The sequence below is a fragment of the Oncorhynchus keta genome, unplaced genomic scaffold (assembly GCF_023373465.1).
Source record: "Oncorhynchus keta strain PuntledgeMale-10-30-2019 unplaced genomic scaffold, Oket_V2 Un_scaffold_14384_pilon_pilon, whole genome shotgun sequence".
NCBI classification, from domain to species: domain Eukaryota; kingdom Metazoa; phylum Chordata; class Actinopteri; order Salmoniformes; family Salmonidae; genus Oncorhynchus; species Oncorhynchus keta.
Window position 1 is genome coordinate 220070 of NW_026290787.1, and position 144179 is coordinate 364248.

General features: G+C 43.5%; 3 protein-coding genes across 9 annotated transcripts; 2 read left to right on the forward strand and 1 right to left on the reverse strand.

Moving 5' to 3' along the window:
* Positions 1-11377: 11377 nt before the first annotated feature.
* LOC118377263 (plectin-like) lies at positions 11378-19520 on the reverse strand. Of its 4 annotated transcripts, none has more exons than XM_035764112.2 (9): positions 19390-19520; positions 19054-19283; positions 18433-18547; positions 15984-16114; positions 15487-15585; positions 12636-12832; positions 12304-12367; positions 12113-12175; positions 11378-11980 (listed from the first exon to the last, which is right to left on the reverse strand). In XM_035764112.2, the coding sequence occupies exons 2-9, from the start codon at positions 19261-19263 to the stop codon at positions 11648-11650; spliced, it is 1212 nt and encodes a 403-aa protein (XP_035620005.2). In that variant the 5' UTR covers positions 19264-19283; positions 19390-19520; the 3' UTR covers positions 11378-11647. The 4 variants fall into 4 exon arrangements, with proteins under 4 accessions (XP_035620005.2, XP_035620004.2, XP_035620003.2 ...); XM_035764111.2 differs by having other exon boundaries at positions 19376-19515; XM_035764110.2 differs by having other exon boundaries at positions 19054-19496.
* An 8133-nt stretch (positions 19521-27653) lies between these two features.
* LOC118377791 (filamin A-interacting protein 1-like) lies at positions 27654-109366 on the forward strand. 3 transcript variants are annotated; one of them, XM_052513928.1, is made up of 6 exons: positions 27654-27989; positions 72616-72946; positions 73238-73411; positions 73846-74024; positions 101278-104152; positions 108431-109366. In XM_052513928.1, the coding sequence occupies exons 2-6, from the start codon at positions 72626-72628 to the stop codon at positions 108635-108637; spliced, it is 3756 nt and encodes a 1251-aa protein (XP_052369888.1). In that variant the 5' UTR covers positions 27654-27989; positions 72616-72625; the 3' UTR covers positions 108638-109366. The 3 variants fall into 3 exon arrangements, with proteins under 3 accessions (XP_052369888.1, XP_052369889.1, XP_052369890.1); XM_052513929.1 differs by lacking the exon at positions 27654-27989 and adding an exon at positions 35380-35484; XM_052513930.1 differs by lacking the exons at positions 27654-27989; positions 72616-72946; positions 73238-73411; positions 73846-74024 and adding an exon at positions 96657-96817.
* Positions 109367-114896: 5530 nt separating this feature from the next.
* On the forward strand, positions 114897-121104 carry LOC118377790 (uncharacterized). Of its 2 annotated transcripts, none has more exons than XM_035764746.1 (5): positions 114897-115267; positions 115859-115954; positions 116057-116355; positions 116617-116843; positions 120437-121104. In XM_035764746.1, exons 1-5 carry the CDS (start codon positions 115201-115203, stop codon positions 120537-120539), a joined length of 792 nt encoding a protein of 263 aa, XP_035620639.1. In that variant the 5' UTR covers positions 114897-115200; the 3' UTR covers positions 120540-121104. The 2 variants fall into 2 exon arrangements, with proteins under 2 accessions (XP_035620639.1, XP_035620638.1); XM_035764745.1 differs by having other exon boundaries at positions 114898-115267; positions 115859-115966.
* Positions 121105-144179: the final 23075 nt, after the last annotated feature.

Below are 144179 nucleotides of genomic sequence, written 5' to 3' on the forward strand. Positions count from 1 at the left end.
ACTGTCTTCGTATTCGGTCATGTTACCAGACACCTTGCCCTGATTAAAAGTAGTGGTTCGCGCTTTCAGTTTCACGGGAATGCTGCCATCAATCCACGGTTTCTGGTTAGGGAATGTTTTAATCGTTGCTATGGGAACGACATCTTCAACGCACGTTCTAATGAACTCGCACACCGAATCAGCGTATTCGTCAATGTTGTTATCTGACGCAATACGAAACATATCCCAGTCCACGTGATGGAAGCAGTCTTGGAGTGTGGAGGCAGCTTGGTCGGACCAGCGTTGGACAGACCTCAGCGTGGGAGCCTCTAGTTTTAGTTTCTGTCTGTAGGCAGGGATCAGCAAAATGGAGTCGTGGTCAGCTTTTCCGAAAGGGGGGCGGGGCAGGGCCTTATATGCGTCGCGGAAGTTAGAGTAACAATGATCCAAGGTTTTTCCACCCCTGGTTGCGCAATCGATATGCTGATAAAATTTAGGTAATATGCTGATAAAATGGTCGGTAATCTGTTTGTTGACTTGGCTTTCGAAGACCTTAGAAAGGCAGGGTAAGATAGATATAGGTATTGACATTCAGGAGAGGCATGCTTAGTCGAGTGATCAAAAGGGTCCAGTGAGTAGTGAGGTTGGTTGGGGTCACGGTGATTCAGACAGCTAGCCGGGCCATCGGTAGCAAGCTAGCATAGGATGGAGGTCTGTTTTTAGCCACCTCGTGCGTTTCCGTCGGTAGGATTAGTGGGGTTCCGTGTGGTAGAGGGGATCAAACCAATTTGCAAAATAATAGATATAGTTATAGAGGCCCAAGAAAAAAAAAGAAGACATTTTTTCGTCTGATAGATCTAATCAGATAGCAGCCGATAAGACAGCTGCTAGCTGTAGCTCAGTTGGTAGAGCATGGCGCTTGTAACGCCAGGGTAGTGGGTTCGATTCCCGGGACCACCCATACATAGAATGTATGCACACATGACTGTAAGTCGCTTTGGATAAAAGCGTCTGCTAAATGGCATATATTATTATTATTATATTAAGACAGGTAACGTCGCGACGGAGGAGCCAGCTGGAACTCCCTCGGGCAGATAACATCGGTAGTCCAGTTGTGAAGGCCCGGGGGGGCTCCGCGTTGGCAGTAAAACGGGTCCGGATAGGTGATTGTAGCCCAGGAGTGGCTGATGGAACTCTTCAGCTGGCTAGCTTTGGAATAATTTATGTTTGCTCGGGGATCGACGTAAGCTGTTAGTCACACGGATAGCAGCTAGCTAGATGCGAGATCCAGGTATAAATGTCCAGAGCTTGCGGTTGAAATCCGGGGACATGGAGAGAAAATAGGTCCGGTATGTTCCAGTCCGAGCCGCGCCGTACAAAACTGCCAATAGATTTTCGAGCTAAAGGATAGCTGATGACCACAAACCGTGGTTAGCTGAATACTGACGTGCAAAATACTAACATGCAAAACATTGAGTGGGTTTTCCTTTAAAGGAGTTATCTCCCTTCTCTGTACTGTAATGGTTGCTTCATGTGTTAGTTGGTGAATGTTAGATCTTAGCTGGTGACTGTTAGAACTTTCTTTCCACTGGTCTAGCCAGAGTAAATTGAGCCATGGAGTTTGTTGCCTAGTTAACACAGCCACAAAGTCATAATCATGGCTAAACCAGCCCATTTTCTACTATTTTTCTTCTTACATTTAAAAAAAAACCTAACCCTAACCATGCCACTAACCTTATGCCTAACCCTAACCCTAACCTTAACAAAAGACCAAAAGGCAAATGTTTGTTTTTAGGATTTTTTAATAGCCAATTTTGACTTTGTGTCTGTATTAACTAGTGACAACCATGGAGTTCAGGCTCCCTCCATTCTATTCCACTCACCTTTTATTCAGAAGTGAGACTCACATTACCATTCTGATGATCCCCCTTTCTATGATCTGACGCCATTTACAAAGCCACAAATATGCAGACCAAGTGTATCAACGACATTATCATCTGGAGTCGACCGGATGAAAAGTGGGACTTCAACAACTGCCTGGCCTTTATTTCAGATGCGAGGCCAAGTGCAATAAACATGAATATGTATGAATATGCCTTTTGAATATGCAGATGATGACTCTAAATATTAAACAATGTACATGGTCAATTGGACTTATTTGGGGATTTTTTATCCTCGATGCCGATGGTGTTATAATATTTTTATAAACTGGGTGGTTCGAGCCCTGAATGCTGATTGGCTGACAGCCGTGGTACATCAGACAGTAGACCACGGGTATGACAAAAAATATATTTTTACTGTTCTAATTACATTGGCTAACCAGTTTATAATAGCAATAAGGCACCTCAGGGGTTTTTGATTTATGGCAAATATACCACGGCTATGGGCTGTATCCAGGCACTCGGCGTTGTGTCGTGCCGGGGTAAATGGCCATATAGCACACCTCTTCGGGCCTTATTGCTTAAATATATTATGGTACGGTCAGAGCAGTGAGCTAGCTGGTAAGTGTGCTCCCAGAGGTCAAAAGAGTATAAACTTCCAGTGAATGAACTTCCAACGAACCGGAGAAAGACAGATTTACAAGCTTGTAGGAATGTGTGTCAGGATACGGCCTGGCAGGACAAGGGTCACAGTGACAAAACCTTTATGGATTTTATGGCGTTTTCAGATATATTGATTCAGTGTCTGACTATGACAGGGGCTGTGTTTTACGTGTGTAGAGGCATATCTCTATAAAGGGAGACATGCTAAGGCCCCATAGGCCAGAGGAGACCTTTCTATATCTGTAAATCAGTCACACAACCTTTAACATGGCAAAAAGGGATGGGAGAATCCATGACCTGCCTTGTCCATAAATAAACCCCAGTGCTTTGTTGAGACGAAGATGCTCAGCAGCAACAGACAGCCTTCTCAAACTGCTGGTGGTCAACATCCATCCATCAATCCATCCATCAGTCTATCCAGGAGAGAGCCATCAGTCCATCCAGGAGAGAGCCATCAGTCTACACCAGGTGTGCTCAGTCAGTCTCCACCAGGTGTGCCCAGTCAGTCTACACCAGGTGTGCCCAGTCAGTCTACACCAGGTGTGCCCAGTCAGTCTACAACTAATTTAATTTCCGACCTTAGTGTGATTTTTGGCATTGGGTGGGGGGGGCAAGTAGTTTGTCATAGTCAGGTTGTAGCAGCTTGTTGCAAGTCTCATGCAGGACACAAGGTGGTCATCAGTCATAGTAGATCTGGACTTGGACTTTATCTTCATGTGAGAAAATGCAGACTCACAGAGGAAGGTTGATCCAAAAAGGACTGATATGTTGAGAGCACATCTTCTTATGTTGGGATACTTCTCCTCCAGCAGTAGCTCCCAGAACTCTTCCTTCATCTCAGTGGTTGCCCTGGATTTCAGCTGTATGTCATTTTGATGGGTGAGAATTTCAGTTTCTGCTATAGTTGTATCCAACTGAACAAGTGATCCCATTTTGGAGGCAATGACTTCCACATGTATGTCTGTGCCAAAAGGAAAGCACATATAAGTGGCAATAGGCTCAAGTGATGCAAAGTCAGTGAAACGACTGCAAAACTCAGATAAGATGTTCTGGACTCTAAAGATGTGCTGAATCCTTGCCCTGGTGTTCAAGTTCTGAATGCATGTGTTGAAAGAGATGCAGGTCCTTACGTTGCAGATTTCTTGAGAGCAGTTGTGGTTTGCATTGAAGTGTTCACAGAGCTGATCATGTCCATTACATGTTTGCCTTTTCTTTGCAGCTCTACATTCAATTCAATAAGCACGTAAGTTAGGTCAGTGAGAAAAGATAAATCCAGGAGCCACTGTACGTCCTCTAGCTGTGCATATTCTGCATTTTGTTTGGAGACCTTGAGAAACTCCTTGATTTCCGACAACAACTCACTAAATCAACCTAAAAATGTACCTCGGCTCAGCCACCGCACATCCGTGTGCAGCAGCAGGTCTGTGTGCCCCGCTTCAGCCTCTAAGTGAGCGTGAAAAAGCCTCCACTTTGAATAGAAGACACAATCTTCATCGCAACATCTATCACTTCTTTCATGTTTAACATCTTCCTGCACAAAGCTTCCTGATGAATTACGCAGTGATAACAAAGAAAGACGGCGAAAGAATCATCTCGTTTGCACAATGCAACAAACCAATTATCGGGTGCCCCATCGGTAGTAATGTAGACAAGCTTACAAAAGTGCAGTTGGAATTTGTTAGCAAACTCCCTAAAAGCTTGAAAAATATCTTTCATGTTGTCAAATACCATTCTGATGAAAAGGTATAACTGTGCCACATCTACCATATCTGTGGACTGGTCAAACTGGAGGGAATAACACTCGCAGCTGTCAGTATCCTTCTTCAGCTGATGCTCAAGGTTCTCTGCTATTCCCTCACATCTTCTTGTCAACATATTTCTGGACAACTGACTGTCATTGATGGCAGCCATCATTTCAGTCTTATTCTTAAAACCCTCAGTCTGCAGCCTCAATAAATGCTTCCTTGATCATCTTTCCATCTTTGAACAACTTTTTATGCTTAGCAAGAACGCGACTCACACGATAAGATGCTATGGTTGCCGCGTCCCTTAGGTCACAGGCCTTGTGACTGCTGCGCTGCCAGTTGATTTTTGGGGTTCTTGTATCTTTCTTCTTTGTAATTCAGTCTTTGCTGGAAAATCTCTTTCCTGGGGTTTGTGTGTGGTTTTAAAATGTCGTTCTGTGTTACCTTTCTTTGGGATAGCGATGCTATTATGGCAGACGAGGCACACACATTTTGAGTTTGACATGACGAAAAAAAGAATCCTCCTTTCCTTGTGGAAATGTTTTCAGTTTTTTGTATCCTTCCCTCCACTCATTATTGCTGCTGTCAACCACACAACTTAAGAACTAATCTGGCTACAAAGTTAGCTAGCTAGCTACCTGCCTGGCATCACCGTGACCTCGACTTGGGAGTTGGCGGACGACATCTGACCACGCTAACTAGGCATACGTCAATAAGTGGGCAGGGACTGGTCATATTTTATGTAAATCACCTGACTTCTCAGACATTGCTGTGAATGGAAGACTGTTGAACGTTAAAACAGAAAGAGATTATAGGCGTTGATGTGTGGCTGAATTTAAGTAGATGTATAATCATCTCACGATCGACTGGCAAGCACTCCATGATCGACCAGTAGATGGCGATCGACTGGTTGGGCACCCCTGGTCTACACGTTAGCATCCAGCAGAAATGCAGTAATCACTATTGCATGTGATACGCTGTTGGGACAACACAGTCAGTGTAGCCTTGCCCTGGTCTCTCGTTTCTATAGCCTCTAGCTAACGGGTCAGCCAAAAGGACACTTTGATCACTGTAAATCTCCTGCCTCCAGAGTAACACTTCAGCATGAGTTGATAGATGGGAGGAACTCTGGGGTGTGTACACTGGCAATGCACTTGGAGGGAATATTTGTCTAATATGCTTCTGACATATTTGTGGAGTTAAGAGGCGTATGCACTGTCTGAGGTGCTCACGACTTTGGTATTCTAAAACAAACCTCTACAACGCCAGAGCCTAAACCTGATGCTGTGGGCTGGAGGCCGCAGGGGGGTGAGGGGGTCGCTGTGTGTGAGAGAGAGAGAGAGAAAGAGGGGGCTTGAAAGGGGACTCAGGACTATTCATACCTCAAACCCAATGCTTGTCTGAACATACCCTTCACTCTACTTTCATTTCTAATGATGAAAGTAAAATGGCCTTATGGGAGTTTATTTTCACTCTAATAGAATGTACAATGTATACATAATGGGGGGTGGGGGTATTATTGGCAGTGAATGTCATCCCTTAAACCCCCCAGCCTCCATCCATCCATGTCGGAAACCAAGCTGGCATGCAGACAGTGTGCAAATGTTTAGTCTGGTATGTTTTATTTCCACGCTCCTCTTCAGCATCACAGCCAACACTTAGCGGAGCCGCTGCCATGCTTGTTTTGCTACCGCTACCGCTCCCCCCCCAAACCAAACCACCCCTCTCTTCCCGAGGCCATTCCACACAGAGTAGCAAAACAAATGACTTCAGAGCTTTGCTGTGTGCTCTCTGCTGCACACAGATGTAGGATAAGCCAGTGTTCTCTCCTCAAACACTGTTCAAAAGAGGAGAAAGGGCATGTTGAGAACGTGCATTAAGAACAGGAACGGTGACCATCTCCATTGGCTGTAATGGTGCCACAGAAACCAATGACACTGCTGCTCTTTCATCCAACTAGTTCTAGAAACAACTGCCAGTTGGAAGACTAACTGCTCATCCTAATATCGCTGCAATCGCTCAATCAGTGAGCTGAAGCGTTCATCAAACTCTCTCAACATGCGGATGTCTGTGTTATCCAAAAGAGCTGTGGAGAGGAGGGTGTATTTGGGGGATATTTGGAGCAGGGAGGGAAGGTAGATATTCTGGGCATATTTTTTAGAACTGTATTAATTATGTGAATGATTCATCTAATCTAACTGAACAGTCCTTTATTCTTAATGATAATGTGAATAATATCACATTCAGCTGTAAATTGAAACAATATTGAGCATTTCCTGCAAATCATTCAACATTCTATAATCAAAATACAAATGACCTTATAATTGAAAAAGATACCAAATTGATGTAAAAAAGAAAAACTTCAGATGTTTACTTCTTGGTCGGTCCATAGGCCTACTTGCACCAGCACAAAGACAAGTAAAGAGGTCTTAATATCTCGGCCTATTGCAAGTGAACATTTAATATAGCAATATATAGATGTCCAATTTGGCCACCATCCTTGATAAATCAATCTAGTATATAAACTATAGTCATTATTACTGTTTAATGCTGTGGAACAACAAAAGGGAGAATTGTCTAGAGCGAAACACTGATGGTTTGGGATTTTATCGGTGTTGGCCGGGGACTTGAGTGGCTGGTTTCACACTCTGGTCCCACAGAGCGGTTGGATGTGTTCACAGTACACCGGCTCCTGCTGCCCAGTTAGACTTGGCACGACTACTGTTACATGTGCCACTGATTCACATACTGTTAGCCGGGCTCATTCTGTCTGTAATATACGATTATAGGGTTTTACTTGGCAGTAAGGGACTGTCCAAACTAAACAGAACAACATTACTAGAGACGACAGATTACTTTGGCAGAGTGCTAAGCGATGGAAATTAGATGACTGTGTCTGTGTGTGTCTTCCATTCCGTCGCATTCTGGGTTGTCCTGACTAACCTCCATGATAGGCCCAAGGTTTACACAGATGTCAGACATGTCCCACACCGCCTCCTTGTGGTAGAACCAGAGATTACAGTCCACATGAAGTATAGAGGGTGACGGGCAGACAAAACGGATTTTAGAAAAACAGATATCAATATGGATGCGGTTTGTTTCTAGACTTATGTTTATATTTCTCTTTTAGTATCGATATAATTTCACTGAAAATACATCCAAAAAGAGACGCAGAATAAAGTACTGCACGGTTGGAGACAGAGGTGTTCTGTTTTCCTGTGGCAGAAACAACAGGTAAAGTGGTCATTTAAAAGTGTTTAAACCCAGAGAAAGTTTCCACCGACCGCAGAGAGAAAGACATGAGCAATTTGGGGATAATTCTCTGCCCACAGCTTCTTGGCCTGGGATCTCCCCTGTCTGCTTGGACTCGGTCTATAAACACGATCTGGTTCTTTGACTTGAAGCACTCATACCCAGAAAGCTTCTGAACAATGGCTGGCCCTGCATTAGCAAATATTGGTCAAAATATTTCAAAGTACTTAAATAAAAAATAAAAAAGCCATATGAATCATTTCAGGGAAGTATTAAACTGTTTTGAACAGCAGCATCCATTTCACTCCAGATTAGCGTCTCCTTGTACCAAAGGTTTTGAATATGTGGAATCAGGCACGGACTACCTCAGGTTAATGAAATGTGCCGCAGCGGAACCTAGCTGAACAGCCCAAAACAACTAGTGAGTGCCTGGAGATAGTTTCTGATCCAAACAGACTACAGTACATATACCCCTGCATATTAAGACCATGGACTCATGCGCTTGCTGTCCTGCAGTTTCACAATCGTCTTTTTATAACCTTGACTCTTTACAGAACAATCATCTGGTCAGAGAGGCCTGGTCCCATGGTCCTTCATCTGGGCATACATAGACAGAGAACAGGGGAGTGGGTTCATGGAGGTAGATCCACCACTCCCTTCCAAAAGGTCAGAGAGTTGAGTTAGCTCAGCTCAGGGCTCACAGACCAAGGGTAATAGATCACTTACCCTGGCCTCTACAAAAGGCTCGTTGAGACAGACGACTTCAGGACAAGCCGACTGGGCAGCACAGCTGTCTAGTAAAGATGTCATATGAAACACTGGGGGTCTGGAGCCAGAGGAGGAAAGTTAAACTAACAGGCAGAGTTTGAGAGACGCTGATTGAACCCTGCAGAGTCAGATCGCACATTGCACTGTCACCCCTGAACAATACCACTTCAGCAGACACTGTGCAACAGTATGTCAAATTACTATGCTAATTAGCATTACAGTGTAAGGGGGAGGAATGGATATGGTTGGGAGAGTAACGAGCAAAAGTTTCCCTGACTGCCTGTATCAGCCTACTATGTTTATACACAGCAGTCCTTGATGAAATCTGGCATGATTGACAGATGTGACCACCGGTTGCAAACAACCATCCATCATTACCATGATGTCATCCGCAACAGATTAAATTTAGAAATAAACAAAAATAAAAGCAGAAATAAAAATTCCTTGAAGTGCGCTAGCAGCAGGGACTCGTTTGCGTCACTCACCAGGACGACGACCAAACAGTAAAGATATAAGCCTGGTTCCTGTCAAAGCTGCATCCTGTCCCTCTCGACATTGATCTGCTGGCGCAGAGCACAAAGACAGAGGGTGGCATGTTGGTTCTTGTCTAGACTAGGGACTGCAGAGGACAGGCCTGCTGGATGATGAATAGGGCATCTGTCTTCACCCCGTCAAGCTCTTCTGAAGAGGGAACTACAAGTCAATCCACACAGAGCAAACTGTACAGCCAGCACTACTTTGAATACAAGGCCAGATACCGGTAATCGGTCTCCTTTCACACTGCAACAGTAGAGCCAAACAGAAAGGACAAGGTGATCTACAGCACTAGAAATACACCACATCAGTCCGTGGAGGCGCCTGACCAATTTCAACAGATACTGTATGTACTGAGGGAACCCAGGGCTGCATTCAATCAAATCTGCACTACAGAAGAATTCTGCATGGGAAAAATGCATGCTTACACAAAATTCTAATTTAAATTATATTTAATCTCACTGAGTAAACAACTCACTGTGCAGTTGACTGAAAACGCATGTCAATGTGGCACAACACAGATAGCAGAGGAGTGAGAAAGACGGTGAGTCTTCACGCCGGATAAAGAATAAGAAAATTGTTCTTTCAGATGACTGACTGGAATACTGCAGTATGGCATGAAACTGTCAGGGCAAGTCTGGGAAACGTCGACAGCATTTCAACTATTTCTAAATCTACAGGTCTAAAGAAATGTGCCAATTCTCTCTGCTCCAACTGAAATAAAGTGGACAGAAATTTGGGACGGGTTCCTCCACTCTCTTCTAAAAGACACAGAAGGGTTGATTGTGATATGTTAACAATATGGCAGCCATCTCGTTCCTCGTTTCAGCTCCCTTGTCTGGCAGCCAAGAATAACTGGGAGTTCTGGGTAATTCTGCTGTTCACCACCCATTTCCTACTGTTCCCTCTCCACTGGGCCGAGCTGCTGTACACCTGATTAGTGAGAGTGAGTGAGACCATCTGTGTGTTCTCAAGCTTCTTAAGAGCGACGTCAACATGAGAAAATGTATATAACATGCCCGTTAGCTACAGGGCCACTGAGGATAATCTGAACACCGGTCTTGCTAATAGGCCACGGTTATGACTCAGGTTATGTAGCATATGTAGCAGGACATCAATTTCCTTCATATTAAAACTCGTCCAGGGCTTGACGAGACTGTCGACAACTTGGCACACAGAAAGACATGCATCAGCAGAAATATCCCTGGCCTGCACTGTAGAAATTCTAGAGTTCACAACTATACACACCAATTACACTAACAGATCCTGCATTGTCAGATTCCAAAGTGTCCACAAGAGGGCTCTATTATTCTTTATCTGAAAACACTGGTATAAGAGAAATCAATCCAGAAGATTGTATTCCAGTAATAACAGTATGTCTATAGTATGTCTATTCAGCAATATATCTGATCAAAGGTACAAGTAGATCGATCTGTACACTGAGCCAAACCAATTTAGAATCTTGATTTTTTGTTGTTGTTGCTGGAATCCTTAGTTGCTAAACCCATTTTTGGACTTCTAAATGAATGATATACTGAGTACCCATTAAATCTTGAAGAATAACACTTACTAATGCTCTGTCATACCCCATCAGAACCCCAAATATGAGCTTGTTTTACTCAAAGTATAAGTTTTAAAAAAAACACTACAGCTTCAAAACATGGTTTAAACTATAATGTTGATATCATGGATGGCCACTGCTGGCACCCATAGCTCAGTCTATGAATTTGAGTGGTGACATTTCTCCAGCCCCTTCCCTCAGTTTTTCACCAAAATGCAGGCGGGGTGGCTACTTTATTGTCGTTTCAATAACTTGTGGTTAAATGCACGCCACAGTGATAAGCTTCATGCAAAAATATTGAGGTTAGGCCATCATTTGAATGATGCAGGTGACATGAACAGTGATTGGCTGCCTTTATCCATATCTCATCGTACACTGAGTATACCAAACATTAAGAACACTTTTCTAATATTGAGTTGCAACCCCTTTTGCCCTCAGAACAGCCTCAATTCGTCAGGGCATGGACTCCACAAGGTGTTGGGCCAGCATCCCTGTGGAATGCTTTCATGTTGACTCCAATGCTTCCCACAGTTGTGTAAAGTTGGCTGGTAGACCATTCTTGATACACATGGGAAACTGTTGAGCATGAAAAACCCAGCAGCGTTGCAGTTCTTGACACAAACCGGTGCACCCGGCCCCTTACTACCATACCCTGTTCATTTGTCTTGTCCATTCCCCTCTTTAATGTCCCATATATACAATTCATGTCTCAAGGCTTAAAAATCCTTCTATAACCGGTCTCCTCCCCTTCAGCTACACTGATTGAAGTGGATTTAACAAGTGACATCAATAAGGAATCATAGGTTTCACCTGGTCATTCTTGTCATGGGAAGAGCTTCTTAATGTTTTGTACACTCAGTGTATAACCTACCCTGTCCACCTTAGCAGCACACGGTAGTCTATAGAGAATGGGCCAAAAACCAGGTTGGGCAAGTGTGCTATTTATTGCAGTTTGTGTGACAAAATCATCCATAGAATTGAAAATGCTATGGAAACACATTAAAACTTGTTTTATTTTATTCTGTACATGAAAACTTAAGTACAAAAGTGTTGTGCACTGTCACGCACAACATTTTATCCGCTACAAAGTCATTTTGTTGAAAGCACGTCTGGTGGGAAAAATGCATATAATGTTTGTGACTTTTGAATATCTGCATTAAAATCTGTTGTCAACTGGATGGAAACCTAACCACAGTACCAAACAAGCAGTGGAAAACAACTCCTTAAAAATCAAGAGTTTCAGGAAAAGTGGAAGAAAATAAATCTCAAAGTGAAATGCTTGCTTTGACAGGGCGAGTTTTCCTTAAAACAGGCTTATTCTCAACGCAGCTCTTCTTGGTAGCTATTCTCGTAGATCGTCTGAGACCACTGGCCATATGTGGCTCTCCAACTATGGTAGGTGTATTTTCATCTTTAATTCGGACTTGAGAAGCCTGTTGGGTAATTGTTTCTCCACCATTCCTTTTTGTCTTGGGTGCCTTCTTGAGAGCTTTTGCTTGGCTTGGGGTGACTTGCAATGCCTCCTGGGGACCTGTGTCTTCCTCTTTTTCGGTGTCTTTCAAAGTGTCCATCTTGCCTTGAATGGCTAGCAAAGACTCCTGTGAAGTTACAAGGAACTGGCTCATGGAATCTCTTTTGAGGAAGTACAAATATTTTTCAATGTGACTGAAAATTTCCAACACCCCAGACACCACAAGGTCAGACACGGAGCTTATTACATACAGACTTACCTCTGCCCCAGCCAGTAGGGACTTGAGCTCTGATAGTTCCTTCATTAGATGCTTGATGTTTGCCTTAGAGATGAAGCAGTGCTCATCAGTTATACATGTCCAGAAAGAACTGGTCCATTACCATACAGTACTGTTGGTAATTCATCGTATAACTTAAAACTACATGGTGACAAGTGTTGAACAAATAGCACCTTTTTCGTGAGGATGGCTCTGTTCCGATTCTCAATCTCCTGTTGTCTTTGCTCCCCTCTCTCTCTGAAATTAGAAACAATAATGTTAATATAAAGCCAGAACTCCTGTTTCCATAAACATCAACAAGCTGCACACTGGCCATGTCTTCCATGGGTCATATTCATTAAGGCACACTGTAGCAAAACGTTTTGCATCAGAACAAAAACGAATGCTTCTTATTGTAAGTCCCTGCCTGTTTTCCTGCCCCTTTTCCAGTAAATGTTCTTCCATTTGGTGCCTAATAAATATGATCCTGGCCACTGCTGTAACATGAAGTGAGATAGCTAGCTACCTGAGCTCCAGGGCTCTGGCCATGCTGTCCTCTAGTGCAGTGATCTCAGCTTGTTCCTCCTCTACAGCTTGCTGGACATCAGCCGTCTTTATCTGGGCCAGGAGGGACTTGGAGTCCAGGGCCTCTACCTCCGTTGAGCTCAGCTTCCTCGAGAGGAACACTTGCCCCATTTGAACAGTCTGCTCACAGGACAGCATCTGAAACGTGATGTCCAACAGAACAATTTTCAGAGAAAGCGTCGACATATCCACAAACATTACGAATATGAGTGTGTGAAAATTATGAATACATAAACATTTATATAGATAAATGATAAGATATAGCACAGTCAAGTTAAGAGGCAGTGTTAACTCAAGGTCATAACTTCAGAGGTTGACAACATGACATTCAGCATAGGACAGTATCTAGTAGTGGTGTGAATGTTTAAAGGAGAAAATCCCTAACTGAATAACATTAAGTGTAGTTATCACAAAAACACAACTAACAGATCCACATCATCATCAAGGGAAAAATACAAACATACCTAACGCAACAATGCTGTAACGTTATTTGGAAGGGATATGCATCTTTCAAATGAGTAGTCACGGATATAAAAGCACATCATACTTAACAGTTGGAGAAATGTCAGAATGGGAAGCGACAGTAGCAAAGTCCTGAAAACATGGAGGGACAGAGCAGAGAACCTAAAACAGCATTAACTATCATTGTTGCTGAGTGGGTGGGAGACAGCAGTAAATTGAGCTGCGTCTATTAGCTAGGCAGGACTGAGGTTTTTTATTAATCTATATACAGTGCCTTGCGAAAGTATTCGGCCCCCTTGAACTTTGCGACCTTTTGCCACATTTCAGGCTTCAAACATAAAGATATAAAACTGTATTTTTTTGTGAAGAATCAACAAGTGGGACACAATCATGAAGTGGAACGACATTTATTGGATATTTCAAACTTTTTTAACAAATCAAAAACAGAAAAATTGGGCGTGCAAAATTATTAAAATACAGTTTTATATCTTTATGTTTGAAGCCTGAAATGTGGCAAAAGGTCGCAAAGTTCAAGGGGGCCGAATACTTTCGCAAGGCACTGTATTAATGTTTTCAAAATAACATTGGTATGACCACTAGGGGGCAATGGAGTTCAGTCTACCTCAGTCCTGCCTAGCAAATAACTCGGCTCACACACACATATATACACACTGCTCAAAAAAATAAAGGGAACACTAAAATAACATCCTAGATCTGAATGAATGAAATATTCTTATTAAATACTTTTTACTTTACATAGTTGAATGTGCTGACAACGAATTTGTCAGCACATTCAAACAAAATCAAATTTATCAACCCATGGAGGTCTGGATTTGGAGTCACACTTAAAATTAAAAAGTGGAAAACCACACTACAGGCTGATCCAACTTTGATGTAATGTCCTTAAAACAAGTCAAAAATGAGGCTCAGTAGTGTGTGTGGCCTCCACGTGCCTGTATGACCTCCCTACAATGCCTGGGCATGCTCCTGATGAGGTGGCGGATGGTCTCCTGAGGGATCTCCTCACAGACCTGGACTAAAGCATCCGCCAACTCCTGGACAGTCTGTGGTGCAACGTGACGTTGGTGGATGGAGCGAGACTTGATGTCCCAGATGTGCTCAATTGGATTCAGGTCTGGGGAACAGGTGGGCCAGTCCATAGCATCAATGCCTTACTCTTGCAGGAACTGCTGACACACTCCAGCCACATGCGGTCTAGCATTGTCTTGCATTAGGAGGAACCCAGGGCCAACCGCACCAGCATATGGTCTCACAAGGGGTCTGAGGATCTCATCTCGGTACCTAATGGCAGTAAGGCTACCTCTGGCGAGCACATGTAGGGCTGTGCGGACCCCCAAAGAAATGCCACCCCACACCATGACTGACCCACCGCCAAACCGGTCATGCTGGAGGATGTTGCAGGCAGAACGTTCTCCACGGCGTCTCCAGACTCTGTCACATGCTCAGTGTGACCCTGCTTTCATCTGTGAAGAGCACAGTGCGCCAGTGGTGAATTTGCCAATCTTTGTGTTCTCTGGCAAATGCCAAATGTCCTGCACGGTGTTGGGCTGTAAGCACAACCCCCACCTGTGGAAGTCGGGCCCTCATACCACTCTCATGGAGTCTGTTTCTGACCGTTTGAGCAGACACATGCACATGTGTGGCCTGCTGGAGGTCATTTTGCAGGGCTCTGGCAGTGCTCCTCCTGCTCCTCCTTGCACAAAGGCGGAGGTAGCGGTCCTGTTGCTGGGTTGTTGCCCTTATACGGCCTCCTCCACGTCTCCTGATGTACTGGCCTGTCTCCTGGTAGTGCCTCCATGCTCTGGACACTACGCTGACAGACACAGCAAACCTTCTTGCCACAGCTCACTTGTGTGGGTTGTAGACTCCGTCTCATGCTACCACTAGAGTGAAAGGACCGCCAGCATTCAAAAGTGACCAAAACATCAGCCAGGAAGCATAGGAACTGAGAAGTGGTCTGGTCACCACCTGCAGAACCACTCCTTTATTGTGGGAGTCTTGCTAATTGCCTATAATTTCCACCTGTTGTCTATTCCATTTGCACAACAGCATGTGAAATTTATTGTCAATCAGTGTTGATTCCTAAGTAGACAGTTTGATTTCACAGAAGTGTGATTGACTTGGGGTTACATTGTGTTGTTTAAGTGTTCCCTTTATTCTTTTGAGCAGTGTATATATACACACACACAGGGTCATACAAAGGACCATATCTGAGTTCTTAGCGTATAAACATAACGGCAGTTTAAAAGTTAAGAACAATTGTCACATCCCTAGTAGCTACAGTACTGTATAGTAACATGTGGCCTCACCTCATCAAGGTCAGCTTGAATCTTCTCTCTGGAGGCCAAGGACAGATCCCTGGCCAGCATCTGGTTCCTCCGCTGCCTCAGTAACTCATCCAGCTCTCTCTGCATAGGAAACACAATGACAGCCTTGAACATAACATCATTCAACTGTACCAAGTAGACCCTAATGGGGTGTATTCACTAGGAATCAAACCTACCTGAATTTGTCCAACAGAAACACTCGTTTTCATTGCAAAACATTTTGTTGCAAACTGAACCAAACTGGAGAAAACGCAAACAGAACAAAACCTGCCTGAATTTCTCGTGGCAAAACATTTTGCTGCAAAAAAGTTTTGCTATGTCTGCGAATAAAGAACCCAGGTGATTGAGGGAATATTGACAATAGCTTTAAATGTGTGATCAAAGCAGCACAAAATTGCTGCGTAATTTGAGGTACCATAAGCATCGGTCATTAAAATAATCAAGTGGGTGTTTTCACCATCAGATATATGGGATTTCACCTGTAAGGCGCTGATCTGCCTCTCCTGCCTGGCTCTCTTCAGGAATACAAGGTCTGCTGGGGTAACCTCATAGCCCTGCATGCCTCTTATCAATGAGTAGTGGTCCTCTTCCAGCACACTGCCTGAACAGACTGAACATGTACATTGATAACATTTGGTGGATCATGCTGATAATATAATTTATTACAAGCTTCTGCACCATCATAAACCAAAGCATTAAACATTCAGATTTATAGACCTACAGTAGGATCATGTGACATAGGACTACATTAAAATAGATAAGAATTGGAACTTTAATGAAATGTGTTCAGAGGACACAGGGGCACGTGCCCCCTCAGATCTGTCCTGTTAATTAATATATATAATTGAAGTAGGAAGTTTACAAACAACTTAGTCAAATACATTAAAACTCAGTTTTTCACAATTACTGACATTTAATCCTAGTGAAAAGTCCCCGTCTTAAGTCAGTTAGGATCAACACTATTTTAAGAATGTGAGATGTCAGAATAATCATAGAGAATGATTTATTTCATCACTTTCCCAGTGGGTCAGAAGTTTACATACACTCAATTAGTATTTGGTAGTATTGCCTGTAAATTGTTTCACTTGGGTCAAACATTTTGGGTAGCCTTCCACAATAAATTGGGAGAATTGTGGCACATTCCTCCTGACAGAGCTGGTCAGGTTTGAGTCAGGTTTGTAGGCCTCCTTGCTCGCACACACATTTTTCAGTTCTGCCCACACACTTCTATAGGATTGAGGTAAGGGCTTTGTGATGGCCACTCCAATACCTAGACGTTGTCCTTCAGCCATTTTGCCACCACTTTGGAAGTATGCTTGGGATCATTGTCCATTTGGAAGACCCAATTGCGACCAAGCTTTAACTACCTGACTGATGTCTTGAGATGTTGCTTCAATATATCCACATCATTTTCATTCCTCATGAAGCCATCTATTTTGTGAAGTGCACCAGTCCCCCTGCAGCAAAGCAACACCCACAACATAATGCACTCCCGTGCTTCATGGTTGGGATGTGTTCTTTGGCTTGCAAGCCTCCCCCTTTTTCCTCCAAACATAGCCATGGTGGTCATGGCCAAACAGTACTATTTTTGTTTCATCAGACCAGAGGACATTTCTCCAAAAGCACAATCTTTGTCCCCATATGATGTTGCAAACCATCGTCTGGCTTTTTTATGGTGGTTTTGGAGCAGTGGCATCTTCCTTGCTGAGCGGCCTTTCAGAATATGTCGATATAGGACTCGTTTCACTGTGGATATAGATACCTTTGTACCAGTTTCCTCCAGCATCTTCACAAGGTCCTTTGCTGTTGTTCTGGGATTGATTTGCACTTTTTGCAAAAAAGTACATTCATCTCTAGGAGACATAACACGTCTCCTTCCTGAGTGGTATGACTGCTGCGTGGTCTCATGGTGTTAACGCTTGCATACTACTGTTTGTACAGATGAACGTGATACTTTCAGGCATTTGGAAATTGCTCCCAAGGATGAACCAAACTTGGAGGTCTACAATTTTCTGAAGTCTTGGCTGATTTCTTTTGATTTTCCCATTATTTCAAGCAAAGAGGCACTGAGTTTGAAGGTGAAATACATCCACAGGTACACCTCCATTTAACTCAAATTATGTCAATTAGCCTACCAGAAGCTTCTAAAGCCATAACATTTTCTGGAATTTTCCAAGCTCTTTAAAAGGCACAGTCAACTTAGTGTATGTAAACATCTGACCCACTGGAATTGTGATACAGTGAAGAAGTGAAATAATCTGTCTGTAAACAATTGTTGGAGAAATTATTTGTGTCATGCACAAAGTAGATGTCCTAATCGACTTGCCAAAACTATAGTTTGTTAACAAGAAATGTGTGGAGTGGTTGAAAAATGAGTTTCAATGACTCCAACATAAGTGTGTAAACTTCAGACAACTGTATATATAGTTGTCGTTTCTCTGAAATACTATAAGCCACCTAGCAATTTTATGAAGTTGATTTTGGCTAGCCCAGATTGAGAACCAATCTCCCCTCATAGCTAGCTACCAAAAAGCCATTTCAGGCTACGAATCAAGTTAGAGTAGATAGCTTGTTTAACCATCTTAGCATTTCACTGTAGTCTAAACACGTTGTATTCAGCACATGTGACAACTACAGAAATATTTCTGTAGTTCACATTCCTTTCATTCTTCTACCCAGATATTAGCAAAAAAGAACCACAAGTCAGGAGGATACAGACAGCTCAAGGAGGTATGGTTACATATGCAGAAAAATATACATTTTTGCACATTAAGCATAATGATTATGGCTCTAAATTCCAGGAAAAGCCCCTCAGATTTTGGGGGTGCACCCCTGTGTGTGTTTATGTTTGTCACCTCAGACATATCAAACCACATATTGGTGCAAATATACAGCTATAGGATTTTGAACAATATAGGAAACACCCACTTGTGCTTGAAGTGATGCGAGACCGTCGGCATGTTTCTGCAGGCTCGATTGTGTAAAGGTCCATGGTCATATTTAGCGCGGGAGACAAGGGCTCTTGCCCAGGGGTGCTTTCAATCTGGATGGAAAGACAAAATGGTAACGGATAGAAATTTATTAGTTGTCAGCTAGGCCTACCCTCCACAATAATTGGCTCAAGTTGGCCTACAAACTACAGTGCCTTCATAAAGTATTCACACCCCTTGATTTTACAGTTTCTTGTGATAAAAAGTTGGATTAAAATGTATTTAATTGGCATTTTTTTGTCAACCAGACACAAAATACTCTGACAAAGTGGAAGACATTTTTTACAAATGCTAGAATTTACAACAAATAAAACACTAATTATATATCTTGATTAGTATTAAAACCCAGAGTCAATGCGTTAGAATCACCTTTTGCATCAATTACACCTGTGAGTCTTTCTGGATGAGCTTTCCACTCCTGGATTGTTCTACATATGCCAGGGACAAAATTGCGGCTGTAACAACAAAATGTAGGAAAAGTCTAGGGGTGAATACTTCCTGAAGGCACTAAAACCCCAGTGCACCGAGGCAGAAGTGTGGTGAACGAGATTCGGCCTACCACATGTGTTTTAAAGCTCAAAGGCCGAGTTATGTTCAACTCTAACGTTGGCGGCGTCCTCTGAAGTTGTCGTCCCAATGGAATATGATTTGAAGGGTCTTGAATGAGTCTACTGATCGCCGGTGAAACATTTGACTTGTGAGTAGCTTTTTTCCCTTTGGTTGCATTTCTGTTTCTCCTGTTTGCAACGGAATTCTTTGAGAAATCCATTTTTCTTGTTGTGTTGAAACCTAAACTAGACAAATTGCAACATATTTTGACTCAACCGTTCATAAAACATATAAAGATTAGAGGCGTTATGTGACAATCGAATCAAAATCACCTGTTGGCGCGCACCTGTAACGCTCGCGAGGCCGTGGCTAAGAGCCCATTTATGCTTGATCCGAAAATGTGGTCTGAACCGCAATAGCGGGGCAGAGGCTGAGTTGAGCTCTGTACCGCATCGCTGTGCGCCTCTTCAATCTTCTAACAATGTGTGTGGGGGGGGGGGGTCTCCGTATAGCTCTGCATTGACATGATTGGTTAACGGTAGGTGAGGGCGGGAGGTCTGATCGGACAATACTGAGATATTAAATTATGTTGCAGGATTTAAAAATATATATTTTTTATAGCCTACTGTACATAAAAAACATTCCTACAGTAGATGATATCTCAGACAGAGATACAGTAGGTGTGTGATTTCTGTTTTCACCCCCAAAGCTCAGAGGGAGGCCATAGGGCAGGCCAGAAAGCAGTGAGAGGAGACTAACAGGCCATTGGATGCTTCACTTGACATACATTTCACCATAATTTCAGAATCAGAAGGTACTTATTCACCAAGTACACTTACTCATACCCTGCAATAGACAAATATACATGCAGAATACAAACAGAGGAATTTACACAGTCAACATACATCATGTATAATATAAATACAGTAAGCATAAAATATAATGGATGATAAATTGCATTGCTTGAAATTCTACCTTCCAGTGAGGCGAAATCCTCCCTAAACAGCTGACTGTAAATGCCAAGGCTCTTGGCACCTCTAAAAATGGTCGGAGCAGGGAGACATCCAGAGGGGAAAACAGCAAAGATCAAATTAGCCAGCTGCAGATGAGAACATGTACTAGTAGTGTATGACCAGTAGAGGGAGACAAGAGGTTGCACCTGCATTGAGGAATCATCAGTATTGTCATTATAGAGGTGCGGGGGGGGCCTTATTCCAAGTCCACGTCATCAACTAGTGCTCAGGGAGTGAAAAGAAATCAAACAAACAATGTTTTATTGTCACAAACACCGGATAGGTGCAGACAGTGATATGTGTTGTTTTACAGGGTCAGCCATAGTAGTATGGCGCCCCTGGAGCAAATTAGAGGTAAGTGCCTTGCTCAACAACATCAACATGTGTTTCACCTTGTCTGCTCGGGTATCAAAATAGCATAATGCAGTGTCAACAGTTTCTACAGGAGTTGTCCTTTGAAGCCAGATCTGCCCTCTCCTCCTTGTCCACGTCAGAGCCCTGTGCCACAACAATGAGACAGTGATGTGTACCTACCTGGCCTTAGTGCTCAGACACCATCAGTAGCAGACAGCCACAATCTGCTTATGACCTGAAGCAGCAATATCAAACACTATGAGGAGACCTTTTATTACAATTCTAAGTAAAAAGTGCATTTCATACTATGTTAATGAGCTAAAAAAAATACATGTTTTTGATCTGAGAACACACACACCGCGCGTGCTTCCACCGAAACACAAGCCATAAGGGAACATACAGTGCATTCGGAAAGTATTCAGACTGCTTGACTTTTTCTACATTTTGTTATGTTACAGTGTTATTATAAAATGGATTCAATTGTTTTTTTTCCCTCATCCATCTACACACAATTTCCCATAATGATAAACCATGCTCTGACATGCACGGTCAAGGATGATCCATAGAAACAGGATGCATCTGAGATCAATTTCAAGTCTCACAGCAAAGGGTCTTAATACCTATGTTAATAAGTAATACATCTTTTCTACATTTGCAAACATTTCTAAAAACCTCTTTTCACTTTGTCATTATGGGGTATTTTTTATTTAATCAATTTTAGAATAAGTCTGTAACGTAATAAAATGTGGACAAAGTCAAGGGGTCTGAATACTTTCTGAAAGCTCTGTATAGCCAAGCAGAACTGACAGCTAAGTTTAAACCTGCTCTTCATGCCGTCCGTCCGGCCAGGCTGAGGCTGAGGCACATGCTCAAGAGAGCTCCAGGAATGGAAGATGAGAGTGAATGCTGAGTCATAAATACTTCTGTTTTTAAACTGTCCGACCGGGTCTATCACACCGAGGAAGAGAACGGGGGGTGTAAATCTGAGCTTTACAACACTTGCTTCCCAGGAGGTTCGGGCCAAGGGAGGAGAAGGAGAGTCACATGGCTTTACACCCATCTACTCTTCCCCTTGGAGCAAGCCCCTTAGTTATTCCCGTGGGGACAAGCCACTTAGTTCTCCATCTGGGAACAAGCCCCGTAGTTCTTCCCGTGGGGACAAGCCTCTTAGTTCTTCCACTGGAAACAAGCCCCTTAGTCCTCCCTCTGGGAACAAGTCCCTTAGTTATTCCCCTGGGAACAAGCCCCTTAGTTCTCTCCCTGGGAACAAGCCCCTTAGTTCTCTCCCTGGGAACAAGTCCCTTAGTTCTCTCCCTGGGAACAAGTCCCTTAGTTCTCTCCCTGGGAACAAGCCCCTTAGTTCTCCCTCTGGGAACAAGCCCCTTGGTTCTCCCCCTGGGAACAAGCCCCTTAGTTCTCCCCCTGGGAACAAGCCCCTTAGTTCTCCCCCTGGGAACAAGCCCCTTAGTTCTCCCTCTGGGAACAAGCCCCTTAGTTCTCCCTCTGGGAACAAGCCCCTTAGTTCTCCCTCTGGGAACAAGCCCCTTAGTTCTCCCTCTGGGAACAAGCCCCTTAGTTCTCCCTCTGGGAACAAGCCCCTTAGTTCTCCCTCTGGGAACAAGCCCCTTAGTTCTTCCTCTGGGAACAAGCCCCTTAGTTCTTCCTCTGGGAACAAGCCCCTTAGTTCTTCCTCTGGGAACAAGCCCCGTAGTTCTCCCCCTGGGAACAAGCCCTGTAGTTCTTCCCCTGGGAACAAGCCCTGTAGTTCTCCCCCTGGGAACAAGCCCCTTAGTTCTCCCTCTGGGAACAAGCCCCTTAGTTCTCACTCTGGGAACAAGCCCCTTAGTTCTCCCTCTGGGAACAAGCCCCTTAGTTCTCCCCCTGTGAACAAGCCCTGTAGTTCTTCCCCTGGGAACAAGCCCCTTAGTTCTCCCCCTGGGAACAAGCCCCTTAGTTCTCCCTCTGGGAACAAGCCCCTTAGTTCTCCCTCTGGGAACAAACCCCTTAGTTCTCCCTCTGGGATCAAGCCCCTTAGTTCTTCCTCTGGGAACAAGCCCCTTAGTTCTTCCTCTGGGAACAAGCCCCTTAGTTCTCCCTCTGGGAACAAGCCCCTTAGTTCTTCCTCTAGACACAGAGAAGTGTTTTATTTTTTATTCTGTGAAGCAGAAATGTTGTTTAATACAGGCAAAGAAACAAAATATACATTTTAGCACTAGTTGGGAAGTTGGAAATTCCATATGGTATTGCACGTTTGCAGGATGATCAATAGCTTAACAAATAAACTGTCAATGTGTTTTTTATTTTTTCCTCACCAAGCATCTGTAGCTCATTCTGTCAATAGCACACAGGGGCTGATTCCACTATCAGCAATGCTTCTGAGACCCAGGCAGTCAAAGTGATGTCCTAAAAAGTGCATTAAACAGTCATCACATTGGGAATAGACAGTAGGGTAAAAAGGTAGTCTCCATAGGGTTATTTTACCACTGCACCACCTGTTTCCTTCAACTGTCTCACATTAAGCTAACGCTGGCTGGAGAGAGCAGCTGTGAAGGGTCTTTCTGGGAAGCATCTTTGCACCAGAGAGCCTTTTATTAGCGATAATGGCCCATTTGTTATTGTGTGTGCATGTGTGTGTGTGTGTGTGTGTGTGTATGCATGTGTCAGCGTGTGTCTGCGTGTATGCATGTGTCTGCGTGTGTCTGCGTGTATGCATGTGTCTGCGTGTGTCTGCGTGTATGCATGTGTGCGTGTGTGTGTATGCATGTGTCTGCGTGTGTCTGCGTGTATGCATGTGTCTGCGTGTGTCTGCGTGTATGTATGTGTGCGTGTGTCTGCGTGTATGCATGTGTCTGCGTGTGTCTGCGTGTATGCATGTGTGCGTGTGTGTGTATGCATGTGTCTGCGTGTGTCTGCGTGTATGCATGTGTCTGCGTGTGTGTGCGTGTACTGTTTCATTTTGGGATGGAGAACTAGGCAACGTCATGTCTAGCAGGTACAATGAAAAGCACTTAACTTTGGTGGAGGTCAAAGGCATAGCATTGTGCAGGTCAGCAGCCATTAAGTGATGGACAACAAAATGGGAGAGATGGAGAGAGGATGAGGTCATAGAGTCCTTAAAGATCTAGCCTATAGGGGATAGGAGCTAGATGTTGTGCCTCATTACCCAGAGTACTCAAGTCTATAGGTCAGTGGTCTAGACCTGTGTGGGGTTGAATGACCCATACATCCTTCAGCTTTCATCATAAGTATGCTCTATCCGGACTGACCCATGGTACGCTTGAGGAGCAGGCCCCTCTCTGGTTACCAGTCTTTGGTATTGGGGTCTATTTCTGGAATCCTCTCCCGCTCTCCCTCTCTCTCTCCCTCTCTCTCTGCCCCTCACTCCCTCCCTCTCTCTCTCCCGCTCTCCCTCTCTCTCTGCCCCTCACTCCCTCCTCCCTCCCTCTCTCTCCCTCTCTCTCTGCCCCTCACTCCCTCCCTCTCTCTCCCTCCCTCCCTCTCCCTCTCTCTCCCTCTCTCTCTCCCCCTCACTCCCTCCCTCCCTCCCTCCCTCCCTCCCTCCCTCCCTCCCTCCCTCCCTCCCTCCCTCCCTCCCTCCCTCCCTCCCTTCCTCTCCAGGTGGAGGTGTTATATATACATATACTCAGTGGGATGGATCACGGCTCAGATCAGGGATGCGACGGGAATAGCCCCCTCCTGCAAGGTGTGATGGGAATAGCCTTCCCCCTCCTGCAAGGTGTGATGGGAATAGGCTTCCCTCTCCTGCAAGGTGTGATGGGAATAGCCTTCCCTCTCCTGCAAGGTGTGATGGGAATAGCCTTCCCCCTCCTGCAAGGTGTGATGGGAATAGCCTTCCCCCTCCTGCAAGGTGTGATGGGAATAGCCTTCCCCCTCCTGCAAGGTGTGATGGGAATAGCCTTCCCCCTCCTGCAAGGTGTGATGGGAATAGCCTTCCCCCTCCTGCAAGGTGTGATGGGAATAGGCTTCCCTCTCCTGCAAGGTGTGATGGGAATAGCCTTCCCCCTCCTGCAAGGTGTGATGGGAATAGCCTTCCCCCTCCTGCAAGGTGTGATGGGAATAGCCTTCCCCTCCTGCAAGGTGTGATGGGAATAGCCTTCCCCCTCCTGCAAGGTGTGATGGGAATAGCCTTCCCCCTCCTGCAAGGTGTGATGGGAATAGCCTTCCCCCTCCTGCAAGGTGTGATGGGAATAGCCTTCCCCCTCCTGCAAGGTGTGATGGGAATAGCCTTCCCCCTCCTGCAAGGTGTGATGGGAATAGCCTTCCCCCTCCTGCAAGGTGTGATGGGAATAGCCTTCCCCCTCCTGCAAGGTGTGATGGGAATAGCCTTCCCCCTCCTGCAAGGTGTGATGGGAATAGCCTTCCCCCTCCTGCAAGGTGTGATGGGAATAGGCTTCCCTCTCCTGCAAGGTGTGATGGGAATAGCCTTCCCCCTCCTGCAAGGTGTGATGGGAATAGCCTTCCCCCTCCTGCAAGGTGTGATGGGAATAGCCTTCCCCCTCCTGCAAGGTGTGATGGGAATAGCCTTCCCCCTCCTGCAAGGTGTGATGGGAATAGCCTTCCCCCTCCTGCAAGGTGTGATGGGAATAGGCTTCCCTCTCCTGCAAGGTGTGATGGGAATAGCCTTCCCCCTCCTGCAAGGTGTGATGGGAATAGCCTTCCCCCTCCTGCAAGGCTCCCGGCGGGCCGGGTGACGATGAATGATGATGGACAGGTGGAAACTTCTAGCCCTGCACATTCAGCTGGACCACGCTGGGAGCTGTCAGTGAGGTTCATTTTGTGATGCTTGTGATTTGTGGGCAGGGTTAAGTTAAGCCTCAACAATCACTCATATTAGCAAATGTATTTAATTTCAAACTACACAAGTACGGCCCTATGGGTTATTTATCATAATGAATGATACCAGCAAAATGTCCACAATAAGTGGTCAGTTTGGTCGGTGTCGATAATTTCCAGTTTATCGTCCCAGGTCTGAGATGCTTCAATGTCAATATTCTATCCGGCTCCCTTTTATAGAAGTTGAGATATTTAATAGCCATTTTTCTCCAGTTTACTATTTCTTACTGATGACTGAAAGTAACTGATGACTATATGAACTTTCTTACTTCACGTTGTCAATTAGAGAGGATGTTAAATTGCTAGGATACGTATTGTGAATAAACCTAGCTGGGATATAATGATAGTACATCACTCTCAAAATGGGTTACATAGCTGTCAATGAAATACATCAGCGCAGGCATTCAGCACAGCCTCCCCAAGAGGCAGATCACATCCATCATGCCACAGTGACTGGCCACAAGGCCAACGATGAACTAGTTATATCTGAGGGCACAGGAACTAGCTAGGAACGAGTCCCTCGTCTGTTTGTGCTGTCTTGCCAACCGCTATGTCAACGTCACGCCAAAGTTGCATAAGACAGCACAAACAGAGTTGGGAGTCAGGCTAGACAGGAACATCCCTCAGAGTTCATAGTGAGTTGATGAATGATGTGTGTAGTTGGCAACTCAATGTGTTTTTGAACTGCACACACTATAAAGAGACTCCTCTCAACTCTCTGGAAAAAGTTAGCCTGGCTATATAATCTATTTTCCTGTATTCCAACAGTTTATTTTACAGTGGGGACTGAGTGTGTATTGTCATGCTGTCCTGCGTTATTGTTCTCCTGAGTAGGACAACAGGTGGCTCTGATAGTACAGGCCATGCCACGTCTCCATGACAACCCCCAGCACATTGTAGATAAGGTCAGAGTTGATGGGAGCCCATTAAGATCTAAATCTATAAGGGGATATTTTCTACCTCCCCTAGCAGGCACTGTGAGGCCCACCTTTTAGTCTGTTTCTGGCTAGATGTATGTGTATGTGGCAAGGAGAGGTTCCGATGACAGCTGGGGACTGACACAATGGAAGCCTCAAATGTGCCTTTACCTCACCACACACGTAGTTTGTGTCAGTCCAGACACACTTCCAGACACTGAAACATTGACACCACTGCTACTCAGGAGAAGGCCAGAGGAAAAGCCTTCCCACCCACACACCCACCGCAGCACTGCTCACTGATGGAAAACACAGACCCGCACGGAGCCAAGGACACATTGAAAGGAGTCTGAGATGTAGTCCCGTGGTTGCCGTGGTCGGACAGAAAACAGTCCCACAGGAGAGCATGCCTCAGTGAAGGTCCAAGCGTAGAACAGTATACTTCTGGAATAGAATGCTGGGTTTTAAAGGGGGAAAAACATGCTGTGAAATTCAGTGATTCTTTGAAAAATACAGTTTTCAATTATTTTCAGAGTTGACTGGCAAATGATCATAGAATCTTGACATTGTTTTGAATACTGCTATGCTCCGATCAGACCACCATTTTGATTCCCCACATGCAAATCAAATGCCTTGTCCTAAGGTACCAGAGCAGGTGACATGGTCACCCGGACTCTATTGTCATCCAGAATAGACCAACTGAGTCAAATAAAACCTACAATGCATTTTACTCTGTCACCTTGTGTCACCTATTGTTTAAGCTGTGGGTGATGTGGGTACCAGTGTCCTCAGTAAAACTTTCCAAAGCTGTCCTGATGAAGGTAGATTCCATAGAATGACATATAGAACTATAGGATGTGTATGGTAGATGCTATTAGGGTCTTACTGGCCAGTCTCTTTCAACTTGGGAACTGTCTATACTTCATGTTCCCTTGTCAAGCTTTTCACTCTCTTCATAAAACAACAATCAATCCCAAACTGACTAACCTGCCCCTGGGCACTTGAAACAAGTTACCCCCCCCTCTCTCTTCTCTCTCTCCTTCCCCTCTCCTTCCTCTCTCTCTATCTCCACGGGTCAGTCCCAGACTCCTTAGGGATCAGTTCCCTGACAGGACCATCTGGCCAAGTGTGTGTGTGTGTGTGTGTGTGTGTGTGTGTGTGTGTGTGTGTGTGTGTGTGTGTGTGTGTGTGTGTGTGTGTGTGTGTGTGTGTGTGTGTGTGTGTGTGTGTGTGTGTGTGTGTGTGTGTGTGTGTTTGTGTGTGTCTCATTAGGGGTAGGTTAAATTTAGCAGCGAGGCAGTTATCTGCATGCCAGGTCCTATCTGTCCCTTTACCCCCTCCCTCACTCACTCTCTCCTTCCCTCCCTCCCTCCCTCTCTCTCTCCTTCCCTCCCTCCCTCTCTCTCTCCTTCCCTCCCTCCCTCTCTCTCCTTCTCTCCCTCCCCAGTCATTTCTCTCCAATGCACCACACTGTCCTTCTATCCAGTCCTCTATCACAGCAGCGTCTCATTCCCCCTCTTTCTGTCTCTCTCTCTCCCAGGCGCGCGCTCCTTCTCTCCGTCATATCGGCGGAAGAGTGATTCAACCCCCCTCCTCCCCCATCGCTCGAACTGGATTGTACAGACAGAGGCAAGCTGAGGACACAGAAGAGGAGAAAAAGGGCTCGATCAGGGAAGGAAGACGTGGAAACACTACACACTGGATAACATTTCCTCTGCTGTCAGGGGGCTACAGAGCAACACAGTGACACTGCAGCAGTAGCAGCAAGCAGCGGTCTGGACTACAGCTTTGACTCACCGCTCTCTGAGGTAAGACTGGTTGTCAGCTACATGCTGCAGCTAAACCCAGAGAGGGAGGTCAAACTACATGGACTTCTCTCTCTGTACCCATGACAACCCTCTTTGTCTACAGTATTTCATTCAGTTTATCATGTGCATTCTGCAGTGTATGGAGACAGGCTGGTGTTGGGAGGGTGTTGCTGTGACGGTGTTGTGGCTAATCAGACAGGGCAGGTAGACTGCATGAAGGGAACATGTCGTGACCACATAGACCACTCTGCTCACTGTTGTATTCTCAGTGAGGTCAGCTGAGGGAGTTGGTTTACAGATCCACTATCAATCCTATTGACTCCTGTTGATTTGACATCTTTGCATCATTACTGATGTTTTGGGTGCATATCTGCATGAGTATTGATAATAATAATATTGTGTTTGTGTATCTGGATAGAATATTGTACTGAAAAAAAGGTGCTTTCCAGAACCGAACGGGTTCTTTGGCTGTCCCCATAGCATATCCCTTTGAAGAACCCTTTTGGTTCCAAGTGTAATGCTTTTGGGTTCCATCTTGAACCATTTCCACAGATGGTTCTACATGGAACCCAAAAGGGTTCTACCTGGAACCAAAAATGGTCATCCAATGGGGACAGCTGGAAAACCCTTTTGGAACCCTTTTTTCTAAGAGTCAGTTTCCAGTCAAACATAATCCCATGTGATTGACTGCAGCTAATATGAACATATTTATCGATTGTCAACTGAGAAGTGCAGGAAGTAGTTACCACCTAGTCCACTGGGCAATAGTTATGTTAAGTTCTGATTACGTTCTAGTCAATTTCCTTACCTTACATCAAAGACAAAGATCAACAAAGCTGGCCTATGGATGTTCTACATTGAAGTGGTACAGTGACAGCAGCAGGGTATTTCCTAAGGGCAGTGGGTCCAGGCTCAGGGTCCTGTGCGTCTCAGATCCCCAGGGGGCTGTGGGGGATATGGAGGGGCTGAGCCAGATGGGGTTATCAGGCCTTCACCTAGCAGCTCCGTTTGGAACGTGTCGCCCCAGAGCAGGGAGAGGGAGGCGGATGCCTGGCCGTCATCAATACATTTTTAGCAGCGACCAGATTCTTCTGACTGTGGATCAGACTGGCGCAAACATGGCGCCCAAAGCAAGCCCCTCTGTGTTTGGTCGTCATTTCTCAAGCTAGAGCAGATCATTCCCACGTTTAGAGTAGCTCATTTAGTGGGTACAGTATGGTCAATATGTGACCCAAGAGGAGTCGGTCGTTCAGGGTTTCTAACCTAAAGACCATTAGAGCTCCTTCAACATTGTTTACATTTATGTTATCAATTCCCAGGAGGCTCCAGGGTTTGGCATGGCAACCCTACAGTGGTAAAGCACATTAGATGTTTGTGTAACATGAAAAGGACCACATCATCTTCGGTGACAGTACAGAGCCTTTTAGGTTGATCCCTCTTGCCTTAAGTGTGAACATTAACGATCACCAAATCATTTGGCGTCAACGCCTACCTTTCTCCTCGTGGACATACTTTCTATAGTTCAGACATTTATGTCAATCCCTCCAGCATTGAGTCTGAACATTAGAGGTCATCAATCCATGCATAAAACAGGAATGGTCTGTGTCTGTCTTCCTTCATCTATAACCTGACGAAGCTCCATGCTCTTCTCTAGACATGCCCCTGATAAGCCCAACACTAAACCTAAACCCAACACTAATCTGTGCTGTAAGCAAATATTTGACCTGACAGAAGGACACCCAGCAATGCTCCATATGAACTTTTAAAAGGCCTGAGACCCAACAGAGTGGTTTGTGAGTCCAAGCGACAGGCTAACACATACAACCAGGCCTGACCTGAAATACTTTAAGAAATGAGGAGATGGGAAACGTCATTGGATTCATATTAACGACCATTATGTATGCTGCCTGTATGTTGTCAATGGGCCGTGCAGTGCATTCTGGGTACAATCTCACAAGGAGTGCCCTCCTTCAAGGAGTCAATGGCAGTCAATTTGGTGCGAGCTCATTAGCATTAGCATGAATTTCGTGAACAATAAGCACAACATTACAAATCTTTTCTGAGATGTGAGATAATGAACTTGTTCTCTGTAATATTATATAACTTTGAAATCGTGACATTTCATACTTTTGAGGACAATAGGCAGGTTTCTCGACTCATACCTTCATACCTTTTTATTATTACATCTTTTACTTTTTATTATTTCTCTATTTTCTTTCTCTCTGCGTTGTTTGGAAGGGCCCGTAAACAGTTCACTGTTGTTTATGAAGCATGTGACGAATGCAATTTGATTTGATTCAATTTTGATTAGACTTTTAGAAGGGATTGCTTGATGATTAGCTTAGCAACCGCATGACAACATGAACATGATTGGTTGTCTGCTGGGTGGGGCAGCATAGTACTTTCCTCTATTCATTGGCCAATGAGTTTCCCATCTCCTCATTTCTTAAAGTATTTCTGGCATGGCAGGGCCTGTCCGTGGTGCCTGACTCCTCAGGCGTTGTAATCTGACTGTAAGCCTGGGATGTGGTGAGACAGGTAGGGCCTAGGGAGGGTTTGAGGGTGTGTGGATGTGGTGAGACAGGTAGGGCCTAGGGAGGGTTTGAGGGTGTGTGGATGTGGTGAGACAGCTAGGGCCTAGGGAGGGTTTGAGGGTTTGTGGATGCGGTGAGACAGCTAGGGCCTAGGGAGGGTCTGAGGGTGTGTGGATGTGGTGAGACAGCTAGGGCCTAGGGAGGGTTTGAGGGTTTGTGGATGCGGTGAGACAGCTAGGGCCTAGGGAGGGTCTGAGGGTGTGTGGATTTGGTGAGACAGCTAGGGCCTAGGGAGGGTTTGAGGGTTTGTGGATGTGGTGAGACAGCTAGGGCCTAGGGAGGGTCTGAGGGTGTGTGGATTTGGTGAGACAGCTAGGGCCTAGGGAGGGTCTGAGGGTATGTGGATGTGGTGAGACAGCTAGGGCCTAGGGAGGGTTTGAGGGTGTGTGGATGTGGTGAGACAGCTAGGGCCTAGTGAGGGTCTGAGGGTGTGTGGATGTGGTGAGACAGCTAGGGCCTAGGGAGGGTCTGAGGGTGTGTGGATGTAGTGAGACAGCTAGGGCCTAGTGAGGGTCTGAGGGTATGTGGATGTAGTGAGACAGCTAGGGCCTAGGGAGGGTCTGAGGGTGTGTGGATGTGGTGAGACAGCTAGGGCCTAGGGAGGATCTGAGGGTGTGTGGATGTGGTGAGACAGCTAGGGCCTAGAGAGGGTCTGAGGGTGTGTGGATGTGGTGTGGCAGCTAGGGCCTAGGGAGGGTCTGACAGTGTGTGTATGACAGTGGCTGTTAAAACTTTAAATCAAAGGTCGGGCTCATAGTAATGGAACAGTATCAAACCGTCATTAATATGAGCTGCCCTCCCCTCACCAGCCTCCCCTGGTGTATGCCCAGGTTACATGTGAAGTCCCAGTAGGAGTGTACAGTATGTGTGGGATGAACCAAGGGAGACAGGGGGGTGAGGAGAGAGGGATCAAGGAACAGCTGACTCAGCAGAGCCCAGGGATTTGGGCTTATAAATTCCATTGGGCCATTTGTGCAGAGTGATGGATTGGATGGGGTACTGATGCAGTGTTGAGCCCATGGTTACCGTAGAGATTACCTTGGTTTGGCACTGGCATGCTCTGCCGTCCGGTTCCTTCAGTGTGATTGACAGTTTGGGGGAAGTGGGGCAGTAATCAGTACATCAGACTGGCAAGTATTAGTCACACCTCCTGCTGTCTAGAGCTAGAGGGGAATTGGGTTAGTGATCTGTTTACCTTCAGAGTTGTGTGTTGTGTGTGTGTGTGTGTGTCCGTGCAGGTATCAAATGAATACATGAACAGGTACAGCTGATGCTGCTGTGAGGCCAGACATGAAGCCATGTCTGCAGGCAGTGAGATCTTCACGTTACTGCCACCATCATTCTGTCTCATTAACATGTGCTGTGAGGCCGTGGCCCCTAATACCAACCATGGCTGTAGACTCCTCCCTTCTTCCCCTCAGCCAAATCCCTTCACTAAGGGTTTAAGGGGGGCTGGCCGGGGTGTTTGCCAGGCTTCATCAACACTTCATCTGTCTCCTCATGACAGTAGTTGGATTCTGCAGTAACACTTCTTTGGCCCCAATTGCAGATGAACTGAAACCACACAGGGAGTTTCTTCAGAAAGTTGACACAGGTGTTGACTGCATTAAAACCGACATACCCCACAAGCTGCCCCTCCTACTGCTGTGGACATTGATACTGTGCATGCAGGCTTTTGTTCCAGCTCAGCACAACCACAACCACACCTACGGTACCAGTCACAAAACTGGACACACCTACTCATTCAAGGGTTTTACATTATTTTTACTATTTTATACATGATTCTGTGTGTTATTTCATCATTTTAATGTCTTCTATTATTCTACAATGCAGAAAATAGTAAAAAATAAAGTAAATTCCTTGAATGAGTAGGTGTGTCCAAACTTTTGACTGGTACTGTAATTCAATAAATCCAATAGCACCAAGCCCTGGACTCACTGAACCCAGTGTGTTAGTGCTGGACCAGGTCTTGTGGTTTGTCCATCATGTGGTCTGAGGGAGGCCATGGGGGGGGCTGGTCAGAGAGGCAGTGGCTAGAGAGGGGCCAGGGTTGAGATGGGGGCTGGTCAGAGAGACAGGGGATAGAGAGGGGCCAGGGTTGAGATGGGGGCTGGTCAGAGAGACAGGGGATAGAGAGGGGCCAGGGTTGAGATGGGGGCTGGTCAGAGAGACAGGGGATAGAGAGGGGCCAGGGTTGAGATGGGGGCTGGTCAGAGAGACAGGGGATAGAGAGGGGCCAGGGTTGAGATGGGGGCTGGTCAGAGAGACAGGGGATAGAGAGGGGGTTGAGACGGGGGATGGTCAGAGAGACGTGGGCTAGAGGGGCAGGGCTAGTCAGAGAGACAGGCGCTAGAGAGGGGCCAGGGTTGAGATGGGGGATGGTCAGAGAGACAGTGGCTAGAGAGGGGGTTGAGACGGGGGATGGTCAGAGAGACGTGGGCTAGAGGGGCAGGGCTAGTCAGAGAGACAGGCGTCAGAGAGGGGGTTGAGATGGGGGATGGTCAGAGAGACAGGCGCTAGAGAGGGGCCAGGGTTGAGATGGGGGATGGTCAGAGAGACAGTGGCTAGAGAGGGGGTTGAGATGGGGGATGGTCAGAGAGACGTGGGCTAGAGGGGCAGGGCTAGTCAGAGAGACAGGCGCCAGAGAGGGGGTTGAGATGGGGGATGGTCAGAGAGACAGGTTCTAGAGAGGGGCCAGGGTTGAGATGGGGGATGGTCAGAGAGACAGTGGCTAGAGAGGGGGTTGAGATGGGGGATGGTCAGAGAGACAGTGGCTAGAGAGGGGGTTGAGATGGGGGATGGTCAGAGAGACGTGGGCTAGAGGGGCAGGGCTAGTCAGAGAGACAGGCGCCAGAGAGGGGGTTGAGATGGGGGATGGTCAGAGAGACAGGGGATAGAGAGGGGCCAGGGTTTGAGATGGGGGCTGGTCAGAGAGACGTGGGCTAGAGGGGCAGGGCTAGTCAGAAAGACAGGCGCTAGAGAGGGGGTTGAGATGGGGGATGGTCAGAGAGACAGTGGCTAGAGAGGGGGTTGAGATGGGGGATGGTCAGAGAGACAGTGGCTAGAGAGGGGGTTGAGATGGGGGATGGTCAGAGAGACAGTGGATAGAGAGGGGGTTGAGATGGGGGCTGTAGGGGGGTTGAGCAGTGCCAGTGGGACCCGAGCTAAGCATATGTAGCTCCCCAAAGAGCAGCGAGGTTGCTTCCTTTTTAGACCAGGTATCCTGTTTCCTCACAGAATGCCACTGGTGTAGTCTCTGGGAAAAGAGCTCTATATATATATATCTGAAGAGAAATTCTAATGTTGTTCACCCCCACATCTCCTCCTCCTTCTGCCTGCCAGCCACAACGTTGTGCCTTGCTGCACATTGAACTTGAATATCAGCATGTTTATTTTGAATCCTCTATTTGTCATTTAGAATCACAGCATAGCTTCAAGCTGCACTGCAGTCGTTGAATCTGTGGGTTGAAGGAGAATTCAGAGCTGTAGGGACGTTTCTCTCCCCAGTTAGAGAATATGTAGAGAGGCAGAGAAGTGAGTTGTTTACTAGTCCCTCTTGAGACCTTCTGGCCTAGCTACCAGAGTGACCATGAGCTCTGTCAAAACAAGCCTGCACTGCAGTATTTACACAGTTCAACATTCCTTCTTCCCTACAATCAAGTCAAATCACACAATGTCCTTTGGGTAGTGCGCTGTAAAAACAGCTGATAGACTCCTCTCACAGACAGGTAGAAATAGGTACACTCTTAGAAAAAGTGTGCTATCTAGAACCTAAAAGGGTTCTTCGGCTGTCCCCATAGGGGAACACTTTGAATAACTATTTTTGGTCCCAGGTAAAACGCTATGCGGTTCCATGTAAGAACCTTCTGTGGAAAGGGTTCTACATGGAACCGCATAGGGTTTTACCTGGAACCAAAAAGGATTTGTCTAAGGGGACAGCCGAAGAACCCTTTTTTCTAAGATTGTACAGATTTCAGGATGAGACAGGTGTATGTAGGTGTAATGGTAGTGATCGGGCTTAAGTAAACAAATATACACATTAAATGGTTGGTCTGATTGTATCCTGCTCAGACTCCTAAAGCCACAGAGCAGGCGGGGAGCATTGGCCACTCGCTGCGTCTATACACAGTACATTAGGCCTGGAGTGATGGATGAGTGTCCGTGCTGCATTAGACACTCAGCAGCAGATGAAAAGGCCTCATTTTAATGTCTGAAAGTGCCGTACATGCGGAATCCTACAGCTTTGGTGTTACAGGGGGAATCCCCAGCTTCTAAACGTGTCAGAGGAGGCTGGACCTGCTCAGCCTGAGGTCCAGACGAAGCCTGGTGTGAGACATATTGCTGGTGAGCTAGTGAATAAAGAGGGGATTAGGTTTTAGGCTGATTGGATGAACCATTTCTGGATTGAACATATACAGTGCATTCAGATAGTATTCAGACCCCTTCACTTTTTCCATGTTTTGTTACATTACAGCCTTATTCTAAAATTGATTAAATTGTTTTTTCCCCCTTCATCAATCTACACACAATACCCCATAATGACAAAGCAAAAATAGATTTTTAGACATTTTTGAAAATGTATAAACAGAAATATGTTATTTAAATAAGTATTCAGGCCCTTTGTTGTGAGATTCAAAACTGAGCTCAGGTGCATCCTGTTTCCATTGATCATCCTTGAGATGTTTCTACAACTTGATTGGAGTCCACCTGGGGTAAATTCAATTGATTTGACATGGTTTGGAAAGGCAGACACCTGTCTATATAAGGTTCCACAGTTGACAGTGCATGTCAGAGCATTAACCAAGCCATGAGGTCGAAGGATTGGATAAGACGGCACAAGTACTGGGTTCCCTGCTAAATGTGAGCTAGTGAAAGAATAAAAGGTCATTGAGTTCCAATTGGTGAGTTCCAATTGGTTAAAAACGGCCCCACTGGTTGCAGTGGCCCTTGTTGTTGTCCCGTCTATGACATCACGTAGCTAGGGACGGTCATACTAAAAATGACAGAGAGCGTATCTTGTCACAGCCACACCTTGTGCCACTCTGGAACTCATCAAATGTCAGGAGCAATTATCAGGCTATTTTCTACCCCTAGAACATGTTCCCTCAACCGTTCCCTTCTTATTTAAGGCTGCTGATTGACTGAGGCATGTTACACACACAACACTGGATATGAGCTCTGGTATCCAGGATACAGCATGGTGCTGTGTCAGGCTGGCATGGGGCCCAGTACTGAGCTACCCATGAGGTGTGAGGAGGGTACAGTACACCGTCTGTCTGCCAGTTAGAAATTATAACAGGCTTAAGCTATGGTCCAATCTCTCTTAGACTGCAGCTTTTCTCCACATCGTCTTTCCCTCAGGATATCAGTAAAGGAAGTAGGGCACAGTGGTGTGGAACACTCAGATATAAATATATTTAGTAGAACAGACATGGCTCTATTACATGTAGAGTAAGGAATCTTGTCAGTTCTTTTTTTGACATGTCTACCTGAATGTGTCCCAAATGACCTGCTAGGTGGTTTTGGTAGTTAGGGGCTCGCTGTTGGTAGCTGTTTTGTTTATTTGGATCCTCATTAGCCTTTGCAGAAGCAGCATCTACTCTTCCTGGGGTCCACAGCTATATCAATACCACAACAGATCACTAGATCTACAGCCATGCTTCGCCAGCTAATCATTGCCAGGAATAATCAACCTGGGCCTGGTTTCCCAAAAGTGTTGGCATTTAGGCTTACGAGCGTTTTAACGATGCATCTTTCCTACAACGGCCGAAGATGTTAAATAGGTTTCCCAAAACACCACGCAGAGAGAACGTTCGCTAAGTGCGTCATTGAGGCCTGGGCTGATACTGATAGGATCGAAAGGCAACGCTGCTCTCAGATCAGCTTTCTCTATTCAAATCTTACCTTAACATTCTAATTATTCCACAGTACTGACAACAGATCAGCTCCTAGAAAGATATTATCACCTATGGCTGCAAATATTAGGCAGCTCTTTAATAATGCACTATATCAAGATTTGGCACATCATTGCGCACATGTTGTTACACATCATGAAATATATTGAGACAAATTACAGACAGTAGCATACAAGTATCAAAATAGAACTAAATTGATTGAACGTTAAATGTATTGCAATATGATTTACATAGGCCTATAGCCTACTGTAGGCAACTTTGTATTTGTAGTCAACTTTGTTGTGAAGTTATCAGCAGTCACAGAGAGACAGATAAAACATGGGATTCTATGTTTAGCGGAGAACGTCTGTGTATAAAGTGACTTGGGAGGGCAAAAAAGCATCTAACGATGCACTGTTCACCGGATGTGCTACCTGTCCCAGACCTGCTGTTTTCAACTCTCTAGAGACAGCAGGAGCGGTAGAGATACTCTGAATGATCGGCTATGAAAGCCAACTGACATTTACTCCTGAGGTTCTGACCTGTTGCACACTATACAACCACTGTGATTATTATTATTTAGACCTGCTGGTCATCTATGAACATTGGAACATCTTGGCAATGATCTGTTATAATCTCCATCCGGCACAGCCTAAAGAGGACTGGCCACCCCTCAGCCTGGTTCCTCTCTAGGTTTCTTCCTAGGTTCTGGCCGTTCTAGGGAGTTTTTCCTAGCCACCATGCTTCTACACCTGCATTGCTTGCTGTTTGGGGTTTTAGGCTGGGTTTCTGTACAGCACTTTGAGAAATCAGCTGATGTAAGAAGGGCTTTATAAATACATTTGATTTGATTTGACTTAGCTGTTCTACGAGCGGTCTGAGGTGGTCGTTAGACGTTAGAGTGTTTTCAAGTGCAATGTTAATAACAATGTTTTTGGGAAACAGCTCGGAGATTTAACGATGCTCCTACGATGCTTTTGGGAAACCAGGCCCTGGTGTTTTCCATCTTAGATTTGTTAGCGTAAAGGTTCAAATCTCCAAACAGGAGACTCCAGCCAGTGTTAGTCAATACATTACGGTCAATACAAGTGAGTGGTTTTAAATAGCCGATCAATTCCCTCTTTCCCAGCGAGTCAATCAATGAGGAGATGCTTAATGCTTAACTAATCACCATCAAGGGGGAAGAGTGACATCTATTGTGACCTCGACAGCTGGTCAATGGCCTAATTGGTTACTACCTCAGCCTGCTGTGCTAGCAAATAACAATATGTGTTATTCTTAGTAAAGAGTTCAAAGCTTATTGACCTGATATTGTAGCTGTCCAAATTCTTAGATACGTGAGATTTCAGTCTGACAGACAGAAAACTACCCTTGAGGGTCTGTTGTCGTGAGCAACAGTGAGCTAACATTAAGGGCCTCCCGGGTGGCGCAGTGGTTAAGGGCGCTGTACTGCAGCGCCAGCTGTGCCACCAGAGACCCTGGGTTCACGCCCAGGCTCTGTCGTAACCGGCTGCGACCGGGAGGTCCGTGGGGCGACGCACAATTGGCCTAGCGTCATCTGGGTTAGGGAGGGTTCAGTAGGGAAATCTTTGTCTCATCACGCACCAGCGACTCCTGTGGCAGGCCGGGCGCAGTGCGTGCTAACCAAGGTTGCCAGGTTCCTCCAACACATTGGTGCGGCTGGCTTCCGGGTTGGATGGCGGCTTGGTTGGGTTGGGTTGTGTATCGGAGGACGCATGACTTTCAACCTTCGTCTCTCCCGAGCCCGTACGGGAGTCGTAGCGGTGAGATAAGATAGTAGCTACTAAAACAATTGGATACCATGAAATTGGGGAGAAAAAGGGGTAAAAAAAAAAATAAAATAAAAAATTAAAAAAAAAAAAAAAAAGAGTATACATTGTAAACATTGTCATGCTTTTTCCATGACCAAGTGATCGGTTATATTGATGTCACTTGTTAAATCCACTTCAATCAGTGGAAACTTTGGAAACCTAATGCCAAGGTACAAACAAGGTCAATGAGATCCACTTCAATCAGTGCAAAACGCAACTTTGGAAACTTTGGAAACCTAATGTACAAGGTCAATGAGACATTGACATTATCATCGGGGCAGAAAACATTGTGAGTGTGTATTTTACACATGCAATTTACAAATAATCTACATATATTTTATTTATTTATATATATGATAAATACATTTTCCCAATATATTTAAATATATTAGGTATATATATTTAACCCCCCACCCCCTCCCCCGTAGTGGGGCGGATCGAGTGACCCTAATTATAGCAGGCAGCGGGCCGTTGGGCAAGCATGGATTACAGAGAGATCATCCCACCTCAAGTCTGGGCACATAAACACACCTTTATTTAACTAGGCAAGTCAGTAAGAACAAATTCTTATTTACAGCACAAAATATGGTACAAACATTATTGACCCACTCCAACAGCTAGCACTACAGCATTTAGCACAGGCTAGGCTAGCCCCACTGCAGCAGCCATCACAGGCTAGGCTTGACCCACTCCAACTGCCATAGAGCATATATGCGTGAAGGCTAGGCTAGCTCCACTCCAACAGCTAGCAGGACCAAATTAGAAGCATGGCTAATAGCCATAGCTGCTTCTTGCTCAACAGACTATAAACTGTGGGACATGTTAAGGACGAAGCGTAGAGATGGTTCACATTTCTTGGTTCACATTTCTTGGAGCCATTTCTCTTTTTTTGGGCTTTCATGACTCCGACTGAGCAGAATGAATCCAGTGATATTTTATAATCTCGTGTGGGTATTTTGTATAGGCCTGGTATTTACTGAGAAGGAAGTGACCTTTTGCAATATAACCTAGTCGGCCTCTAGTTGGCCTCACATATGAGCCTTTCAACTGTGAGGATTGCCTGATAACATAACCGGTCTACATTCCGAGCATCAATGTGTTCTGTGTTTTTTTTTTACCTTTACTTTACCAGGTATGTTGACTGCGAACACATTCTCATTTACAGCAATGACCTGTGGAATAGTTACTAGAGAAAGGAGGCAGGATGAATGAGCCAATTGGAAGCTGGGGATGATAAGATAGTCATGATGGTATGAGGGTCAGATTGGGAATTTAGCCAGGACACCAGGGTTACCACCCCTACTCTTACAATAAGTGCCATGGGATCTTCAGTGACCACAGAGAGTCAGGACACCCATTTAACATCCCATCCAAAAGACAGCACCCTACACAGGGCAATGTCTCCAATCACTGCTCTGGGGCACAAGGATATATTTTTTTTAGACCAGAGGAAAGTGTGCCTCCTGCTGGCCCTCCCATCCAGGGACCGACTAGGACCAACCCTGCTTAGCTTCAGAGGCATGCCAGCAGTGGGATGGATGCAGGGTGTATGGGATGCAGGGCAGGGTGTATGGTATGCAGGGTGTATGGTACGGAGGTCTAGCTGAATTTCAACCATTACTTCTCTCCTCTTCCATACTGGAGCTCCACTTCTAGTTTTACATGTTTCCTTCCCCTTTCCCCAGTAGGGGGCATAAAGCTGCAAGCTAAAGTCTGACAAATGGAACTTGAGGTTTTTGACATCAAGTGGACTAATTGGATCATAGTATGCTTAACTTTTTCTAGTATTCTTAGATTCTTAGAAAGGGCCTGGTATTCTTAGTACAGTGGTTGGCACAAAGTGCCATTACATTCATTGTCCCATATCGTACGATTCTGGAAGCACCAAAATACTGAGGATATATATAGATAGGCTATCATTGTAAGATTGAACGTGGGCAGAGAGGCATACCATGCTTTTATGGGAGAAATAGACCAGAGAAAAGGACATGGGACCCTTTCAAGGGGAGACAACAGACAAGACTGTGAAGGATTACAAGGTGGCGTCACTCCTCTCCAATAGATGAACGGTCAGAAAGAGTCAACCACAAACACTGAGAGATTAGAAAACCCGACAAAGAGGGATTTTCAACCTCTGCAAACGGATTGTTGTGTATACTTCAGTTGGTGTGACGACGAGAAGGAATCAACTGAGGTCACTCAGAGTCATAAGGTCATAGTGGTATGTATCTTTTAATTTCGTATTTTAGTTTTTTTTTTAAGTGCACTGTTGTTTAGGGGCTCATAAGTAAGCATTTCACTGATGTATTCGGCGCATGTGACTAATACCATTTGATTTGATTTGATTTCTCAGACAGGTCACGGTGAGTCAGGCTTAGACATGAACAGTTACAGGACGTGGTGAAAGGAGGAATCACCATTCAGAGGGATCTAGGCTGTATCAGACACACTGACAATCTGATGACCAGCCTAATGGACCCTATTACCCATTTCTGCGTTCTTGTCAGTCCTTTGTCAGAGACACTGATCTAAGGTCAGCTTTGCATTTCCTTCCCTTATGGTGAAGGTAAGAATTCGGGAAAAGTCACTAATCCTAAATCAGTGTTTACAGGTGCCTTCTGCCCAGAACTGACAGAGAGGATAGGCTCATTGGGAGGAGGGTCATGATACCTGCATAGTGCCTTTAAGAATGATGTTATCTTACTCAGCGCTGCTGTTGCGCTTGTGTACAGGATAAAGGACAAAGTCCCAAAAGTTACAAATTGCTGCCCTCTGCAGGTTATCCTGTAAAAAGCATCACCAGAATGTAGAGCTTTATGCCATTGCATTTTTTAAAAACGTTTCAGTAATTTAGCAGACGCTCGTATCCAGAGCGACTTCTGTAGTGTGGCATTTTTGTACTGGTCTCCCATGGGAGTTGAACCCACAACCCTAAAGTTGCAAACGGCATCCTCTACCCACTGTTCCACAGGGGACCCTATGGAGTGAGCACTCTTCTTTCTGCATGGGAAAACAGTATAGAGAACGCTACAACTCAAGTTTATGCTGTAGGCTGCCCTACAGTATGTCAGACATTTGAGAGTAACATTTACCATGGCGATTTATGATAGGCGATCATTACCATTGCTGGCTCAACATAGCTTAGTGACATCTCTATAGCTATATGAGATGGCGCCAACAGATATGGCAGCTCTGCTTCTAGCTCCTAAGAAACTTTGCAGTATTGTAAAACAAATGTTGTGTTATCTCTTACATTATTAGCCCAGAAAGTTTTTTTGTGTTAGATTTCTAATTCCATTATTTTACAGTACATTCGCAAAGTATTCAGACCCCTTGACTTTTTTCAACATTTTGTTACTTTACAGCCGTATTCTAAAATTGATTAAATTATTTATTTTTCCCTTATCAATCTACACACAATACCCCATAATCACAAAGCGAAAACAGGTTTTTAGATTTTTTTGCAAATTTATAACAAAAAACATAACTACCTTATTTACATAAGTATTCAGACCCTTTGCTATGAGACTCGAAACTGAGCTCAGGTGCATCCTGTTTCCATTGAGCATCCTTGAGATGTTTCTACAACTTGATTGGAGCCCACCTGTTTTAAAGTCAATTAATTGGACATGATTTGGAAAGGCACACACCTGTCTATATAAAGGTCCCACAGTTGACAGCGCATATCAGAGCAAAAACCAAGCCATGAGGTCAAAGGAATTGTCTGTAGAGCTCTGAGACAGGATTGTGTTGAGGCACAGATCTGGGGAAGGCTACCAAAACATTTCTGCAGCATTGAAGGTCCCCAAGAACACAGTGGCCTGAAATGGAAGAAGTTTGGAACCACCAAGATTCTTCCTAGAGCTGGCCGCCCGGCCAAACTGAGAAATCGGGGTATAAGGGCCTTGGTCAGGGTGACCAAGAACCTGATGGTCACTCTGACAGAGCTCTAGAGTTCCTCCGCGGAGATGGAAGAATCTTCCAGAAGGACAACCATCTCTGCAGCACTCCACCAATCAGGCCTTTATGGTAAAGTGGCCAGACGGAAGCCACTCCTCAGTAAAAGGCACATAACAGCCCACTTGGAGTTTGCCAAAAAGTACATAAAGACTCTCAGACCATGAGAAACAAGATTCTCTATTGGGATCCCCATTAGCTGTTTCAAAAGCAGCAGCTACTCTTCCTGGGGCCCACACAAAACATGAAACATTACATAATACAGAACATTAATAGACAACAGCTCAAGGACAGAACTACACACAAACTATCTAGGTCAAATAGGGGAGAGGCTTTGTGCCGTGAGGTGTTGCTTTATCTGTTTTTGAAACCAGGTTTGCTGTTTATTTGAGCAATATGAGATGGAACGGAGTTCCATGCAATAAGGGCTCTATATAATACTGTACACTTTCTTTCATTTGTTCTGGACCTGGGGACTGTGAAAAGACCCCTGGTGCCATGTCTGGTGGGGTAAGTGCGTGCATCAGAGCTGTGTGTAAGTTGACTATGCAAACAATTAGGGATTTTCAACACATTCATGTTTCTTATTAAAAGAAGAAGTAATGCAGTGTCTCTACTCAACTCTTAGCCAAGAGTGACTAGCATACATAGTATTTATATCAGCCCTCTGATTACAATGAAGAGCAAGACGTGATGCTTTGTTCTGGGCCAGCTGCAGCTTAATTAGGTCTTTCCTTGCAGCACTCGACCACACAACTGGACAAGAATCAAGATAAGACAAAACTAGAGCCTGCAGAACTTACTTTTTGGAGTGTGGTGACAAAAAAGCAGAGTATCTCTTTATTACAGACCTCTCCTCATTTTTACAACCATTGAATCCATAAGTTTTGACCATGACAGTTTACAATCTAAGGTAACATCAAGTAATTTAGTCTCCTCAACTTGTTCAACAGCCACAACATTCATTACCAGGTTCAGTTGATGGAATGATTAGTACTAAATACAATGCTTTTAGTTTTAGAGATTCTCAGGACCGGTTTATTACTGGCCACCCATTCCAAAACAGACTGCAACTCTTTGTTAATGGTTTCAGTGACTTCATTAGCTGTGGTTGCTGATGCATACATACATACATACATACATACATACATACATACATACATACATACATACATACATACATACATACATACATACATACATACATACATACATACATACATACATACATGCATGCATACATACATACATACATACATACATACATACATACATACATACATACATACATACATACATACATACATACATACATACATACATACATACATACATACATACATACATACATACATACATACATACATACATACATGCATGCATGCATGCATGCATGCATGCATGCATGCATGCATACATACATACATACATACATACATACATACATACATACACACACACACACACACACACACACACACACACACACACACACACACACATACACATACATACATACATACATACATACATACACAAACATAAATACATACACACACGCGCACGCGCGCACACACACACACATATACATGCACATACACATTTATACACATATTCATACATATACATATACATACATATACACACATAAATACATACACACACACGTGCAGGTGATTTAGCAACACACCATTACATATAATTATTATTATAACACCGGTGTCAATAAAATTAAGAATAGTTGTAAACAAATGAATAAGAATGGAATAAGATTGCACATAAAATAAGTGCTATACTATCTATGGAGGAAGGAATGGAGAGTACCAGGCTGGCTGCACCAGTAAAGTTCATCATGATGTGTCTTCTGCCCCGGGATGGGGGGCCCATGTGGTGATCGAACATCCCAGATATTCACACCCAACCCGGTGAGTCTTGTCTGCGACCGCCAACCGCTGTGTTGATATGCCAGAGCTCCGGGCCGGTGGAAGTGGATATTTCCCTGAGAAAGCATCACGCTTTCATAGCCTGCTGGTCCCAGATAATACTGTATGTGCTTCAGCCAAATATTGTAATATAGCCTGGTCCCAGATCTGTCCCAGATATATACAGTGTGCTTCAGCCAAGTCCTCTGCTCTGACTACTGTTGTCGTGTTTGGCATCACCATGAATGAACAGAGAGGATCTATACAGGTCTGGGACCAGGCTCTTTGTACCGTATTCCGTAAGAAGAGACCCAACATTAATGGCCATGACCTGAAAACATACTGTGTCTGTCTCCCCATCTCTCTACAAAAACACATCCATGGAAAATCCAGGAACATATGTCTATGTCAGTACTCCTGAGGGTTTGGCAGCTTCATCCCTGGGCTCTGGTGTCAGCTGCCTGCAGGGTGTGAAACCAGGGGGTGGTGGGTGTCACTACCTGACACCTCTCATCAAAATCACCTGCATAAATTAAAAGGTACAGTGTGTTGCTAAAGATGATATTGCGGTTTTCCCCCATTGCCAACTAATGAAACAAGAGTCAGTATCAAATATACTGTATGGAAGAGCACACTCACAGAGATAGACAGAGACAGATTCATTAATACCAAAGCTCAAAAGTACAGTACAAGGAAATACGTTTATACTTTATAGACTGAAAATTACAGAGCAGAGCAGTACATAAACAGACAAACATACCAACAAACATACAGACAGACACACACACACCAACCCATACACCAACCCTAGGCCCTTCTGCATTCCTGGTCGGTCATAAAAAGTGGGATTGGAGTTTGGCATCTGGCCCAGACCATGAGATCATGTGATATAATCCCCATGGCAACCACTACACCTCAACATAAGCAGACAGACTGACACACGCACGCATGGATCTCTTCCCAGACAGACCCCTCAAGCCAAACCCGACAGGACCTCTGTGTAGACAGGATCTGTCTTTCCTCTCCTCCCAGGGGGACGTAGCCCTTCGTCCCTCTGTCAACAGCTTGTGTCACGCTACTTGAGCGAGGCCTGAGACTCTAAACAGATTCCTCTATATGTTTTGGCCGCTGCATGGGAGTTCGACGAGGAGGAGGAGGTTTGGATGTTTGCATCCAGCACAGGGTTGTGTTGTATTTTCATGTGTCTTGTAATTCATCATCAGGTTTCACCCCTCGTCCTTTCTCTTTCTGGGGACCCTTGGGACTGTGTTGCACGTGTCATGTCATATGTCACTGTTTGTCTACTCTGTACTCTGGGGCTCATGAAGTTGGGATCATTCTTGGTATGAGTTGTAGCCATGCCGGCTTGAAGGTTATGTTTTAATTCAATGCGCTATACTGTAGGTGTGGTGACAGAAATTATAATGTAGTGACGCAATATACTTCAAGTTAAAGTCCACTCATGACAATCTCGAGGCACTCCTGCAAATTAAAACATTTAAAAGTCAACACTTGGTTATCTCTAGATAACTAATTTGATTGCATCACTTGGAGCACTGCAAAGCACTGTGGCTTAGTATTTACACTCCCTGCTATAGGCCCACACGACAGCAACGGAAATATAGGTCTACAACAACGTCATATATAGAGGCGTTTTAGAATAGCATACTTTATGGCTGTACTAAAACATCCTGTTCGCCTGACCCGCTCCTGAACATCTCTCTGGTCAGCATGGAGGAATTACAGCCATGTGTCCCCAGCAATTGATTTATCTCAGAGTTGTGGAATTCCCAAATGAGTTCTCTGTTGTAGCAGGAAACTCAGGGAACGGTTTTATTGCCCAGCGCCCCATCCACCTCAGAGTCTGAACTGTGATCGCTGCCCGTAACCAAGGAGATCACCCTGCTGTTTGTAAACAATTAATTTTCTAGGGGCTGGCGCTGGATGGAAAAGCCTGTAGGCCTTTCCCACTTTCAAGTTCCCAGTATTTGGAGAAAAAAGTAGCCCTTATTCGCTACTAACACGCTAATAACCACACAATTAACACTAACACTAACTTTAACATAATAACAAGTGTAGATAGTTGGCATGTTGGAATTCAGGATGGGAATATCCAGATGATTAAGAAACTCCATAGGCACAGCTATAAACAGTTTGGAGGTCGTACTCCGTGCATGACTGTGGTATGCACAGTGTCCCGGGCCAAGGAGCTGGTGTGAAATACTTTAGGAGAGTGATAAAGCTGAGTCATGGAGTAGAGTATAAAGCATCATGGATGATTGATGATGGTCAAATACAGAAGGACAGTAAGGTGGTATCAAGGCCATGCCTCAGCTGCTAACTGTACTGTATCACTAGGTTACGCCGCGGCTGCTAACTGTACTGTATCACTAGGTTACACCTCGGCTGCTAACTGTCCTGTATCACTAGGTTACGCCGCGGCTGCTAACTGTCCTGTATCACTAGGTTACACCTCGGCTGCTAACTGTCCTGTATCACTAGGTTACACATCGGCTGCTAACTGTCCTGTATCACTAGGTTATACCTCGGCTGCTAACTGTCCTGTATCACTAAGTTACACATCGGCTTCTAACTGTCCTGTATCACTAGGTTACACATCGGCTGCTAACTGTCCTGTATCACTAGGTTACACATCGGCTGCTAACTGTCCTGTATCACTAGGTTATACCTCGGCTGCTAACTGTCCTGTATCACTAAGTTACACATCGGCTTCTAACTGTCCTGTATCACTAGGTTACACATCGGCTGCTAACTGTCCTGTATCACTAGGTTATACCTCGGCTGCTAACTGTCCTGTATCACTAAGTTACACATCGGCTTCTAACTGTCCTGTATCACTAGGTTACACATCGGCTGCTAACTGTCCTGTATCACTAGGTTACACATCGGCTGCTAACTGTCCTGTATCACTAGGTTACACATCGGCTTCTAACTGTCCTGTATCACTAAGATACACCTCGGCTGCTAACTGTCCTGTATCACTAGGTTACGCCGCGTCTGCTAACTGTCCTGTATCACTAAGTTACACATCGGCTTCTAACTGTCCTGTATCACTAGGTTACACCTCGGCTGCTAACTGTCCTGTATCACTAGGTTACACCTCGGCTGCTAACTGTCCTGTATCACTAGGTTACACCTCGGCTGCTAACTGTCCTGTATCACTAAGTTACACATCGGCTTCTAACTGTCCTGTATCACTAGGTTACACCTCGGCTGCTAACTGTCCTGTATCACTAGGTTACACCTCGGCTGCTAACTGTCCTGTATCACTAGGTTACACCTCGGCTGCTAACTGTCCTGTATCACTAGGTTACACCTCGGCTGCTAACTGTCCTGTATCACTAGGTTACACCTCGGCTGCTAACTGTCCTGTATCACTAGGTTACACATCGGCTTCTAACTGTCCTGTATCACTAGGTTACACATCGGCTGCTAACTGTCCTGTATCACTAGGTTATACCTCGGCTGCTAACTGTCCTGTATCACTAGGTTATACCTCGGCTTCTAACTGTCCTGTATCACTAGGTTACACATCGGCTTCTAACTGTCCTGTATCACTAGGTTATACCTCGTCTGCTAACTGTCCTGTATCACTAGGTTACACATCGGCTGCTAACTGTCCTGTATCACTAGGTTACACATCGGCTTCTAACTGTCCTGTATCACTAGGTTACACATCGGCTGCTAACTGTCCTGTATCACTAGGTTATACCTCGGCTGCTAACTGTCCTGTATCACTAGGTTATACCTCGGCTTCTAACTGTCCTGTATCACTAGGTTACACATCGGCTGCTAACTGTCCTGTATCACTAGGTTACACATCGGCTGCTAACTGTCCTGTATCACTAGGTTACACATCGGCTGCTAACTGTCCTGTATCACTAGGTTACACATCGGCTGCTAACTGTCCTGTATCACTAGGTTACACATCGGCTGCCAACTGTCCTGTATCACTAGGTTACACATCGGCTGCTAACTGTCCTGTATCACTAGGTCACACCTCGGCTGCTAACTGTCCTGTATCACTAGGTTATACCTCGGCTGCTAACTGTCCTGTATCACTAGGTTACACATCGGCTGCTAACTGTCCTGTATCACTAGGTCACACCTCGGCTGCTAACTGTCCTGTATCACTAGGTTATACCTCGGCTGCTAACTGTCCTGTATCACTAGGTTACACCTCGGCTGCTAACTGTCCTGTATCACTAGGTTATACCTCGGCTGCTAACTGTACTGTATCACTAGGTTACACATCGGCTGCTAACTGTACTGTATCACTAAGATACACCTCGGCTGCTAACTGTACTGTATCACTAAGATACACCTCGGCTGCTAACTGTCCTGTATCACTAGGTTATACCTCGGCTGCTAACTGTACTGTATCACTAGGTTACACATCGGCTGCTAACTGTCCTGTATCACTAGGTTACCCCGCGTCTGCTAACTGTCCTGTATCACTAAGTTACACATCGGCTTCTAACTGTCCTGTATCACTAGGTTACACATCGGCTGCTAACTGTCCTGTATCACTAGGTTATACCTCGGCTGCTAACTGTCCTGTATCACTAGGTTATACCTCGGCTTCTAACTGTCCTGTATCACTAGGTTACACATCGGCTGCTAACTGTCCTGTATCACTAGGTTACACATCGGCTGCTAACTGTCCTGTATCACTAGGTTACACATCGGCTGCTAACTGTCCTGTATCACTAGGTTACACATCGGCTGCTAACTGTCCTGTATCACTAGGTTACACATCGGCTGCTAACTGTCCTGTATCACTAGGTTACACATCGGCTGCTAACTGTCCTGTATCACTAGGTCACACCTCGGCTGCTAACTGTCCTGTATCACTAGGTTATACCTCGGCTGCTAACTGTCCTGTATCACTAGGTTACACATCGGCTGCTAACTGTCCTGTATCACTAGGTCACACCTCGGCTGCTAACTGTCCTGTATCACTAGGTTATACCTCGGCTGCTAACTGTCCTGTATCACTAGGTTACACCTCGGCTGCTAACTGTCCTGTATCACTAGGTTATACCTCGGCTGCTAACTGTACTGTATCACTAGGTTACACATCGGCTGCTAACTGTACTGTATCACTAAGATACACCTCGGCTGCTAACTGTATTGTATCACTAAGATACACCTCGGCTGCTAACTGTCCTGTATCACTAGGTTATACCTCGGCTGCTAACTGTACTGTATCACTAGGTTACACATCGGCTGCTAACTGTACTGTATCACTAAGATACACATCGGCTGCTAACTGTACTGTATCACTAGGTTATGCCGCGGCTGCTAACTGTCCTGTATCACTAGGTTATACCTCGGCTGCTAACTGTACTGTATCACTAGGTTACACATCGGCTGCTAACTGTCCTGTATCACTAGGTTACGCCGCGGCTGCTAACTGTCCTGTATCACTAGGTTATACCTCGGCTGCTAACTGTACTGTATCACTAGGTTACACATCGGCTGCTAACTGTCCTGTATCACTAGGTTACACATCGGCTTCTAACTGTCCTGTATCACTAGGTTACACCTCGGCTGCTAACTGTCCTGTATCACTAGGTTACACCTCGGCTGCTAACTGTCCTGTATCACTAGGTTACACCTCGGCTGCTAACTGTCCTGTATCACTAGGTTACACCTCGGCTTCTAACTGTCCTGTATCACTAGGTTACACCTCGGCTGCTAACTGTCCTGTATCACTAGGTTACACCTCGGCTGCTAACTGTCCTGTATCACTAAGTTACACATCGGCTTCTAACTGTCCTGTATCACTAGGTTACACATCGGCTGCTAACTGTCCTGTATCACTAGGTTATACCTCGGCTGCTAACTGTCCTGTATCACTAGGTTATACCTCGGCTTCTAACTGTCCTGTATCACTAGGTTACACCTCGGCTGCTAACTGTCCTGTATCACTAGGTTACACCTCGGCTTCTAACTGTCCTGTATCACTAGGTTACACCTCGGCTGCTAACTGTCCTGTATCACTAGGTTACACATCGGCTTCTAACTGTCCTGTATCACTAGGTTACACATCGGCTGCTAACTGTCCTGTATCACTAGGTTATACCTCGGCTGCTAACTGTCCTGTATCACTAGGTTATACCTCGGCTTCTAACTGTCCTGTATCACTAGGTTACACATCGGCTGCTAACTGTCCTGTATCACTAGGTTACACATCGGCTGCTAACTGTCCTGTATCACTAGGTTACACATCGGCTGCTAACTGTCCTGTATCACTAGGTTACACATCGGCTGCTAACTGTCCTGTATCACTAGGTTACACATCGGCTGCTAACTGTCCTGTATCACTAGGTTACACATCGGCTGCTAACTGTCCTGTATCACTAGGTCACACCTCGGCTGCTAACTGTCCTGTATCACTAGGTTATACCTCGGCTGCTAACTGTCCTGTATCACTAGGTTACACATCGGCTGCTAACTGTCCTGTATCACTAGGTCACACCTCGGCTGCTAACTGTCCTGTATCACTAGGTCACACCTCGGCTGCTAACTGTCCTGTATCACTAGGTTACACCTCGGCTGCTAACTGTCCTGTATCACTAGGTTATACCTCGGCTGCTAACTGTACTGTATCACTAGGTTACACATCGGCTGCTAACTGTACTGTATCACTAAGATACACCTCGGCTGCTAACTGTATTGTATCACTAAGATACACCTCGGCTGCTAACTGTCCTGTATCACTAGGTTATACCTCGGCTGCTAACTGTACTGTATCACTAGGTTACACATCGGCTGCTAACTGTCCTGTATCACTAGGTTACGCCGCGTCTGCTAACTGTCCTGTATCACTAAGTTACACATCGGCTTCTAACTGTCCTGTATCACTAGGTTACACATCGGCTGCTAACTGTCCTGTATCACTAGGTTATACCTCGGCTGCTAACTGTCCTGTATCACTAGGTTATACCTCGGCTTCTAACTGTCCTGTATCACTAGGTTACACATCGGCTGCTAACTGTCCTGTATCACTAGGTTACACATCGGCTGCTAACTGTCCTGTATCACTAGGTTACACATCGGCTGCTAACTGTCCTGTATCACTAGGTTACACATCGGCTGCTAACTGTCCTGTATCACTAGGTTACACATCGGCTGCTAACTGTCCTGTATCACTAGGTTACACATCGGCTGCTAACTGTCCTGTATCACTAGGTCACACCTCGGCTGCTAACTGTCCTGTATCACTAGGTTATACCTCGGCTGCTAACTGTCCTGTATCACTAGGTTACACATCGGCTGCTAACTGTCCTGTATCACTAGGTCACACCTCGGCTGCTAACTGTCCTGTATCACTAGGTTATACCTCGGCTGCTAACTGTCCTGTATCACTAGGTTACACCTCGGCTGCTAACTGTCCTGTATCACTAGGTTATACCTCGGCTGCTAACTGTACTGTATCACTAGGTTACACATCGGCTGCTAACTGTACTGTATCACTAAGATACACCTCGGCTGCTAACTGTATTGTATCACTAAGATACACCTCGGCTGCTAACTGTCCTGTATCACTAGGTTATACCTCGGCTGCTAACTGTACTGTATCACTAGGTTACACATCGGCTGCTAACTGTACTGTATCACTAAGATACACATCGGCTGCTAACTGTACTGTATCACTAGGTTACGCCGCGGCTGCTAACTGTCCTGTATCACTAGGTTATACCTCGGCTGCTAACTGTACTGTATCACTAGGTTACACATCGGCTGCTAACTGTACTGTATCACTAAGATACACCTCGGCTGCTAACTGTATTGTATCACTAAGATACACCTCGGCTGCTAACTGTCCTGTATCACTAGGTTATACCTCGGCTGCTAACTGTACTGTATCACTAGGTTACACATCGGCTGCTAACTGTCCTGTATCACTAGGTTACACATCGGCTGCTAACTGTCCTGTATCACCAGGTTACACATCGGCTGCTAACTGTCCTGTATCACTAGGTTACACATCGGCTGCTAACTGTCCTGTATCACCAGGTTACACGGCGGCTGCTAACTGTCCTGTGTCACCAGGTTACACATTGGCTGCTAACTGTCCTGTATCACTAGGTTACACATCGGCTGCTAACTGTCCTGTATAACTAAGTTACACATCGGCTGCTAACTGTCCTGTATCACTAGGTTACGCGGCGGCTGCTAACTGTCCTGTATCACCAGGTTACACATCGGCTGCTAACTGTCCTGTATAACTAAGTTACACATCGGCTGCTAACTGTCCTGTATCACTAGGTTACGCCGCGGCTGCTAACTGTCCTGTATCACTAGGTTACACCGCGGCGGCTACCTGTTCTGTATCACTATGTTACACATCGGCTGCTAACTGTTCTGTATCACTATGTTACACATCGGCTGCTAACTGTCCGGTATAAATAAGTTACACATCGGCTGCTAACTGTCCTGTATCACTAGGTTACACATCGGCTGCTAACTGTACTGAAACCCCTTTGTTTACACATCGGCTGCTAACTGTCCTGTATAACTAAGTTACACCTCGGCTGCTAACTGTCCTGTATCACCAGGTTACACATCGGCTGCTAACTGTCCTGTATCACTAAGATACACCTCGGCTGCTAACTGTCCTGTATCACTAGGTTACACATCGGCTGCTAACTGTCCTGTATCACTAGGTTACACATAGGCTGCTAACTGTCCTGTATCACCAGGTTACACATCGGCTGCTAACTGTCCGGTATAAATAAGTTACACATCGGCTGCTAACTGTCCTGTATCACTAGGTTACACTTCGGCTGCTAACTGTCCTGTATCACCAGGTTACACATCGGCTGCTAACTGTCCGGTATAAATAAGTTACACATTGGCTGCTAACTGTCCGGTATAAATAAGTTACACATCGGCTGCTAACTGTCCTGTATCACTAGGTTACGCCGCGGCTGCTAACTGTCCTGTATCACTTGGTTAAGCCGCGGCTGCTAACTGTTCTGTATCACTAGGTTACACATCGGCTGCTAACTGTCCGGTATAAATAAGTTACACATCGGCTGCTAACTGTCCGGTATCACTAGGTTACACATCGGCTGCTAACTGTCCTGTATCACTAAGATACGCCTTGGCTGCTAACTGTACTGTATCACTAGGTTACACATCGGCTGCTAACTGTCCTGTATCACTGGACCCGTATAAATCAGCTGGGCTTGACAATCTGGACCCTCTATTTCTGAAACTATCCGCCGCCATTGTCGCAACCCCTATTACCAACCTGTTCAACCTCTCTTTCATATCGTCTGAGATCCCCAAGGATTGGAAAGCTGCTGCAGTCATCCCCTTCTTCAAAGGGGGAGACACCCTGGACCCAAACTGTTACAGACCTATATCCATTCTGCCCTGCCTATCTAAGGTCTTCGAAAGCCAAGTCAACAAACAGGTCACTGACCATCTCGAATCCCACCGTACCTTCTCCGCTATGCAATCTGGTTTCCGAGCCGGTCACGGGTGCACCTCAGCCACACTCAAGGTACTAAACGACATCATAACCGCCATCGATAAAAGACAGTACTGTGCAGCCGTCTTCATCGACCTTGCCAAGGCTTTCGACTCTGTCAATCACCAGATTCTTATCGGCAGACTCAGTAGCCTCGTTTTTCGGATGACTGCCTTGCCTGGTTCACCAATTACTTTGCAGACAGAGTTCAGTGTGTCAAATCGGAGGGCATGCTGTCCGGTCCTCTGGCAGTCTCTATGGGGGTGCCACAGGGTTCAATTCTCGGGCCGACTCTTTTCTCTGTATATATCAATGATGTTGGTCTTGCTGCGGGCGATTCCCTGATCCACCTCTACGCAGACGACACCATTCTATATACTTTCGGCCCGTCATTGGACACTGTGCTATCTAACCTCCAAACGAGCTTCAATGCCATACAACACTCCTTCCGTGGCCTCCAACTGCTCTTAAACGCTAGTAAAACCAAATGCATGCTTTTCAACCGATCACTGCCTGCACCCGCATGCCCGACTAGCATCACCACACTAGATGGTTCCGACCTTGAATATGTGGACACCTATAAGTACCTAGGTGTCTGGCTAGACTGCAAACTCTCCTTCCAGACCCATATCAAACATCTCCAATCGAAAATCAAATCAAGAGCCGGCTTTCTATTCCGCAACAAAGCCTCCTTCACTCACGCTGCCAAGCTTACCCTAGTAAAACGGACTATCCTACCGATCCTCGACTTCGGCGATGTCATCTACAAAATCGCTTCCAAAACTCTACTCAGCAAACTGGATGCAGTTTATCACAGTGCCATCCGTTTTGTCACTAAAGCTCCTTATACTACCCACCACTGCGACTTGTATGATCTAGTCGGCTGGCCCTCGCTACATATTCGTCGCCAGACCCACTGGCTCCAGGTCATCTACAAGGCCCTGCTAGGTAAAGCTCCGCCTTATCTCAGTTCACTGGTCACGATGGCAACACCCATCCGTAGCACGCGCTCCAGCAGGTGTATCTCACTGATCATCCCTAAAGCCAACACCTCATTCGGCCGCCTTTCGTTCCAGTACTCTGCTGCCTGTGACTGGAACGAATTGCAAAAATCGCTGAAGTTGGAGACTTTTATCTCCCTCACCAACTTCAAACATCAGCTATCTGAGCAGCTAACCGATCGCTGCAGCTGTACATAATCTATTGGTAAATAGCCCACCCATTTTCACCTACCTCATCCCCACAGTTTTTATTTATTTACTTTTCTGCTCTTTTGCACACCAATATCTCTACCTGTACATGATCATTTATCACTCCAGTGTTAATCTGCAATATTGTAATTATTCGCCTACCTCCTCATGCCTTTTGCACACATTGTATATAGACTCCCCTTTTTTTCTACTGTGTTATTGACGTGTTAATTGTTTACTCCATGTGTAACTCTGTGTTGTCTGTTCACACTGCTATGCTTTATCTTGGCCAGGTCGCAGTTGCAAATGAGAACGTGTTCTCAACTAGCCTACCTGGTTAAATAAAGGTGAAATAAAAATAAAAATAAATCACTAAGATACGCCTCGGCTGCTAACTCTACTGTATCACTAGGTTACACATCGGCTGCTAACTGTACTGTATCACTAAGATACACCTCGGCTGCTAACTGTACTGTATCACTAAGTTACACATCGGCTGCTAACTGTACTGTATCACTAAGATACACATTGGCTGCTAACTGTCCTGTATCACTAAGATATGCCTTGGCTGCTAACTGTACTGTATCACTAGGTTACACATCGGCTGCTAACTGTCCTGTATCACTAAGATACGCCTCGGCTGCTAACTGTACTGTATCACTAGGTTACACATCGCCTGCTAACTGTCCTGTATCACCAGGTTACACATCGGCTGCTAACTGTCCTGTATCACTAGGTTACACATCGGCTGCTAACTGTCCTGTATAACTAAGTTACACATCGGCTGCTAACTGTACTGTATCACTAAGATACACATCGGCTGCTAACTGTACTGTATCACTAGGTTACACATCGGCTGCTAACTGTCCTGTATAACTAAGTTACACATCGGCTGCTAACTGTACTGTATCACTAGGTTACACATTGGCTGCTAACTGTCCTGTATCACTAGGTTACGCCTCAGCTGCTAACTGTCCTGTATCACTAAGTTACGCCTCAGCTGCTAACTGTCCTTTATCACTAGGTTACACATCGGCTGCTAACTGTCCTGTATAACTAAGTTACACATCGGCTGCTAACTGTACTGTATCACTAGGTTATACATCGGCTGCTAACTGTCCTGTATCACTAAGATACACATCGGCTGCTAACTGTACTGTATCACTAGGTTATACATCGGCTGCTAACTGTCCTGTATCACTAAGATACACATCGGCTGCTAACTGTACTGTATCACTAGGTTATACATCGGCTGCTAACTGTCCTGTATAACTAAATTACACATCGGCTGCTAACTGTACTGTATCACTAGGTTATGCCTTGGCTGCTAACTGTCCTGTATCACACTAGGAGACCACAACGTACACATACCGGTGTCTGTGTTTGTCTGTGTCAGTGCATAGGTCAAGTCAGAGAGGATAGGCAGGGATGAATCTCCCATTGTCCCATTGTGATAAACAACAATACTATGTGAAGCAGAGAATACTTACAGTCCTAACAAACTGAGGATGGGAATCTGTTACCTCCGGCATTTAGACTGGAGGGATAACATCCAGTAACAAATAAGAGATAGCTCTCGTAAATCATTGCACAAAAAGGTCATCTACGAATACATAGTTGAACAACTGACTGTGAATGATTATTTATCCACCCCTGCCTGCATTCAGTCTTCTTACACAATGCTCTGAGTCTGAAAGAGAGGGAGAGGAGAAGAGTAATCTGATCTGGTTTTACATCGCAGTGACTTTCTAGTGCTCTCTTTCCTAAACTTACAGTACATTGTGTTGTTGCATACCATACTGTCTGTCCTATTCTTTGACCTCTCTCGTTCCTGATCATGTTTCCTGAGAAAAATGTTATAGCCTACACTATGGAAATAGAACACTGGAATGTACAATTAAAGAGTACAAATGCAAGTGCTGAAATGGCTGATAAAAGTGATGTAACTCTGTGTGTTGGATGTATCAATGTGTCCATCAGCTGACACCCCTGGATCAGGGGTGTCAAACTCATTCCATGGAGGGCCTAGTGTCTGCTGGTTTTTGGTTTCCTCTTTCAATTAAGACCTAGACAACAAGGTGTGGGGAGTTCCTTATTAAATAATGACCTTAATTCATCAATCATGTACAAGGGAGGAGCGAAAACACTCAGACACTCAGTCCTCTGTGGAATGAGTTTGACAACTGTGTTTTAGAGATTTCAGGATCAGTTGACTGTGGTGTGTTACCTAAACAGAGGGATTAGAGACTAGCCTATATGATCAGATATCTAAACAGATGGATTTGAGGGTAACCTATAGTTAGATATCTAAACAGATGGATTAGAGGGTAACCTATATGATCAGATATCTAAACAGATGGATTAGAGGGTAGCATATATGATCAGATATCTAAACAGATGGATTAGAGACTAGCCTATATCATCAGATATCCAAACAGAGGGATTAGAGACCAGACTATATGATCAGATATCTAAACAGATGGATTAGAGGGTAACCTATAGTTAGATATCTAAACAGATGGATTAGAGGGTAACCTATATGATCAGATATCTAAATAGAGGGATTAGAGGGTAGCATATATGATCAGATATCTAAACAGAGGGATTAGAGACTAGCCTATATGATCAGATATCTAAACAGATGGATTTGAGGGTAACCTATATGATCAGATATCTAAATAGAGGGATTAGAGGGTAGCATATATGATCAGATATCTAAACAGATGGATTAGAGGGTAGCATATATGATCAGATATCTAAACAGATGGATTAGAGGGTAGCATATATGATCAGATATCTAAACAGATGGATTAGAGACTAGCCTATATGATCAGATATTCAAACAGAGGGATTAGAGACCAGCCTATATGATCAGATATCTAAACAGATGGATTAGAGGGTAACCTATAGTTAGATATCTAAACAGATGGATTAGAGGGTAGCCTAAATGATCAGATATCTAAACATATGGATTAGAGGGTAACCTATATGATCAGATATCTAAACAGATGGATTAGAGGGTAGCCTATAGCTAGATATCTAAACAGATGGATTAGAGGGTAGCCTATAGCTAGATATCTAAACAGATGGATTTGAGGGTAACCTATATGATCAGATATCTAAACAGATGGATTAGAGGGTAACCTATATGATCAGATATCTAAACAGAGGGATTAGAGGGTAGCCTATATGATCAGATATCTAAACAGATGGATTAGAGGGTAACCTATATGATCAGATATCTAAACAGAGGGATTAGAGGGTAGCCTATATGATCAGATATCTAAACAGAGGGATTAGAGGGTAGCCTATATGATCAGATATCTAAACAGATGGATTAGAGGGTAGCCTATATGATCAGATATCTAAACAGAGGGATTAGAGGGTAACCTATATGATCAGATATCTAAAGAGAGGGATTAGAGGGTAACCTATAGCTAGATATCTAAACAGATGGATTAAAGGGTAACCTATAGCACCGGATATCTAAACAGAGGGATTAGAGGGTAACCTATATGTTCAGATATCTAAACAGAGGGATTAGAGGGTAACCTATATGATCAGATATCTAAAGAGAGGGATTAGAGGGTAACCTATAGCTAGATATCTAAACAGATGGATTAAAGGGTAACCTATAGCACCGGATATCTAAACAGAGGGATTAGAGTCTAGCCTATAGCTATAGCTAATTTATTTCAATAAAACACCAAATACGTTGCTGTAGTTTGTTTATAAATCATAAAGGTACTGTATACTAGCTGAAGTGTACATAAAACTAGAATATTTATTACATTCAAACACAGCGTTTTGTGAACATGTCTCATTACCGTAACACTTTTTCAAATTCCTGTAAAATCTCCAATCAGTTTTTCAATAAAGTGTTATTCCCCCGCGATGCGTCATCTAGAGGAGTAAGTTAGTTAGTTAGTCCTTAGTTAAGGAAATGTTTTTTTGCTTATATGCCTTCAGGATGAGGTTCTTATTTTCCAACAGCCCTTTGTTTATATCATTTTTGGACTTTGAAAACTGTTGCGGTAATTACATTTACATTTAAGTCATTTAGCAGACGCTCTTATCCAGAGCGACTTACAAACTGGTAATGAGAGTTTTATGGAAATTGTGCTAAAATACATCATGTCTGATCCAAAAAAACAAATAATTATTATGAAAGAGATAAATACAGATCAAGAGAATCTCAGTGATCTAAGTGGAAATTGTCTAATTGTCTGTGTGCACCTGGGTATGTGCATTGCATACGTGTGTGTGCATACTATGTGTGTGTGTGTTTGTATGTGTGTGCAGGGGAAAAAGAGGAGTGTGTTAAAAGCACACCTGCATCCTCACCTTTCGACCTCTCTGTTTAACAGCCTCCCCACTCCTTCATTCCCCCATCCCGCCAACCCTCCTCCCCACGAATGTAAAGTGAAGTCATCACCATAACCCTATCTGTATACCGGGACAGAAAATACTCATTTTAAAGACCATGGACTGACTTCTGGTAAGAAATAAGTTCATGGTAAATACATTGCGGTCTATGGAATGTGTAGAGTGGGCTTGAAATACAATATTCGTCTGCGTTACTCAAACAAGTGTTTCAGGTGGTGTGGGTCCATGTGGGACAGGTCCCACAGTCAGGGTCTGGAGAGCAGAGAAGTTTCATGGGAGGATGGGTTTTGTCTTCCAGGACCACTATGTGTGTCGCGTATAATCGTCAAGATTTAATTGTCACCAAGGAATGTACATTTGAAGTCGGAAGTTTACATACACCTTAACCAAATACATGTAAACTCAATTTTAAGAATGTGAAATGTCAGAATAATAGTAGAGAGAATGATTTATTTCAGCTTTTATTTGATCACATTTCCAGTGGGTCAGAAGTTTACATACACTCAATTAGTATTTGGTAGCATTGCCTTTAAATTGTTTCACTTGGGTCAAATGTTTCGGGTAGCATAAGTTGGGTGAATTTTGGCTCATTTCTCCTGACAGAGCTGGTGTAACTAAGTCAGGTTTGTAGGCCTCCTTGCTCGCACACGCTTTTTCAGTTCTGCCCACACATCACTGTCAAACGCTCCCTGAAACACTTCAGCGAGCAGGCCTTTCTAATCGACCTGGCCGGGGTATCCTGGAAGGATATTGATCTCATCCCGTCAGTAGAGGATACCTGGTTATTTTCTTTAAATGCCTTCCTAAATAAGCATGCCCTATTCAAGAAATGTAGAACCAGGAACAGATATAGCCCTTGGTTCTCTCCAGACCTGACTGCCCTTAACCAGCACAAAAACATCCAATGGCGTTCTGCATTAGCATCGAACAGTCCTCATGATATGCAACATTTCAGGGAAGCTAGAAACCATTACCGTATACACAGGCAGTTAGAAAAGTCAAGGCTAGCTTTTTCTAGCAGAAATTTGCTTCCTGCAACACTAACTCAAAAAAGTTCTGGGACACTGTAAAGTCCATGGAGAAAAATAACACCTCCTCCCAGTTGTCCACTGCACTGAAGATAGGAAACACTGTCACCACTGATAAATCCACTATAATTGAGAATTTCAATAAACGTTTTTCTACGGCTGGCCATGCTTTCCACCTGGCTACCCCTACCCCGGTCAACAGCACTGCACCCCCCACAGCAACTCGCCCAAGCTTTCCCCATTTCTCATTCTCCCAAATCCAGTCAGCTGTTGTTCTGAAAGAGCTGCAAAATCTGGACCCCCACAAATCAGCCGGGCTAGACAATCTGGACCCTTTCTTTCTAAAATTATCTGCGAAAACTGTTGCCACCCCTATTACCAGCCTGTTCAACCTCTCCTTCGTGTCGTCTGAGATTCCCAAAGATTGGAAAGCAGCTGCGGTCATCCCCCTCTTCAAAGGGGGACACACTCTTGACCAAAACTGCTACAGACCTATATCTATCCTACCCTGCCTTTCTAAGGTCTTCGAAAGCCAAGTCAACAAACAGATTACCGACCGTTTCGAATCTCACCACACCCTCTCTACTATGCAATCTGGTTTCAGAGCTGGTCATGGGTGCACCTCAGCCACGCTCAAGGTCCTAAACGATATCTTAACCGCCATCAATAAAAAACTGTGCAACCATATTCATTGATCTGGCCAAGGCTTTCAACTCTGTCAATCACCACATCCTCATCGGCAGACACGACAGCCTTGGTTTCTCAAATGATTGCCTCGCCTGGTTCACCAACTACTTCTCTGATAGAGTTCAGTGTGTCAAATCGGACGGTCTGTTGTCCGCACCTCTGGCAGTCTCTATGGGGGTGCCACAGGGTTCAATTCTTGGACCGACTCTCTTCTCTGTATACATCAATGATGTCGCTCTTGCTGCTGGTGGATCTCTGATCCACCTCTACGCAGACGACACCATTCTGTATACTTCTGGCCCTTCTTTGGACACTGTGTTAACAACCCTCCAGGCAAGCTTCAATGCTATACAACTCTCCTTCCGTGGCCTCCAATTGCTCTTAAATACAAGTAAAACTAAATGCATGCTCTTCAACCGATCGCTGCCTGCACCGCCCGCCTGTCCAACAACACTACTCTGGACGGCTCTGACTTAGAATACGTGGACAACTACAAATACCTAGGTGTCTGGTTAGACTGTAATCTCTCCTTCCAGACCCACATCAAACATCTCCAATCCATAGTTAAATCTAGAATTGGCTTCCTATTTCACAACAAAGCATCCTTCACTCATGCTGCCTAACATACCATTGTAAAACTGACCATCCTACCAGTCCTCGACTTCGGCGATGTCATTTACAAAATAGCCTTCAATACCCTACTCAACAAATTGGATGCAGTCTATCACAGTGCCATCCGTTTTGTCACCAAAGCCCCATATACAGTACTACCCACCATTGCGACCTGTACGCTCTCGTTGGCTGGCACCAGCTGTCAGAGCAGCTCACAGATTACTGCACCTGTACATAGCCCACCTATAATTTAGCCCAAAACAACTACCTCTTTCCCTACTGTATTTATTTTATTTATTTTGCTCCTTTGCACCCCATTATTTTTATTTCTACTTTGCACATTCTTCCACTGCAAATCTAACATTCCAGTGTTTTACTTGCTGTATTGTATTTACTTTGCCACCATGGCCTTTTTTTTTGCCTTTACCTCCCTTCTCACCTCATTTGCTCACATCGTATATAGACTTGTTTCTCCTGTATTATAGACTGTATGTTTGTTTTATTCCATGGGTAACTCTGTGTCGTTGTATGTGTCGAACTGCTTTGCTTTATCTTGGCCAGGTCACTATTGTAAATGAGAACTTGTTCTCAACTTGCCTACCTGGTTAAATAAAGGTGTTCTCAACTTGCCTACCTGGTTAAATAAAGGTGTTCTCAACTTGCCTACCTGGTTAAATAAAGGTGTTCTCAACTTGCCTACCTGGTTAAATAAAGGTGGGGGAAAAAAGAAAAAAAACAGGTCAGGGCTTTGTGATGGCCACTCCAATACCACTGTTGTCCTTAAGCCATTTGGCCACAACTTTTGGAAGTATGCTTGCGGTCATTGTCCATTTGGAAAACCTTGGATTTGCGACCAAGCTTTAACTTCCTGACTGATGTCGTGAGATGTTGCTTCAATATATCTACATAATTTTCCTACCTCATGATGCCATCTGTTTTGTGAAGTGCACCAGTCCTTCCTGCAGCAAAGTACCCCCACAACATGATTCTGCCACCCCTGTGCATCACGGTTGGGATGGTGTTCTTCGGCTTGCAAGCCTCCCCCTTTTTCCTCCTAACATAACGATGGTCATCATGGCCAAACAGTTCTATTTTAGTTTCATCAGACCAGAGGACCAGAGGATTTCTCATAAAAGTACAATCTTTGTCCCCATGTGCAGTTGCAAACTGCAGTCTGGCTTTTTTATGGCGGTTTTGGAGCAGTGGCTTTTTCCTTGCTGAGCGGCCTTTCAGGTTATGTCGATATAGGACTTGTTTTACTGTAGATACTTTTGTACCTGTTTCCTCCAGCATCTTCACAGGGTCCTTTGCTGTTGTTCTGAGATTGATTTGAACTTTTCGCACCAAAGTACGTTCATCTCTAGGAGACAGAACTTGTCTCCTTCCTGAGCCGTATGACAGCTGTGTGGTCCGATGGTGTTTATACATACGTACTATTGTTTGTACAGATGAATGTGAGAGAGAGAGAGAGAGAGAGAGAGAGAGAGAGAGAGAGAGAGAGAGAGAGAGAGAGAGAGAGAGAGAGAGAGAGAGAGAGAGAGAGAGAGAGAGAGAGAGAGAGAGAGAGAGAGAGAGAGAGAGAGAGAGAGAGAGAGAGAGAGAGAGATGTTGCTTATAACAAGGGCAAAGGCAGTTTAATTTTGGGTGAGAGAGTGAGAGGCAGGCAAGGCATCAATGTAAAGGTTAGGCGCCTTTGACAAACTTTGTTTCCATTCAGTAAGAGAGAGCCTGAGTCTAGTTCTGCCAGGTCTGTGACCTCATCAAGCCGAGGGCACAGTGCAGCCTTATAAACCCAACCGCACATCCCCCCAAACTCACAGCACTCTTTCCTAGGTCATTACTCTGGTAATAATCACATCAGCATGTCAGGATACTTGTCAAACGTCTGTGTTGAGGAATGATGACTGTGTTACAAGTATGTTACAGATATGTTACAGGTCTTTCAGACAAGCTTTGTGTACTGGCTATAGAGGCAGTATCTACAGTACCTACCTGTACAAGGTATCATGTGTGTGTGTGTGTGTGTGTGTGTGTGTGTGTGTGTGTGTGTGTGTGTGTGTGTGTGTGTGTGTGTGCTGATATTACTTAAAATGCAAGGTATAGGCCTATAGACATGCACAAGCATGAGTCCATGTTGTGTGCATATGGTAGTGTCCTCTCTGCCAAAGCAATAGCTAATCCTCTGCAAACAGTATGAAGTGCTGTTTATCATTACATCACCTTTTGGCTGTGATCCTGCTCCTATTGTGGACATGTAGAAGACTGAGACAATGAGATGTGAAAGGGCCTGAGCCGGTTTGACACAATGACTGTGTTTGCTTCCCAAATTGTAACCTATTCCCTATGTGTTGCACTACTTTTGACCGGGGCCTATTGGGCTCTGGTCAAAGGTAGTGCACTATGTTGTTAGTACGGGGCTATTTGGGACTCTGTGTGATGTTCAGCTGGCCAGATTAGTAGTAGAACAAATCATGATTCAATGTAATCTCTCTGGGCAGATTCACACACGTTACAAACTCTTTCATTCATAGTGTCACAGAGTATGAATATACTAGTCTGGTCAGTTTACTACACGGAGGGGGAGAAGACTGTCATGGCATTGTGCTTTCTTCAGTGTTCCCACTGGCCACAGACATCAGTTCAACATGGAGATTTGATTTACATTGGGTTGAGTTGTCAACTAATGTGTTAAACAAAACATTTCACCATATCATTGGATTTAGGTTGAAAGGTGGGTAAACAAAAAGAAGACGAAATACCCTGACGTTGAAATCCAATCAGTTTTCCATGTTGATTCAACGTCATTGCATAGACATTTTTGGTTGAAATGACGTGGAAACAACATTGATTCAACCAGTCTTGCCCATTGCCCATACTGTAGTGTATCAGTATTTCATAACAATCACCTTCCTTATACAGTTGTAGGTGAGTTGACTTTAAAGGTACATTCTGGGGTAGATGTCTACCGATTTATGATTTTTCAACGCAATACCAATACCGATTATTGGAGGACCAAAAAAAGCCGCTACCAATTAATCGGCCATTTAAAAAAATAAAAAAATAAAATAAACAATAATACTGAATGAACACTTATTTTAACTTAATATAATACATCAATAACATCAATTTAGCCTCAAATAAATAATGTTCAATTTGGTTTAAATAATGCAAAAACAAAGTGTTGGAGAAGAAAGTAATATGTGCCAATGTAACGGATGTGAACTGGCTAGCTTAGTTAGCGGTGCGCGCTAAATAGCGTTTCAATCGGTGACGTCACTTGCTCTGAGACCTTGAAGTAGTAGTTCCCCTTTGCAAGGGCCGCGGCTTTTGTGGAGCGATGGGTAACGATGCTTCGTGGGTGACTGTTGTTGATGTGTGCAGAGGGTCCCTGGTTCGCGCCCGGGTATGGGCGAGGGGACGGTCTAAAGTTATACTGTTACACCAATATGCAATATGTGCCATGTAAAAATATGTGCCATGTAAAATATGTGCCATGTAAAAAGCTAACGTTTAAGTTCCTTGCTCAGAACATGAGAACATATGAAAGTTGGTGGTTCCTTTTAACATGAGACTTCAATATGCCAAGGTAAGAGGTTTTAGGTTGTAGTTAATATAGTATTTATAGGACTATTTCTCTCTATACCATTTGTATTTCATATACCTTTGACTATTGGATGTTCTTATAGGCACTATAGTATTGCCAGTGTAACAGTATAGCTTCCGTCCCCCTCCTCGTCCCTACCTGGGCTCGAACCAGGAACACATCGACAACAGCCACACTCGAAGTATCGTTACCCATCGCTCCACAAAAGCCGCGGCCCTTGCAGTGCAAGGGGAATAACTACTCCAAATCTAAAAGCGAGTGATGTTTGAAAAAGTATTAGCGCACACCCAGCTAACTGGGGCGGCAGGGTAACCTAGTGGTTAGAGCATTGGACTAGTGACCGAAAGGTTGCAAGTTCATATCCCCGAGCTGACAAGGTACAAAGCTGTCATTCTGGCCCTGAACAGGCAGTTAACTTACTGTTCCTAGGCCGTCATTGAAAATAAGAATTTGTTCTTAACTGACTTGCCTAGTTAAATAAAAGGTAAATAAAAAAATAACTAGCTAGCCATTTCACATTGGTTACACCAGCTGATAGGCTTGAAGTTATAAACAGTGCTGTTTTTGCGAAGAGCTGCTGGCAAAAAGCACGAAAGTGCTGCTCAGTCAGACTGTTCTATCAAATCAGAATTAATTATAACATAACACACAGAAATACGAGCCTTTGGTCATTAATATGGTCGAATCTGGAAACTATAATTTTTAAAACAAAACGTTTATTATTTCAGTGAAATACGGAACCGTTCTGTATTTTATCTAATGGGTGGCATCCCTAAGTCTAAATCTTCTTGTTACATTGCACAACCTTCAATGTTATATTCATAATTACGTAAAATTCTGGCAAATTAGTTCGCAATGAGCCAGGCAGCCCAAACTGTTGCATATACCCTGACTCTGCGTGCAATGAACGCAAGAGAAATGACACAATTTCACCTGGTTAATATTGCCTGCTAAACTGGATTAGTACTTGAAACTAGTGATTATGATTGATTGTTTTTTATAAGATAAGTTTAATGCTGGCTAGCAATTTACCTTGGCTTCTACTGCGTTCGCGTAACAGGCAGGCTACTCGTGGAGTGCAAAGGTTAGAGCGTTGGGCCAGTTAACTGTACGTTTGCAAGATTGAATCCCCTGAGCCGACAAGGTGAAAATCTGTCGTTCTGCCCCTGAACAAGGCAGTTAACCCATCGTTCTTAGGCCGTCATTGAAAATAAGAATGTGTTCTTAATTAACTGACTTGCCTGGTTAAATAAAGGTATAAAAAAATCATTAAATCATTAAAAACATCGGAAATCGGCGCCCAAAAATACCAATTTCCGATTGTTAAGAAGACTTAAAATCATCCCTAATTAATCAGCCATTCCAATTAATCGGTCACCCTCTATTCTGGGGATTGGGAATCTGTTCAGTGGTCATTTCAATGTTACAGAATGTATCGTTATGAACTCTCCCCAGTATTATACTTGACGTGAAGATTGTTGTTTGCTGTTCAGAACACTATGGAGGAGGGAATGTTCTGGTAAAATAATCCCATTGTGGTGCACCTCATCATCATTAGCAGTAGAAGAGGCCATGCAAGGGCTTTTACCTCATATGGTGACTAACTAATTGTGTTCTGGCAGATTCCTCTTCTCACCTTGGCCAAGCTGACAGGCAGCAAAACAAAGTATGCTCATCGACAAACTATGTTTGTGGTTTCGTACCTAGCGTATGCAGCAACATTAAAAACCATGTTCACAGTTCATACATAGACTACATCACAACAGTAAAAAACATGTTCACAGTTCATACATAGACTACATCACAACATTAAAGACCATGTTCACAGTTCATACATAGACTACATCACAACAGTAAAAACCATGTTCACAGTTCATACATAGACTACATCACAACAGTAAAAACCATGTTCACAGTTCATACATAGACTACATCACAACAGTAAAACCATGTTCACAGTTCATACATAGACTACATCACAACAGTAAAAACCATGTTCACAGTTCATACATAGACTACATCACAACAGTAAAAACCATGTTCACAGTTCATACATAGACTACATCACAACAGTAAAACCATGTTCACAGTTCATACATAGACTACATCACAACAGTAAAAACCATGTTCACAGTTCATACATAGACGACATCACAACAGTAAAAACCATGTTCACAGTTCATACATAGACTACATCACAACAGTAAAACCATGTTCACAGTTCATACATAGACTACATCACAACAGTAAAAACCATGTTCACAGTTCATACATAGACTACATCACAACAGTAAAACCATGTTCACAGTTCATACATAGACTACATCACAACAGTAAAACCATGTTCACAGTTCATACATAGACTACATCACAACAGTAAAAACCATGTTCACAGTTCATACATAGACTACATCACAACAGTAAAAACCATGTTCACAGTTCATACATAGACTACATCACAACAGTAAAACCATGTTCACAGTTCATACATAGACTACATCACAACAGTAAAAACCATGTTCACAGTTCATACATAGACTACATCACAACAGTAAAAACCATGTTCACAGTTCATACATAGACTACATCACAACAGTAAAAACCATGTTCACAGTTCATACATAGACTACATCACAACAGTAAAAACCATGTTCACAGTTCATACATAGACTACATCACAACAGTAAAACCATGTTCACAGTTCATACATAGACTACATCACAACAGTAAAAACCATGTTCACAGTTCATACATAGACTACATCACAACAGTAAAACCATGTTCACAGTTCATACATAGACTACATCACAACAGTAAAAACCATGTTCACAGTTCATACATAGACTACATCACAACAGTAAAACCATGTTCACAGTTCATACATAGACTACATCACAACAGTAAAAACCATGTTCACAGTTCATACATAGACTACATCACAACAGTAAAAACCATGTTCACAGTTCATACATAGACGACATCACAACAGTAAAGACCATGTTCACAGTTCATACATAGACTACATCACAACAGTAAAAACCATGTTCACAGTTCATACATAGACTAAATCACAACATTAAAAACCATGTTCACAGTTCATACATAGACTAAATCACAACATTAAAAACCATGTTCACAGTTCATACATAGACTAAATCACAACAGTAAAAACCATGTTCACAGTTCATACATAGACTAAATCACAACATTAAAAACCATGTTCACAGTTCATACATAGACGACATCACAACAGTAAAAACCATGTTCACAGTTCATACATAGACTACATCACAACAGTAAAAACCATGTTCACAGTTCATACATAGACGACATCACAACAGTAAAGACCATGTTCACAGTTCATACATAGACTAAATCACAACATTAAAAACCATGTTCACAGTTCATACATAGACTAAATCACAACATTAAAAACCATGTTCACAGTTCATACATAGACTAAATCACAACAGTAAAAACCATGTTCACAGTTCATACATAGACTAAATCACAACATTAAAAACCATGTTCACAGTTCATACATAGACGACATCACAACAGTAAAAACCATGTTCACAGTTCATACATAGACTACATCACAACAGTAAAAACCATGTTCACAGTTCATACATAGACTACATCACAACAGTAAAGACCATGTTCACAGTTCATACATAGACTACATCACAACAGTAAAGACCATGTTCACAGTTCATACATAGACTACATCACAACAGTAAAGACCATGTTCACAGTTCATACATATACTACATCACATCAGTAAATACCATGTTCACAGTTCATACATAGACTACATCACAACAGTAAAAACCATGTTCACAGTTCATACATAGACTACATCACAACAGTAAAAACCATGTTCACAGTTCATACATAGACTACATCACAACAGTAAATACCATGTTCACAGTTCATACATAGACTACATCACAACAGTAAAGACCATGTTCACAGTTCATACATAGACTACATCACAACAGTAAAAACCATGTTCACAGTTCATACATAGACTACATCACAACAGTAAAAACCATGTTCACAGTTCATACATAGACTACATCACAACAGTAAAAACCATGTTCACAGTTCATACATAGACTACATAACAAACAGTAAAGACCATGTTCACAGTTCATACATAGACTACATCACAACAGTAAAAACCATGTTCACAGTTCATACATAGACTACATAACAAACAGTAAAGACCATGTTCACAGTTCATACATAGACTACATCACAACAGTAAAAACCATGTTCACAGTTCATACATAGACTACATCACAACAGTAAATACCATGTTCACAGTTCATACATAGACTACATCACAACAGTAAAAACCATGTTCACAGTTCATACATAGACTACATCACAACAGTAAAAACCATGTTCACAGTTCATACATAGACTACATCACAACAGTAAATACCATGTTCACAGTTCATACATAGACTACATCACAACAGTAAAACCATGTTCACAGTTCATACATAGACTACATCACAACAGTAAAAACCATGTTCACAGTTCATACATATACTACATCACAACAGTAAAAACCATGTTCACAGTTCATACATAGACTACATCACAACAGTAAAAACCATGTTCACAGTTCATACATAGACTACATCACAACAGTAAAAACCATGTTCACAGTTCATACATAGACTACATCAGCAACAGTAAAAACCATGTTCACAGTTCATACATAGACTACATCACAACAGTAAAAACCATGTTCACAGTTCATACATAGACTACATCACAACAGTAAAAACCATGTTCACAGTTCATACATAGACTACATCACAACAGTAAAAACCATGTTCACAGTTCATACATAGACTACATCACAACAGTAAAAACCATGTTCACAGTTCATACATAGACTACATCACAACAGTAAAAACCATGTTCACAGTTCATACATAGACTAAATCACAACAGTAAAAACCATGTTCACAGTTCATACATAGACTACATCACAACAGTAAAAACCATGTTCACAGTTCATACATAGACTACATCACAACAGTAAAAACCATGTTCACAGTTCATACATAGACTACATCACAACAGTAAAGACCATGTTCACAGTTCATACATAGACGACATCAGCAGTTCCATAACTGGTGTTTTTGTTTTGTGCTCTTCTGAGAAGTTCAGAGATAATTCCAAAAACATCATCATCTCAAACCGTGCTTTCATTTGGCTTGCTTGAATAACTGGTACTTTCCAGCAAAAGTCTTTCTTTGCACATTCTTGTTAATTTTTGTTTACTTTATTGTTGGACTATAACATGATCTGGAGGGAGTGAAATAGGTGAGAGTGTAACAGTATAATTTTAAACCGTCCCCTCGCGCGAACCAGGGACCTTCTGCACACAACGACAACAGTCACCCTCGAAGCATCGTTACCCATCGCTCCACAAAAGCCACGGCTCTTGCAGAGCAAGGGGAACTACTACTTCAAGGTCTCAGAGCAAGTGACGTAACCGATTGAAACGCTACTTAGCGCACACCGCTAACCGTTTCACATCCGTTACACTCACCCCCCTTTTGACCTTCCTCCTTTTTCCGCAGCAACCAGTAATCCGGGTCAACAGCATCAATGTAACAGTATAACTTTACATCCGTCCCCTCGCCCATACCCGGGCGCGAACCAGGGACCCTCTGCACACATCAACAACAGTCACCCTCGAAGCATCGTTACCCATTGCTCCACATAAGCCGTGGCTCTTGCAGAGCAAGGGGAACTACTACTTCAAGGTCTCAGAGCAAGTGACGTAACCGATTGAAACGCTACTTAGCGCACACCGCTAACTAAGCTAGCCGTTTCACATCCGTTACAAGAGCTTCCAAAGGAAAGTAGGCTCTAAAAATAAAGTGTTACCAACGTTTCTCTGAAAGTAGTGTACAAAGCCAGTATAGATGTGCCAAAGAGAGTGATCCAGCCTCGGATTGGAACCCTAGATTCTCCCAGTGAGAGGTTCTAAACAGAAGTATAGTTCTCTCACAGTATAGGTTTCCCAGCACTCCTACGTCCAACCATTACAGTCATGGAACAGGACAGCCTGTGTGACTGTCAAACCCAACACTGACCAGTAGCGTGGGCCCTCGGCAATGTTTACTCTCAAAATACACACAGCTTTGTCAGGGAAGTGAGCGAACAACAGCCAGAGTTGATATGGAGACATGCCAGACGCTCCACTCCAGCCAGCTCTATTCCAGTCTCACACAAACACACACAGCAGAGCAGAGAACACTGGGGCATATCTGAGCTCTCATGACAGTCAATCAAAGAGATCGTTAGATATTATTATACACTCACTTGGGACTTTGGCAGTACACACTTAGAAAAAAGGGTTGGCTGTCCCCATAGGAGAACCTTTTTGGTTCCAGGTAGAACCCTTTTGGGTTCCATGTAGAACTCTCTGTGGAAATGGTTCTTCGTGGAACCAAAAATGGTTCTTCAAAGGGTTCTCCTATGGGGACAGCCAAAGACAGTGACCCGGGTTGAACTCTTTAGAGGTGTTGCGTAACCAGCTCCTTGTCGACCTGGATCCCAGCTGTGCCCTTTGTCTATTTGAACAGCTCAAATGTTGCAAGACTAACTGTGAGTAATAGCTGCAATCCATTAGGGCCAAACAGGGCCTGATTGCTTTAGTGTCTACTGTGGCACAGTTTACTCGTCAACAGAACCCTGAAGGTTTACGGAATTACACGCTATCCTCCAGGGACGAGTGCATTGTGATGGTGTAAGCAAACCCTCACTAACGGACATGGCTGCTCTCTGCTCTCGCCTGGAGCCCAGATCTCTGAGTTTAGATCTGTTCAAGCAGACTGCTGCTTGCGGCGATGACATCATCCCCGAATCATTCCGTGCCTTGCGTGTGTACATATGCAGTCAAACAGCTAACCCTCTTACTCATAAACTGTCAGCCAGGCCACTAATACAACTGGTGATGTAATGAATGATTCAAGGCGTTTTTCTTTTCATCCTCAGATCAAACACACAGAACAGAGATTGGCCTATGCCTATTAAGGATTTGTATTCACAATCACTTTTTCATCAAGGTGCATGTTTACCTTTCCCGGTACTATATAACGCAGAAAACGATAAATGACACAGTGAATGGAGCTTAAGACTGTTGGACCATTCATGACTTCATCATTGTCATGAGTCAGTGATTTAACCAAACCACAGTCTTACACAATGATACAGAGCCTGGACGACTGAGCTTCGGGGCTGAATAAAACAAATCACTCCCTTCACACAGCTGTCGCCTGCCTCAACCCACCAACCCTTTACCCCACGGCTACACCCAACCCCACCCCAACCCATCTATCAATCTCCTTCCACTATGTTCCTTCCTGTTCCCCCTGCAGGTAAAAAACCATGCGTTCCCGTAGCAGCAGCCTAGAGGACACAGCAAAGGCCAAGCTGGCTCAGCACCAGGCACGACCACAGCGGGGGGCCACAGAACCTGAGGGGCCCCAGGGCAGGGGTGCAGGACGGGCCAGGCACAGGGAGCCCCCCGATGACACAGGCACAAACACAGGCACTGTCCAGAGGAAGGAAAATGAGGGCAGTGGCAGCAGTGGGAGTGGCAGTGCCAGCAGTAACAGTCGGAGGGAGAAGGCAGCAGGCGGGAAGACCAGGGACCTCTCCAGAGACGACCTTCTGTTCCTTCTCTCCATGCTAGAAGGAGAACTGCAGGTGAGGAGAGACTGTGGGACTGGCCAGGGTTTGGCTGGTTCTGGGTTATCTGGTGAGGAGAGGCAGATCACTTGGCTTCTTGGTAATACTAAACCATGGGTAGTCTAGCTATAGGACATGCTTCTCTGTAATACTGAACCATGGGTAGTCTAGCTTTTGGTAATACTAAACCATGGGTAGTCTAGCTATAGGACATGCTTCTCTGTAATACTGATCCATGGGTAGTCTAGCTATCATGCTCATAGAATTGTGTCCTCTTCTCTCTCCCTCTCTCTCTCCCCCCTACCACAGGCCAGAGACGAGGTGATCACGGTGTTGAAGGCTGAGAAGATTGACTTGGCCCTCTTGGAGGCCCAGTATGGGTTCGTCACCCCACAGAAGGTCCTTCAGGCCCTGCAGAGAGACACCGTCCAGAGCAAGGCTGAGACCTTCCAGGAGGACATCTACGAGAGGCCCATGGCTGAGGTAGCACAGTCTCAACATTCAATACAGCAGCTCAGTAAAGTCTGGGGTCAGTGAAGTGTAGCACCCTGATAAGACGACTTGGAAGTGTTGAGACTTCAGCTACAGTATATGGGCGGCAGGTAGCCTAGCGGTTAAGAGCGTTGGGCCAGTAACAGAAAGGTCGCTTGTTCGAATCCCCAAGCCGACTAGGTGAAAAATCTGTTGATGTGAGCAAGGCACTTAACCCTAATTGCTCCTGTAAGTTGCTGTGGATAAGAGTCTGCTAAAATGTATATGAAGTAGCTACTTTGTAGGTTCAAAGATCAATTTTTGTGTTTTTGTCTCATGACTGGACAATCACATTTGAACATACATTAATACATCCGATATCACCTCACATAGAGGTGACAGGAAGTGTATTTGGAGTGGTCAGTAAACGCTCTGGTCTCTCCTAGCTGGACAAGCTGGTGGAGAAGCAGAGGGAGACCCACCGTCGCATGCTGGAGCAGCTGCTGCTCACTGAGCAGTCCCACAAGCGCGCCCTGTACAAGCTGGACGACGAGAAGAGGAACCATGGAGACTTCATGAGGAAGAGTGACGAGTTCACCAACCTGCTGGAGCAGGAACGAGAAAGGTCTGTTTGCTGCTGTTTCTCAACACTTAACAAACATACATGCGCAAAGGCAGGCAAACACGCATGTATGCACATATTTACACACACACGGATGCACGCACACACACACACACACATTACACACACACACACACACACACACACACACACACACACACACACACACACACACACACACACACACACACACACACACACACACACACACACACACACACACACACACACACACACACACACACAAGAGCAGAGCACGCTCCTCGGAAAGGCTCCTCAAGGTGTTGAATGAATGATCTTGAAATGAACACCTACATGCCAAACCCTCTATGGATGGTTTGTATTTACTGTTTTCACATAGAAAGGAGGGACTTAAAACCAAACGCTTGATAAATAATTCAATACATCAGTATCAGGTTGCCTTTGATTGGTAATCCCCTTATAAATGACGTGGCTGTATTATAACCCAGGTTGTGTTGAGACATGATGTCGTAAGACGACAGAGTGATGCATAATGCCAGAAGAAACTTTACTCATTGGCTTCCAAAGAACAATAACCCAACCCTGAATAGCTGCTATAGACAGACTCCTACTGATGTTTGTGTAGGCTAGATATTAGAGTAATATGTGTTCTTTACGGTTGGCTTGTATTTACCTGGAATTTAGAAGGACATTATGAATAGCAGACTGTAGTTACATACAGAGAAACACTTTCTTGAAGGTTCCCCGTTTTACACACGTTTAGATTTCATCCAGGGTTCTGCAACTGTGATAATTGAACTGTAATATACTCTATGTATAATATTACAGCAAATGAATGGGCATGCCAAGGAGATGTCCAAAACGAACACTTTATACACATTAACAGACCATCTGACAGAGTACAGAGTTCCCCTATTATAGACATTAATTGTGTCGTAACTCAAACATGACCCAGACTCATTTTGGTACTTAGAAACTCGACCATAGCGTTCAGATCGGTGTGTTGAAGTCAAACTCGATGACTTGGCCCAAAATTAAACTGCCTTTGCCCTTGTTATAAGCAACATCTCTCTCTCTCTCTCTCTCTCTCTCTCTCTCTCTCTCTCTCTCTCTCTCTCTCTCTCTCTCTCTCTCTCTCTCTCTCTCTCTCTCTCTCTCTCTCTCTCTCTCTCTCTCTCTCTCTCTCTCTCTCTCTCTCTCTCTCTCTCTCTCTCTCTCTCTCTCTCTCTCTCTCTCTCTCTCTCTCTGCAAATACGTACTCTGTCAGATTCTCTGTGTCAATAGTAATGTCTTTATATGGCAATGTCAGTCAGTGTGAGAGATCTGGCTGAAGTGTATCCACCCTGACAGAGAACTTTCAAGCCCTAACAGGGAGTTCTCCTTCTGACTGAGGCTATGCCTTCCTGTAGAGACATCTATCATTGTAAATCTGTGTAAAACGGACTAGACTGTACCATACAGGTATAGTATGACCTTCTCCCTCCATCTCTCCCTCCATCCATCTCTCCCTCTCGCCGCCCCTGCTGCCTCAGCCAGATTCATTCACACGTCCACCAAATCACTTCAGAGAGAGATTTGGCCATCAGCCCGGTCCAGAGCGAGGTGCCCTAATTATGATGACCGCATTATCAGAACCTCTCTGGGTTGGTCGGTGTGTTTGGCTTGGCGGCCACGGCCTGGGCCTGCAGCACTGGGCTCAGTCACGGTTCGGAGGAGTGTGTCAGGAAGTGTTGAAGTGCCATGATAAATATCCCTCCGTCCAGGGTTCACGTTAATTACTCTGTGAGAACAAGGTGAAAGATTTATACGTGAGAGGAAGAACACAATGGCCGAGGAGGAAAAGCGCATTAATCATACTGCATGTTCAACAAGATGTCAGGTCGCCATGGTAATGACTAAAGTTTGGCCATAGCTTTGTAGACTAGAGGACATCCAGATTTGGGTTTGAGTGAGTAAACTGTAAAGAAAGTAGAGCTGAAGGTTTTCTTCTACGTCTGCCTTCGTCATCTGTCTTCGCTCAGAGACCGGCTGGAGCAGAACTAGAGCAACAAGTGAAGTGCTTGGGGAACAAGGGTAGAGTAAAGGTGGGTGTCTCTGAGGTGTTGTCTTACCTCATCTAATCCCTGGTTGTTTGTCTAGACCAGTGGTTCCCAAACTTTTCATAGTCCCGTACCCCTTCAAACATTCAACCTCCAGCTGCGTACCCCCTCTAGCACCAGGGTCAGCGCATTCTCAAATGCTGTTTTTTGCCATAATTGTAAGCCTGCCACACACACACTATACAATGCATTTATTAAACATAAGAATGAGTGTGAGTTTTTGGACTGGACTGGAGGCAGGGCATGAAAGGGATAACGAATCCAGTTTTATGTGTCATTCGTTTCGGGAAAGTACCTGCGTAATTGCTCACCCAACTCACTCAGGTGCTTCGCTATATCACATTTGACATTGCCCGTTCATTTGCACACAAATAATCATACAATGATGGAAAGACCTGTGTGTTGTCCATGATAATGCAGACAGAGAAGAGCTCCAACTTCTTAATCATAGCCTCAATTTTGTCCCGCACATTGAATATAGTTGTAGAGAGTCCCTGTAATCCCAGATTCAGATCATTCAGGTGAGAAAAAACATCACCCAGATAGGCCAGTCGTGTGAGAAACTCCTCATCATGCAAGCGGTCAGACAAGTGAAAATTATGGTCAGTAAAGAAAACTTTAAGCTCGTCTCTCAATTTAAAAAAATGTGTCAATACTTTGCTCCTTGGTAACCAGCTCACTTCTGTATGTTGTAAAAGCATTACATGGTCGCTGCCCATCATTGCTTAGTGCAAAAAATACATGAGAGTTCAGGAGCTTTGCTTTAACAAAGTTAAGTCACTGTGTCCAAAACATCTTCAAGCTGTCAGGCATTCCTTTGGGAGCAAGAGCCTCTAGGTGGATGCTGCAGTGTACCCAGGTGGTGTCGGGAGCAACTGCTTGCACGTACGTTACCACTCCACTATGTCAACCTGTCATGGCTTTTGCGCCATCAGTACCAACACATCTTGACCACTAAAGTCCATTTGATGTCACAAAGCTGTCCAGTAGCTTAAAATGTCAGCGCAAGAGTGAAGGTTTCATCGAGTTGTGAGATAGTACTTTTGCACATATAACACACTGTGGCTGAGGAAAGGCACTACTCCCAATATAAGTGAAACCCAAATCAATGTTGTTCTCATCATATTTGCGCCTCTTCGATAGTGCAGTAGCTCTTCGGCTGCATCAGATTCACATCTGTCAGTGTCCATGCTACCTGGGCTAACAACAAATGTAGAATTACTGATGCTAGCATTGGATGTGCTCGTGGAAGCAGAGCAACTTGTGTTGTCGACAGGTGTAGTACTGCTGGTAGTAGCAGTACTACCAGTAGAGCTTGTATGTGTCTCTATGGACGCAGGCCGTACTTTTTTAACCATTTATCCATTTTCAAGCAAACGGAATGAGCAGCAGCTACGTTTTGGCTACATATGGACTGTTAGTGGAATTCCCGCGAGAGTGATTCAATGTTAATGTGATTGGATGTTCATTATTTGACTAGGCTACCTGTATTTGACATTGTATTGTTATTTCGCTGAACACTAGATGGTTTAATTTTATTTTTGGCAGTGAAACGAGGCTACTCAGGTGAGAAAAAAAAACTCAATCAAATGTATAGCCCCGTTGGAAAATACAAATGGACTGTTTGAAAATGTGAAGAGTTTTCAATTATAATTTAATAAAAATGTGAAACACATTTGTATTTGGCGTAAACCCGGCGGCATTGCGCGGAACCCCCGTTTGGGAATACCTGGTCTAGACTATCCTCAGAAGACTGGTTCTTTTTACATGACTGAATTCTGGGTAGTTATGATATTATCCTATGCTGTTACAAACTATCAAATGTGTAGAGAGTCAGCAACCCTTAAGATTACTGAAGGGCTCTGTTCCATTAAGACTGTGTCATTTAATACTTAATAAGTAGCATGTATGACGAACAGTGTTTATTCAAGCCAAACCAAATCACTAAATAAAGTTGGACCTGGACAAAGAAACAGTAGAGTCACTTGGTATTGGCATTCAACAGCCCACCAGCACGTACACAGACTGTCACGTGTGTTGCTGTCTTGTCTTGTGTTTACCATTTGGACCAAACATGGACATGAACCAGGGGGTAAAAAGGCTTCTTTAAACCATCATAAACCTTTTTACTCAAAATGGAAACACATTCTCTTTGACTCTCTTGGATGTCTCCAGCAAAAATAATTCCCCAAAGGATTTCAATAAATACTTTAACAGTAGTAGTCGTCCCATTTCAGGACCTGATACGTCGTGTGGCAGCTTCTGTTCTGGAGACAGCCATTCCCAAAAATAATCACAAGGGGCAGAAACAAAAAACAGGAAAACCTCAGAACACACAGAATGTAGATGGACAAACCAATTATCACTGGTCTGAAGAGAGCAACAATAGCCTCTGTGATCTCAGCACTAAAGCTTGGCCATAGCTCACCCTTTTGAAGAGCACTGCGCAGCACCAGTTTTTCATTTCATGCCCGTTAATCCATTGTTGTATGATGTATTTTCGCTGGATGCAGTCATTTCCTTTCTGGACCCTGCTGGCAAGCAGCGAGTGTGATTACATACTACGAGGGCTATGTGTAGGGATTTAAGAACAGACGAGACACCAGAGCTCCCCTTCTCTCTTCTCTCTCTCTCTCTTCTCTCTCTCTTCTCTCTCTCTCTCTCGCTCTCTCTCCCTTCATTTCCTCCTCTCTTTCTCATTTCTCATTGTCTCTTTCTCCCTCTTTATTTTGGCACTGCGCCTCCAACTGTTGGGTGACCCTTCCTGGTCCTGGAAAGCTCATGTAGCATGTTAATCTGGGAGTTAAGGGGGAGAGAGGGTTTGGGGGAGAGGGGGTTTGGGGGGGTTGATAGAGGTCAAGCAGCCCCCTCTGATTAATTGGCTATCGAGCCATGTCCAGGCCTGAGGACCTCACTACAGTGTACAGTGTGTTTGTGTGTGGCAGTAGTGGGGTGTGAGAGCAGAGTAGCACTGAGCACTCTAACCATCAGCAGATGTTGCCTGAAACATGACTTCAACACGTGTGTAACGTACGGCACCGAGGCACTTCAGCTCACTCTGTCTCTTTTGGGTTTGAAAGGTGAAAGGTTAATTTGGTTGACTAATATGTTAATATGCAAATCTGGATGTTTTTATTTTCTTGTTAGTGGGTGACTATACCTTTAGACAGAAATGTTGTTTCTCATGAAAAAGTAGCGCTCTGGTCATTGGTTTGACAGCCTGGTAAGATGGATAGGTGTTCTCTCTCTACATCTCTACAGTCCCATCTCACACACAGGGGCTCAGTGTGCCAGTCCACTGACCCTGTCATGATTACATCATTCAGGTGCATCTGGAACATTCCACTGCCATTCCATCATTCCTTGTGATGCTTATTATTACCCTGCATCCCAAATGTCACCCTGTTCCCTATGTAGGGTACTACTTTTGACTAGGGCCGCATATTGGGCTCTGGTCAAAAGTAGTGCACTATATAGGGAATAGGGTGCCATTTGGGATGCAGATCCTTCTCAGTTCTCGAAGATAGAACACTGGGGCGTTTTGATCTGCTTCCATGAATTCATTATAATATATGAGCAGGAACAGCATACCTCTCTCAGTATGACTACACCTATGTTTTAAGAAGTTATCATCCAGCTGTTACTGGTACAGGCACAAGTAGGATCCCCTGTCACACCTTGACTATCTATTTTAGATGCTATTACTCTCTCATTAACTACTAGAGGCAGCAGAGTGATGAATCATCTGTTGCTGACCAATTAGATTATAATATAATAATAATAATATATGCCATTTAGCAGACGCTTTTATCCAAAGCGACTTACAGTAATGTGTGCATACATTCTACGTATGGGTGGTCCCGGGAATCGAACCCACTACCCTGGCGTTACAAGCGCCATGCTCTACCAACTGAGCTACAGAAGGACCACTTATTAAAGCGCATCCAGCCAAGACTCTTAACAGTTGGTCATGACTTTAATAAAGGAATAGCACACCTGTATTGCCATGGCTCCCAGAATGCTTTGCTAGACTTATAGTGGTCCTCCTGTAGCTCAGTTGGTAGAACATGCTGTACATTCCTGTTTGGAATTTCAGTGTAGGGCTGAAGGTATAGAGAAAACATAACAGAATGTTGGGACTTGCCAGCAAAATGTTTATCACCAGCAAGGAATAAGATAAAAGAAACATGAAACCATCTTTAATTGGAATGTAAAAAATGTTATATGATCGTTTGTCTCTGCTTTTTGATGTGGAAAGAGTTGCAAACATAGAGGTCATGGACTTGGAAAGGAGAAGAGCAGAGACACACACACACTTGCAGTAAGCAAACTCTGTTTTCCATGTCTGAAGGGGAGACATTGTTTGAAATGTGTGTAGTAGTGTGCTCTAAGGCCCAACCACAGGAACTGTGGTGAGGTCCAGAATCATCACACAGCTATGACATATTCATCAACTCCTTCTAAACATACAGATGACACAGACTCCCCTCGATGTGCTTTGTCCAAACAAAACGGGCTGGAACTCGGCTCCGGTTGTGTCAGTACATCTTTGACCTTCCACTTCTGGGAAATAGGGACTGAGGAAATTTTGGCTTAAGTGATTCAGCCAATATAACTCCGTGAATTTAGAATTTCTGCAAGTGTGAGAGTTGTGTCAGTGTCCAAAGATTCATCCTCTGAAAACTCTCATTCACAAGAATACTGCTTTTTTTCGTACGAAAAGACCATACCTACTAACCAGACTTGTTAGACGATTATTGTAGTTAATGTGGTTTGTTTTATGACTTCCTCTCTGAATACTTTCTTGTCTGAACTTGAAAGGCCTGTATATATGTTTTATGGCAGTTCACATGATACAGTGTGTATTCAGGTAGAAACGTATCCTCTTGAGGTGGCTGAAGCTACAAACTAAACTAAATATGGAACCGAAGGGGAAATCCACTTCTCTCTCTTCTTTTCTGTCTTTACAGTTCATTTGATCACCCTGTTGCAAACTTGTTTTTGCTGTACTTATAGTTATGGTTTGGTTTTCATATAAACCCTTTTGGGCTTCATACCTCACCTGCACACCGTTTTTACCATTTTGTTTTATCTCTACTGTTTTGTCTTTCACTTATTTTCTTTAGTGTGAATAAATCAAACCTAAAACCTGAACCAGGGGACGTTTAAAAATAATTCTAATGTTTGTCATTTCCACTTTGACATTTCAGACTTGATTTTCCCTTATGAAAAATGCATCAACCCCTACAAAAATGTCCATTTAATTATAATCCACATAATAATTCACATGTCCTGTTGCTGCAGGATTACGTTCCTGCTGTGAGAAACTGGTCAAATTAGGATCCCACACCTGTACACACTGTAATTGTGTCACACAGGCGTGGCCTTGGACCGATTGGAAAATGTGAGCTGCTTCCTGATTGTGACCTGACCGACTAGTCTGCCAACAGTCCCTCTTCCTCCTCTACTGCAAGATAGTGAGAGAATTGTCTAGCCATGGACGTGACAATGATGAGACCAACGCTTTGATCAGTGTGCTCCACTATGGTCTGCCTCTAATAGAACTGAAGCAGATCCCACCAGGTTACATATTGTGATGAGAAAGCCTGTTAAAAACCTTAAAAGCTAATGGACACTTTTAGTGCACTGTACTCAATACACAAGATCTATAATGATGGCCATATTTTTACTACAGTACAGTACCTAGCTGAACCTCAACCAGTAATGTGTCTAGGAGGTGAACTATAACTAAAACCTAGGACATAATGATTAAAGGGACGTTTTACGACATGTAAGTGCTTTTCTCAGTGTGCAGAGCTGTCAGACGTTTCTCCGTTACCTCTGTAAATGTGTGGGCCTATTAGGTCCGGGAGCCGTCATTGTATGGCGTCGTGTGATTACATATCTCTGACAGAATGCAGTTATTAGCCTGGCAGACCACAGAGTACATACTCTACTCTCAGCTCCTATTTTCCCCCTGTGAGACAGAAAAAGAGAGAGAGAGTGTATTACTTTGGATGATTAAGCACATTAGTGCTTTGCATAATGAACGATGCCTCCCACTCCAATCCTCCTGCATTTTGATGTACTGTATAAAACTCTCCAACTTTCAGGGAATTTAAGCCCAGTTATGATTTGCCAAGTTTGTGTCACTGTCCCTTGTATAAATGGATTCCTCCCTTGCGTAAGTGTGTCCAGCTATTAGGGTTTCATTCCACTCCCCCAGAGGTATTCCAAAAAGTAAATGGAACTTTGGGAAGGAAATCTAGCAGTTAACACACCAGTATGCCTGAAATGTCTTCCCCATGTTCTGCCTCCATAGAATCTGATGAGAAAAGACGAGTCTTCATTTACAACAGAGGAGCAAAAATGCCAGGAATGACATGTTGAGGATACTTTTACCAGCGATCTGATTTCTCTCTCTCTGTAGCAGTTGTTTGAGTGGATAGCCCACACAGTACCTCTTAAATTATGGCTGGCACGACACGGGTAAAGGAAGTTCTTTTCATATTGTCAGGCTGGAAGGAAGCGACTGACAGCTTGAAGGTTACTGCGTCCCAAATGGCACCCCATTCCCTATATAGTGCACTAATTATGACCAGAGCCCTATGGACCCTGGTCCCAAGTATACCACACTATAACGAGAAAAGGGTGCCATTTTGGACGTAGACTTGAACATGACGTCTATGAGGCTGGCAGCAGCAGCTGTGTCTGTCTGTACAATGTGCTGGAGCTGCTCATGCTCTCCCGCCAACATGGTGTCAAGATAGTGAGTGAATTATGGGGGGAAAGGAGCCCAGAGCTGCCAGTTGAAATCTCTTGTCGAGGTGAATGCATTCTCCATTCTCCGGGCCGGACGGCTCTCTCTCTGTCTGGCTGAATTGTGAAAACATTTCATTCAAACTGGGATGTGGCAAACAAACATTCTTTGTGTTTTGATGGCATCTGCCCGTAATCACAGTGGCATTTCATGTAAATCTTTTCTGAGGAATTTTATTCGCAATCTTGTGTCATTCTGTGTTCTGTCATGTCAAATGACATTCAGCAGTCAGTAACAACACATGTCAAATGACATTCAGCAGTCAGTAACAACACATGTCAAATGACATTCAGCAGTCAGTAACAACACATGTCAAATGACATTCAGCAGTCAGTAACAACACATGTCAAATGACATTCAGCAGTCAGTAACAACACATGCCAAAAGAGACATGAACATGTTTTGTACAAGCCAGGGGGCTGGATCGCTCAGAACAACCAGAGTTCAGGGGCTTCTCTGTGACATGACTTGCCCCTGATGTAAGGTCTAATGGTTTATGCCAAGTGCTGTGTGTTGCTTAATGTTGATTGGCACAGCGGTCTAAGGCACTGCTTGAGGCGTCACTACAGACACCCTAGTTCGATTCCAGGCTGTAACACAACCGACCGTGATTGGGAGTTCCATAGGGTGGCGCACAATTGTCTTAGCGTCGTCCGCGTTTGGCCGGTGTAGGACATCATTGTAAATAAGAATTTGTTCTTAACGGACTTGCCTAGTTAAACAATGTAAAAATACAACTCTGTATTGTTACAAACACCAATGAATTCTAAGCCATACCCCTACCTACATGTACAAATGACCTGGACTATCCTGTACCCCCGCACATTGACCCTATATTGTTATTTTATTGTGTTACTTTTATTTCATTTTGTTATTTTGTAAATATTTTCTTAACTCAATCTTCTTAAAACTGCATTGTTGGTTAAGGGCTTGTAAGTAAGTAAGCATTTCACGGTAAGGTCTACGTGTTGTATTCGGCGCATGTGACAAAATAAAATGTCATTTGATTTGTTTTACTTCAGATCACTTCTATTCCACAGAATACGTGAGCATTCACCATATACCAGGAGCAATGTTCCAAGGCCATGTTGTGTTACGTCCTCAATGAGTCACAGTTGGAGTTGTATCTGCTATTATTCATGGGGCTATCCCATCAACATGGAAGGTAATGTGGTGTACACACTTCCAACTTCTGTGTGTACACACAGTTTTATTAACTTTGTGTAAAATCTAAAGTCGACCTCGTAACTCGCACAAAGAGTTAGGAAACGGCTAATTTTGAGGTGGTAACTGTTCATTACTAACATTTATGGGGATGGAGATTCAATTGACTTTTCCTTGACGGGAATTCGGCTGCTGACGCAGACTCAACACGGTCCGCCATCAAGTTTGTTTACTTGTTTGGTGTGAATGCAGCCCTTTGTTAGAGGCAAGCTAGGTCAGTCTGCTAATAACTGTTATCTAACATGTCCCCACCCACCCTCACTAACACAGGGAATTTACAAGTGTCGACTTTCAAATGTAGCAAGTCCAAGAAGAATAGACTGGCTGAAACTGAGACAAGGGGTTGAGTTTGTGGTTACAATGGGACGGATGGATAGTTTGTGGTTACAATGGGACAGATGGATAGTTTGTGGTTAAAATGGGACAGATGAATAGTTTGTGGTTAAAATGGGACGGATGGATAGTTTGTGGTTACAATGGGACAGATGAATAGTTTGTGGTTAAAATGCGAGAGATTAATTCAAGGCCATATCCTGAAGCCTTGGGAGAACTTGTCGAGACTGAAGGTGGTCGGATGTCAAGTCATGATATAGAAACCAAACTGTAAAACTAGACTTGGTGTTTGGCAGGAAACAATGAAGAGCTGTCACAGGGACCACCCCGTCACAATGCATCTTGGGGGCTTTGATGAGCTGTTTCAACCAGGAAAATAAGAAACTCTGTAGTGTCTGAAATGTCTCCCTCCTCTTCTCTTGGCCCAATGCAGGTGTCTGTAAAGACTGATGAAGACCTTTTCCATTTATTCTAAAGGTCATAGGAATGAAGACGATTGTGAAATCTGTCTATATTCAAAATGCCAAAACTGAAAAATGCAACACTTGCAATGGCAGCACAACGACACACAATACAAGACAACCGGACTAATGTAAGTTGTTCACAAAAGCCACGTGGACAAGGTGTAAAAGCACTAAATTAAAACCCTTTAACATTTTACAAGCCCACCAAGCTTCTTGGAGAACATTACAGAAACGCAATTCAAATTGTGTGAATACCCATGGCTCAACATAAAACAAAATCCAGGCTTTTTACGACAGGAATCCAGAGACTTGACCAGTTCTCAGTCAATTTTAACAAGAATACAGCAAGGCCCAATGGCTGGAGCGGCTAATTATAGTAGTTTTAAAGGCCACACAACTCGAAAGACTACTTCCATCAACTGCAGCACTATAGAAAAACAACATCCCCCCCAGAAACATCATCTAATTACAAAATGGTGGTTAGCAAATCCGTCCTTGGCACAACTGATTTTGAGCAGCCATTTCATGTGAATAATCAAGTACCTGTTCTACCCTCAGCCATTGTACCTTTCTACATGAACGAATAAGCAACACACTGTGTGTGATTATCGTATAATGTTGGTGTTTGATGCAGATCTCATATTATTCTCTTGATGTTATGAGCATTTCAGAGTGGTACAGTTTAGAGAAACCTGAAAGGGCAATTTGTGTAACATTAAAGGATACAGCAACAGCACATGAGGCCAGGGGGAAGTGAACAGGATCAGATATCTACAGTACTATTAACTCCCCCCTTACTTTACTTTTCTCTCCCTCCACATAAAAACATATTGGCAGACCGTATCAAGCAGCAAGAGCAAAGGGAGCCAATATCTGGAGATAAATGTGTGGGGGTCACCCCCGAGGTAATCCTCTGGTAATAAAAGAGTTGCCTGAAGAGGCCATAGAGTTGGCTTAGTGAGAGAGTGAACTGGGGAGGATCAATGTCAGAGTGAGGAGGCTGAACACAAGTCAGGTTCTGACACTGTTTGTCTCTATCAGGGATGCTGCTGGTTGAAGTGGTGTTATATCAAGGGGTTTACAGTCTTTTGTTAGTTTTTTGTATTTTTGTGTTTCTTGTATTCAATATTTCAGCCTGCCTCAAGTCATAAGAAAATGGTTCCAATCGACACAAAATGTAGGCCCGTAAACTGAAACGTAGAATACTATTGTAACGTTTGTTGTTACCATGTACCATAGATACTACAGTACTTCTGCAACTTGGGATCCAGATGTAGTTTTAACCATGGCAACAAGTTAGCACCACACATACCAAGACATTATCATCCTATTTACAAGTGTAGTGTTAGACTGAGGACATTACACATCATTCCTCCTCCACCTGCTCCTCCCTGTTCTATATCCTCAGGATGACAGCAGGGAATGTTTTTTTTCAATACTCATAAACGTTCAGTATGTAGCTAGAGAGAAGGTAGGAACGATGTGGACAAGCAAGCACATGATATTAAAACCCTGTGCATAAACACTGTGCCTGGATCTCTAATTTATTATAAGTATAGTATGACCTCATATTTTAAAGCACACTCATTGTTAAAACAAAGAACATAATGATCTCACGTTTCAAGCTCCCTTGTATTACTGGCAGTTTTATGATTACCCAAAATAACAAAGACCAAATCTGATGTAGCTTTTAGGCTCTGTGACTGCCAGTAAAGTTTCGGATCGGTTCCGTTTGGCACCGCCACACCGTAGAAGTGTCCAAACTTGAACATCCTATTTGAAATTGTGGGTATAACTGTTTGTAGACAACGTGCATTAACTTGACTACAGTAACTCTGCTCTAGGCTCAATGGCTGACCTTTATATCAAACCTAAAAGTCTTCCTCTATACGTCTTCCTTCACACTTGGGAGGGGCCAGATGGCCTAGGCTGGGCTGGGCTAGTTTGGCCACTCTACAATTCTCTCTCTCATCTCTCCAAGATTTCCCACTGTAGAGACCCAAGGGCTCAGACAGATCCAAACCATCTGTTGTGTCTTGTCACTGAGGTGAGAACACTTGGCCCAGACGATGACGGCATCAACATGGGCCGTGTGAGTCGTGAGTGCAAGGGAAGCTCTCATTTAATAAGTCAACACTAAGTATGTCAGCCAGTCCCTGACATGGGCCTGTAGTAGTGACATCCACCATGTCTTGTTTATCAGGCCTACAGGCCTCATGCTGAGGAAAGCTTGATGAATTCAATGAGGGAGAGATAATGGCCGTGGTGATGGGGGTGTTTCAGACACTCAATGAGAGTTGAGCTGCCTGGACAGGAAGCAGCTAGACAATAGAGTGAACTCTCTCCAACTAACCAGGATCCCAAACCACAGCCCTCCTCCCATCCTCCCATCCCTCCTATCCTTCCATCCCTCCTCCTCCCATCCTCCCATCTCTTCTTCCTCTCATCCCTTATGGAAGCTCCAGGACGGGGGATGATGTCATTCTCAGTCAGACACAATGAGCCACAATCTCAACCTAAACACACACACATACACACACACCACAGAAGAAATCTGTCATCTGCCGTCTAGAGTCTCTGCTAAGTAAATTCCAGTGTCACGCCTAAAGCCCCAATCACCATCATTTACATTCCTGGTCAACACACAGACTCACATCTTTATCTGTTGTCTAGGCCAGTGGGTTCAACCCAGAGCTCCAGCTAGCAGTTGGTTGGCTTGCTGTAACGGAAACCCTGACTAGCCAGCTGAATGATAAGGCAGGGTCTAGGGAGGATTAGGGAGTGGACAAGTCCTGTAATAAAGCATGTGAAGTGATGCTGTAGCGATCCCTTGGTTGTCATTGATGTGCCTTAATGTGCCATCAGAGGCCTATTCATGGGAACAGCCCACAATCTGACCCCACCTTGTCGGGGTCATAACAGATGTACAGTAGAATAGGGTCGTCTTCTTGAGACCTGGCTCTCTCTTGGGTGTCTGGTTAAAGTAAAAGTCGTGTTCTAATGCTGGTTACTTCTTCTGTAGAACAAGTCATGTTTAAATCTAATTACAGAATTGATTCCAGAGAAGAGAAAGAAAAGTGTCCCCACGGTCCAGGGTTGTTTTGAAATAGCTACGCGATGAAGTTGTGTCACGGGGGGCATATTTACTTCCTAAGCGGGGACATAGCCTGTGGATTCTTCCACCGTTGCATCGCAAAATAACGAAACCATGGATTAGGAAACCATTTCCGCTGTATATAATCACTGAACAACTGTTTATAGATGATGCGTGCAGAGGGAAATGACAGATATATCTATATTAAGAACAACTTTAGTGCCAGGCTACCGCTGCAGCCCCAGTCGCTTGCGTTTAACAAGTGTTGCTTATGTTAGCTGTAATCTAACGCAGCTCCGGTGTTTTTCGACTTTGAAGTGCAGGTATGTTAATTGCACTAATCCTAGCCCTGTATTGTTTCAAGCTGGGACCTTGCTGGAAGGAACACTAGACACTTAGAACAGCAGTAGGGGTGGAAGGGAGTGGCTGTACAAGTTAAATAGCAGCTTCCCCTCCTTAGCACCTTTTCCCAAACCGTAAATAACAAAGGCAACCAGTGATTTAACGCTTAGCAACAGCATATTTGAGGTTTACTGAATTATCTTTCTACCTACAGTAGCTAGGCCTAGCATATCAGTCCTGGGTTCATGTTCATGGGGATAGGACAGCCAGGGAAAGACATTGAGGCTCAGGAGCAGGTCATCTCCATATATCAGACATATAGAAGTTTCCATCTGGAGCGTATGAAAGATGACTGGAATACAAGTCTCTGGAGTGATACATGACTACTATTAAATAATGCAGGTTGATACACAACATATACGTTTATGATCAGAGCCTTTATACCATGTGCATGGTAACAGGTGCTGGTCCAGAGTCTGATCTACAGTGCCTTCGGAAAGTACACACACTCCTTGACTCTTTCCACATTTTGTTGTGTTACAGCCTGAATTTAAAATGGATTACATTTAGGTTTTCTGGTCATTTGCATACACACAATACACTTTTATTTTTAAACAAATTAATTAAACATGAAAAGCTGAAATGTCTTGAGTCAATAAGTATTCAAGCCCTTTGTTATGACAAGCCTAAATAAGTTCAGGGGTAAAAACGTTCTTAAAACAAGTCACATAAGTTGCATGGACTCACTCTGTGTGCTATAATAGTGTTTAACATGATTGTTGAATGACTACTTCATCTCTACTCCACACATACAATTATCTGTAAGGTCCCTCAGTGAAGCAGTGAATTTCAAACACAGATTCAACCACAAAGACCAGGGAGGTTTTCATGAATAAAGGCACCTATTGGTAGATGGGTAAAAAAACAATAGACATTGAATATCCCTTTGAGCATGGTGAAGTTATTAATTACATTTTGGATGGTGCGTCAATACACCCAGTCACTACAAAGATACAGGTGACCTTCCTACCTCAGTTCACGGAGAAGTAGGAAACCGCTCAGGGATTCTACCATGAGGCCAATGTTGACTTTAAAACAGTTACAGTTTAATGGCTGTGATAGGAGAACACTGAGGATGGATCAACAACATTGTAGTTACTCCACAATACTAACCTAAATGACAGAGTGAAAAGAAGGAAGCCTGTACAAAATAAGAAGGCAACAAGGCACTAAAGTAAAACTGCAAACATTTTGGCAAAGAAATGAACTTTATGTCCTGAATACAAAGCCTTATGTTTGGGGCAAATCCAGCACAACACAACACTGAGTACCACTCTTCATATTTTCAAGCATGATGGTGGCTGCATCATGTTATGGGTATGCTTGACATCAGCAATGACTAAGGTGTTTTTTTAGGATAAAAATAAACAGAATAGAGCTAAGCAAAGGCAAGATCCTAGAGGAAAACCTGGTTTAGTCTGCTTTCCATCAGACACTGACAGACAAATTCACATTTAAGCAGGACAATAACCTAAAACAAACGGCCAAATATACACTGGAGTTGCTTACGCAGACGACATTGAATGTTCCTGAGTGGCCTAGTTTTGAGTTAAATCAACTTGAAAATCTATGGCAAGACTTACAATTGGCTGTCTAGCAATGATCAACAACCAACAGAGCTTGAAGAATTAGAAAAATAATCATGTGTAAATATTGTGCAATCCAAGGTGTGCAAAACTCTTAGAGACTTACCCAGAAAGACTCATGGCTGTAATTGCTGCCAAAGATGATTCTAACATGTATTGAGTACTTACAGTACTATTCAAGTTTGGACACGCATACTCATTCAAGGGTTTTTCGTTATTTTTACTATAATAGTGAAGACATCAAAACTATGAAATAACATAGAGATTTATGTAGTAACCAAAAAAGTGTTAAACAAATATTTTTTTTTAATATTATTCCACCCTTTGCCTTGATGACAGCTTTGCACACTCTTGAAGTTCTCTCAACCAGCTTCACATGGAATGCTTTTCCAACGGTCTTGAAGGAGTTCCCACATATGCTGAGCACTTGTTGGCTGCTTTTCCTTCACTCTGCGGTCCAACTCAATTGGGTTGAGGTCGGGTGATTGTGGAGGCCAGGTCATCTGATGCAGCACTCCATCACTCTCCTTCTTGGTCAAATAGCCCTTACACAGCCTGGAGGTGTGTTGGGTCATAGTCCTGTTGAAAAACAAATGATAGTCCCACTAAGCGCAAACCAGATGGGATGGTGTATCGCTGCAGAATGCTGTGGTAGCCATGCTGGTTAAGTGTGCCTTGAATTCTAAATAAATTCCAGTGTCACCAGCAAAGCACCATCACACCTCTTTTTCCATGCTTCACGGTGAGAACCACACATGCGGAGATCATCCGTTCACCTACTCTGCGTCTCACAAAGACACGGCAGTTGGAATCAAAAATCTCAAATTTGGACTCATCAAACCAAAGCACATATTTCAACCAGTCTAATGTCCATTGCTTGTGTTTCTTGGCCCAAGCAAGTCTCTTCCTCTTAGTAGTGTCCTTTAGTAGTGGTTTCTTTGCAGCAATTCGACCATGAAGGCCTGATTCAGGCAGTCTCCTCTGAACAGTTGATTTTGAGATGTGTCTGTTACTGGAACTCTGTGAAACATTTATTTGGGCTGTAATTTCTGAGGCTGGTAACTCTAATGAACTTATCCTCTACAGCAGAGGAAACTCTGGGTCTTCCTTTCCTGTGGCGGTCCTCATGAGAGCCAGTTTCATCATAGTGCTTTATAGTTGTTATGACTGCATTGGAAGAAACTTTCAAAGTTCTTGAAATTTTCAGCATTGACTGACATTCATGTCTTAAAGTAATGATGGACTGTCGTTTCTCTTTGCTTATTTTAGCTGTTCTTGCCATAATATGGACTTGGTATTTTACCAAATAGGACTATCTTCTGTATGCCACCCCTACCTTATCACAACACAACCGATTGGCTCAAATGCATTAAGAAGGAAAGAAATTCCACAAATTAACTTTTAACGAGGCACACCTGTTAATTGAAATGCATTCCATGTGATTACCTCATGAAGCTGGTTGAGAGAAGTGTGCAAAGCTGTCATCAAGGCAAAGGGTGGCTGCTTTGAAGAATCTCAAATATAAAATATATTTTCATTTGTTTAACAGTGTTTTGATTACTAAATGATTCCATGTGTGTTATTTCATAGTTTAGTTGTCTTCACTATTATTCTGCAATGTAAAAAATAGTAAAAATAAATAAAAACCCTGGAATGAGTAGGTGTGTCCAAACTTTTGTAAATTAGATATCTTTATTGTTAAGGTTGGGATGTAGGGTTGTGTAATCTGATCCTAGATCTGTGTTAACCTGAGACTCCTGATAAGGAGGATATGGCCAAGGATTAATAATAGATATTTAAATGTTTATCCTTTATTTAACTAGGCAAGTCAGTTAAGAAAGTATTATTTACAATGACGGCCTAGGAACAGGGGGTTAACTAACTTGTTCAGGGGCAGAACAAAATATTTTTATCTTGTCAGCTCGGGATTCGATCGAGCAACCTTACTGGCCCAATGCTCTAACCACTACGCTACCTGTTGCCCCTAGTTAGACACAACTGACGGCTGATCTGGATCTAAGGATCGCCCAGGCAGACCCAGATCTGTTAGTAATGTCTGTTTATCTCTCCCGTGCTTCCTATACAGTTTAAGAAGCCAGAGCAAAGCAGACACTGCGCTAATCACTGGCTGAGGATAGGGAGTAGAGACCGTGGCAAGCCAGAGCTATAGGAAAAGAGCATGTTATGTAGCCTAAGTAGTGTGTTTTCCCCTGCAGTGTAGTCTCATAGGATGCCCTAGCTGCTTAGTGGCTGAAGTGCTCTTCAACCGACTGACCACACTTGGGGCCTGCCCATCTGTAGTGTGTATTCCGTATATAGTGCACTACTTTTGACCAGGGCACTGTGCTTTATAGGGAATAGGGTGACATTTGGGATGCAGGGGAAGGCTTATTCCTGCCAGCTCCTCACTAATCTGTATGTAAGAGTACCAGGACGTATGTATGTCTGTAATGGCCCTAGGATGTCTGTCTGTAATGACCCCAGGACCTCTGTCTGTAATAACCCCAGGACCTCTGTCTGTAATGGCCCCAGGACCTCTGTCTGTAATAACCCCAGGACCTCTGTCTGTAATGGCCCCAGGACCTCTGTCTGTAATAACCCCAGGACCTCTGTCTGTAATAACCCCAGGACCTCTGTCTGTAATGGCCCCAGGACCTCTGTCTGTAATGGCCCCAGGACCTCTGTCTGTAATGACCCCAGGACCTCTGTTTGTAATGGCCCCAGGACCTCTGTTTGTAATGGCCCCAGGACCTCTGTTTGTAATGACCCCAAGCCCTCTGTCTGTAATGGCCCCAGGACCTCTGTCCGTAATGGCCCCAGGACCTCTGTCTGTAATGACCCCAGGACCTCTGTTTGTAATGGCCCCAGGACCTCTGTCTGTAATGGCCCCAGGACCTCTGTCTGTAATGACCCCAGGACCTCTGTTTGTAATGGCCCCAGGACCTCTGTTTGTAATGGCCCCAGGACCTCTGTTTGTAATGACCCCAAGCCCTCTGTCTGTAATGGCCCCAGGACCTCTGTCCGTAATAGCCCCAGGACCTCTGTCTGTAATGACCCCAGGACCTCTGTTTGTAATGGCCCCAGGACCTCTGTTTGTAATGACCCCAGGACCTCTGTTTGTAATGGCCCCAGGACCTCTGTCTGTAATGGCCCCAGGACCTCTGTCTGTAATGACCCCAGGACCTCTGTTTGTAATGGCCCCAGGACCTCTGTCTGTAATGGCCCCAGGACCTCTGTTTGTAATGACCCCAAGCCCTCTGTCTGTAATGGCCCCAGGACCTCTGTCCGTAACTGCCCCAGGACCTTTTAATGGCCCCAGGTCTCAGGACCTATGTCTGTAATGGCCCCAGGACCTTTTAATGGCCCCAGGTCTCAAGACCTATGTCTGTAATGGCCCCAGGACCCAGGCTTTGAAATCCACTGTGCCTCCTGTGAAACAGCCATTAGAAACATCCTCCTCCAAAGCACTCCAGAGTTGCAGCATCAGTCCAAACACTTGAGAGGTAATTATTATCAGCTACCTGCACCCAGAAATGGCAACAGACACACACCACAGCCCTGTCAACACACACACATGGAGTAACCAAAAAAGTATTTGATATTCTTCAAAGTAGCCTCGAGTTGCCTCGATGACAGCTTTGCACACTCTTGGCATTCTCTAAACCAGCTTCATGAGGTAGTCACCTGGAATGCATTTAAATTATTATAACCTGGTCTGTGATTCATGTAGACTTACCTTGGCATGACGTTTTGATAACCTGGTCTGTGATTCATGTAGACTTACCTTGGCATGACGTTTTGATAACCTGGTCTGTGATTCATGTAGACTTACCTTGGCATGACGTTTTGATAACCTGGTCTGTGATTAATGTAGACTTACCTTGTCGTGACGTTTTGATAGCCTGGTCTGTGTTTGAAGTAGTTTTAAAATCCCAGATGGAAATGGTGAAAAAAAACACTGATACACTTCTATTAGGGAGCCTGTTTCTGAGACAGTAGAACTAAAGCAGCCTACAGGATGGCCAGACTCCACAGACAGCCAGGTTATTGTGTAACGAGGTCAAAGGATCCCAGATTCACTCTGGCCTACTACATAGTCAGTTCAGTTCAGTTCAGTTCAGTTCAGTTCAGTTCAGTTCAGAGAGAGAGAGAGAGAGAGAGAGAGAGAGAGAGAGAGAGAGAGAGAGAGAGAGAGAGAGAGAGAGAGAGAGAGAGAGAGAGAGAGAGAGAGAGAGAGAGAGAGAGAGAGAGAGAGAGAGAGAGAGAGAGAGAGAGAGAGAGAGAGAGAGAGAGAGAGAGAGAGAGAGAGAGAGAGAGAGAGAGAGAGAGAGAGAGAGAGAGAGAGAGAGAGAGAGAGAGAGAGAGAGAGAGAGAGAGAGAGAGAGAGAGAGAGAGAGAGAGAGAGAGAGAGAGAGAGAGAGAGAGAGAGAGAGAGAGAGAGAGAGAGAGAGAGAGAGAGATTTGATTAAGGGACTAGTGATGTCATATGTGTCAGGTACTCAGGCATGGATTGAGTATTATGCAAACATGTGTCTCAGTCTGCATACTCCCATAGCACTAACAGTCTGCATACTCCCACAGCACTAACAGTCTGCTTACTCATGATCATGGTGGTTCTTCCTATATGGTATAGAACTTGTGGCTTGAAACATTGGTTTTATTCACTTGGCAAGTCTCAAGAGAAGGTCACTTGAACCAATCATGTCTTACAAAGGTTCTCTGAAACCACACATTTTCACTCAATCTAGCTGATTCATAATACTCTACATTCCATTTTAGAGTATCAGAGGAAGACTCATGTACCAAGACATTACATAAAACAGGGATTGTTTTTCCACTATTTATAATTTGGCAGATGCTTCACATAGAGAACATGTTTGTGTGGCCAACTTTCATGTTCAATGAAGAACATCTGGGATTGGGAGCACTCTGTCTAGGATGTGTTGGAAATGTACAGATTCAGAAATAGACAAACCCTAATTGGGCATTCTAAATGAAGGAATGTGTTTACGTCAAGAACAAATAAATTGTTACAAAAATTCTAGAATGATCATGACATAGTCAAATGTCATCAGTATTTGGTTCTTCGGTCCGTTGTATAATCTGGGTTATCACCACAAAATGTTCTCAAGAAACTGGATGGCACCGTGTCAAATGACCTATTTGTTTCATTGTGGTTGCTGCTATTTTCAAACCACTAACAAGGAGGGAGGGGGTTGTTTGGCTCCTTGCTCTCTGGCCTTCCATGGACATCTCTATTCTATATGGTCTTGGCAGTATTTCCTTATTTTCTACAGCTTGGCAACCAAGCTTTGGCGCCCATGTGAAGCTGTGACATCTGATTTAGAGGATTTTGGGACAGGAAATGCCCCAGTGTTTCCTTGATTCCTCCTAACGAGGATGACTGATGTCATGTTACGTCCGTGCTGATGCTGTGAACTCCATTGTTTCAGCGAACAGCTGATGTTCTGTCCGACGACAATAGGGACATTGAACCGATACGGGAGGATCATTTACTCAATGATCTCTATTAGCAGGCTATATCCAGTATTTTGGCCCGCTGAACTTAATGCATTTGGGTACTAGCTTAGTTTGAGTGTAGTTCGCTGCCAGCTATTTAGTGTGAATCTATAATTTTGCTTGTGTGAAGTGGAGAGAGGAATCTTGGTATCAAGGGAAAGATAGGCACACTGTAGAATAGACTGAGCAATGAGCCGTCTGTGATAATACAGAGGGCTGTAAATGTGAATTGTGAAATGTACTGTAAATGTGAATTGTGAGATGTACTGTAAATGTGAGGATCGTTTCTAGATGAACGGTCATGTTGAAATCCCGGCCATAAAAGTCCAGACAGCAGTGGATTAGCAGTCCCTAATAACAGTCTTACAGACAATCCAACATTATGGATTAGTGGTGTCATACACTGTTGCGGTATGTTTGTGTTGTTGATTGTGTGAAGTGTTGCATGTAAATGTTTGGCGTGTTTCTAATTAGGTTCGGCTCTAATAGTGTATTACAAGAATAAATTCCAAACACACACAGATTTCCTTACTAAACACGGTTGTCGGTCAAGTTAATTTAGTCTTTTTTTCTTCAGTTGAATCAATGACTTACTGAGGAAAGTCAGAAGGAAAAGTTGTAACCTAAATCGCTTGTCTCTCCTCACCCTCTGCCTCTGGAGTATAGACAGACCAGAGAGAGCAGAGATTTCACACGTTACAGACGTCACTCAACACTTTTCCTCTCTGTTCTTGTTTTAAGGCCCACGCCACACCTAGGTGGACAAACACACACACACACACACACACACATATACGCTTAAGCCCACATGCAAAGAATCTTTCTCTCTCTCACACACACACACACACACACACACACACACACACACACACACACACACACACACACACACACACACACACACACACACACACACACACACACACACACACACACACACACACACACACACACACACTCACCGCTTTGAGAGGCAGGGAGGCTGTACAACACACACACACACACACACACACACACACACACATACACACTGGAGTACACACCCCTTTGAGAGTCAGGGAGGCTGTACAACACAAAGTTCCATATAAGGGCATTTGATGATGTAATGCTCCATAGGCAGGGAGCGTGCAGTGAGACATATCTTATTGTTTGGTCTCCCTGCTGGAATGTCCACATCATAGACCGCTGTGTGAGAGCTGAGAGACAGAGAGAGTACGGCAACATAATGAGCTTCAATCACTGAGGCTGCCACCAGACAGACCTATGGAACAGGTAGGAGGAAAAGCAACTTTAACTCAACTTAGCTGCTCTGTTGGTTCGTTATGGAGCACTGTGACTGAGTGCAAGGGGGAAAGTACAGCTTTGATATTGAAATTTGTTGGGTTAGTGTAAAGAATTGATATCTGACTCTGGGAAAGTTGTGTCTTTTGGGATACAATTATAGGCAATCTATTAGAAATAAAGGTTTCATTCAACAAGTTCATGAAAAAATGGTGAAACAATTTTGACCAATTTCATTCTGATATTTTGGAAACTGTGATTACAATTAAACGGATGCTGAGTACAGTAACTAAATATTGTAACAATCTGTGCACAATGTTTATTCCCTAACTGTGATTTTCAAATGTACCATTGAGGGAGGACATTGATAGAAGCTGATTCCGTGTGTGAGTTAAAGCTATGGGTAATACTCAACACTCACACAACACTCTAATGTCTGTGAGAATCCGGGGGAAATGTGCATGGTGAAATCAAAAAGATGGTCATTGTTATTTGAACCTGCTCTCCTGTGAAAAATGAATCACTTCTGAGTGATACATTTATGAACCAACAAGTTAAGTTTGAACATAAACTCAGATATTACAATGAATTCAACAACCTCAAAAATATATATATAGTTTTTGATGAGCTATTGATTGTGTAACATACAGCATAGCCAGCTAAACCCCTAAAATGTCACTTTTAAAAATTAAATATTTAACTAGCACAGTCATTCAACTGAAGGCATACAAATATTGCCTGTAATTTTATGAGCCCATACTGCTTACTGATTGCCCTCTGCTGGACGTAAGCTGGCCAGCTTCCTATGTCTCTTTCATAAAGCATTCCAGGAATAATCCTCCTAACAAACTGACTGCTTCTATCTATTTACACTTAAAACACGGTTCAGGATCAAACATGAACAGATCATTGTTTTATGTCTTTTGTAAATGATGTGTATGCTCCCGTGTGAAAGAGGCCTAGAACCTGAGTCTCAATGAGACTACCTGTTAATATAAATGTCAAATCAAATCTGGTGTTTTAAGGGAAAGGGCAGGATATTGACCTATAACAAGGGCATTGTCTTGGACATTGACTTCTAAAACATACACACAGAATACTGGCATGAATACTGGCATGTCCTGTATCATCTCAGCAGCAGCACTGTTTACAGAGTCTGAGCCATAGTTTCCAGCTCTGAGGACACAGCTGCTTATTTAAATGTGAGGAAAAGCCCTCTGTGGCCTTCGCCATAATGGTGGGCATGGTGACATCCTGCTGCCGGCTGTGTGTGTGTGTGTTTCCCCCTCTGCATGCTGATGTTGCTCAGAAGAGGTCAGTAGGTGAATGGTTGGTTTTGGGTTAATAGCCATCTGCACCCACACCCATTTCTTAACTGCTTACCATGCAGAAGGCATCACTCTATTTTCCATGACATAGAAACTCCTTATGGGAATGTACCATTTTAGACAGACTGACTCTATTTGGAAAATTGGCAGTGATAAAATAAATTGTTCAATCAAGTGTGGCCTTTACCATACCTCGTAATCAACATTCCGGTAAAATCCCAAAGTTAATCACTCAATTGAATTATTTAATCTAGAATAGAATTTGATTGTTTTTCAATGATTAATAAACAAAGTCGCTGTTCTCTGCAGCTGACATCTTGTATAACCAAGTTTGATGGTAAAGCCGTATAAGGATGAACTGGGTAAACTAGTATATCATTCATTGGCAAACGTTGAGAATTTCAAGTGGTAACCTTCATGCCCCTCGTATTCCCCTTTCGACCATATCGTCACAGTTGACTCACTGGCAGTTGAACTTCTGCTCTCCCAAGTTGTGTTATTCAATTGTCAAGTCCCACTAGTCCAGCAGAAAGAGTCCATGGGAAACAGAATCCAATGACTGTCCCTTAGGAGGGACATAGTATTCTCATGGCAAGCGATTAGGATCCTAGGGAACACATGTAATTCCTCTCCACAGACATCATATAGCCTAGTATGTCTTGGCTGATCTCAAGCACCTGATTAATAATACATGGAAGTTTCCCTGAATGTATCTTCTGTTTCCATAATGTATCTTCACAATATGTAGCCCTCTGTGATTAACTAGCAGAGTCTAAAGTCCAGGACCTCGGCTCACATTCTGTTCTGGTTTGATTACATCACTGGGAAAACGGAGCATAGCTGGGTAGCGGAGATAACTGCTAGAGTAAACAAGGATACAAATAAAGCAGTCTAGCTCTAGCTACATTCTAGCTACATTCTATCTCCATTTTCAGGCTTTTATATGGCTGCCACTCCACTGCTCTGCCCTGACGTCTCAGCAATGTTAATAGAATATCATGATTTAGATTATTTTTTTCTAAATGATCATTTCTGCCAGAAAGACATGTCTTCAGATATTATAGAACTGTCTACCACACATTCCCATTGTGAACTTTCTCAGTGGTACACTAAAGGCCTTTACAAACTCCTCCCCATCTGATGCTTTCCTACTGTACATCAACTTCAAGCTGATCAGCTTTGATCATCAGATCTCTGGCACAGTGGAACATGTGGAACATCATGGGATTAACATCATAGGACATAGGACAGTCCCAGCCCTACCATGGACCTGCCTTAGCCCCAGCCCTACCATGGACCTGCCTTAGCCCCAGCCCTACCATGGACCTGCCTTAGCCCCATCCCTACCATGGACCTGCCTTAGCCCCAGCCCTACCATGGACCTGCCTTAGCCCCAGCCCTACCATGGACCTGCCTTAGCCCCAGCCCTACCATGGACCTGCCTTAGCCCCATCCCTACCATGGACCTGCCTTAGCCCCAGTCCTACCATGGACCTGCCTTAGCCCCAGCCCTACCATGGACCTGCCTTAGCCCCAGTCCTACCATGGACCTGCCTTAGCCCCAGCCCTACCATGGACCTGCCTTAGCCCCAGTTCTACCATGGACCTGCCTTAGCCCCAGCCCTACCATGGACCTGCCTTAGCCCCAGCCCTACCATGGACCTGCCTTAGCCCCAGCCCTACCATGGACCTGCCTTTGCCCCAGCCCTACCAGGTACCTGCCTTAGCCCCAGTCCTACCATGGACCTGCCTTAGCCCCAGTTCTACCAGCTACCATGCTGACATCATGTTCCTCTACAGGAGACGAGGTGTAATTAGTGATCCCTGAGAGAGGCCCTCTGTTTATCCAGCCAGGCTGTAATTGCCTCTGGAAGCAGGGGGGATTCCTTTAAATATATAACCAGAGAGAGAGGGAGGCAGGGGGTAGTAGAGGAACCCCTTAATTAGGGGATTGTTCCATGCCAATGCGACATCTGTGCTAGCACGCTGGCAGCTGCACATTCAGCAGTCATAACATCCCCTCCGACGCTGCCTGGAGCGGACGCACACTGGCCGGTGCGATGCATGCCCTGCCAGCTACCGTGACCCCAGCTTCCCCCGTGATTCTGTTACATATGCTGTATATACAGTAGACTGTACATTTACACTGGGCATACACCTACACACATGCTCACAAGTACACACTATGAACTCAATATCACTCTAGATGTTAAAATAACTGCAATATAAGCTTAGTGGTTTCTTTAAGCAGGGTAGGTGCTTCTAACAGGTATGACAGAGGGCTGTATTCACTGGGACATTTTAAAAACAGCAGTGTGGTTGAATACGGGTTTAGTCTTCAGTTTGATGGGGACTGATGGGAGTATTCTTGTCAGATAGGGGTCAGGGTAAACATTCAGCATTCTAGAAAAGTCTAGCCACCACAGCCAAAGATCAGAGTGCATTTGGAGGGAACATCCTCACACAGTACAAACACTGCATTTAGTCCATTCTCTATTATTTTTCTTCTTTCAAGTAACAGTAGATGAGAAATACAGGACATCAGTAATCAGTCATGCAAATCCTAATAAGAGTAATCTAGATTGTCCATTTGTATAGGAATGACTATAAGAAGTACTATTTTGGACTTTTACTATGGCGTGTAGAGTTTCCAACCCATATGAGAGTTAACTGCTATCGGGGGACCTTAAAAGGAACACACTGCAAGTGTATGTCAGGCTACCGACTTGGGAAAGTTAGCACAGTTATATTTATGATCTGTTAAAGTTTCCATTACATAAAATGTCAAACCCCTTCAGAAATCCATTCAGTATGGTCAGACAAATGTGACACCCATGAGTGTTTATGGTGTGTCTGCATTCCTACTAATAATAGGCCCGATGGCACTTTGGGAATAAGAATTAGACACATTTGACACTACACAAGCAAACAACGAATGACAATTTTCTACCAAGCTGATATACTGTATATTGTTTGTTATATTATTGATGTCGTGTTATGTTGCTCCCTGTGTCATCCATCATCTTCTCCACCCATGTGTAAGTTGTCCAATGTGTGTATCAGTGAAAAGTTCAACATGATTTTTTATTCAAACTTTTTTTTTTCAAACTTTTTTTCTTTCAGACTGAAGTTGCTCATTGACCAGGAAAAGGCCTATCAGGAAAGGAAAGAGGAGGAAAACAACAAGAAGGTCACCAGCCTAAAGGAGGAGCTGACCAAGCTGAAGTCGTTTGCGTTGATGGTCGTGGACGAGCAGCAGCGCCTCTCAGAGCAATTGACCCAACAGACTGCTAAGGTCCAGGAACTGACCGCCAGCGCCTCCCACACCCAGGAAGAGCTGAGCTCTGCTAATGCAAAGGTGCAAAAGGGGGAGGAGAAAGTTTTTCACTTGGAGACAGAGCTAGGCGACCAAGCCAGTCGCTTTCACCAGGAACAGGAGACCATGACAGCCAAACTGACCAGCGAGGATGCCCAGAACCGGCAGCTCAAGCAGAAATTGTCCACACTTAGCCGGCAGCTGGATGAACTGGAGGAGACCAACAAGACCCTCCGGAGGGCCGAGGACGAGCTCCAGGAGCTGAGGGACAAGATCAGCCGCGGGGAATGTGGCAACTCCAGCCTCATGGATGAGGTGGAGGAGTTACGGAAAAGGGTTCTGGAGATGGAGGGGAAGGACGAGGAGCTGGTCAGAATGGAGGACCAGTGCAGGGACCTCAACAAGAAGCTGGAGAAGGAAGCCAGCCAAAGCCGTAGCCTGAAGGCTGATGTGGACAAGCTGAACCACAGGATCATGGAGCTGGAGAAACTAGAGGATGCGTTCGGCAAGAGCAAACAGGAGTGCAACGCGCTAAAGTGCAATCTGGACAAAGAGAGGACAGTGTCAAATGTTCTGTCCAGGGAGATGGACATCCTGAAAGCGAGGGTCAAAGAACTGGAGGCCGTGGAGGGTCAGCTAGAGAAGACAGAGCTTACACTAAAGGAAGACCTCACCAAGCTGAAGACGCTGACGGTCATGCTGGTGGATGAAAGGAAGACCATGGCTGAGAAACTGAAAGCGATGGAGGACAAGGTCCATAACAGCACTGGCAAACTGCAAGCTGAGCAGGACAAAGTCACAACAGTAACAGAGAAGCTTATTGAGGAGAGCAAGAAAGCCCTAAGGTCGAATGCTGAGCTTGAGGAGAAAATGTGTGGCGCCACCAAGGACAGGGATGAACTCAAGGCCAAGCTCCAAGCCGAGGAGGAAAAGAGCAACGACCTGCAGTCCAAAGTTACCATGATGAAGAAGAGGTTGCAGTCACTGGAAGCTGCAGAGAGGGAATTCCTGAGGAACAAAGCCAAAGAGGAAAACATCAAGGTGCCCATCGCCAACCGCTCCCAACAAGAGGACTACAAAGTCAAAGAGGAAAACATCAAGGCGCCCATCGCCAACCGCTCCCAACAAGAGGACTACAAAGTCAAAGACCTTACGCAGGAAGTTGAGCGCCTGAGGCGAAAACTTAAAGATATGAAGGTTGTCGAAGACGACTTGTTGAAGACTGAGGATGACTTTGAGTCAATGGAGAAGAGATACTCCAGGGAACAAGAGCGAGCAAAGGCCTTGATGGAGGAGTTGGAAATATCCAGAAATGAGCTCTTAAAGTACCAACTGGCAGAGAAGCAAGAGTCCAACCAGGAGCACATCCTCTACAAGCGTCTGAAAGACGAAGAGGCCAAGTCCAGTCATCTGACCCGAGAGGTGGCGGCCCTAAAAGAGAAGATCCATGAATATATGGGCACAGAGGAAAATATCTGTCGCATGAAAAACGATCACTCCACCTTGCAAAGAAAACTGACTCTGCAAGAGGTGAAAAATAAAGAACTGTCCAGAGAGATGGAGACCCTCAATCGGGAGCTGGAGCGATACCGTCGCTTCAGCAAAAGTCTCCGCCCAGGCATGAACGGCAGACGTTTCTCAGACTTACAGGTGTGCACCAAGGAGGTACAGACAGATCTAGCAGACCACCTTCGACCCAACTACAAGAGCATCGCCCCACTGGAGCGGGCCGTGGTGAACGGAAAACTGTACGAAGAGAGTGACTCTGGGGACGATCCAAACTACAACAATGAGCTGCCCCTCGCAAAAGGAAACCCCTCCCTCTTCAACAATGTCAACAACCTCAACAACAACATCAGGAGAGTTCCCTTTCTCAAAACCAAAGAAAGCCACAACCCAGTCAATGGGAAAGTGCAGGTTCCCAGACAGAATGGGAACCATGTGCAGCAAGGAGACGTGTTTCTGACACACAGCCCCGGGCAACCACTGCACATCAAGGTAACCCCAGACCACGGGCATAACATGGCCATGCTAGAAATCACCAGCCCCACCGCAGAAAACACCCAGTCATACACCAGCACTGCAGTCATCCCCACAAGTGGAGGTCCACCCAAACAAAGAATCACCATAATTCAGAACGCATCCATCTCCCCGACTACCAGAAACAAAGGTCAAAGGTCCCCCTCGTCAGATGGTTCCCCCTGCACTCCTGATCGAGCCATATCTCCCTTCACCATGACCACCTACTCTAGAGCGATGACCCCAGACTCCTCTGGGTCGGTCACTCCAGACAGGGCTATGTCACCCATCCAGATAGTGTCGGTCACAACAGGCACTCCTGACCGGTCCCTATTCACGGAGCCAGTAGAGGTCATGGGAGGTCATGCAGTCTTCAGGGTGACACCAGAGAGGCAGAGCAGCTGGCAGGTTCAGAGGTCCAACAGCTCCGGCCCAAACGTCATCACCACGGAGGACAACAAAATCCGCATTCACTTAGGGAGCCCCTTCATTCAGAGCTTAAACACTACACCCCAGCCTGTGAGCCCATGCTACTCACCTGGGCAGGAGCAGAGATCTCCTGTATTATCCAATGATACCCCTGTCAAAGGCAACAGCAAAATCACAAGTAGCATCACTATAAAGCCATCATCCACCCCAATCAAAAGGCCTTCACAAATTACAGTAAGTAATGCCTATGATTGACTGATTCCCCATCCCAAGAGACCTCACCCCATTAGTAAACCCTAGTTTGTCCGTCTCCCATTAGCACCACCCAACCCAACCTCCTCAGTCCCTTGTCATCCGATCTTGATCCATCCACCTCCATTTGACTTGATCTGTATGAAGAGAGGCCGACCTCTGTTTGTGTTTGGGGTTTGTTTGTTTGGTTCTGTTTGGAAAGATGTTTGCATGCATGAATTGTCATTCAAATACAAAACAGAACAATAACCCTTTGAAGGCACTTGTAGTAAGAAACGTTTACTGAACACCGGGGTAACTTTACTGTATATGCTATTTGGTAAAAATACCATGTACTAAGATTATTCACTGATGGACCGTTTCAATTGTGTTTAAACTTCATATTACACAACTTGCATTTTGTTTAAGCTGATTTATTTTCTAAATATTAAAGTGTGCAAAAGTTGTTTTAGTTTGTCATCCATGCTTGCATATTTAATTTACTCATTCAGAAGTGGTAAACCCTGCATGCTGAATGATGAAAATGAGGAATATATTTCAAGGTTAAAATATATTTTTTATGTTTTTATTTATGCATGTTTTCTAAGTTTTTATATTTTATTTTTTCATTGTGATCATATTTTAACTGCTCAAGTGCTACCTTAACCATTTGAAATAGTATTCAATCAATACAACTACTGATAGCAGTCCATTGTCCTTCAACCATCAAGACACACACATTCAATGAATAGGACATTTTAGAGACACTTCATTTATGTTTTTTACTAGCAGGACTCTACTAGAAGAACTCTTGTGTGAACGTCCAGAATTTATTAGAAAAGGGAAATAGGCCAGGGAATTCTGACATGTGTTTACTTGGCTGAGTTAAATTCATAGGCTGGTGATGTCATAGTTCCTCCTTCTATCCCAAACACAAAAACCCAGTTACCAAGAGTAAAGACTGAGTGAATTTGAAGTTCCTCTTTAATGATACCATGGAAAGTACATGTAAGTCAGCTTGGACGAACGAGAGGTGCTTTAACTATTGAGGGTCTTCTCCAAGTGGATGTTTCTTTGCTGCAACTCTCTGCATCAATTTGAATCAATATTCTTTACGTTCATCATAGTGTTGTATGATTATTTTGCAAATACATACAGTTGTTTTAATGGCAAATTATCATGCAACCTACACAACAATGCAAATAGATTGCAGTAGAGGAATGAAGAAAAACCCCACTCATCCCTCAAAGCACTGGCTTATCACGAAGAGACTTCTGAGTGACACTGGTAATATAAAGCTCACCTGAATGAAGCATACATGTGTCAGATCCATTCACGCATGTGAAAATGCACACCCAATCCAAATACCCTCTGTAGCACTATAAAGAGGTGTCTATGTCAAGCTTTAAATCGATTCAGGCTGGGAGCATTGACATTTGGAAACAGGATCACAATCTCTCAATGCCCAAGAATAATTTGCAGGCTAAACAAGATGCTATTCATTCAAGGGATCAGAGCAGCTGTGTCCTTAAATATCCTCCATGTCATTATCTATGTGATCGTACTTATTCACATCTAGTGAGGTCATTGTTTGAGCCAGGCAGGTCACATGTTCTGATGTAAAAATAACATCACAGTCCATATCGAATGAGAGCAAAGTGCAAGTAGTATGGATGATGGCTTCATAGTTTGACACACCCTTTCCTTTTGTATATCTCACTTGACGCATGACCTTTGGCATGTCAGATAAATCTAAGGTCTATGTAAGCTATACAATCACACAGCACCATCATCCACTGTGCCGTTTTTCAATACAGAAAGGATAGTAGCCAATCAGAGGCGAGACTAATCTTCAGTGTACATCACAGGTTAACCTAATGTAGCAGGCGTAAAAAGACGCCTGAGCGGAGTTCCCACATCCGTTATTAAGGGGAAACAGAAGTTAGGTTATTGTATCCCTGAAAACCGGATGTAAGCGGTTTCTGGCGACCCTGCATAGGCTACTCCCAGGCTAGTTTAGGAGTTGATGGGATTCACGTTTACAATAACGGTCATCATCACAATGGTATCCAAACACCTTGGCCGATAGGCCCAATGAACAAGGAGAGGAAAATAAACGGACAGGGCAGGGCCCATTTCAAACAAAGGCCTCATATTGTGAACTAAAGAGGATCCTGAGGCTCAGTAGTGTGCTGTGAAATAGTGTCTCGCACCACAATCCAAGCACCAAACAAATCCTGTGTTTTGTTGCCATGGAGACAACTGTGCATCTTTGCCAGTATTGCAGAACGCAGGCCGGCCTAGTGAACTGCAGGCTGGTCTGTCCGTGGCAGAGGAAGTGCTTACTCTAGTACTCCTGTTGCATGCCTCCAAAGGGAGGAGGCTTATAATTAAAGGTCATTCCGTGTAAAATCAACATGGCCCCCTGACATGACCCACACAGATTTTCTGGTCCATTAACCTCATTTTCAAAACACATTTCAAATTTATGTCCTGCATGAATTTATGGACATGGTTCATTGCACGTTTCAGAATTAATCTTCGAAACCATAAAACACTTATACACACTCACTTACAGTTGGTCTTTAACAGCGTTTAACCACTCACTCCTTGGACTGGTAGATTCACTCAATAGCTTTCGGCATGTAACTGGAGTGTCTCACAAGAGCTCTCTCTCAGAGAAAGAAAAAGTGATGAAATAAGCTGCAACGTTAAAACTACATTATAATAACCTATATTGCGCAACAGGTCTGGGAGAATGCCTTAATGTGTTAAATGAACCGCCTCCCCAATGACACCCTATTCCCTATGTAGCACACTACTTTTGACCAGGGCCCATAGAAATAGGGTGTCATTTGGGACACATATTCATCATCTATACCCCTTCTTGTCTTTCTTTGCTCTAAGCGCCCTCATCATCACCCCTCTCACATGCAGTTACATTAAAGCCAGAGGAGAAAGATAGTTTTTTTTAACTGAGCAGAGAGACAGAGGTTTAAACTGAACAGAGAGAGAGAGAGAGGGTTTAAACTGAGCAGAGAGAGAGGGGGGGTTAAACTGAGCAGAGAGAGGGATCAGAGAGGGGTTTAAACTGAGTAGAGAGAGTGGGGTTTAAAATGAGCAGAGAGAACGAGAACGAGAACGAGAGAGAGGTAGAGGGGGATTTAAACTGAGTAGAGAGAGAGCGTGGGGTTTAAATTGAGCAGAGAGAGAGTGGGGTTTAAACTGAGTAAGAGAGAGAGAGAGAGAGAGAGAGAGAGAGAGAGAGAGAGAGAGAGAGAGAGAGAGAGAGAGAGAGGGGTTTAAACTGAGCAGAGAGAGAGAGGGGGGTCTAAACTGAGCAGAGAGAAAGAGAGAGAGAGGGGGGAGAGAGGGATTTAAACTGAGTAGAAAGAGAGAGGGGTTTAAACTGAGCAGAGAGAGAGGGGTTTAAACTGAGCAGAGAGAGAAAGAGAGAGAGGTTTAAACTGAGCAGAGAGAGAGAGCGGGGGTTAAACTAAGCAAAGAGAGAGAGGAGTTTATACTGAGCAGAAAGAGAGAGGGGTTTAAACTGGGCAATAACTGGGGTTTAAACTGAGCAAAGAGAGAGAGGGGGGGTTTAGACTGAGTAGAGAGGGAGGGTAGACTGAGAAGAGAAGCATTTAGACTGAGCAGAGAGGGGTTTAAACTAAATGCAGAGCGATGACAAACATGAAGAGTTCCTATGGTGACATCACCTTCTGGCAGAGCTGAGACGGAGCGCTAGGAGCATTAGATGACAGTTTAAGCTGATTGTGCAGTAAACAACACAATGATGCAAACCCCACAGGAGACATTTCCTGTGACTGTTTTGGCAGTTGGTGCTAAAACACGATCCAATACCTGTCTCCAAACATTTTCCCTTCCCACTCTCTCTTATGAGCCTTCTTTGGGAGCAAAACAATTACTTGTCTGTGAATAGCTCTATAAACTCCCAAGACGGTTTCAGAAAGGGAATCATGGATTTCTTTAGTTCCAATCTTTACAGAGGTCGGTTGTGTTGAAAAAATGGTCAAAGCTTTACTTAAAGAGTACTGTTTTATTAGTCTACTTGTTATACTGCACACATACATGAGCCTGTACATGTCTTAATTAGCATGTAATGATTTAATTTTTAATGTTGTTTTGTCCAAAATTGCTAGATATTTGCTACTGTATGCCAAAAAACATAATTTGGCACCATCTTGTGGTCAGTTTGGTAAACAACCTACAGTTATATATCGTAAGGATATTGATCCCTTTTTTCTCTCCGTCTATTCTCAGATCCCCTTGGAAGCATTCCGACGCCCAGGTCCAACCAGGATCCCCAAACCTAAAGCCTACAGTACAAAAGGAACAAACAGTGCGGTCAATCCAGGGCAGAGTAATAAAGGACAGCCCCAGACAGCTCTCTCCTCAGAGAAGACGCTGCAGGGTACTCAGAGTGCAGCCAACAACCTAAATGTGGTCAACTGTCCCACTAGAATATAACGTCACACACTTGGATGTATCATCACATTATGATCTCAATTATGATGTATTCCTGTTGCTACACAGACTTCAGCTTTTGTGTGCCTCGGTATTGATAATGAAAACACCAAAATAGGAAGATGAGTAGGCCTAGGTTAACTAGCATACGTGTTTCACAAAGAAAAATTCACTGATCTGTCTGTGTAAGCAGCAGGGACACAACTTTTACTGGGGACGGGGTTTTATGATTGGAATGTGATACAAAACAGGGCAGCGGGGTACTTTAGGACCATGCAGACACCTCCGAGCGGTCGGGTAGAAAAAAAATACAATATATATATATATATATATGTGTGTGTCCCCACCTCTAAAACCAAAGTTGCGCCCCTGGTGAGCAGTAACTGTAGTAATTGATCAATTATGAGATATATATATATATATATATGTATATATATACATATATATAGGCTACTGTTATTGCTAATACCATTAAAATATGAATGTGTATTATCCCCTTGAAACATGAACTGTATTGCTATTTTAATGTGGTAGACCTATCTAATTTACATCCACTACTTAATTAGTCTAATTCTATGAGTGGCAAAAAAAGGAATGCTATTAACAGTTTGAATAATGTACATGTGTATTATTGGTATTTTATGTTGAATGCGACCTCCTCAGTGATGATCTCTGAAATGTAATGATCAGACTATTAATTGGTTATCAATAAATATTGTTTTTATACCTACATATACATATAGACATTTACATTTTATTTTATATATAAGAAACCCAGCTTGCTCTGCCTGAAATATAGAACGTTAAAAAAACTCCCAATCTGGTGGGAATATGAATTGTGCAAGCTAATATATATATATATATTTTTAAATGGGTAATTATCACAGTATTCCATCACAGAATTTCACCACTGTGTAAATGCAGGCCTACCTGTATATCAGAGGATCTCATCATGGTTCAATTCAAAATGACATCCTCCAATTGTAATGCACACACCTGTTTCGACGATGACCAATCATGTTGATGGGTCAGTCAGGTGATCAGACAACCACACCTTCGTGGTTCATTCTTTGTGGGAGATGCAGATTATCTATGAAGTTTTCTTAGCAGTAGCCTCCAACCTGTTATATGAGGTACTCCAAATTCATGCCCGGGTGAGACAGATGGGTATCCAGATAGGTTTGGATTTGGTCCCAGCCCGTGTGGTGGTGGAAGGGAATGAGGAAGTAGATGTTCTGGCTAAACAGGCCCTTAGGAGAGAGGAGATGGATGTGGAGATGCCGATAAGCAAGGAAGAGGCTTAAGGGAGTAATAAGGACAGTCGTGGTGCAGAGATGGCAGGAGCAGTGGAACAGCAACACTAAGGGCAGGCATCTATTCCAAGTACAGAGGAAAGTTGGGGAGGGGAGGACGGCAGGAAGAGAGAAGAGAGGAGGACATCTTTACAAGGCTACGGGTGGGACACTGCAGGTTGACTAAGACATTAAATGTGATAGGAAAGCGTCCAACAGGAAGGGGTACTATAGGTAGTACAGCTAAGACCAGCCTTTTTCCTAGCAGGTTAGGACAATTTACGCAGCAGGTTAGGATAATTAACGTGGCAGGTTAGAAGACTTAGATTAAGGTTAGGAAAAGGGTTAGGTTTAGCTCAAATGCTCTGCTAACCTGCTACAAAAAGTAACTTCCGGTCAGAGCTGTACTCCCTCTAGTCACCAACCACAGGAAGGTGTGATTACTGCCAGGAAACAGAGATAGTGGAGCATGTACTGATAGTGTGGGCAGTATTGAGAGGGAAATAGAGATCCAGTATGAGGGAGAAGGGGGTAGAGGAATTGAGTTTAAAGAGCATACTGAGTAGAACATCATTAGATACAAAATCAAATCAAATTGTATTTGTTACATGCGCCGAATACAACAGATAGATGTGCATCTTACAGTGATTTAGACCTTACAGTGATTTAGACCTTACAGTGATGTAGACCTTACAGTGATGTAGACCTTACAGTGAAATGCTTATTTACAAGCCCTTAACTAACAATGCAGTTTTAAGAAAGAAATATAGAAATATATAACAAATAATTATGGAGCAACAATAAAATAACAGTAGCGAGGCTATATACAAGAGGTTCCGGTAAAGAGTCAACGTGCGGGGGCACTGGTTAGTTGAGGTAATTGAGGCAATATTTACATGTAGATAGAGTTAAAGTGACTATGCATGGATAATAAACAGAGAGGAGCAGCAGTGTAAAAATGGGGGGTGGGGTGGGGACAATGCAAATAGTCCGGGTAACCATTTAATTAACTGTTCAAGAGTCTTATGGCTTGGGGGTAGAATATGTTAAGAAGCCTTTTAGACCAAGACTTGGCGCTCCGGTAACGCTTGCCATGCGGTAGCAAAGAGATCAAACTATGACTAGGGTAGCTGGAGTCCTTGGCAATTTTTAGGGCCTTCTTCTGACACCTGCTATAGAGGTCCTAAATGGCAGGAAACTTGGCCCCAGTGATGTACTGGGCCGTATGCACTACCCTCTGTAGTGCCTTGCGGTCGAAGACCAAGCAGTTGCCATACCAGGCGGTGATGCAACCAGTCGATGGTGCAGCTGTAGAACTTTTTGAGGATCTGAGAACCCATGCCAAATCTTTTCAGTCTCCCAAGGGGGAATAGGTGTTGTCGTTCCCTCTTCATGACTGTCTTAGTGTGTTTGGACTATGATTGTCCGGACCTCTGGCAGTCTCTATGGGGGTGCCACAGGGTCCAATTCTCAGGCCGACTCTCTTCTCTGTATACATCAATGATGTCGCTCTTGTTGCTGGTGATTCTCTGATCCACCTCTACGCAGACGACACCATTCTGTATACTTCTGGCCCTTCTTTGGACACTGTGTTAACTAACCTCCAGACGAGCTTCAATGCCATACAACTCTCCTTTCGTGGCCTCCAACTGCTCTTAAATGCAAGTAAAACTAAATGCATGCTATTCAACCGATCGCTTCCCACACCTGCCCGCCTGTCCAGCATCACTACTCTGGACGGTTCTGACTTAGAATACGTGGACAACTACAAATACCTAGGTGTCTGGTTAGACTGTAAACTCTCCTTCCAGACTCACATTAAGCATCTCCAATCCAAAATTAAATCTAGAATTGGCTTCCTATTTTGAAACAAAGCATCCTTCACTCATGCTGCCAAACATACCCTCGTAAAACTGACTATCCTACCGATCCTCGACTTTGGCGATGTAATTTCCAAAATAAAATAAAATAAATTCCTTCCAGTTCTCTGCTGCCAATGACTGTAACGAACTGCAAAAATCACTGAAGCCGGAGACTCATATCTCCCTCACTAACTTTAAGCACCAGAGCAGCTCACAGATCACTACACCTCTACATAGCCCATCTGTAAATAGCCCATCCAACTACCTCATCCCTATACTGTATTTATTTATTTATTTTGTTCCTTTGCACCCCAGCATCTCTACTTGCACATTCATCTTCTGCAGATCTATCACTCCAGTGTTTAATTGCTATATTGTAGTTACTTTGCCACTATGGCCTATTTATTGCCTTAACTCCCTTATTTTACCTCATTTGCACACACTGTATATATAAACTCTTTCTACTGTATTATTGACTGTATGTTTGTTTATTCCATGTGTAACTCTGTGTTGTTGTATGTGTCGAACTGCTTTGCTTTATCTTGGCCAGGTCACAGTTGTAAATGAGAACTTGTTCTCAACTAGCCTACCTGGTTAAATAAAGGTGAAATAAAAAATAAAAAAGTTTTTTGTGATGTGGACACCAAGGAACTTGAAGCCCTCAACCTGCTCCACTACAGCCCCGATGATGAGAATGTGTGTGTGTGTGTGTGGGGGGGTCAGTCCTTCTTTCTCTGTAGTCCACAATCATCTCCTTTGTCTTGATCACGTTGAGGGAGGGGTTGTTATTCTGGCATCACACTGCCAGGTCTCTGACCTCATTCCTGTCTCATCATTGTCGGTGATCAGGCCTACCACTGTTGTGTCGTCGGCAAACTTAATGATGGTGTTGGAGTCGTGCTTGGCCATGCAGTCATGGGTGAATGGGGAGTACAGGAGGGGACCCTGTGTTGAGGATCAGCGTGGCAGATATACAGTCTCAAATATTTTGTTGTCTTTTTTAAGAGAAAAGGGGCTGGCAGGTAAGATTTAGTTCCCCCCTCTCTGGCCCACAGGCGCCTTACAAATAAAGATTGCAGTTTTGAAACTGCAGTAAAATGCAGTAACTGCAGTCGAGCTGAGCTGTGTTGCTTTTACGCCAAACATAACGTTTTGCATTGTTGCCATAAAGTTCAATTTTGGTTTCATCTGACCAGAGCACCTTCTTCCACATGTTTGGTGTGTCTCCCAGGTGGCTTGTGGCAAACTTTAAACAACACTTTTTATGGATATATTTTAGAAATGGCTTTCTTCTTGTCACTCTTCCATAAAGGCCAGATTTGTGCAATGTACGACTGATTCAGCTGTAGATCTCTGCAGTTCATCCAGAGTGATCGTGGGCCTCTTGGCTGCATCTCTGATCAGTCTTCTCCTTGTATGAGCTGAAAGTTTAGAGGGACGGCCAGGTCTTGGTAGATTTGCAGTGGTCTGATACTCCTTCCATTTCAATATTGTCGCTTGCACAGTGCTCCTTGGGATGTTTAAAGCTTGGGAAATCTTTTTGTATCCAAATCCGGCTTTAAACGTCTTCACAACAGTATCTCGGACCTGCCTGATGTGTTCCTTGTTCTTCATGATGCTCTCTGCGCTTTTAACGGACCTCTGAGACTATCACAGTGCAGGTGCATTTATACGGAGACTTGATTACACACAGGTGGATTGTATTTATCATAATTAGTGATTTAGGTCAACATTGGATCATTCAGAGATCCTCACTGAACTACTGGAGAGAGTTTGCTGCACTGAAAGTGAAGGGGCTGAATCATTTTGCACGCCCAATTTTTCAGTTTTTGATTTTTTTTAAAAGTTTGAAATATCCAATAAATGTCGTTCCACTTCATGATTGTGTCCCACTTGTTGTTGATTCTTCACAAAAATGCCTGAAATGTGGCAAAAGGTCGCAAAGTTCAAGGGGGCCGAATACTTTCGCAAGGCACAATGGACAGTTTTTAACATCTCGTCCCGTGTTTTATGATTCAGCTGTCGGCTATATTAGCCACGACTTACAGTTTTTTGTGCTGCTTCAAATGTTGAACAAAGTTGGAAATTGTTGCCTCTGTCTGTAATTTTCTTCCTGCATGTTTTGCAAGTTACAATTCGTTTTTTGATGGCTACAGCGGAGTCTTTATATCTGAAAATAATACTTTTGGGTATCACCTTCCCAGGGCTCCGTCTGAATTCACCCCCGTTCCTCTGCACTGCTACTCTCAACTGTTTCTCAGCCGGCACAATTTGATTGGCTGCTGTCTGATTCAAACTGTAATCCGTTAAATGAAGAGTTGATGCGCTGCACACATTTTAAAAAGCATATTGTTTTATATTTGGGCTTGGGGAGGGTATCAAGTCAGGTCGAGTCAAAAGGCTCAAGTCCAAGATAATTCACGAGTCATTGGTGTTAATGTCAAAGTCGAGTTGCTGATTCGAGTCCAAGTCACGTGACTCGAGTCCACACCTCTGGTATATTGGCCGTATATCACAAACCCCGAGGTGCCTTATTGCTATTATAAACTGGATACCAACTTAATTAGAGCAGTAGAAATACTTATTTTTTCATAATCGTGTTATACGGTCTGATATACCACGGCTGTCAGCCAATCAGCATTCAGGGCTCGAACCACCCAGTTTATACTGCACTCTTACTGCAATCTTTTTTCGTAAGACCAGTACAGTAGGTGGCGGTAATGCTTCATAACGTTGGATGCCAACCTCCAATAAACCCCACAGAAGAAGATTTTTAAAAATCATAGCAATGACTATTACCATAATACATTTGTTGTCATTTGTTTTCTACTTGGCAGCTGCATGTTATTAAAAGAAAGTGCATCAATGGTCGCCCACAACAGAACTGGTCAAATGTTTGCAAAGTCTATGTATTTTTACTATAAAGTAGCTAGCTAACTATCCCCCAGCCAAAAATGTCAGGTATGTCAGACTTCAACCACTTCACAAATGGCTACGTAAATCCTATTTCACAACAGTACAAGTGTCGGCCTACTGTATTTAAGCAGTTATTATTTTTGGGTATTTCAACATAGCGCAATTCAAGATCCCATTCGCCAATAAAAATGCACGCGCCTGTTTCGACATTGACCAATCAGGTTGATGGGTAATGAACCACGTCCGCGCGCTAAGTTCTTGCGGTAGTATTTTGTCATACATTCGCGGGAGAACAGCTTTGCCAGTAACTATTTCAATTTATGGCATTTATTTGAGGTACTTGGCAGGCGGTAGCTGCGTGTTATTAGTACAACCTTTACAGTTTGTTGGCTGCACACTACTAGACAGTTTCCTAGCTAGCTAGACAGCTAACGTTAACAACATAACTGGCAAACATTTTGCAAGAGGTCTGTCGTTTTGAACCAAAGTATCTAATATGGCAACCATATTTCACTCAAGACGTGCCCTGATGGAAATCCCAGCTCCACAGCCGAAAATTGCAGGTACGTCTGACTTCAACAACTTCATAAAGTAGGTAACGTTAGCTGGCTAGCCAGCTCCATTTCCCTCCACTGCAACATCACAACAGCTGTCCTTGATAAAGTAAGCGCGCGCCAGGAACAAATGTGGCTAAGTAGCGGCTACCTTATTTTCTAAATATGTTGAATCATAACAATGAAGTCAGCCAGTAAGATCCAATAAAACACTGAGTCTGAACAATCAAATTGTGTCAATTTGCTAATAATGGAAATAAGTCCGTTTTAACTTGTGTGGGCAACTAGCTAGTTAGCCAGCTTTGAGTTAGCAATTGTATTGACACAACATGGTACCTATTGTTAGCCTTTGCTAAACTTTACCTAGTTATAACTAGCTGATATTGGACATTTAGCTAAGTAATAAGGATTGTGGGTGAGCTGTTTGTAGCTTAATTCAGCAAGACATGACCATTATTTTTGTTTTATGCAAGTACCAAAACATTGCATCTGCCTTTCTAGTACAGCTAGAATAATATTGTAACTGGGCTAACTTTGATCCTGTAACGTTAGTAGACACATGCACTCTAAAGTTATGCCGAATGTTTGTTTTTTTTGCAGCTCGAATGAGAAGGTCCTACCTGGAGGTTCTAAGTTCACGCATAGCTCCATTTTCAACCACTTCTAGAGGCAGAAACCTGACCAGCAATTCAAAACGTGGGCATTCATGTTAGTAAGCAAATTAAATGGATCATGTCATTCAGTTTCTAGTCTTATATTAGTTGGCCTGTGACCAATACGGTGGTGTATGTTTTGCAGTGGACCCAGCCATATACAGAACAGGGAGTAGTCGGAGTGAGGCCCAAAGTGAGAGAATGGAAGACGACCAGACACCCATGTCCAACCAGCAGCTTGTGCAGCTCATAAGATCTTTCATCCTACTAGAACAGGGGCAGAGGCAGGAGCCCAGAGCCCTCACTACAGACCTGAAGCCTTTACAGGAGGACTTGCACCTGAAGAAGACTAATGTCTACAGATCTATACCCTACTCACGCCTGGGGTCCAACAGAGACGCGCACTGTTACAGAAAGGCATATCCACACCTGGTGGTGTTTAAAGTGAGTATCAACATTTTTGTTTTATGCTCTTCAAGTTGCCCTTATGTGAATGTAACTCAGGTAATTGACCTGAAGTTGAATCTCCTTGCAGTAAATAATATACGTCTTAAGATTTACACTAACTTTATTCACGCTGATTGTGTGGGACTTAAGTGCTTCTAAGATGGTTTAATAGCTAGACATTCTTGGTTGTCATGGTGATTGGTACTACGCTGCATCACCTGCTGTGTGTTTTAACGAACCTTGTCTTTTTCCTCTCAGGTTTCCTGCCAGGAGTGGGGTCAGCTGCTGCTGCAGAACGAGGAGTGGGAGTCTGCTCTGGAGCACGCCCTAGTGGCGTGGAGGTACACCAGTGAGCTGCCACAGTGGGACACCAGCAGCCACAACTTGGTGAGGGAACAGTGTTACAGCATGCTGGCAGCCCACTGCATTACAGCTCTACAGCACTACTGCCCAGACCCCAGCAAAGCCATAGAGCTGCACAGGAGGTAAGGGTCCTCCTTTCTTTGGAACCTTTTCACAGGTTATGCTTGAATTGTTAACACTGTATTGAGTTTAAAATGGGTGTTTCTGTTGACTGAGAATTGGCAACGTTTGGATGGTAAAAATGCATGAAAATTGAGAAGTAAATATGCTCTATAAAGTCACTTTGGCTATGCATGGAGGTTGGTTCTGGTTGTTTTTTAAATCGTATATCTCTCGTCTGTCAACTCCGCCTGTTAGTCTTGACCTCCTGCTATAGCAAACTTGCAACACTGTTACTGGTACTGGCTCACAAATTGAGTCTGACAGACGAGGCTCAAGGCTCCACAGTGCGACCATTTTACTCGCATATGCCCCTACATATTCTGCTGTGGCCTGGAATTCTAATTTAGGAGCACCAGTGCGCCTAGAAACATGGATTCTAGCTTTATTACCTCGTGTAAATAAGTTCTGTAAAAACACAGACCTGGCAAATGGATTATTGTCATTGTAGTTAATTACCACGTTTTCTGCGCTGAACTATATAAAACATTGGCCTGTTGGAAATTACAACCTACTACATCGTCCAGCCTGTGCTTGATCTGATTTTTCTCTAGAGAAACTGCACATTGGCATCACATTCTGGCAAATTTAAATATGTTTGGATATTTGACCGGCACAACTTTTTCCTATTGGAAACACCGGGAGTAAAAGACACCTACAGTGGCAAGAGAAACTATGTGAACCCTTTGGAAATACCTGGATTTCTGCATAAATTGGTCATACAATTTGATCTTCATCTCAGTCACAACAATAGACAAACACTCTGCTTAAACTAATCACACATAAACAATTATGTTTTCATGTCTGTGTTGAACACTGTGTAAACATTCAGTGCAGGGTGGGAAAAGTATGTGAACCCTTGCATTTAATAACTGGTTGACCCTTTGGCAGCAATAACCTCAACCAAACGTTTTCTGTAGTTGAGGATCAGACCTGCACCACGATCAGGAGGAATTTTAGACCATTCCTCTTTACAAAACTGTTTCAGTTCAGCAATATTCTTGGTATGTCTGGTGTGAAGCGCTCTCTTGAGGTCATGCCACAGCATCTCAATCGGGTTGAGGTCAGGACTCTTGAGATGAGGCCACTCCAGAAGGTGTATTTTCTTCTGTTGAAGTCATTCTGTTGTTGATTTACTTCTGTGTTTTGGGTCATTGTCCTGTTGCATCACCTAACTTCTGTTGAGCTTCAATTGGCAGACAGCCTAACATTCTCCTGCAAAATGTATTGATAAACTTGGGAATTAATTTTTCTGTCGATAATAGCAAGCTGTCCAGTCCCTGAGGCAGCTAGGCAGCCCAAAACTATGGCGCTCCCTTCACCATACTTTAGTTGGGATGAGGCTTTGATGTTGGTGTGCTTTTCCTTTTTTTCTCCACACAGTGTTGTGTGTTCCTTCCAAACAACTCAACTTTAATTTCATCTGTCCACAGAATATTTTGCCAGTAGTGCTGTGGAACATCCAGGTACACTTTTGCAAACTTCAGACGTGCAGCAATGGGTTTTTTTGGACAGCGGTGGCTACTTCCGTGGTGTCCTCCTGTGAACACCATTCTTGTTTTATGTATTGTAGACTCATCAACAGATGAGATATTAGCAGAGGTTTCTGTAAGTCTAGCTGATTCTTCTTAACCTCACTGAGCATTCTGCGCTGTGCTTGCAGTCATAATTGCAGGACGGCCACTCTAAGTGAGAGTAGCAACAGTGCTGCACTTCAGTTATAGACCATTTGTGTTCCCGTGGACTGATGAACATCAAGGCTTTTAGAGATACCCTTTCCAGCTTTATGCAAGTCAACAATTCTTAATCAAATCAAATTTTATTTGTCACACATACACATGGTTAGCTGATGTTAATGTGAGTGTAGCGAAATGCTTGTGCTTCTAGTTCCGACAATGCAGTAATAACCAACAAGTAATCTAACTAACAATTCCAAAACTACTGTCTTATACACAGTGTAAGGGGATAAAGATATATGAATGGGTGATGGTACAGAGCAGCATAGGCAAGATACAGTAGATGGTATCGAGTACAGTATATACATATGAGATGAGTATGTAAACAAAGTGGCATAGTTAAAGTGGCTAGTGATTGCATAAGGATGCAGTCGATGATATAGAGTACATTATATACGTATGCATATGAGATGAATAATGTAGGGTATGTAACATTATATAAGGGAGCATTGTTTAAAGTGGCAAGTGATATATTTACATAATTTCCCATCAATTCCCATTATTAAAGTGGCTGGAGTTGTGTCAGTGTGTTGGCAGCAGCCACTCAATGTTAGTGGTGGCTGTTTAACAGTCTGATGGCCTTGAGATAGAAGCTGTTTTTCAGTCTCTCGGTCCCAGCTTTGATGCACCTGTACTGACCTCGCCTTCTGGATGATAGCGGGGTGAACAGGCAGTGGCTCGGGTGGTTGATGTCCTTGATGATCTTTTATGGCCTTCCTGGAACATCGGGTGGTGTAGGTGTCCTGGAGGGCAGGTAGTTTGCCCCCGGTGATTCGTTGTGCAGACCTCACTACCCTCTGGAGAGCCTTACGGTTGTGGGCGGAGCAGTTGCCGTACCAGGCGATGATACAGCCCGCCAGGATGCTCTCGATTGTGCATCTGGAGAAGTTTGAGTGCTTTTGGTGACAAGCCGAATTTCTTCAGCCTCCTGAGGTTGAAGAGGCGCTGCTGCGCCTTCTTCACGATGCTGTCTGTGTGAGTTGACCAATTCAGTTTGTCTGTGATGTGTATGCCGAGGAACTTAAAACTTGCTACCCTCTCCACTACTGTTCCATCGATGTGGATAGGGGGGTGTTCCCTCTGCTGTTTCCTGAAGTCCACAATCATCTCCTTAGTTTTGTTGACGTTGAGCGTGAGGTTATTTTCCTGACACCACACTCCGAGGGCCCTCACCTCCTCCCTGTAGGCCGTCTCGTCGTTGTTGGTAATCAAGCCTACCACTGTGTGTCGTCCGCAAACTTGATGATTGAGTTGGAGGCATGCGTGGCCACGCAGTCGTGGGTGAACAGGGAGTACAGGAGAGGGCTCAGAATGCACCCTTGTGGGGCCCCAGTGTTGAGGATCAGCGGGGTGGAGATGTAATCTTAGGTCTTCTGATATCTCTTTTGTTTGAGGCATGGTTCACATCAGGCAATGCTTCTTGTGAATAGCAAACTCAATTGTGTGTGTTTTTATAGGGCAAGGCAGCTCTAACCAACATCTCCAATCGTCTCATTGATCGGACTCTCGGTTAAACAACTCTTGACAACAATTTGCTTTTGGAGAAGTCATTATCCTAGAGGTTATCATACTTTTTCTAACCTACACTGAATGTTTACATTATGTATTCAATATAGACAAATACAATGTGCGTATTAGTTTAAGCACACTGTCTATTGTTGTGACTTAGATGAAGATCAGATCAAATTTGATGACCAATTTTTATGCAGAAATCCAGGTAATTCCAAAGGGTTCATATACTTTTTGTTGCCAACTGTGAAGAGAGATCTGTGGGAATACTGCTCCTTTAAACTCTTATTTTCTATAACTCTTTCCTTCAGGTTTAAGATGGCACAGCTGCACAGTCAGTTGATCTCTCCTTGTATTCAGGAGCTGGAGACAAGCCTCGGTGAAGCACAGGTTTGTTCCATGAACACTCACTGAAATGGCCAACCTGCTGAAATGGCCAACACTAAGATCCGCTGACAACAATCAGCACGGCTTCCAAGTCTATGGGGTTGCACTATTGAACAGCGTATATCAGTGGTTGCCATTCAACTATGTTTGGTGTCCTTGCCTTGTGTTGCGCTATTCCCCCTTGCCTTGCCTACAGTATTCCCTCAGAGTAAATACAAGAGAGCTTTGAATTTTGGTATGCTGTTTTTTAAATATGAATTTAAGATTTTTGTATTTGTTTTGTAAAATGTGTTTATTGCCATTGAACTATTGAATGTTATCATAAGGAAATTATGAAATGGCCTTTAACATGTAAAATGCTGTCCATAGGGAAATTATGAACTGTACTTTTCACCAAGATGTTTTTATATGGGGGATGTTTTTGTGGATGTGTTGAAAAATGCCACGATATACATGAAACAGCTGCCATATTTCAACTTGGCTGAATGCTACCTGTTTTGTAAATATTTGTCTAAAGTAACTGTTTTCTTCATCCTGGAAACTTGACATTTTGATAAAATCTAATTTAATAAAATCCTACTTAGTTTTTCGACATTGACTTTCTGGTTTTGTCTCCTCTAAAACACATGACACTGATTTACTGTTTTGAGACTTTGGAGACCTGCTTTGTCACTGAATTAATTAGCTGGTTTTCCCCTTGTATTTTGCCTAATTCAGAGGACAGAGGTTCAGTGCAAGCATGTGAGGAGAATTACATTTTCCTTTTGTTTTGACTGTGACTGCAACATCTCATCAACATTAGTTCCTCGCAATAGAAGTGGGACAGAGACACGTCAGTTCTATTCATGATTCTTCAGTCTGCACGTCACTGGGACATTATGTTCTAATTAACTTCATATATTTCCATCAGAATGTTCCTCCAATGTTTTCTGCTGAGCACTGCGGTAGTTGGTTGCCCTTTACTCAGTGACTGTCTGATTGTCCTTTTCCCTGTGCCACCACTGTGTGGAGCCCATGTTACATGATTTATCCTGAGCACCAACCTCTTGTTTAAACCCAGCACAGTACACTGGCATTCAGAAATACCCAATGGTTAATGCTGAACGAATGAAGAGAATGAAATCTAGCCTTGCCCGCTAATTCGTTTACACTTACATGAAAAGCTTCATCACCAGATGTGTAGCAGTACATCCAGTTCTAGCAGTAACATTGCTTTTTGGAAGCGCAATCTGAAGGAAGATGACTTAATCCCGCAGCAGATGAAGCCTTGTGTTCACACTCAAACACTGATTAGTGTACCTCGCAGGACACAGGAGGGTGTTGCCATCTCTGCAGTGTGTTATCAGTGTCCTTGGCAACTGCTTAATTATCAGAACGCTCTCGTTTCCTCAGCGTCCATAATGGTGTCTGAAAATGTTCCTAGCTGTCCTAAATCCTTGTTTCCTCCAAGCTCTGGGGAGGAGCGGGAGTGTTGCCTTATTTGCTTTGAGAAGTATATTGAGGTAAGGACGGAGGAAGCAAGGATTTGATGGCTTGTTTTCAGACAACCCAAGTACTCTGCAGCATTGCTGCTTTTTCACTTCTATGTATTCCTTCACAATTTAATTCCATTACAACCATCTCATAGCATATCTCTGTGGTAGTCTAGAGAGGAGCATTTTTTGTTTATGAACCATGTACAGTCCCGTCCCAACCTTCCTTTTTGAGAACCATGGCTGACTGTTGCATTTGGATGAATTGTGAGGGCTGTTGCTGTCTGAGTATCCAGCCCATAGGACCACCTGTGGAGAGAACAGGAGACGATCTGACAGCCGTGTTTCTGACTGGAAAGCAAAATGAAAGAATAACCTTGTTAAATCTCCAACTTGTAAATAATAACTTCTCGCATCTTTAATTCCTTATATATTCATGAGCACCTGGTTTATTTGACCTGGGGAGCAAACAGAATTAGACTGCATGTTCAACATCAAAACTATTTTGGAATGTTTTGGAGCTTGACTGTTGGGTTTAGAGCTCAAACCATTGCCTTCATGATATTTTGTTACGTTGTCTTATGTGGGTAAAAAAAGTTATTTTCATTAAAAAGTTAAGACATTCGATCATTACCTGCCCATGCAGTTCTTTTCAGAAACAGAAACGGGTCCCTGTTGAGTAATAACCCACTCTGAGAGGTAGAGATTATTATGGGGACATTCTCAGTCCTTTCACATTTGTCCCTGTGTGGAGGGTAGGCCGGCCAGCTGAAGTGACACGGCAGGCTGCTCTTTGTGAGGGCCGAGGCAGGGCTGCTGACCTGAGCCTTCCTAGGGCATTGTGTCATTAGACAGTCTAATTTCAGCACTGGCAGCTTAGCAGCAGGAACACTGATGCTGTTTTCATGGCTGACTGGGGACCATGCTTTTGGCGAGTGTGTCCTCACTTTGCTTCTCTCCAGGAGAGTGGCCCATTGAACAAAACACAGTATGGGCAGCAGTCCCCTTCTCTCCTCTCTCACACACACACTCAAGAGCTGAGTGACAACGCTCCTTAGAAAGATTTGTGCTGAATGATCTAGAAATCAACACTTGCATGTTAAAGCCTTTTCACAGATTTTTGAACTGTTATGAAAAAATGTTATTCGTTATTCGCTTTGCAATCAGGTGCTGTAAAATATTTCCCTTGTAAAATAGTGTGATAAGCATGTAATTAGTTAATGCATCAACCCAGAATTTCCCCCCTGGGACTACAATGTCATTACTCTGACTCAAACACTCCCATGCTAGATTCTGATTCAGAGGTCATGTTCTGTATTGAACAATTGAGGCAGATAAGCAGGATCCAATACGGTTACATTTTGTTTGCTTCTTACAGTCCAACTTTTCAATTATCAATTTTGGTTCAATGAAATCGCACCATCAAACGGAACACGGTTTAAACCCAATCAGTCAAACACACTTTGTATTCTCAATAAATCAGCAAGTGCCATTTTCCATTTGAATTTATATCACATGAAGGATTCGGTCGAGTGAAAGGTACATTACCAATAAGATCTCACTTCAGTATTCAATGTTTGTCAAGGGGTTAAGTTTAGACATTCATTCCGACTGATTTAAGGTTTGGGATAGGGAAGAAACAGAAAAAAGGAAAAGGATTGCCCCACCCTGGAATTGAACCTGCAATCCTCAGACGTCTAGACCAGTGGTTCCCAACGCCAGTCCTCCAGTATCTCCAACTGCACACATTTTTGTTGTAGCCCTCAGTCAACTCATTGATTCAGATGATTTAAGTCACATGTACAGGGTTGCAGGTTTGGTTGCAGGGTCGAGCTCCAACATGCAGGACTAAGTTAAATAAAATCATGAAAATGGTCATAACACAATAGAAATAGCACTATGTACATAATAATAACTGGAAAATAAATGTCCAGTTGTGTGGAGGCAGAGTGATGACTGTTGAGGAGGTGGAGTGGAATGATCATAGGGGGAGCAGCAGCATGACCAAAGATGAAATAAAAATAATAGGTTTTAATAAAAAAATATATATATAATAAATGAGGGCCTGTTGACTAGTTGAATCAGGTGTGCTTGTCCGGAGCTACAATAGAAATGTGTACTGTTGGGGGTACATGAGATCTGGAGTTGGCAACCATTGCACCAGATGGTAATAGGCACTCACGTTGCCCCTAGTGGATGCATTAAAGGCATCTCCCAACATCCTGGGGACTTGGACAAACGTCGAATACTGAAGTCGATCTGGTGTGACCTTGTTGTGACCAAACCTGCACAGAGAATTGCTGATCAAGCTGAAAGCAGAATGCTAGCTAGCTGTAGCTGTCCAAAATAACTACTGTAAAATTACACAGTAGGCTTGTTGAGGTGATGATTAGGGATAATTATCCACTAGTGAATGTTCTCTAAGGTGGGAGAACTCTATTTCAGAGGTGACCAGCATAATACCCTTAAATACAGGGCTGGAGTTGAACTGCAGTTCCTGAGTATGGCTGATGTGGCCCTTTCAATCTATACTATACTTGGTGAGGTAAGGCCAGTAAAAAATGTGCAGTAATAACTCCTCACTATGCATTTTATCTAGTTCAGGGATTTTGGAAATGGTTAAATTACTTGCTGAAATTTTGCTGAGCTCTAAATCATAAATATATATACTGCATATACAGTGCCTTGCGAAAGTATTCGGCCCCCTTGAACTTTGCGACCTTTTGCCACATTTCAGGCTTCAAACATAAAGATATAAAACTGTATTTTTTGTGAAGAATCAACAACAAGTGGGACACAATCATGAAGTGGAACGACATTTATTGGATATTTCAAACTTTTTTAACAAATCAAAAACTGAAAAATTGGGCGTGCAAAATTATTCAGCCCCTTTACTTTCAGTGCAGCAAACTCTCTCCAGAAGTTCAGTGAGGATCTCTGAATGATCCAATGTTGACCTAAATGACTAATGATGATAAATACAATCCACCTGTGTGTAATCAAGTCTCCGTATAAATGCACCTGCACTGTGATAGTCTCAGAGGTCCGTTAAAAGCGCAGAGAGCATCATGAAGAACAAGGAACACACCAGGCAGGTGTGAGATACTGTTGTGAAGAAGTTTAAAGCCGGCTTTGGATACAAAAAGATTTCCCAAGCTTTAAACATCCCAAGGAGCACTGTGCAAGCGATAATATTGAAATGGAAGGAGTATCAGACCACTGCAAATCTACCAAGACCTGGCCGTCCCTCTAAACTTTCAGCTCATACAAGGAGAAGACTGATCAGAGATGCAGCCAAGAGGCCCATGATCACTCTGGATGAACTGCAGACATCTACAGCTGAGGTGGGAGTCTCTGTCCATAGGACAACAATCAGTCGTACATTGCACAAATCTGGCCTTTATGGAAGAGTGGCAATAAGAAAGCCATTTCTTAAAGATATCCATAAAAAGTGTTGTTTAAAGTTTGCCACAAGCCACCTGGGAGACACACCAAACATGTGGAAGAAGATGCTCTGGTCAGATGAAACCAAAATTGAACTTTTTGGCAACAATGCAAAACGTTATGTTTGGCGTAAAAGCAACACAGCTCATCACCCTGAACACACCATCCCCACTGTCAAACATGGTGGTGGCAGCATCATGGTTTGGGCCTGCTTTTCTTCAGCAGGGACAGGGAAGATGGTTAAAATTGATGGGAAGATGGATGGAGCCAAATACAGGACCATTCTGGAAGAAAACCTGATGGAGTCTGCAAAAGACCTGAGACTGGGACGGAGATTTGTCTTCCAACAAGACAATGATCCAAAACATAAAGCAAAATCTATAATGGAATGGTTCAAAAATAAACATATCCAGGTGTTAGAATGGCCAAGTCATCCAATCGAGAATCTGTGGAAAGAACTGAAAACTGCTGTTCACAAATGCTCTCCATCCAACCTCACTGAGCTCGAGCTGTTTTGCAAGGAGGAATGGGAAAAAATGTCAGTCTCTCGATGTGCAAAACTGATAGAGACATACCCCAAGCGACTTACAGCTGTAATCGCAGCAAAAGGTGGCGCTACAAAGTATTAACTTAAGGGGGCTGAATAATTTTGCACGCCCAATTTTTGTTTTTGATTTGTTAAAAAAGTTTGAAATATCCAATAAATGTCGTTCCACTTCATGATTGTGTCCCACTTGTTGTTGATTCTTGACAAAAAAATACAGTTTTATATCTTTATGTTTGAAGCCTGAAATGTGGCAAAAGGTCGCAAAGTTCAAGGGGGCCGAATACTTTCGCAAGGCACTGTATTTGTATGAACTAACCATCATTAAAGAATGTGGCTAGTGAACCAGAAAACACAAAGGTTTTTATTCATTAATGAAATTAATAAATTCCCCATGAAGCCATATCAATGGAAGTAAGTTTGACTGACAGTTCTGGTTGTGTGGCGCCAGTGGCACAAATGCATGCAGTTTCAACTTGCCCTATACAGTGAGTATGATACCAGTTTACCAGGAACAACAAGTGTGATACCCCCCCCATCAGACCCAAAATCCACCGTTCCTTCTCATCCAGACAGGAAGTCATTACTGAGGCTCTCACCTTTTCACAGATGGCCATTTAACACATCACTGGCAACAGCAAATTAACCAGGGTCCTGCAGGCATTATCTCCAGCAGCCTTGGATTGCACAAACTATTATCACACACTCACCTGCACGGAAGAAAGAAAGGTGTACTTACTCAGCCTCACCCGACAGTGACACAGAAATAAACCCTCATTCTATATTACTGCCCCCGGGGCCAAGATGGAGATTGTGATTTAGCCTTCATACAACATGGCATAGGTGGATTACTTTCTCACTTCTTGAAGCTTATATGTAGTAACAGACAGCATAGATATAGAACACTGATGTAGTGTCTATTAAAGATGGGCTGTAGTAGGCTCCAGTGTCTACAGTCTCAGTAGGCCTTGGTGGTGGTGTCTGTATACATTCTCTTTGCTCTTCGATCCAAATGTGTTACTGTCATATTTGCACTGTCAAGTTGCTCCAGCGCCTCGTGGTGCGAATGGGGATTTCAATGGCGATAAAAAAAGATGAAGTCGAGTCTGACAAGTTAGAAATGAGAAAAGTGACTGTGACCAAAGCCCTGGAGGGAGACAGACAGACAGACAGACAGACAGACAGACAGACAGACAGACAGACAGAGTCACTGTGTTTCAGTCGTAAGGTTTTGTTTACTCTCCGTCTACATGGAACTCCTCTCTCCCTGACGTAGCCTCCTTTCAGAACCGACAAAAGAATCAGGGAAGAATCTGAATTTCCCTTGGTGATATTACATCATATCACCATCCAGTGCTGGCTGAATGATACAGGCAAGTGTGACGATTATAGTTTAGTGATTTGGGTGGGTGGAGGAGAGTAGTATATTGATTAGGATTATTGTTCTCTCCTTATTGGGCAATCATTTGTGCTTCCTGTATTTTTCCATTTTGCTTATAATTTCTTGAGATCTCCTTTGGTGTCTGTCTGTACGTTGAGTGGTGAACTTGTGCATGACAAATTAATGTGAGGAGGAGGGTTTCTGGCAAGGCCAAGTTTGTAAATCACAAGCAGCTCTGCACGGGACCTCCCCAGTCGGCATGCCAAAGTGACATGTCTGTCCTGTCCTGACGGTGGCCTCCACAGATGGAAGGCAGTGCCTAGAGAAAGAGGATCAACTGTCAGATAAACGGAGAGAGGTACAGGGTCCTCTGGCAGATCAGTGCCTACTCCTCAGAAGAGAGGAAGAGGGAGAGAGAGAGAGGGGGCTGGCAGCTGATTCTCTATCCGTGTCGGTGCCATCAGGAGGATAACATGAATACAAGCCAAACAATCAGTGATCTCTGGCAGTCAGTCTTTCTTCCATGGGTTTACTCTTAACACACAAGTATGTTTTGTTACTAGGCTCTGTTCTACCGTGGGGAGTAAGGCAACGCTAGCTGCTCATCTGTGACACTGATCTGACATGAGTGTGTCATTTTTCAACAAATCAAGCTCAGACAGCTTAATGTGATGACGAGGATATTAGATAGCATGCTAATTCATGTCAACTACGGAAATTAGATCAAAAAAGAAAGATAAAATAACAATTTAAGTGACCTTCGGTATTTAACATGAAGAACTTCTGCACTGCTAGTGCACTATTGTTAGTGCTGTGAATAAATTGTACTGAATGCACTGATGATTTGCTGTGGATAAGAGGGTACTCTTAGATATATTGAGATGTTTACAGGGAATTGCATGAGATTGTATTTGTTCGCCTTGATTTTAATATTATTTAGAGACTGGTTTCTGTTTTTTGGCTTTCAGAATATAACATGCAGTATAATTATAGACTGGGTATAATTAGACTTGACATGGATTGCTGTCTGATGTCAAGAGTATGGCACATTTTATATCATTAATCTATAAAGGCAGGTTGGATTCAGAAGAATACCTTTTAGAAATGCTTTTTCAGTTATTTTTTCTTCTCATCCACATTGGTAGATTTATGAGAACGTCACATTGAGTGTGCACGTGCACTGCCTCCGGTACTGCAGGCTGTTTTGTGTGCAAGCGTGCTCGTGCAGGCCTGTGCCGCATGTTGACAACAAACACCAGAGATGTACAGTCAATCCAGCTCAGGCATCTGATGAGGACAGATCGGACCCATCTGTGGTACCAAACTACAGAAGAATAACACGCGTCTCCTCCAGCCATCCAATCTAGTCGAGGAAGAAGTGCATGTTGCCTAAATGAACCTAGAACTAAAGTATTGCGTAATGGGCCCGATGCTCGATTAAATTCTGGGTCCATACGTGTTAAGAGAAGAGAGAGAAAGAACCTCGGAACCCTTTCCTTAATTCAAAAGATTCTAATGCCTGCGAAATCGGGATTTCTCCAAATAACCAGTGACGATTGCACACATCCCGTTGTATCATGACATATCTACGGGACCATTTATGTTTGCGTAGTCTGTCCACAAGAGATTACCATAAGGGATACTTGTTACATATACACGAGGAGGATTTACTGTGTACGGGGTACTTACTGCTTAATAAACTTCACTTAAATGTCTTCCAAACAGGACACATTACATACCTGTGATAAAATAACCATGAGGAGGATTTACTGAGTACGGTAACATGCACACAATAATGCCATTATTGTGGATAGTCAGATTCATATAATAGTTCGATTAAAACGTTTACATGCTTTGCAAGAAAAAAAATCCCTAATAATCTTGTTTAAATGGACACATCTGAAATCAGGCTAACTGATGGCACTGATAAATGCAGAAAATCGGCATATCAAAATAAACGTTTTACCACAGCGACCATGCTATTTTTGGGAAGCATATAGCATGTATGTGAAAACTACTTCTAAAACGTATACATTCAGTTGTTCCGAACTCACTTCATTCGCCCTAGAGAGGGCTCGTCTGATGCTAGCACGTGCGCAGATTAATCCGCTAGAACGCCGATTAGTGTTTATATGTCCTAATTATTTGAAAAATTGATCAGAAAACCAGGTATTTTAGTCGTCGTATGCTTACTTCGATTTTGACCATACGACGATTAAGAAAAGCAGAGTAAGGTGTTTACATGATCAGTTAATAATATCCAATTATTACTGTACTATGTGAACGTACTACCTGGTACTGTACGTACCAGCCTTTGTGTGTCCAGTACTGTTATTCACAGATGGAGGCAGTCTCTTCGGTATGCTCCACACAACCTGTGCTGAGTTAAGGAAGATTTTCAACTAATAGCAAACCAAACAAGGCCTGAGTCAGCTGGTGAATGGATGTGCTTAGCGACGGAGGTAAAATTCCTCCTTAATTCCACATAATCATGCAGCCCCAATTGACAGCTGTTATTGGCTAATGGTATCACTGTTTGGCAGTATTATGAGCTCCATCACAACCCTGTGACTCTCAGATCAATTCAGTCTCTATAAATGAATTCTCTGAGAGTGCCTACACATTGCAACTGAGATCCTTTATAGCAAAGACACACATAGCCAGACAGCATTGGCTATAAATTATTGTTCAGCTTTGTCTCCTAAACTATGTTCTTATCTCGCTCTTAGTACCACTCAGGACCAAAAACAAAACCTCATCCACTAGCATATATCAAATACACCCCTCCTGGACAAGATCACAGAGACACAGTGACTGGCACACAGGCATTGTGGAGCCAAGAGATAACTGGTTCCCCCTCAATAATCCTTTAACATGGTTTAAAAGATATGTTTACATATGAAGACAAGCTTGACCTCTCCCCTTTCTGTGGCCCAAGTAACTGAACCCTGACAGAGAACAGATAACTGCAACCGGCCAACAGTATTATCCAAAAGAAGACATTCTAATGACAAATATATCACATAAGCATGCAATAAAATAAATAAAACATTTTATTTATAAATGTTACCTAAATAATTCTGATTCTGCTACGACACTTGTCTTTTTATTTAAAAAATAATGTTAAAAAATGTATTTTTTAGTTGGTGCTTTGTTTATCTGAGTGTTGGAGAGTACCCCTGGCTATCCGTAAATAAGTAAAAATAGAAAATCGTGCCGTCTGGTTTGGCTAATATAAGGAATTTGAAATTATTTATACTTTTACTTTTGATACTTAAGTACATTTAAAACCAGACTTTTACTCAAGTAGTATTTTATTGGGTGACTCACTTTTACATTTAAAACCAGACTTTTACTCAAGTAGTATTTTATTGGGTGACTCACTTTTATTTGAGTCGTTTTCTATGAAGGTATCTTTACTTTTACTCAAGTATGACAATTGGGTACTTTTTCCACCACTGCTGTTTGATAATCATTCATTATTGATCGAAATGACATAATGTATTTGTTATGCTGATATTGTTAAAGGTAAGGAAGACATTTACGGAGGATATTATATCTAGCATTGACCTGTGCGTCAGGTTTGATGTATTTTTGTATTGAAGAGCAATACACTTTTTATTGGAGGTGCAAAAAGCCACATACATCATTATCCATAGAAACCCAGTTCCATATCAGAGTCTGTGCCTAAATAATGAAATAAAAACATGCACTTGCTTTTAAAATTTTTTTTTTTACAAAATGCCCTGCGGTTTCCAATCCTAGTGTTATTGTCAAAGCATAAACACATTTTTATTTTTTTACCAGCTGTACATATTGATAGCAGAAGGAGGAGATGCGCTCTTATTGCCACTGTCAGACTCCTCTCATTCCCTTGGCAGTATTGTGTGTCAGAAGACAGGATGCCCAATATTCTCACTCCAGAAACATTTCTTTGTGGCCTGTCCAGATAATCCTGGGATTTCCTTTTTAATGACTTCTGCTTCGTTCCTTGAGGGGGAGAAAACACACTTCCCAGAATACATTTTTATTTTCTAAATGTACAGTATTCTCCCGGCTTCTGCTTGTATGTTTGCCGTGCAGAGATGGAAGGGAAGTTGATATATTCAAGTTGAAATTCAAAGATTAACTTGAAAGTGACAATATCTCGGTAAGAGTACAAACGTCATATGGATAGAAGAAGGGATTTAATATGCATATGGTTATTTGTTTGATGCATCCACAGTTATATCACTGGGCTTACAAATGTGTTGGTGAAAGACATCTAGTAACCTGGTGCCCTACACAAAGAAAAGTGTTCTGAAATGGAGTGGGAGAGGTTGGTTTTGTGACATGGTTTGTGTGTGTGTGAGCACCGCTTGTGTTTGTTTGCTCTGAGCCCCCTGAGCACTAGGGAGCATCTGCAGCCCCTCTTCTTCATGTGCCTCATGTATCTCACCCTCTCTCAATCACTAATTCATTGGGATAATGAATTAACAATTGACCATTGCTCATTTTCCTGTTATAGGCCTGTTTTCTCATCGCAAGATGACCTGGTTTGAAAACAGTACTTTAGTGGGTTTCTGAAGGACCCAATAAAACTGTCTGAGTTATATCAACAGCAAGAGATACTAGTTCTGGTCCACATTTTGTCACAATTGTCTTCATCAGGCGTCACTAAGCTGGGAACATTGTGTAGAAATTATTTTGAAGTCTGTGAAAGATTTATGGTATGTCTACAGCCTATAGTCTGAGTACCCAAAATACATGTTTTCAGATGAGATGAATAATCTATTTTCACAAAGATATCTCCAGCCTAGTCTGAGTAGAAAATGCTTGGTTTCAGATGAGATGAATCATCTATTTTCACAGAAATATCTCCAGCCTAGTCTGAGTAGAAAATGGTTTCAGATGAGATGAATCATCTATTTTAACAAAAGTATCATTGCATTCACTCTAAATTGTCTTCCCTAGGTATTGATATTGTTATATATTTAGATTTTATATATATATACAGTGCCTTGCGAAAGTATTTTTGTTTTAGATTCCGTCTCTCACAGTTGAAGTGTACCTATGATAAAAATTACAGACCTCTACATGCTTTGTAAGTAGGAAAACCTGCAAAATCGCAGTGTATCAAATACTTGTTCTCCCCACTGAAAAAAAAAAATATATACATTGACTATATGAACACCTTCCTAATATTTAGTTGCATTCCCCCATTATGCCCTCAGAACAGCCTCAATTCGTCAGGGTATGAACTCTACAAGTTTTTGAAAGTGTTCCACAGGGATGCTGGCCCATGTTGACTCCAATGCTTCTCACAGTTGTGTCAGATTGGCTGGATGTCCTGTGTGGTGGACCATTCTTGATACACACGGGAAACTGTTGAGTGTGAAAAACCCTGCAGCGTTGCAGTTCTTGACACAGACCGGTGCGCCTGGCACCCACTAGCATACCCCGTTCCATTCAAAGGCACTTGCAGTTTTGTCTTGCCCATTCACTCTGTGAACGGCACACATACACAATCCATCACAATTGTCCCAAGGCTTAAAAATCCTTATTTAACCTGTCTCTTCCCCTTCGTCTACACTGATTGAAGTGGATTTAACAAGTGACATCAATATGGGATCATAGATTTCACCTGGATTCACCTGTTCAGTCTATGTCATGGAAAGAGCAGGTGTCCTTAATGTTTTGTACACTCAGTGTATTGTAGCATTGTAATGATGTATTGATGTTGATTGTTTTCTGCCCAAGGATTACAGATGAAAATGAGCTATAAAGCTAAATCTGGTGCAATGACATGTTGTACATGGTCTCTGGCAAATAAATGAATAAATAAATAAGGTGAGAACATTCAAGATTGTTTTGGAGTCTGTGGAACCAGGGATCTCTCTGACTATCACCATCTTGCTGCTTTCTCCTGCAGACAGAGAAATTAACCATTCAACATAGAGGGAGAGCTGTTCACCTTGGAAAGGATGGAGAGGCCTCTCATTTCATAGGCTTTAAAAGGTAATGGCCGGCTGGGCACCGGGTTGGTGATCGGGGTCGTGTACCTGCCCTGGGTGAGTCTCGATGCATCTCTCATTGGCTTTCCTTCCCTCCCTCATTCCAACTAACCCCTTCTCCTCCAATATTATCTTCAATTCCTCTCTGGATCTTTAATTCACTCTCTGGGAACAAGTTAGCTGATAGACTGATTCAGACAAGGGAGCGCATTAGAGCCTGTAATGCAGTTTTTGGCAAGAGGAGGCCCAGCATTCATTACACTAGTCGTTCTTTATTTAGGAGCAGCTTCATCAGCAGCTCCTGTCATTTAAGGACAAAAGCAGTCCCGTTTAAACAGGAGCCAGGAGGGCATGGACAGACACAGAGGCTGAAGCAAGGGGAGTGAAGCTGGGGCTGGGGAGAGTGCCAGACAGCCAGGGACGGAACAACAACGTTCCCATTTCACCTCATCTCTCTCTTTCTATCTCTGTGATAAATAGAGGATCTGTCATCGTACCAGCGCTTTACACCATTGTTGTCGTCACATTTGCACCGCTGTACTAGCCCGTCCTGCTGTGTTCTGATAGGATTATGCAATTTATCAAACAACGAATTATGGCCCTTGTAACGTTCGTCGTTGGGAGAAAGAGAGAAGGACCAATGCGCAGCGTGGTAAGTGTTCATAGCTTTTAATCACATACTAGAACACTGAACAAAAACAATAAATAACAAACGAACAGTCCCTTAATGTGAAAGACAAAAACACTAAACAGGAAATAAGCATCCACAACTCAAAAGTGAAACCAGGCTACCTAAGTATGGTTCTCAATCAGGGACAACGATTGACAGCTGTCTCTAATTGAGAACCATACCAGGCCAAACACAGAAATCCCAAATCATAGAAAAAAGAACATAGACAACCCACCCAACTCATGCCCTGACCATACTAAAACAAAGACTTAACAAAAGAACTAAGGTCAGAACGTGACAGCCCTAAATGAGGGTATACACAGGAATGAGGTGCAGTCGCCACATACCGTGTTGATATGCAGAATGTTTGATGTTCCAGGTTTAGCTGGCTGTGCATACAGAGAAGGAAAAGCATGCATGTTGGAATACGGTCCTCATCATTTATGAATAATGGCTTGTATGGGAAGTCAATATTAGATTTTCAGTTAATTAAAGTGTTTTATTGATTTCAAAGGATGGAAAAGTTGTGTTAAATATATCAGGGGTGTCTAATTTTGGAGTTGATAGTGTCAATCTTCATAGGGAGGCATAACTCTGTTGACATTGAAATAAACAAGGCTATTTCAGGAAACCGGCAGGGATCTGTAGTAGTAGTAGGAGTGTATTCCAGGTATTCCAGTCACATTCGTCTTGCATGCTGTATTCTGTATTCACTGAGTGCCTGTGTTTGAAATTGTTGCTAGTGCTCATAGCCAGGGTCTAGTTAGTACTACAGTATATGACAGGAAGTGGTAATCCATCATCAGAGCTCCTCTTGCCCTCTCTCGTTCTCTCTGGGATTAAAGGCAGTGGCTGTAGAAGTAATATTGTATGCATGAAAAATCTGCCGTGACATCAATTTTGCCTCAATGCTGTAACTATGGTGGATAGAAAACGCAGGTTGGGTTGGCGGCACTTGGGGCCCTCAGGGTCAAGTGGCACACCTTTGAGATGCCATCGCGTCCCCTTAGGGTGACCGGAGAGTCAGCAGAGGGTGCTGGAAGGTAAAGGCAGAGGACTCTGTCCTTAATGAGGTTAGTGCTCAGAGCTAATAAGCCAACAAGGCTGACCTCGGTCAGAAGCACATTGTGGTATATATAGACTGGAGTCCTGGTGACAGTCCTAGAGGATCATCATGTTATATATAGACTGGAGTCCTGGTGACAGTCCTAGAGGATCATCATGTTATATATAGACTGGAGTCCTGGTGACAGTCCTTCTAGAGGATCATCACGTTATATATAGACTGGAGTCCTGGTGACAGTCCTTCTAGAGGATCATCATGTTATATATAGACTGGAGTCCTGGTGACAGTCCTAGAGGATCATCATGTTATATATAGACTGGAGTCCTGGTGACAGTCCTAGAGGATCATCATGTTATATATAGACTGGAGTCCTGGTGACAGTCCTTCTAGAGGATCATCATGTTATATATAGACTGGAGTCCTGGTGACAGTCCTTCTAGAGGATCATCATGTTATATATAGACTGGAGTCCTGGTGACAGTCCTTCTAGAGGATCATCATGTTATATATAGACTGGAGTCCTGGTGACAGTCCTTCTAGAGGATCATCACGTTATATATAGACTGGAGTCCTGGTGACAGTCCTTCTAGAGGATCATCACGTTATATATAGACTGGAGTCCTGGTGACAGTCCTTCTAGAGGATCATCACGTTATATATAGACTGGAGTCCTGGTGACAGTCCTTCTAGAGGATCATCACGTTATATATAGACTGGAGTCCTGGTGACAGTCCTTCTAGAGGATCATCACGTTATATATAGACTGGAGTCCTGGTGACAGTCCTAGAGGATTATCACCTTATATATCAAATCAAACTTTATTTGTCACATGCGCCGAATACAAGTGTAGACCTTACCGTGAAATGCTTACTTACAAGCCCTTAACCAACAGAGCAGTTCAGGAAGAGCTAAATATTTACCAAATAAACTAAAGTAAAACATTATAAAAAGTAACAGAATAAAATAACAATGACGAGGCTATATATAGTGGGTACCAGTACTGAGTCAGTGTGTGGGGGGTACAGGTTAGTTCAGGTCATTTCTACATGTAGGTAGGGGTGAAGTGACTATCCATAGATAATAAGCAGCGAGTAGCAGCAGGGGTGGGGGGTCAATGTAAATAGTCCTGTGGCCATTTGATTAATTGTTCAGTAGTCTTATGGCTTGGGGGTAGAACTGGACTGGAGTCCTAGTGACAGTCCTTCTAGAGGATCATCACGTTATATATAGACTGGAGTCCTGGTGACAGTCCTTCTAGAGGATCATCATGTTATATATAGACTGGAGTCCTGGTGACAGTCCTTCTAGAGGATCATCACGTTATATATAGACTGGAGTCCTGGTGACAGTCCTTCTAGCGGATCATCACGTTATACATAGACTGGAGTCCTGGTGACAGTCCTTCTAGAGCAGGGGTGTCAAAGTCAAATGGACGGAGGGCCAAATAAAAAAATTTAGCTACAAGCCGAGGGCCGGACTGTTCGAATGTTCATTGAAAAATTTTTAAATGACGCATATAGTCTAGTGAACCTAATTGAACCTACTGAAAACCTAACAAATATATTCCAATATGATCAGATAAATAAAGCAATATTTTCTTATGGCTCTGTCAGTAATCTTTAATTTTCAACAGACACAAAAGACAAATTTCCTTTATATAAAAATCCCCATAACATGAACATTAAATGAAAGAAACCGGTATTCAAGGCACCATCAGTAGCCTATATTTTCTATTTTAGCAAAAGTGGGCTAAATTTACTTCAAAGAAAAAAACAATAATAGCAATTTTCTATCATCCACTCAACTGAAATATTTTTAAAATATAATTGGATTGAAATACAATAAAATAAAGTGCAAAAATCTATTAATCAAAAACAACACTTTGTTTAAGGAGAAGTAACATGCAGTGAAAACAAATATTAAACTTTAACTTTTAAACTTGAACTGAGTAAAAACTCTAAATATGTGATTGCACAGTAATGTTCACTTGTTTGAGGTTGAGGGTGATACTTGGTGGTGTCCCATCTTTTCCACAAGTTCATCAATGTTCGGGGTAAGGCTCTGAGCTGAGGAAATCCTCAGAATTGAGTGGAGGTGTTCAGCAGTAAGTCGACTTCTGTGTGATGTTTTGTTCAAGTTCATCAAAGAAAACAGTTGTTCACACAGGTATGTGCTGCCAAACATAGACAACGTTTGAGCAGCCTGGATGCGCAGCTGGGGCATTGTGTCGGGAGGAAACGGGCGAACTCCGCAGCACCCACTGCCGCATATTTTGCCCTCAGTGCATCATTGCATTGGAGGTCAATCAACTCCATTTGGAGGTTTGGTGGTGAGCTTTCCACGTCAACAGCAAATGGGTTACCGAGCAGTTCCAACCTGCTTTTTGTGCTTCAAAGTCAGCAAATCGGCGTCGAAAGTCAGCGGCAAGCATACCTATTTTATCAGCCAACTGTGCGCTCGGGAACGCACTGGTAGAGAGCTTCTCTTTCATGGTCTGGCAGCTGGGAAAGTGGCTCAAATTTTCTTTCCGCATCTGCGTCTCCCACAGAGTCAGTTTGGTTTTAAATGCCTTCACTGTACTGTACATATCAGAGATGACACGATCCCGACCCTGCAGCTGCAAGTTCATTGCATTCAGATGACTCGTAATGTCACACAGAAAAGCCATTTCACACAGAAACATTTCGTCTCGGAGTTGTGTTGTGTCTTTCCCTTTGCTGTCCAAGAACAGACAAATCTCCTCACGAAGCTCGAAACATCTTTGAAGCACCTTTCCCTGGCTTAGCCATCGCACCTCTGTGTGATAAGGCAAATCACCATGCTCCGTTTCTAACTCCGTCAGAAATGCCTTGAACTGGCGGTGATTCAAACCTTTGGCTCTGATAAAGTTAACTGTGCGCGTGATGATGCTCATTACATGCTCCATTTTCAAGGCTTTACCGCACAACGCTTCCTGGTGTATGATACAATGATAAGCTGTCAGCTCACCTGTCGCGTTTTCCTCTTGCATCTTTTCCCGTATCTTCGCCACCAGTCCGCTCCTGTGTCCACACATCGCAGGTGCTCCGTCGGTTGTCAAACCCACAAGTTTTTCCCAAGGCAGCTCCATCTCATTTACACATCTTGACACCTCTTCATACAAATCATGCCCCGTAGTTGTGCCATGCATAGGACGTAAAGACAAAAACTCCTCTGTCACGCTTAGGCTGGAGTCCACTCCGCGGATGAAAATTGACAACTGGGCAATGTCAGAAATGTCGGTGCTCTCATCCACAGCTAAGGAATATGCAATGAAATCTTTTCCCTTTTTCACAAGCTGCTCTTTTAGATTGATGGACAACTGGTCTACTCTCTCGGCAATGGTGTTTCTGCTCAGACTCACATTTAAAAAGAGTTGCCTTTTTTTCTGGGCAAACTTCGTCACAAACTTTAATCATGCAGTTTTTGATGAAATCCCCTCCGTAAATGGCCGGGCTGATTTAGCGATCTCTTCTGCCAAAATAAAACTGGCCTTGACAGCAGCCTGGCCTTGTGATTTGGCTTTTTTGAACAGAGCCTGTCGAGATTTGAGGCCTCGTTTTAATTCCTCTGCCTTTTGTAGCCTTTGTTCCATGTCCATATTCTTGTTTTTGTCCGCGTGTTTCGTTTCATAATGTCGTCTCAGATTATACTCTTTCAGTACCGCCACACTTTCTCCACACAGAAGACACACAGGTTTTCCAGCTACCTCCGTGAACAAATACTCCGACTCCCACCTTGTTTGAAACCCCGGTTCTCAGTGTCCACCTTCCGTTTTGCCATTTTTGATGGGTATCTGAAAGTTAATTTTACTGTGATGCTGACAACTGCTGTGCCAATAAATATTGAAATGAAGCAGCCTACTGCTCGGTGCGTGACCGTTGCATTGTGGGAAATGTAGTATTGGTGCGTGTAAAAGATCTGCGGGCTGCCGGCTTGCTGCGGTCTGCGGGCCGGTTCTAATAATAAATCAAGATCATCCCAGGGGCCGTAAAAAACCTTCTCGCGGGCCGGATGTGGCCCGCGGGCCTTGACTCTGACATATGTGTTCTAGAGGATCATCATGTTATATATAGACTGGAATCCTGGTGACAGTCCTTCTAGAGGATCATCACGTTATATATAGACTGGAGTCCTGGTGACAGTCCTTCTAGCGGATCATCACGTTATATATAGACTGGTGTCCTGGTGACAGTCCTTCTAGAGCAGAGATAGGCAACTGGCAGCCCGTCCATTTTTGATGGCCATCAGATCAACTCCCCCTCCCCCAAAATACAAATTAATAATTATTATATACTTACTGTTGCGAGTTAGAATAGTAGAAAACACAAAGTGCAAATTCGAAATTTGGTTGTGCATCAGCAGTTTCTCTCTTGTTATGTCAGTCTTTGATAGTCAGTCAATTAGCCATGTCAGCTAACATTTTAGTTAGTTTAGCGGCCATCTATCTAAACTTGTTATCATGGTCGAATTACCGTCCGGGGGGCCACCATTGATTTTGTTAGTCAGTCTCATTGAGATATCATATTAAAAACTGCAAACATTTCTCTCCACCTTATGGCAAAATGTGTTAAACTGCAGGTAATGGAGAATCACGTGACCCTTGAACGAGATGGCCGCGTGAACTAAGAGCTCCGCACAAGTAGTTTCCAGTTCCTAACCTTACCTCCACTTCAAGTTTAAACTCCTTTAGCTTTAGTAAAAAAGTAATGGCGGCTACAAAAGGTGACACTACAGGTGACACTTTTAACAGACTCGAGCATTAGCGACGGAAAAAGCCTCCAAAAAGAAGCTAGCTTCAGATAAATCTAGTGCCATTAGCCAGGAGCAAGAGGACCCGTTCCCCCCCCCCCCCGAGGCCCAACGAATGCCAACCTCGCACTCTGTGGAAGACATCCTTTCTGAGTTGAGATCCCAACATACAGAACTCAACATTAAATTAGATGCCATTAACTCTCACTCAGTGCAACAGGGGGCAAGGTGACAATCCTGGAAAATTAAAATAGAGCATCTGGAAGAGAAAACAGAGGACCTGGAAAACAGGGGGCGTAGGAATAATTGTGTTCTATTAAATCTGGGCGAAAAAGAAGAGGGAAACATGCCACTGTTTGCAAGACAAACTTCCCGAGTGGCTCCACCTGTCCACCGACAGGCCCATCCGCTGGGAAATGATATAAAATATATCACTAGCCACTTTAAACAATGCTACCTAATAATGTTTACATACCCTACATTATTCATCTCATATGTATACGTATATACTGTACCCTATCATCTACTGCATCTTTATGTAATACATGTATCACTAGCCACTTTAACTATGCCACTTTGTTTACATACTCATCTCATATGTATATACTGTACTCGATACCATCTACTGTATCTTGCCTATGCCACTCTGTACCATCACTCATTCATATATCTTTATGTACATATTCTTTATTCCCCTACACTTGTGTGTGTGTATAAGACAGTAGTTTTGGAATTGTTCGTTAGATTACTTGTTGGTTATTACTGCATTGTCGGAACTAGAAGCACAAGCATTTCGCAAAACACTCGCATTAACATCTGCTAACCATGTGTATGTGACAAATACAATTTGATTTGATTTGATTTAGAACTCGAGAGAGCTCACCGAGCACTGAGGCCCCCACCAGCAGCCAGACAATCACCGCGCCCAATCACCATACGTCTCCTGAGATTCACCGACAAGGAACGAGTCCTACAGGTGGCGAAAATCAACACCATCACAGTGGGAAACGCCAAACTCACTTTACACCAGGACCTGTCAGCTGGAATACGCCGAAAGCGCAGAGAGTTTGACGAGGTAAAGAAATACTCCATTGACCGAGACATCTTCAGGGGATTCAAATACCCAAACGAGCTCAGGATTCTTCACCAAGGAGCCCTGCGACACTTCAAAACTCCCTAAGAGGCAAAACGTTTTTTGAAAGACAATCCTGGTCAATGAGAAACGGACCAATGACTAAATGTGATTAATGCTATTACTAAAGGAGGTAAGACAACATATAGCCGATATCCAGAGACCCACCCGCCCCGCTAAATGTTATTATAGCTGTCTAATCTCTATTTATTTTCCTTAGCTGAGAGAGATAGGCTCTATAGCCTAACCTAGGACTACTGATGTTTCAGCCTACTTTATTTCCCCCTTTGTTTGTTGCTATTATTACTTGTGGTTCCCTATGTTCCTTGGGGGAGGTATATGTAGGCTGGGCTATTGATTTTATTTTCTCCCTCTTTTAATGTGGTCTGGACGGGGGCTACGTTGTCATTTACTCAATGGGGGGCGGAGAGGAGAGGATGAGGCATTTCTTTGGTGGGGAGGGGGACACGTTGTGCGTTGCTAACTGTTCCCGTTTTTGTGTGTTTTTTTCTTCGGAACACAGAATTGAGACTGAGCAGGGGGGTAATAGATCCAACGGAATGTGTCGAGTTGTTTGGGAACTCGGCTGGGGTGTTCAGAGATTGCTATTTTATGTACACCATTTATTTTCCTTTTATGTGAACGCAGCTGTAACTATTATCCACTTTTACCCAGAGATGACTTGCACTAAAGTTTGATTACTGTTCGATGACGATGACTAGTACCTTAAATCTATTGACATGGAACTGCCATGGTCTAGGGCATGCAATAAAACGGAAAAAGATACTATGTGCTCTAAAAAAGGAAAAAGCAGACATTGCGCTATTACAAGAGACACACCTCTGTGATGCTGAACGTGCCAAACTCCGCAGAGCTTGGGTGGGACAGGTGTATTTCTCATCTTTCAAATCAAACAGTAGAGGCACAGCCATACTTATCCATAAGAATGTTCCATTCATAATTGACAAAACCATATCTGATCCGGAGGGGAGATTTATTTTGATAACTGGGTCACTGTATGGTCAACCAATTACTGTCTTAAATATATACGCTACTAACACAGATACTCCTGCTTTCATTTCAAAAATGATAACCCTGTTCAATGAGCATTGTGTTTCCTTTGGCGTGGTGGCCGGAGATTTTAATTGTACCCTTAACCCAACCCTAGACAAATCATCTCAAGTCCCCACCACAAATCCTAGCTCTGCAAAGATTTTGAACTCTCTTACTAAAGAGATGGGACTGATAGATATCTGGAGAGAGACTAATAGCTCATCTATGGACTATACATACTACTCTAATGTCCATAACACCTACTCCCGTATCAAATCAAATCAAATTTATTTATATAGCCCTTCGTACATCAACTGATATCTCAAAGTGCTGTACAGAAACCCAGCCTAAAACCCCAAACAGCAAGCAATGCAGGTGTAGAAGCACAGTGGATAGGAAAAACTCCCTAGAAAGGCCAAAACCTAGGAAGAAACCTAGAGAGGAACCAGGCTATGTGGGGTGGCCAGTCCTCTTCTGGCTGTGCCAGGTGGAGATTATAACAGAACATGGCCAAGATGTTCAAATGTTCATAAATGACCAGCATGGTCGTATAATAATAAGGCAGAACAGTTAAAACTGGAGCAGTAGCACGGTCAGGTGGACTGGGGACAGCAAGAAGTCATCATGTCAGGGAGTCCTGGGGCATAGTCCTAGGGCTCAGGTCCTCAGAGAGAGAGAAAGAGAGAAGGATAGAATTAGAGAACGCACACTTAGATTCACACAGGACACCGAATAGGACAGGAGAAGTACTCCAGATATAACAAACTGACCCTAGCCCCCCGACACATAAACTACTGTAGCATAAATACTGGAGGCTGAGACAGGAGGGGTCAGGAGACACTGTGGCCCCATCCGAGGACACCCCCGGACAGGGCCAAACAGGAAGTATAGATTACATTTTTATCCCAAAGAGTTTCATGAATTCAGCCACTTATACAATCGGACCCATAGCACTTTCAGATCATGGCTTTGTCCACCTCCGCTTTGACCTCTGCAAAAACATCCCGAGGTCAAAGAGCTGGAAATTCAACACCTCCATGTTATCAAATGAAGCATTCCATACATTGGTAACTACATGAATAGACAACTACACAAAAGACAACAAAGATTCTCCTGTTTCTCCGGCCTCAATGTGGGGCGCTGCTAAAGCCACACTAAGAGGTCATCTAATTGCATACAGTGCCTTGCGAAAGTATTCGGCCCCCTTGAACTTTGCGACCTTTTGCCACATTTCAGGCTTCAAACATAAAGATATAAAACTGTATATTTTTGTGAAGAATCAACAACAAGTGGGACACAATCATGAAGTGGAACGACATTTATTGGATATTTCAAACTTTTTTAACAAATCAAAAACTGAAACATTGGGCGTGCAAAATTATTCAGCCCCTTTACTTTCAGTGCAGCAAACTCTCTCCAGAAGTTCAGTGAGGATCTCTGAATGATCCAATGTTGACCTAAATGACTAATGATGATAAATACAATCCACCTGTGTGTAATCAAGTCTCCGTATAAATGCACCTGTACTATGATAGTCTCAGAGGTCCGTTAAAAGCGCAGAGAGCATCATGAAGAACAAGGAACACACCAGGCAGGTCCGAGATACTGTTGTGAAGAAGTTTAAAGCCGGATTTGGATACAAAAAGATTTCCCAAGCTTTAAACATCCCAAGGAGCACTGTGCAAGCGATAATATTGAAATGGAAGGAGTATCAGACCACTGAAAATCTACCAAGAACTGGCCGTCCTTCTAAACTTTCAGCTCATACAAGGAGAAGACTGATCAGAGATACAGCCAAGAGGCCCATGATCACTCTGGATGAACTGCAGAGATCTACAGCTGAGGTGGGAGACTCTGTCCATAGGACAACAATCAGTCGTATATTGCACAAATCTGGCCTTTATGGAAGAGTGGCAAGAAGAAAGCCATTTCTTAAAGATATCCATAAAAAGTGTTGTTTAAAGTTTGCCACAAGCCACCTGGGAGACACACCAAACATGTGGAAGAAGGTGCTCTGGTCAGATGAAACCAAAATTGAACTTTTTGGCAACAATGCAAAACGCTATGTTTGGCGTAAAAGCAACACCCTGAACACACCATCCCCACTGTCAAACATGATGGTGGCAGCATCATGGTTTGGGC

What these genes read in the sequence shown, in the direction of transcription:
- LOC118377263 (XM_035764112.2), bottom strand. Translation starts at nt 19,263, where the DNA reads ATGGATTTCTCAAAGAATTCCGTTGCAAACAGGAGAAACAGAAATGCA. An exon ending in TGAGCTTTAAAACACATGTG is followed by an intron (nt 18,548 to 19,053) that starts GTAGGCCGAATC and finishes CTTTCCATCCAG; the next exon opens with ATTGAAAGCACCCCTGGGCA. An exon ending in GAGCCATCCTCACGAAAAAG is followed by an intron (nt 12,176 to 12,303) that starts GTGCTATTTGTT and finishes TTCATCTCTAAG; the next exon opens with GCAAACATCAAGCATCTAAT.
- LOC118377791 (XM_052513928.1), top strand. Translation starts at nt 72,626, where the DNA reads ATGCGTTCCCGTAGCAGCAGCCTAGAGGACACAGCAAAGGCCAAGCTG. An exon ending in TGCTAGAAGGAGAACTGCAG is followed by an intron (nt 72,947 to 73,237) that starts GTGAGGAGAGAC and finishes CCCCTACCACAG; the next exon opens with GCCAGAGACGAGGTGATCAC. An exon ending in CTGGAGCAGGAACGAGAAAG is followed by an intron (nt 74,025 to 101,277) that starts GTCTGTTTGCTG and finishes TTTTTCTTTCAG; the next exon opens with ACTGAAGTTGCTCATTGACC.
- LOC118377790 (XM_035764745.1), top strand. Translation starts at nt 115,201, where the DNA reads ATGGCAACCATATTTCACTCAAGACGTGCCCTGATGGAAATCCCAGCT. An exon ending in CACACCTGGTGGTGTTTAAA is followed by an intron (nt 116,356 to 116,616) that starts GTGAGTATCAAC and finishes TTTTCCTCTCAG; the next exon opens with GTTTCCTGCCAGGAGTGGGG. An exon ending in GCCATAGAGCTGCACAGGAG is followed by an intron (nt 116,844 to 120,436) that starts GTAAGGGTCCTC and finishes TCTTTCCTTCAG; the next exon opens with GTTTAAGATGGCACAGCTGC.